The sequence below is a fragment of the Amblyomma maculatum genome, chromosome 6 (assembly GCF_055883805.1).
Source record: "Amblyomma maculatum isolate TAMU_Amacu chromosome 6, ASM5588380v1, whole genome shotgun sequence".
NCBI classification, from domain to species: Eukaryota; Metazoa; Arthropoda; class Arachnida; order Ixodida; family Ixodidae; genus Amblyomma; species Amblyomma maculatum.
In genome coordinates, this window is record NC_139349.1 from 7,586,167 (window position 1) to 7,688,878 (window position 102,712).

At 45.1% G+C, this 102,712-nt stretch overlaps 5 protein-coding genes and 1 non-coding gene across 8 annotated transcripts in view; 3 read left to right on the plus strand and 3 right to left on the minus strand.

Annotated features, from left to right (window-relative positions):
- The window catches only part of LOC146185005 (uncharacterized), an 80,177-nt gene extending 78,216 nt beyond the window's left edge, over window positions 1–1,961 (plus strand). The window contains exon 4 of the mRNA XM_084605957.1: window positions 1,164–1,961. Within this exon, the coding sequence (XP_084462083.1) occupies window positions 1,164–1,366 (203 nt within the window). The 3' untranslated portion in view covers window positions 1,367–1,961. The remainder of the gene's footprint in view (window positions 1–1,163) is intronic.
- A 15,511-nt stretch (window positions 1,962–17,472) lies between these two features.
- On the plus strand, window positions 17,473–26,612 carry GABPI (zinc finger DHHC-type palmitoyltransferase GABPI). The gene is made up of 5 exons (XM_084605962.1): window positions 17,473–17,772; window positions 18,172–18,426; window positions 19,216–19,563; window positions 20,195–20,371; window positions 25,357–26,612. Exons 1-5 carry the CDS (start codon window positions 17,639–17,641, stop codon window positions 25,547–25,549), a joined length of 1,107 nt encoding a protein of 368 aa, XP_084462088.1. The 5' UTR covers window positions 17,473–17,638; the 3' UTR covers window positions 25,550–26,612.
- A 24-nt stretch (window positions 26,613–26,636) lies between these two features.
- Window positions 26,637–55,103, minus strand: LOC146185007 (uncharacterized). Of its 2 annotated transcripts, XM_084605958.1 has the most exons (12): window positions 54,966–55,103; window positions 54,364–54,499; window positions 53,209–53,393; window positions 51,563–51,788; window positions 47,618–47,782; window positions 41,232–41,551; window positions 37,706–37,826; window positions 36,884–37,061; window positions 32,754–33,036; window positions 32,352–32,423; window positions 31,839–31,936; window positions 26,638–29,153 (listed from the first exon to the last, which is right to left on the minus strand). In XM_084605958.1, the coding sequence occupies exons 1-11, from the start codon at window positions 54,969–54,971 to the stop codon at window positions 31,841–31,843; spliced, it is 1,788 nt and encodes a 595-aa protein (XP_084462084.1). In that variant the 5' UTR covers window positions 54,972–55,103; the 3' UTR covers window positions 26,638–29,153; window positions 31,839–31,840. The 2 variants fall into 2 exon arrangements, with proteins under 2 accessions (XP_084462085.1, XP_084462084.1); XM_084605959.1 differs by lacking the exons at window positions 54,364–54,499; window positions 54,966–55,103 and adding an exon at window positions 53,832–53,961 and having other exon boundaries at window positions 26,637–29,153.
- TRNAP-CGG (transfer RNA proline (anticodon CGG)) lies at window positions 38,202–38,274 on the minus strand. Its single transcript has one exon. It is a non-coding gene; the product is annotated as a tRNA-Pro (tRNA).
- LOC146185009 (uncharacterized) lies at window positions 53,919–84,542 on the plus strand. Of its 2 annotated transcripts, none has more exons than XM_084605961.1 (7): window positions 53,919–54,052; window positions 59,177–59,281; window positions 61,434–61,800; window positions 72,211–72,465; window positions 74,750–74,895; window positions 77,633–77,713; window positions 82,524–84,542. In XM_084605961.1, exons 3-7 carry the CDS (start codon window positions 61,439–61,441, stop codon window positions 82,799–82,801), a joined length of 1,122 nt encoding a protein of 373 aa, XP_084462087.1. In that variant the 5' UTR covers window positions 53,919–54,052; window positions 59,177–59,281; window positions 61,434–61,438; the 3' UTR covers window positions 82,802–84,542. The 2 variants fall into 2 exon arrangements, with proteins under 2 accessions (XP_084462087.1, XP_084462086.1); XM_084605960.1 differs by lacking the exon at window positions 53,919–54,052 and adding an exon at window positions 55,266–55,543.
- Window positions 84,543–91,972: 7,430 nt separating this feature from the next.
- On the minus strand, window positions 91,973–97,497 carry mRpL40 (mitochondrial ribosomal protein L40). The gene is made up of 5 exons (XM_084605963.1): window positions 97,226–97,497; window positions 97,074–97,151; window positions 96,839–97,009; window positions 94,897–95,095; window positions 91,973–92,227 (listed from the first exon to the last, which is right to left on the minus strand). Exons 1-5 carry the CDS (start codon window positions 97,264–97,266, stop codon window positions 92,111–92,113), a joined length of 606 nt encoding a protein of 201 aa, XP_084462089.1. The 5' UTR covers window positions 97,267–97,497; the 3' UTR covers window positions 91,973–92,110.
- Window positions 97,498–102,712: the final 5,215 nt, after the last annotated feature.

Consider the following 102,712-nt stretch of genomic DNA (forward strand, 5'->3'; position numbering starts at 1 on the left):
ACTCCGATGAGATTTGTTCGACAGTGAAAGAGAACGCTTTCACCGATGGGAAATTTGGAGTTCTGTTTTTTTCTCTGCCGCTACTGCAATTAGGACTCGTGGCGTGAGGTGGCGCTATTCGTCATTCTTTACTGTCATCGAAGCTATCATTTTTCGTGCCCAAAAAGAAAGAAGGCATCACAGAAATGAGTGGGTAAAACGTAAGTCGGATTGTAAATAAGTTTGAGATATATTTGTTTATTGATAATATTAAGCCCAGAATGATAGCAGTGTTGGCAGGAATGTGGTTCCAGCCGCTGCCCGTTCTTAGGACGAATGAATCACTGTAATGCTTGGTTCGGTATAGGGTAGCGTGGTTTCTTTTTAGCTGTAATCAAAACTAGACGAGCAATGCATTGAGGCAACAGGTGGTACAGCTAGTCTGTGCAGTAGGCTATAGCTATGCTGCTGGCAGAGCACTAGCCTCTATGTGGTGTATGCATATGCGTAGGTCGTGCATGGGCTCAGGAGGGTGCTCTTGCGGGCTAGTTGGTTTAACCTGTTTAGAAGGGACAGTTCTATAGCACAGGATTAAAGAAAAGAAAAAGCGCTTGTGTTGCTCGTTCCTCTCTTTGTCCAGGATTTGCGTGGGTTCTGATTCCGACGGCGGCTGGAAGTTCTGGGCTTCTATTATTTTTCTCTAAATGATCTCTCTTTTAAAAGAAGTATATGCAGGTAATCAGCGCCACCATAAAGAGAAAAAATTCACAAATATCATTTCTTTTATTTCAGTTATTGTTGACCGCCTTCATATATTTTTTCGTAACTCTTTCTAGGACCAATTGCAGGATTCCAAGATGAGGGAAGATGTAAATGGGTAAGACAAAACTGCGGCGCACCTCTAGTGGCGTAGATGGCGCCTGGGACGTGTAATGAAACCCAAACGTTGGCTCACAGCCAGGGAAAGTGCGAAGGTATACTGGATTATTCTTTGCGATTCCCACACATTGTTCGTCCGTATGCTGACCTATACAGGACACAGAGAGCAACTTGCTAGTGTAATATGCCGTGAAGAGTGATTAGGGGGTGAAATATGGCTGCGCAGTAAAGAAATCGATATGCTGCTGGTCCAGTGCATATCCGATGCAAAGGCTTTCTCGTTTTCTCGTTCGTCCTGTGTGCAGGCGATGCATCCACGGGTAACGCAACGCAGGCGGAGCAGGCGGCGGTGCTTGGCAGCCTTAGCGACCCATCGGAGACTGAAGCGGCGGCGACCAAAATTCAGGCGGCCTTCCGGGGCTACATGGTCCGCAAGGAACTGAAACCTGACAACGGGCCCAGCAGCGCCGTACACAAGGAAGAGAGGGAACTAGTCGAGTCGCGCTAGACGCCTCAACGCATGCAGGCAGCTCAAGACATGCAGCTAGGAAAATTTCAGCCAAGCTGAGAAAGAAGTGCCTTCTTCTCTAACACGATGTTCCTTTGTTTTTATTTTAAGAGTGTTGAGAAAAAAAAAATATGTGCAGAGAGTCTATAGTGAGTTGAGCGCGTGTGTTTGTACAGAGCTTCTTAGAATCGTTTTCGACATCAAAGGTATTCGCGTTGACCAGACAACACGAAGATCTGTTAAAGACGCCTTGCCTTAAAGTCGACCTCTGTTCCTTCATTTTATACTGGGCCGCTTTCACGCGTGGCGTTACTACAATGATCGCACATGTGCGCATTGGTTCCTTTCTTCGTGTAGAGAGCTCCGATATTCCGGAAATGCGCGTACACTATACAAACCAGAGAAGTTTGCCGTGTTGTGCACATCGGCTGTGACGTGACCTCAGCACCTTTGAGCGGACAGTCACGCAAAGTTTTTGTCCGTGTTCCTTCTGTATTGCCACTTGTTACGACGAACATGCGAGCGTGAGAATAAAATTTAACGAGCGCTTTTTCGCTGTTTCATAAGTTTCGTAATAAACGTCAACGAGTCCAAACTAAGTGTGTTGTCTTTGTCATTCACGAGTCAGATATGAACTTGGCGCATAGGTCAAAGGGAAAGGTGCATGCTGCTAAGAAAATAGTAGCATACGTACTTGCCGCTGCGACACGCTACGAAACGTTGTTGCGGAGCAGATGAAAGCATTCGGCTGACCGCATTGGCTATACAGTATAAAAAAGCGGAGTCCAAAACTTCCTGACATAGGGGAAAGGCTCTGACACCCCTCTGTAGATACTGGTATTGTCTTATTTTTAGAGGTTTAAGTTAGTCTGTACAGTTAAAAAACGCCGACAATTTTTTTTTTTTTTCTTGTCCGAAGACTTTAAACTCCACCGGGTTTACTGAAGAAAGGTTTACGGAAAGGGTGTAATCATGCTCCAGAAACGTCTTCGAGCGGGTGGGCACTTCAGAAAACTACCGAACATCGATATGCGATGAGCTGTGTCCTGGCCCTGTCGGCTCTGTTGTAATGTGCGTTGGTATATAGTAGGCAGGACTATTGCTATGAAGTGAGTTTTTCGCGCATCGCGCCCAAAGTGCACGGGCTCTTGCCCTATACCCGCGAGCCACCTCCGCTTGGCCGGCCATGTATACCCCTATGTCGGGTGGTGTCTGCATATAGCGTGACAGTAGGCGCGAATCGGTTACCGCAATACTTCTCCCTGCTACGTCCGCCAAATTTTCCCCGTCCCTAACAGGTGAGCTAAACTGCTTCTTGGGTCCCTTTTGAAAGGCCATATCGCCCATGTATGACCAACCAACATACTGGCCTCAGCTTCGGCCTCAACTCGCCTACATGAGTTCTGCGAGCATGGCTTGGTTAGCAGGGGCGGGAATTAATGCTGCGCAAATTGCGGCAACCTGCGACATTACATGCTGGATGCTGCTACTATTGTCTGCATTTTTACGAAATTATGCCAATACACTTGCTGCAAACTAGAGCTGAGGAGGAATCCAGAGAGGCTGAGACGCTGAGCTTGTTTCTAGTTCCTTCGCTCGACATGTATCTGCTTCGGAGGTGCTCCACGCAAGTGAGGCAAAGGTAAAATGCTCATGTATATCGCTACATTTCAGGGATTTTTCGCGGCGCCCTATAAGCTCAGTGTAAGGCAGCGAGAAAGGTTTCGAATGCGTCTAAGGCTGATTTCGCATGCAGGGTCGCACTGGCTGGAACAGCGCTGTCAACATGCGAGGACGTACCATGGGCACCACCTCTCAGCAGCGCTCGCGTGACGCACTTAATGAGAGCGTTGAACTGCTGCTTCTTTCCTGTAGAGTTGCGCTTGGAAATTACATTAATTTTTTTTGTTTGTTGCGCACTTCAGTATGATCCTGTTTAAGCTTAACTTGAAGTATTAGGCCCACTCATTTGTCTAGAAAGAACTTCACCGTGTCTTATGACGACGAATACCGGCCAGCATTTTTGTTGCTATTATGGAAAGAACTGAAGCTGCCACACTGCAGTGAAAAGTGGGAGGTCACTGAATCTCGGTCGGGTATCTGTAAGATTCGAAACGCTTTCGGACAGTGCGGGCGGAAGCGGCGCCGTCCGACTGCTTCCTTGATCGTACACTATGGAGCAGACTAGCTGAGTACTCGTTTAACGCAACTGTGCGGAGGTATGTCCACGCTGCGAGGTCTTGCGCACTGACTGCGATCATTGCCCATCGGACTTATGGTGGATGTTTGTTTTTTTCCGCGCACAGCATATATTTTTACCCCTACATCAGCAGATCACGGCCTGTTCTTGCTGTTTGCTTTCTCGGTCATTTAAAGTTACTTTAGTGGAACTCCCTAGGACGGCTCATCACGGCAGTCGTTTGAATGAAACTTTCGTTGTTGAACATCAGGGAAAGAACTTGAAACCTCCTTGCTCCGGGAAGGAATATTTCCCATCTTGCCAAGCGAAAGAAGTAAACGTGTCCTCACCGAACTCCATGCTTGCTTCGCACATGACCCACTTTGGCCATTCTCAGCCCGAGGTTCTCTCAGCTTATTTTCTGAGGAGAAATGGGAGTTTATACGCCGGGTTCTGTCACGTACGGCTGCTTTGAGGTGCACACGACAACTGCTCAAATAAACTGCATCGGCGGGGACACAAAATCAAATTACACAATGATGGCGCAAGCAAAACTATAGAGAAGAAGGAAACTATCAGCCTTGAAAACACACAGAGTCCCACCTGCTCCTCAAGGTCGACGTTCGCTACAGCAGTAGAGCTTGCGCCCACATTCTGATTTGATTGTGCTCTAGAGCCACGTTAATACGAACTTTCAGCTTAAGATTAAGTGGGCTAGTACAAATAGTTCTAACAAAATTGAGCCGCGTGTTCACGCGTGATCTCGTGCCGTTGCCGGGCGTCTTCCGCCACGCGCGAGCTTGAATTATGGGCAAGGGAGTCCGAACCGAGTCTCAGTAAGCAGCAAAGTGCGTGGTAAGCTTGTGGACACAAACGCCGCCAAGCTCATCACTGGAGGAAAATACAGGGCCAGAGATGCGCGCGAGAAAGCACTTCCTCGCCCGAGGCGCGGTCATGTTGGATTCCAGGAAACCCGTACCAGAGTCCTTCAATACTCTGCCTGTACTGTGAATGCCATGAAACGATCATCGTCCTACTGCGGCATATACTCTGACGAAGCGAAGTTGCCGCGCTCGTACCAAACGACCCTTTGACCGGTGGCCTACTTGGCTTTCCCTAACCGAATTGCTTCGATTGAATTGCGTCTGAGAATGCCAACTTCACAACGCAGGAGCGCTGTCACGTGTCCATTTTTAAACCTATTAGTCAAAGAGATACTGAAAAAAAAAAACAAAAAAAAAAAACTAAAGTGGTTATTTTCAACATTCCTTGCATCTTTTTTTTTTTTATTTTGCAAGAAAAATTGCGCTAATTTTAACAATACGGGTTTTCGCTCATATTTCTTTGTAAGCAATAAGCAGGCCTTTGTTTGGCCGTATTAGAAAATGTATTTAGACATATGGCTAAGGCAACAGCATTTGTAAGACCCTCTATATCTACATTTTAAAAGTTATTCTCAGCATCGTGCTTCGAGAAAGCTACTTTACATTGCATTTTCTCCTGCTACAAAGCCTGTTCAAAAATGTTTTGGCTATTCCGACCAGAGCGATAGCATCAAATCTGCACATTCGAATGCTTGAGCACCCGGTGAGTAACAATGCAGGACGTGACAACACAATTAACACGCTTCATACGCGAACGTTCCTCTGAATAATTTCAACGAAGTATGTAGCAAAAATCTTCATGGTGTATGTCGTCAAGGAGGCGCGGTGGGAAATTGGAAGTAAGAGGCGTGCAATCTCCAATAAGGAGACGCCTACCTCTGTTCATGAAGGCCTTCGAGTTGATACCTAATGATCTAGGATATGAAGGGGCTATTCATCCACACAACTTTTCTTCACCAAGGTAAAATACCATAGATCTGATACCATGGCACTAAATAGAAGTTCATCTCCGGCGCTGGTCACTTCTGAAATGAGCTTGTCTTTACATATTTTTTGTTCTGATGAAATTCAGTAACTTGTGCACAGATACGAAATAAGGACTTAAAAGCGGGAAGTGGACAGGTGTGTTTAAGACGTCATCCTGAAGGCTACACTTGACTTGAGGGACGCCAGCTTGGATTTAAGTCAGATCATAATTTTTTAACATGCGTTAACATTCCACAGGACACGGACAACTTTGCATTTTGTCTCGACTGAAACGTGGCCCCCGAGGCCACGTGTTACCGCGGCGATGGAAACGGAGGATGTGTAGCGAGAAAAATATGAATACAGCCGCGCATGAACTATTTGTCCCACTATTCTGTTGCCAGTTGCAAAAAAAGAAAAAAAAAAGAAAAAAAAAACATGATCTTACGTAGCGGTTGGGTTTTCGTCATACCACGGCCGCGGTCTCTAGAAAAAGCGCAGCGCGCGCTTCCCTTGAAACCGGTCACACGTAGTACTTTTTCGTCTCAGCGGAAATGGTACGCAACGCAACTTCTCACACATTTTCGTCGTCATCAGTCCTAAACCTTCGCAGCTCGGTTTTTGCATACAGCGCAGTAACGTGATCACTTCCTCTCGAAGCCCCCTCTTTGCGCTGTTGGGTTACGTGCGAGCTGCTTAACGTAAACGGCCATCTACAGCAGTGCACTGCGTCCGTCCATGCTGCAAATTGCGAGCACAATTGCTTTCGGCCTTTGTGCGGATGTAATCCTCGGCGCACTTAGCGGTTTAATTGCAATAGACAGCATGTCAACTGCCTAAGCACCCGTGAAGTGGGAGTTTGTGCATGGCACTTGGCGTGCACTTCTAACGTGCCGGGCCTAAGCCGAGATTCCAAGGGACGTAACAACCGGACGGGTTTGTCCGGTCGATGGCTGCCAAGTACTGCGACGACCGACGATCAAAGAGTGATACGTGTACAGCCAAATTACGTTTTTCCCCCCCCTCTCTGTCTCGCCTCTAAGCAAACTGCTGATGTTTTGTGAAAAGCAGGTGATCAGCGCGTCGCTCATGTTCGTCATCTAATGCCACGGTTAGCCACCTCGCCGCAGTGGTTGTAGTGTTCGGCTGCGGAGGCCGCATTCACTTAAATGAATCTTTATATAAAAGTTTTAAAATTTACTGTAAGAATATGCGCTCTGTCACTTTTCGCGCAATTCTGACACTTCGCCGTGAAACTTTACCCATGAAGGTACGCTTAAAAGACGAGGAATTTCATCATTTTGGTTTCCTCCGCGGTCTCTCATATGCCCGCCCCCGTTTGTAGTACCGCCTGCTGCGCCACTGATACTGTCCAAGAGCTCTATTTCCCAAATAAGATTGATTTTGAGGACGGCGCGACGGGGCAAGGATAAAGGAAGAACACGAAAACAACGGTTTCTGCTGTTTTCGTGTTCCTTCCTTGTCCCTGGCCCTTTCGCGCCGTTTTCGGCGCGCACAAAGGCTATGCACCAAATAGCCCCAATCCAAAGGACTTCTTGAGTCTATTTCCTAACGCCGTGCGTCGAGAGCCAGTCAGGCCCGTGCATTTTCTTTTCCTCCTTCCTACAGAGTTGTGACCGTGCATGGTCCGCGCTTGCGCGCACTATTGTGCGCCTGTGGGCATGGTATTGATATGTGCTGTTTGTGCAAGGGCTCTAAGTGAGCGTGTTCACATGAATATTTTTGTGTGAGCATGCTTTGCTTTGTCGTGACCCTACAACTGCCAAGTTGGCCCTGTCAAGGGAACGTCAAGAAAAATACAAAGAAACGTCGCCCTGTGAGAAATAGCCGGAAGTGCTTTTGTTCAACTGCTCACCCTTCCCATCGAAAGGCGCTATTGTCAAGTGAGGAATGCCTATTGTCCAAAGGAGACGATCGGAGTGACACGTCCGCTGACCTACAGGAGAAGAAAGGAGCATGAGGATTACGGTTATTAGAGGATTACCCGTGAATGCAGGAAAGAGTTGCAATTGCCGGAAAGGGACATTGCTGGGAGCAGTATTCGTGGCGCGCACGTACACTTGGGTTTCTGAGAAGGAAATCTACTTGCCGAAACCAACATAGCGGATCTTTGCAGAAGAATCGAAATTTACCTCCTCGCCGTTCCCAATCTCTACCCGACAACAAGTGCCCACGCCCGACGAAACAATACTGGACCAGTCAGTGCATCAGACCATCAGTGAGTGATGTGTTCGATTGGTTGCCGATATCTGAGGGGTGTGCCCTGGAGCTGATTGGTCAGCATCTTCAGAGAGGGGCTGGACATAGGGGATTCAAGGACGTTGCAGAGCACGAAATGACGCTCTGAGCCCTGGGTAAACTGCTCATCCAGACGCTTCTCGCTATGAACTCTTAACGCTTGCCATTTTGCTGATATACCCTTTTTTTTTTCATGTAAATAAGTTTTCTCAAAGTGCCATTAAACCTGCTTGTATATATTTTACAACCTTCGAAGATTCAATCCTTCATCAACCCGTAGTCTCTGCACGCTACCAAGTGAAGGCCGGGTCGACTTATTCCCAGCGTCACGACAACGCCCAGCGTAATTGGAGCGCCGTGACCTATTGTTCAGCTGATTTTGCGCACGTTCTTCGACGATCATTAAATTCTCTTCTAGCAACTTTTCAAAGCGCTCGAATCGCGTTTTCAGTTCCTTGGTGTCGTCTGCTTCGACCTAACAGCCATGCCCCGGGGACGCGTCACTATTTCTATATCCTCCTTTTTTGCGGCTACTTCCACGGCTTCCTCGAAAGAATTCGAGTCGAAACGCCGGACAGGATCGCGCATGCCATTAAGATAACGCGACATAGTTGTTCTTTTAGGATTTCACGGTTTGCTGCCTTTGTCGCGTCCTCTGCAGCACTGTTACTTCTCAGCGTGTTTGTGCCGTCGCCTCGGTTGACGACGGAAGCCGTAATCAGTTTCCCTGCAACTTGGGTGTAGTCCGATCCTCATCGCGACGGTTCACAAATTGGGTTCCCGAACCCTGCCTGTACCCGCGTTGAGTCTGACGCGTCCGTCACAAGCGAGCGAAATGTCCAGGCTTGCCGCCAGAAAAGCGAACGCCCAAGTTGCCGCGCTGGCGGGCATCTCCGATCGGTTCATTCTGGCTACGCATCCAGAGACTTTCTTCTAGGAGATCTCTCCAGACGTTCTAAACCCGTGCTAAGTTCGCCCTTCTCCTCTACCTCCTCAACAGCCGCAACGCGTGCACGTGTGGTTTTCTCAATCTCTTTCATCTTGGTTACCACTGAAGTCGCGTCGGCAAGTCTTGGGGTTTCGCGACAAAACGAACCGCCGGACTGGGTCACGCAGGTCATTAAGAAATTGGGAAAGAAGTAGTCCATTGAGGATTTCACGTCTGACATCTTTCTTCGGCGTATTCTCACCATTAACGTCTCCCAAGGTCACCCCTCCGAGTCTTTTCAAACGGCTCGCAAGAGGTGCAGTGGTAAGACGCCCGACTACTGTGCCGGAGTACCCGGGTTCGAACCCGACCTCGGCGGCTGCGTTTCGATGGAGGCGAAACGAAGAGGCGTCCGTGTGCTGTGCGATATGTCAGCGCACGTTAAAGATCCCCAGGTGGTCGGAATTACTCCGTAGCCCTCCACTACGGTTCCTCTTTCTCTCTTTCCACTTTCACTCCCACCTTCCTCCCTTCTCTTACGGCGCGGTTGAGGTGTCCACAGAAATCAAGTGAGGCAGTTACCGCGCCTTTCCCTTCCTATAAATCAAATCAATCAAACGAGCGTGCGTCTTCACTGATGTTTTGGCGCGCGTTAAGGAATTTTTCATTTTTTTTACACTCGCCGGTTTGTTGTCGGAGCTCTTCAATGCGAGCGCCTGAAGGATTTATATGGTAGCGCTGGCCACCTCCTCATCCCTCTATGTGAAGCCCTGAGCTGCTGCGACCATTTTGCACCACGCCATCCCTATGGTTTGTTTTTCTTGCCATTCACCCATCTCCCTTGGGAGGTAGATCGAAGGACGAGATGGGACTTGGAAAAGGTAAGTGGGATGTAGAGTAGGGGTTGTGAGGGTTGATGAGGGATCGGGGCAGCGTGGGAAGCTTCAAGCGTATTCTCAAACCCCATCACGTTCGTCGGGTCTCCGCTACCAGAGACAGGTTGCTGGGCCACATTGGGGTACCCCGTCCCCCAATAAGATTGCTCCGCCCCGACTGTACTAGGGCTACTAGAGAGGCGCATTTTGCCGTACTATGATTCTTTCAGCCCTACTCCAAGGTACTTGGAAGCGGTGCCCAAGGTCCCTTCCTTGTTGTAGACCCTCAGTGGTTTCAATTCACAGTGTTCTCTCCAACGTAGTATGTTAGACGGGTGCCAGGCTGGGATACCTGGCCCCATCCGTGTTCGACCGGTCTGCTTATGTCCGCTCAGTACTCGTGCACGCACCTCCATAGGTACGGCACTAAGGGTCTACCATTCCCCTTTTGGGCCCTGAGTCAGCGGGCCGCGGTTCCTTTTGTACTAAGCGAGCAGCGCCACCGGGACCTTGGCAGCGGGCTGGGCGGTCCCTCGGCCAGCACTGCCGCCCAAGACCAAGGAGTCTCGAACCTCTTGCCTGAAGCCTTAGTCAGCAAGCCGCGGTGCCTTATGAGCTACGTGGACAGAGCCACCTTTAGGCGGCCAGCTGGGCGTTCCCTTGGCCAGCGCTACCAACCTCGGTTCTGCAAGGGGTTGCCCCCTGGAGGAGGTCCAAATCAGCGAGCCGCGGTTCCTCTCGTAGTACGCGAAGCAGCGTGGTCGTTCCCTTGACAGTCAGCTGAGCTTTCCCTAAGTCAACCATACCAACTCGGTTTCTCACAAGGGGTCTCCACTTTCCCTTTTGTGCAAGCATATGAGCCAGCGAGCCGCGGTGACTGCGCAAGCCGTCGTTCCCTTGACAGCCGGTTGGGCCAGCTTCGGCCAGCCAACTGACTCGTATCATCGCAGGGTCCAGCTCCCCTGAGTAGTTGTGCGTTTTCTTTGAAGATTCTGACTGTGAAGAGCGCAAGTGCTTTAGCACAAGTGCTACCACTGTTATTTTCCCAAGTTTCGGGCTTACTAGAGATCACAAAGGCTACTCTGCCACCGTCTCGCCTTTTCGGGCCTAAAGGCAAGTTCCCCAGAACCAGAGCTTGGTTCGCCCCAGCCGCGGCCCCGCGAGGACCCTTTCTCTTCGACAACGGAAACCAATGCGCCTGCGGCTGGGAGATGCGCTCTTCGCACCAAGGGACTTTTGAATTTGTTTTACTTTGAACCGGATTCCACGTGCCCAGTCCGGACCCCTCCGGACCTGTCCCCATGTCAGGCAACGGGCTACGTGGGCGGCGGCACGCTCACAATGCCGCAGTGAGTACGCTGACAACTCCTTGGGGATTCGCAGTCTCACAATATGGGTTCCGACGAGCACTCATACTGACCGCTGGCCGTTTCGACTGGACAAAGCCTAGCAGCCTTTAACCGCACACCGGCCCATCCAGCTGGCGGGGGAACGTCGTGCACGTCGCCAGATTGGATCCCCCCCCCCCCCCCCCCCCACCCTCCCACCTCTTATGTGGTGAACATTCAAGACTGATAGGATGCAGAAAGCGACCCGCAGGTCGCATTTGCAAGTGTGAACATCGGTCGCGCTGCGCGGCTCTCTGGTCGCATTCGACAGCCGGTCGCACGCCCTTCTCGAGTCGCAAGTGTGAATGTTAAAGTACGTTGTTCTGTGGTGTATCCCACAAAAAGACTGCATTCCAGCAGTCAAGGAAAATATTGTCTATGGTTTCCGGTTTATTGGATATCCTGCAGAGGACTTTAAAGAAAGACTTGCACACCATATGGTGTACGGTTCCTGCATGTCTATAATCAAGGGGGTGTTCCATAAGACTTATTCATGTTGCTTTGCCTCCACAGTGTATGGAAAACGAGAATGGCTGTGAGACACGCGGACGTGGATGTTCGCTCCGCGAGGGAGTATTTCATTGAAAGTGCAGGCTACTTGAACGCCGCCTATAATGCCCAAAGTGAGAAGACTGAATTGATGCCAGTTTTGACTGAGCTGGCTAACCTAAAGCGTTTTTGAAATACTGTGCACGAAGCCTTACTTTTGGTAACACTCTTTGTGGTATTACACTTTTAGGCTTTGCCCCACTGCATTTTTCATTGTTAACAGGAAATAAAGAAAAAGAAGTTCTGTGGTGTATCGGTTGTGTGCTCGTCTTGCAATCTGAAGGGCAGGAGTTCGTTTCCTCGTACCTTAAGAAAATTTTATTTCTTGGCTTCTTCGCAGATTTTCGCGTTACAACGGAGAGCAAAAACGCCAACACCGGAGGTCCTTATGGCGCTAAAAGGTTGTGAGAATTGAGAAAAGCTTACCACAGAGGCAGACATCCCATCGGGCTTGAAAGTTCTACAGATTTATATTGTGGGTCAAGTGGAATGCTGAAATGGCTTCGAATTGTTGTAAGGAAATTTTTAAACATCAGAATTCCTAACCGCAAGAACCGAGAAGATGGGTATACCTGCGTCAGAATGTAGAATATCATTACTGGAGATACGAGAGAGGCTACCGGAAATGCGGATCACTCTGAAAATGCCAAGAAAAATGCGATGCTAAAAAAAAAAGGCTAGTAAGAGCAAGAACTGCATTAAGAAAAAGCACAAGTGCACAGGTCGTGGAAGCTAAACCTTCAGAAAGCCCCCTCCCCCCCCCCCCCCCCGCCTCCTCAGGTTTAAGTACGTGCCCTCCCACTTCGAAAAAGAAAAATTCAGAGGGCACTTTGGAAGCCTTCCCCGCCGCGCTGCTTAGGCATTGACTGCGAGACCAGTTGTGATTGACTAGAATTGTGACAGATACTGCTCCTTGATGGTGAGTGATAGCTAGTTATGATGACCTTCAAATGTATGAGTTCCTACGGGCATCTGCTTAACTATTTTATTATTAGTAATAAATTATCATGAAATTATCTTGAAAATGCCTTAAATCGTGTTCCGATATCATCCGATAGCTATATTATAAGTATCGATTCAATGGTGATTGGCACATGCCCATATAAGTCATGAACCCGAAACGCGGACACATTTTCGGACGACAGCATGAGGCATTAGAGGCTTTCGCCTTAGAATTCATAGCTACGCTCGTCATCGGTCGTTAGAGAGAGAGAGAGAGAAGACTTTATTTACACCGACATGGACCTTGGGGGGGGGGCAGGGGTTCAGCCAGGGGGAGGGTCTCCTTGCCGGCTCTCCTGCGCCGTGGCCCGCAGAAAAGGCCTTGGAGTAAGCCTCCTCCGCCAGCGTAGGACGATCTTTTGTACATCCGCATTTGGGCTGCGGATGTAGGACTCCCAGGTAATTTGATCAAGAGGATCAGTCTCTTTAGATCCCGGAGATTCGGGGCACTGCCAGATCAGACGATTTTGACTCAGAGGTACGTTGCAGAGATTGCGAGCCTCTGGGTTACCTGTCAACTCAAATCTGAGATAGAGAGAGAGAGAATATTTTATTTACACCGACATGGACCTCGGGGCAGGGGCTCAGCCAGGGGGAGGGTCTCCTTCTTGCCCGATCTCCTGCGCCGTGGCCGCAGAGAAGGTCCTCCGCCAGGCGTAGGACGATCTTTTGTTCACCTGCATTTGGACTGCGGATGTAGGACTCCCAGGTAATTTGATCAAGGGGATCAGTTTCTTTAGCTCCCGCGGAGAATCGGGGCATTGCCAGATTAGATGATTTTGACTCAGAGGTACGCTGTAGAGATTGCAAGCCTCTATATAGGGTCACCTGTCAACTCATTATGCAGAGTAACATGAGGAAAGAAACGATTGGCCCGAATGTTTCGCCAGGTCCTGCATTCTGAGTGTGTTAGAGACCTATCTGGCGGTGGTAGATCCTTCTGCTTAGCCTGGGAGTCTCAGAGAGCTCCTTGTAGGTGATGATGGGGTATTTGTCTACGGGTAGCGGGGTCTCTCCGCTCGGGTGTATACATTTCGAGCGAGGCGATGGGCAGCCTCATTGCCTGTTAGACCCTCGTGAGCTGGAACCTAGATGACTGAAACCTCCCAGTTTAACGGGTGTTTTCTGAGTAGACTGGCCGCCTGCTTGGAAGTTAGGCCTTTGCCGAAGTTCCTAACAGCCGCCTTATCATCCGAGAGGATAGTTTTGGCTTTAGTGCCTGTACATGTTAGCGCTATCGCAGCCTCTTCAGCTATTAAAGCGTTACGCGTATTCATGGATCTAATTACTTTCTGGGAGTGGTTCCGATATACCACTGCTATGACCACGGCCCGTTCTAGCCCGCAGGCAGCATCGCAATATGCTGATTCCTCAGGAGGGTCGTTTATTAGTTTGCTTTGAACAAATTTTGATCTATGCTGCTTTCGTTCCTTGTCATGAATCGGGTGTCTATTCTTAGGGATCGATGCAATTTTGAATAGTTTCCGCGTCTCAAGCTCCAGGAGTTCAGCGACATAGGATGGTTCACCTGACTGAAGCTGTAGCTCTTGCAGTATTTTTCGGCCCACTACAGTGGAGTTGAGCCGCCAGATCTGGGCCTCCCTGACCGCTTTAGTAATCTCTTCCCAGGTGTTATGCATTCCCATAGCTAGAAGCTTCTCTGTCGACGAGTTGGGGGGATGCCTAAATCCCTTTTGAATGACGTTCTGATCATTTTCTCGAACTTCTCTACTTCACCAGGATTGAGATTGAGAAAGGGGGTGGCATAATTGCAATGCTATCCTGCTGATTATGAAAGCACAAAACAGTCTTATTAGGCAGTGTTCTCTGAGGCATTTGTTCCTGAGAGAGATTCGCCTGAGTATCTCCATTACCGGGTTGACATACATCTGAAGCTTTTTAAAGATGGTGGTGTTTTTCCTATTGCTGTAGGAAATGCCCCAGGATCCTAATGGTGCTGACTCGGTACCTTGCTTCCTCCCACGTATACCTCCACTGGCTTATGTAGGTGCGGTAGGTGGCATTCTCGGGGTAGTTATGCTTTGCTGCACATTGAGAACAGCTCAGATTTGTGAAAGCAAGATAGTCTGCGAGCTGAGAAGCGACGTCTTTCCCACACCGTGCAAAGGCACACCCCAAGGATCCGTCATATCGCCAGTCCTCTTCAACGTGGCAATGATTGGACTTGCTAGACGGCTCAAGGAGATCCAGGGCATCCAACACGCGATGTACGCCGATGACATCACGATATGGGTCACCCAAGGATCACTCGGGGAGAAGCAAGAAAAACTACAGGAAGCGGCAACTTGCGTAGAAACTTACACCAGAGAGAGGGGCCTAAGATGCTCGACGGAGAAGTCGGAACTCCTCAGGGTCGGCAAGCATCCCACCCAAGCGACACTGGAGGTCGTTCTCGAGGGACAGAACATCCCGGAAAAGAACATGATAAGGATCCTGGGCATGTGGTTGCAAGGAAGCCGGAAACGCAGCCACACCATCAGCCTGCTGAGTAAGGCGGCAGAGCAGGTGGGCCGTATGATCAACAGTCTCCCAAAAGAGATATAGAATGAGAGAAGAAGACACTCTCAAGCTAGTTAACAGCCTAATTGTCAGCCGAGTCACGTACTCCCTGCCGTACCACGCGACGACCAAGGCGGAAAGAGAGCAAGCCGACATCATTCTCAGGAAGGCGTACAGGACTGCTCTGCACCTACCCAAGCACACATCGAACGAAAAATTGCTCCAGCTAGGCATCAGCAACACCTTCAGCGAGCTCGCCGAAGCTCTGCTGGGAACGCAAATCACGAGACTCAGAGGCACCCCCGCGGGACGAGCGCTCCTAAGAAGGTTGGGTCGGGACACGAGCGGACTGGTAGACAGATACGCGGACGTACCGGACCACCTTAGGAAAACCATTAACGTGGGACTATTGCCGAAAAACATGGACCCCAATCTTCACGAAAACAGACGAAAAGCCAGGGCCGAGTACGTTGAGAGAACGCTAGGTAACACCGTATACACGGACGCTGCCGTATATCCGCGCGAGAGAGAACGCGTAGCCGCGACGGTAGTGGTAAACAAGGAAGGAAACATGATCACGTGTGCCACGGCAAAGGTCCCCGGCACAGCGGAGGCCGAAGAAATTGCCGTTGCGCTGGCGGCAACAGAAGGCTACAGAACGGGCCGATCTCTCAACATACTGACGGACTCGAAGGAGACGTGCAGGGACTACACGAGGGGCAGGATCAGCAGAACAGCCCTTAAAATACTCAGCGGGGTAACCTCCGCCGAGGAGAAACCCAGGCATAACCTAATCTGGATCCCGGGCCACACGGGCATAGGGGGGAACGAAAGGGCAGACAGCCTAGCTCGAGGTAACGCATTCCGAGCAGGGCAGTCAAATGCTCCGGAGCTCCGCCTACAGGCTTGCGAGGGGGGATACGCAGAGATCTTGCCCTTGCGTAGGGGAGCTAGAATTAGATATCCACCACCACACAAAGCCCTAACAAAGGAGGAAGCGACCGGCTGGCGCAGATTACAGACCAACTCATTTCCTAACCTACACATACTTAATAAAATGTTCCCGACACAATACAGAGCCACCTGCCCTTGGTGCGATGCCACACCTACACTTTATCATATCACGTGAGAATGCGAACGCAACAAAGCATTCCACCAACACGAAGACCCGAGTGCGGAGGAATGGGAGAGTCGGCTCACCAGCGGCGAGCTCGCGACCCAAAGGGCCTTAGTGCAGCACGCGACTGATGCAGCACGACTCAGTGGAGCCTTGGAATAGGGGCCCACCCTTGCTGACGAGAAGCCTCAAGTCGCCAGCGCCAGAGAAGACGGCGGAGACTTCACAACCGCGAAACCCTTGAAATATCCAATAAAGTTTTCACTCACTCACTCTACCTAGGGTGTAGTTCTCAACTATATACGTCGCTTCCTGCAGCCTATGCGATATATCGGCGCTGGAGCCTCCATCGGTCCAGATTGTGATATCGTCTGCATAGATGCTATGTTTGATGCCTTCTATCTTATTAAGATGGGACGAGAGATCTTTCATTGCAAAATTGTAAGAGTACCGGGGAGAGACCAGATCCCTGGGGCGTTCCTCTGCCCTCGGTACTGATGGGCTCGGACCTAAGTCCCACGAAGCTAACTTTTTCTTGCAGGTGAGGAAATCTTTGACATATTTGAAGCACTTGCTCCCCATTCCAGTCGAGTTGAGGCCTTCGAGAACCGCTCTGTGCTCAACATTATCAAACGTCTTAGTGGGATAAAGTCCCAGGATGGATCTATATATAATGCATCGTCTTCGGGAGCGTCCATGATGTCGTGCTTTAATCTGAGCATGGCATCCTGTGTGCTTAATCCCGGCCTGTACCCATCTCCACTGGCCAGAGTTCGTTGGTTTCCATATGCCTAGAGATTCTGAGTTGGACCACTTTTTCCATTAGCTTTCCCAGACAAGAGGTGACAGATATGGGCCTCATGTTGGATAGTTTCTTGCCTGGTTTAGGAATAAGGTCCAATCTGGAGATTTTCCACTCCTCTGGGATTTCTGCCTCTTCCCAAATTTTATTCATTACTTCGTAAATAAAGTGTAAAGAGTCTTCGTCCAGATTTTTAAACATAGTGTTTGTGACATTGTCTGGCCCTGGAGCGGATCTCTTTTTGAGATTATACAGGACCGCCCTAATTTCTGCCAATTCAAGTGGAGCATCTATGGCCTTATTTTCGGGCCCGGTATAGCAAGGTAGAGGGGGCCGGGATCCTGACATGTATATGTTGTCCTGATTGCATCTAGCAGCTCCTCGTTTCCCCTTTGGAACTTATGCTTGATCTTAATCTGGTCCGTCTCTTAGTGTTATTGGGATCGATGAGGGAGCGGAGGAAAGCCCAGGTTTTAGGAAGGCTCGTGTTGAAGCTCATCTCAATTTGCCTGACGATATTGCTCAGTCGTTTAAAGCGCGCGCCACAACGCATTGCATCGCCGCTATGCGACGCCCTTCACATCCCCACTTCAGCGAAAAACGTTACGTCTCTCTTAAGTCTTTTCCCTCTAGTGCTGGTGCGGGCCGGCGGCCAGCGCGGGTGTTCGCTCTCTTGCCTGATCCGCCCTCTCCCGTTGTCTGCAAATGTCGTGTGCTGGGCCGCCTGTCGTCTCGATGCTGTGGAGGGAGTATTATGCCTCTGACGCTCAGAGCATTGGAAGCCGAGTAATGACAGCGTTATTATGAAAACTGGTCATTGTCGCATGCCTGATGACGATCCACTGTGCTGCTGCGAGTATATTTCGGAACTGGGAGAACGATCGCACATTTTAGCATGTCTGTGCGACTGCGAAGCCTTGGATACCGCGTTTGACAGGCAAGTTGTCCTAATACAATTTCGTGCCTGCTTATCGATACCAATTGTTTCCACACCATTATCGCTTTGAGTGAGCCGGTATGTTCCACGCTGTTCGCCGGCGAAGCTGCTCTGTGCGGTAAAGTGTGAGAGCGCTGATCGGTTTTTACGAGGAAATATGCCTCTCTGTATTGTTCGCGTGTTTACGCGTGTTCACTCTTTCCTACCCGCCGGTTTAGTTGAAGCTCATTGCCTTTGATGCTATGCGGAAATATCTCGATATGCCGAAGCTATGTGGGCGTGAATAAGGTCGCCTAATCACTTTTTGATGCTACGCAGCATGCTGAACAGGCTAATATATACATTGTCCCCCCCCCCCCCCTTTTTTTTTTTTCTCTCTAAATTTCCGCTCACCCCAAGACTTCTGACGTGCCGTGGAGTTCCCGCACATTACTGGTCACGCATCAAATCCACAGCGATGGACCGCATTCGGGTGCCTTGGCTCGGAGGCGCAAAGCGGGTGGAGCTGGACCTCATCTCTCCGATTATCCTCCTGCCCACAGTTCTTTTGCTCGCCTGTCACAGCTGGACAATGCTCATGATCACATTTTCGGTACTGCCGTTTGCTCTCTACTTCATCCATCGGCGGTGCTTGAGAAGCAGGACAAGAACAAAGTACGTAAACAGAGCATCTTGTTTTGCTTGCATTCGGCACATAAAACAGGTTGAACAACACGGGACAAGCGCCCATTGCTCGCAGTCGAATCTTGTTACCTGGAAGGAAAATATTGTCCTTGAGGATGAAAATATAATGCGAGATACATAATTAGGGGACGTGAAATGAACTGCAGTAAGCTCTTCAGTCAAATTTTGCTCATTTCATTTTCTGTTCAGTGCCAACTGATTGGCTACGATTAGTTGCACGTGGTTTCTCTTCTTTTCATATGTTGAAAATACAAGAAAGGACATGTATATGTGGACCTTGTCTTTTGCTTCTGGGATCAAACGCTTAACTGAAGGATTATCACAAGCTTTTGAGTTGCATGAATGAGGATTGTGTAGTAATTAAACAAAGAATTCAAAACATGACGATTTTAACAGAGCAAGCACGAAGCGTTACAATACTTTCATATTGCTATTAGAGACTTCTGAGCTCTAAGGCTTCTTCAGCATTATTGCTGTTTGGTGTCGTATAATTGGGATGATCATGCATTTCGCAGCATTTTCCACTGTCATGCTTGTGTCGAGTTTGTTAAATTGCTAAACAGGCAAAACGAATGCTAGGCTTTTTGGAGGAAACACTGATGCATGTGTACAGCATGCTAGCTTTGGCTAATGTCTTCAAGAGCCTGGAGCAATCAGTTTGGTGTGGAGAAGTTTGAGCTCTACTGCACGAATGCCTTCCCATCTGAAGATCCAGGCCTGGGTTGTTCAGTAATTTTTGCTCACTCTCCCTGTTGCCAGGTTCTTCCTGTCATGGACTGTGACTTCCCTAGTCATGCTACTCGGTGTGTTCCAGCTCGAAGTGGTGCCCTACCTCGAGATCCTCTTTTCAGAGAACACTGTGCTCATGCTGGCAGTTGCCTTCACTTGCCTGTGTGCCTACCAAGTGCATAGCTGCCCACCTGACCTAGTGGCCCCAGGCGTTACTCTCGAGGCTGGCAAGTCAGCCGAAGCCTGCAGTGTCAATGTGCCCTACTCGGAGACGGAAGACGCCAAGTGCTCTGTGTGCCAAGTGGTGCAGCCACCACGCTGCAGCCATTGCCACCTCTGCGGCCGCTGCTTCCTCAAGAGGGACCACCACTGTGTCTGGTCAGTCATATGGGGAGGGGAGGGCCACAATAACTGCAGGCAATAGTGATAGGAGGGAAATGGTTGCTGTAGTGGAGGGCTCTTAATTACTTGGAGTATGTTAATGCATTGATATCGAGCGATGCACTTTCGTTTTTGCATTTTGCCACAATTATAATGCAGCTGCTAGGTCCGAGATTTAATCCAGTGACCTCGTGATGAAGATCTTCAGTGAATGCCAGTGGATCGTTAGCACTGGTGTTTTACAGCCGGCAAGCAGCCATATCCCTTGTCTTTGTGCCACTCTCATCGTATTGGTCATTTTTGGTCATTTTTCTGTAATTGTTTCTTTTTGTATGTCAAGTGATTAAATTGGAATCAGTTGCTACTGCAGTACAAAAGCCTTATGTATGGCACTGGATGGCATAGTTTCCAAACTTTAGCAGTATTTGTAGCTTTGTACATTCTGTCATGAAAGCATCATTTTTGCTTGCATAACTTGATGGCATTTTAGGTGGCTATTTTGGCAGCAATATTCAGACTATTAATGTGCACATAGACAAGCCAAGTGTGGACTGTATTCTCGAGAACAAGCACAATACAAAGGGCACTGTAGTGTGTTAAATTTCATGACGCTTGGTCTTTGTTCTAGGCTGGACACCTGCATTGGTGAAAAAAACCATCGAGGTTTTATCCTGGGCCTGATTGGCTTGGTGGTTTCCTTGGTCTATGGTGCAAACCTCACTCTGACCACTGTTTGTCGGCCAAAAATGCTGTGGGACACATTTCTTATCCCAGACAACTGCTTCGAAGTTTATGAAGACATTCAGTGAGTGCACGGCATTTCTCAACTTTCTTGGTTGCTGGGATACCCAAAATATCATGGCAGCTGGTCACGGTGGCTGTGTTTGGAGGGCCATCAGTCGTGAGCATTCTTTGCTACACGCCAGACTCCAAATCTGTAATGCACCCTGTTCATGAAATCTATGTCCAGTTCTAATCATGTTTCTGCTTGGAAGAGCCCCTGTGTTTTTGCACGAGTATATCTCGCTCATCCATTCCATGCATTGAGTAATGAGATATTGAAATATTTAATGTTAATGCCCTTAAATTAAGTGCTGAAGATTGTTTTTGCAATAAGATGAACATGAGACATAAGAAAAAACATAAACATCATACGGCATAAACAAAAGAGTGGAGGTTACTAGTTATAGCAGGAATATGTTCTTGTTGAATACTTGTTTGAAGAAGATGGGTAAAGTTCTAAATCTAGGATGCAAAAGGTATAAGCTGCAATCTTGAACATTGTAGGCTGTGGCATGTCTAGTTAGCTTACCCACGTTAACCTGTTCTTTGCTTAAAACCTAGGCTATTTCTAAGAGATGATGAATATGTGATAGCCTGGTTGGACACTTTAGGTGTCGGAGCAAGAATTTGGGATTAGAATGACTGCTGCCTTTGTGGGACAAAGGTGATTTGTCAGTGAAAGGTGCCTTTATCCTTCAATAAATATAGCTGCACTGGTAATGATAGTTATTACCAGTAGGCTGATTTTCTAGCTTTGCAGTTGGTGCAAGCTTGAAGAAAGCTCATTAGTTTCACTATGCAAATCACTGACTGTAATCTTATGAAGGCATGTGCACAGTTGTATAGTTGGAAATTGTAACATGGAAGTTTCCTTCTTAGAAACCGAACATCATGCTAGAAACTTGGCAAGGGCTGCATTCATTCCACGCTGTTTATAGACCACATTCCTGCAGGAGTTCATGTATGCTCGGCTTTTGTTGTGTTGTCATGCATACTCGGCGAGCGCTGTTGATGACAGCACAGAGTAAGATGAGGCAGAGAGTTTTGCTGTGACATCGCTCTGCTCTTAATGTGAAAATCCTCTAAAAGCACATATTTTATTAAGGCAAAAGCCTTTTATAGGCTCATGAGTGTCTGTGCATCCCCGGGAAGTGTCACACTCCTTCGTGAGATTCCTTGGGGCTTTGTGTACCTTTAAAGCTGTCAGTGAAGAACTTTAGTTAGTGCTAGATAGTGACCGATAATCATAGTTAGTGGTAGTTAGTGATTGTGATAGTTAGTGATGATAATGATAGTGACAGTGATAATGACAGTGGCAGTTGATGATAGTGATGTCAGCACTCGTGACCGACTGGGACGTCATCTTGATGTCACATCCGGTCATGACCGATGACTTCACCAGGCGATTCACGCATATACAAAGCTGACCCTGCCGGTCATTTGATCTAGGCATCTGTGTTGTGCATTTCGTTTGGAACCTCCTCGAATGCCACGCCACACAGCATGTAGAAGCAGACACAGTAAAGTAGGAATCAGTGGCATTTCAGATTAGTTTACAGGAAATGTGCAGTATTTGTCACACTTCTCCGCGTACAGAACTGCGCACTAAGAGAAGGGATGGAGGTGGGAGTGAAAGAAGAAAGAAAGAGGTGTTGGTAGTGGAGGGCTGCGGACCACCGTATTGTAAAGGTTTTCACCTCAGCACAGTGGTCCAAGGGGCACCCTAGAATATTTTGAGGCCATCTTTTTGTACTACTATTTCTTCCAAGCTCATTTCGCTAACGTAAATTATTTATCCTCTGCGCACATGGCCACATATGTAGTTCATGCTATACTAATATATACTTAAACCCATGGGTCTTGCTTTCCATCGTGGGGCTTGCTGTCTTTGGGTGGATGGATGGATGAATGGATGGACAAAAACCTGCTGACATGTGGCATTAGGAGCGTAGATATACCAGGTGTTTCACTTCAGAAAATTTCTAAATATAGACACGTTGAAATAAAAAGAATTCAGGGACAAACTGTTAGCCGTCGCAGATGTAATTTACCATGAAAACTTTTGATTACATTGCTAGTTAACCAAAACACTGCTAGGTGGTTAGTGCCTATGGGAGTTTAAAGTTGTGGACCAGGCAAATAAAAACTCATTCTAAAAGCCCTACAGCGCGAGCATACCTCCTCAAGTGAAGCTGAGCGCATTACACAAATAAACTTGGTGGAAATTGGGCATCCGCTAAGATGTGTCACATTGACTGTGGTGCCCAGTTCGAACAGTGTACTGTCACAGTGCGCACTGTAAAGCAAGTTTTTGTGCTCCATCACGCTGAAAAATAACAATCGTGCAGTTGGCAGTCGCTGTCCTTCTCTTTGCATTGAGTAGCAAATAAAAACAATCTACATGACTTTGCACATGCAATTTCAAATTGGGTGCCACAGTCGCAGCAAAATGCAATCAGCAGATGTGTTCCCATAAGGTTCCTTCTCATCTAATGTGCTTATTTTCACTTTTGTTTGGAACAGAAGGACCGGATTTCCTTGCACTGCAGTATTTCAAAAAATTGTTTTTCTTCATTTCAAAAACTGAAATGGCATTATCTTGGCTAAATCTTTGAATTTCTCGTTTGCAGTAGCTGCCCAACTGTTCTAATTAAAGCATTAATGATCTGTAGTTAATTAGCTATGTAATTTGAAGAGTTTAACAGTAAATTACATTCTTTGCAGCTGATAGTTTGTTTTTGAAATATTTTGTATTGCGAATTCCCTATTTTCGGAAATGTTTTAATGTTTGCTGAAATGCTCATAATAATGTTTCTACATTAAAAAAGATTCTGCTTTTAAAAGCTGCCGCTGTCATGTTAGCTGTTTTGAGGAATATTCGCTATTGTATTTGCTGGGTAAGGTAAATAGGCATTCCAGTTGCGATGTGAAGAGGGCTATAGTATATATCTGAGACAAAAAAAGAACTGTTAGATGTAGTAGTCGTGTAGAAAGAGTTGCAAACTTATTGTGTTTGTGGCACTTGAAAAGGCTGTATATGATAATACCTTGTTTCGATGTAAGTGAACCAGGCTCTTTTATGAAAAAATATATTCTTTTAGATATGAAAATGGCTTCACCGGCGATGCATTACCAGTGTTGTTTACAATCAGGAAACAGGTGAATCATGCTAACTAGTAAGCCAGTTAACTAAATCTGTACACTGTAAGAAATTTTTGTTTAAAAAGAACTGCCAGAAAATTTATTTTCTGCTGCATTTTATTTTTCATTTTTCTGTCATTTCACGGGTTATTTCTGCTTACGACGAGCAGACAATTTCTCTGAAATTGACAGAAACTGTCAGCTACACCCATGGAGGAAGGAAACAACTTAGGAGAGGCCCTGACGTAACTTTTTAAAGCCAGCGCGGCCGCACCGCGACCGGATGCTGTAATGTCTCCTCCTCCTTTACCCTCCGCATTTCTTTCTCCACGACGCTCACGTAGCTTGGGCCCTTAGCAACGCTGTCGCTAGTGGCCTGAGTTTTCATACCAACAGCGATGCCGTTGCTAATGGCCCGACTTGGCTAACCCTAAATTTTGACGTCACTTCCGCCACACTTAGTCCAATGCATTGGGAATGGCAAGGGCCTCTCCTTAGTTGTTTCCTTTCTCCATTGCTACACCGTTCTGTTCTGTCCTGACTTTTTCTGCTTGCAGCTAACAATGTCTGTGATGTTAATTTCTCTGTTTTCATTCTTCTGTTATTTCAAATGCATCTACTATTCAAGTAAGAGGCAGTTTGCAATGGGAATTTGAACCAACGACATACTATATACTTCTAGTTGTATGCCATAAATCAAGGTTGGCACATGCTTACGTGACCAGTTGCGAGGTAGCAGCTTGCTCCCTTTCGAAAAAAATCCGTGCTCTAAGCACCGGCTTCAACGCCATCAGAGGCACAAGTGTCCCATCATATTCTGTGTCTCGCATGGGCTGGAACGGCAAGTACCCCAGTGCAGGCAGGACAGTGGAGGTGGCAAGGCTCTTGTGCCGTTAATTGAGGGTGCTAGGGGATGCGTTGTGAGGTACAGAAAAATGTAGTGCGCCTGGAAAGACAACATGAGCGCCAGAGGGTTCTGAGAAAGGGCAACGGCCCAGAGTCTGAGCTGAGAGAATGCCAGCCGCACCGCCGGAGGATGTTGAGAAAAAGGGCAGCAGCGGTGCTGAAGAGCAGGAGGGAAATGTTAAAGGCGGCAACAAGCTCACCCTGGGCTCGGAGCTTTAGTCTACATTGCTATGGGTGACAGCGTCAGGCCCCATACTCTTGGACAGCATTTTGGTGGCTCTACAACCAAGGCTACGCAGGAAAGGGAAGGAGACGGGCCTTTTGTCCCTGTGCCATGGGGACTAGGTTTGGTTTATGGGTGCAGGGTCGCTGGTGCTTAGGTAGGCCACTCCCCACACTACATGGACGAAGGCCCATCTCCTTCCCTTCCTGCCTAGCCTTGCACTACGGCGAAAGAGGCAGCTCATTATGCCGCTCGTCGTAACCACAGTCAGGATGTGGATATGGAAGGTGCATGCTGTGGTCACTTAAGTGTGGACTGGGAGAGTCTGATGTCATAGAACATGAATAAAAGATGCAAAAGTTTATCTAAACTAGGCTTTTGCCTTCACATTTTTTGAAAGTTCTAAGCATCCCTCATAATTTTGTGAAAGCGCTTGTCTTTTGGCACAAGGTAGCCAGAATTGGTTGAATCACAGCACAGAGGGTAATCTCATTTGCAAAATTGTAAGAGCACATATGGCTATTAGTAATGGCCAGCTACAAATCTCTAATTGCAACTTTATTAAAGAGGTAATTAGTAGAGCCAACCAATTAGTTTATATTATTGTGCTGTTTTGTGATGTCCGCCAGTATTGGTGCATTCGAACTGTAGATGTCCTTAAAAAGGCCTATTCTTAAACCGCTGCATACATGCATGCTTTCTGGGATGCTAACACCTCTGTGTTGCCTCTTTTGCAGCATATCTCTGTGTTTTGTGTCTGCTGTGTACGCATTGCTGGTGTCCATCCCCGTGGCGCTGATGCTGTTCCAGCAGCTCTGGCTGGTGGCCATCAATACAACCATCTACGAGATGCGTCGGCACAAGATTGGGGTTTACAGTCGTGGTGTCTGGAATAACTGTCGTTCCTTCTGGTGCCCAAGCTGGAGGTAGCCTGTGCTCCGCCGTTCTCTTGTGATCCCTTCTTTCACAACGCTATATTTATTTGCCATCATGGCTACTGCACTGCCTCTGTGCAGGCTTGGCGAGACCAGCAACCCTCACACACCTCTTGTGTGAAACCCGACTGTGGGGCACGCCAGGCATGTTTGAGTCAACGAGGTGCATGGTCATGCAAGCAGGACCCATGACTGGCATGCGAGCAGTCACGGCGCTGCGTGTTTAGTAGCAGTTATTTGCAAAACTCATTGGAGAATTCCCTCGGGCAGGGAAGTTGCGTGGAAAATTCAGGCTTTGTGTATCTTAAAGAAAATGCTGGTTCCAAACGTGCTGGCCACAATGCTTGTGATGTCTGTGAAGTGTATATACTAGTGGTAGAGGCAAATCACCTCCACTCAAGTACAGATTGGTGTGCTTGCTGCTGCTGCTGCTGCTGTATGAAAGTTGCATGCAGTTTGATGTGTGGATATTTCCTGTGGGCAGCTATGTCAGACCTTCCTTGAAAGGTCCATATTGCGTTAATAAGTTAAGTGATAGTAGACTTTGGTATGAAACATTTTGATGTGCTTCATTCTTGGAAATCTCCACTTTCAATGCATTATGAATTGAAGCTCTTGTGATTTAATGTAGTCCCTTTTAAAGCACCAAAGGTAGTGTGCAAGAACTTATAACAGCTACGAACATAAGCTCTTGCTGCAGTGTCTGATGCTTTCCTCAGGAATGACTATCTTTGACGATCTCTTATTAGTTAGTAGGATATTCTTCTTGGCAGCGTGCGGCAGTTTTATGCCACTTTGCACCCTTGAGGTGTGGTCTTTCAACTTACCATCTTCTAATGCAGTTGTAGAAAACCAATGTTGTTGCCTTGCGTGATAAGTTGCATGCGCTAGGCCCTTAAAGGATCGCGTAACTTCTCGCTTATCTTTTAGCGATTTCGATGTTTACGAGAAGCTGCACTTGTGGCTTTTCACAAGTATTACATATACTGTGGTATGTTTTTGTCAGGTTCTCCATACTGACTTGTGTTACTGTGGCGCACAATGCGAAAAAATAAAACAATTACTTATAAGTACACATTGTTTTATTACCAAAAATAACCGCCTTAACAGATCTCAGGACAATGCCGAAATGGACATTCAAAAAGTAAAGATGTTTATTTACGCCAGCAAAACATGCAACAGCCCCCTAGAATGCAATGGTTATGTAAAATAAGAAGTACAATGACTCTGCAATGACTCAAACTCACTGGCACAGCCTTTAACATAACTTAAATTAGCCAATAAAAAAAAAATATATGGCTAGGAAAGTTGCCGTCTAGTAACATGCTCGCATAACATTTCAAGCACCTACTCGCAGGCTGCACAGGAGGCTGAGCTCTAAGTAATGATTTCAACAGTGACCTTGAAGGACATGCGGCCTGAACATACGAGCTAAGCATCCTGAAATTTGTTTATGGCATATCAAAACGATGCTTTGATGACAGAAAAACATTTATAGAGCAGCTGAGGTGCCTTGAAATATGCTGCAACAATACTGAAACATGTTGTCCATTTGCTTACCAGGCAAAGTTCCTTGTAAAATTACGAGGCACAAATGTGTGCTTCTCACTGATGCTCAAATTCATGAATGGGTAATGATGAAAAAAAAAATTGTGCGTGCGCGTGGCAGCCAGGTGGAACTTGCCCACAAACCACTGCGCTTCATGGCCATGTTGATTTTGCACTATGCAGATAAATTATAATCTTCATGCAGGAGGCAGTGGTTAAGGCGCATTCCAAGAGTAATTGTGCAGGTTATAAATTCCGGTCTTTGGGCCAATTGATGTACAATATAAATAATGCTAACAAAAAAAAAAATATGAAACCAGCATGCGCAGGTGGAAACACAAGATGCCGAGGAGACAGTTATCAGCATACTTAAGCCAGCATTGCAAGGCTTCTTTCCAGAGGAGCTTCCTTTGCTGTTACCTTGCAAAGGTTGGCTCGTCTCTGCTGATGTCTGCAAACTTGTGTAACAAATCAGTTGCAAGCTTTTTTGTGCGTGTGTGTTCCACCTGGAATGCCACAAGCCTGCTGTTATCTGCGGGCAATTTACAGAAGCTGTACAACCATTGGCATGCCTTTATTCATGAGCTTAAACCACCCATTGTTCAAGAAACAAAATGGGATGCTACATACAAGTGTATGGAGTCAGCTTATGGGTAACATTAGGTTAATGCTGGGCAAGCTCAGGGAGTGTTACAAAAATGGAGGGAGGTTGGAAAGAAGGGAAGTCACAGTGAGAACACGATGCTGCAACAAGTTATCCAGACACATTCAGGATCACCACAACAGAAAACTAAATGGCTTTTCCTTTGGCTCCCTATCAATGCCTCAATGAAGATTGCACTCAGTGGACATAGCAAAATGCACTCTGCAGGCCTGAAGTGAGCTTGCACTGCTCAGGAACTGTACCACGTCTCAGCCCGTTTGTTGTTCACACTGGTGCACAGAAACTATGCGATGTGCAATAAGCAGTGCAGATATAAGCATGTCACCTGTCTTCAGTTCACTCTATGTGAAGCTTGGCACATATTTTTTGCTAAGAAAGAACAGCACCACCCACCTAAAGGTTGGCATAATGTCAACAGCCAGGTATAGAAGTAGTGTAAAGCACTACCATTCTCTTTTCAGTAAAGAACTCTCAACTTCTGATGACTGTAGAAAAGAAGGGATACATTGTAGCTATGTGTAACCGTATGTTCCTCTTTGAAATCTTGCGTCATATGTAAATGTATAGTCAAAAATGAACTAATTGGGTTCCTTAGTGTCATGCTAGCTAGCACGAAGTGTATGCTGCAGCAATAAACCTAACTTATTGTTATAAATTAGTGAACTATGGTGTATGGCAACACCTAATGGTGCAAGCAGTATTGTGAAGAAATTCAGCTGCATGCACTCATCTGTCTGCAGAGACCGGGCGTGATTTCCAGAGCATGCAGTAGCCATGAGAAAGGTCCCTAATGCATCAAATCGTTTGCTTCTTCGAACTATGTTGGTCACCACAAGCAAATACAAGCTAATTTCAGGCTGCCTGCTCATGCTGCATGTGCTTAAATTTTTGTTTTGTTTCATTTTGGTATCCAAATTTTTACTCCTGGTGATGTATGCATTTCTGGCTTTGTTCCAAAAGAATATTTATGGTACTAATTTGAGCACTGCTACAACCAGTCCTGCAAATTGAACAGGCAGTAGTAGTATGATGTGTCACATCAAAAATTGCTCCAAGTTGCAAATTTTTTTGCTTCCCTTCCAATGTGACAAGATGAGGGAATGCATTGTGTATGCACTGCTTTACACCTCACAAGGTCCTTTTGATGGGTTGAATGCACAGCAAATAATGAACTGTCGCATCTGTAATGCGTGCGTTGAGACGAGGGGTGCACGTGGACGTATTCTGATATCTTGAGAACAGGTGGGGTGTCAGGACGTATCACAAGAAAATGTTCGAGCAGCACTGGTGATGCCAACCCTGTTGAGAGTTCTTGTAAATGATGGCAGCAGACTTGGAGCGATGTGGCCAATGCCTTGGGCTAGGCACAGCACGTCAGCACCTGGAACAGTGGCCACAGTGCACCGTTTACTCCTAATGTCATCACTCTCAAATAACACTACTTGTATGTAACAAAGTCTATTTTTACACTGCAATGAAAGAGAACAGAAAAAAAAATTTGGGGAGACTTAAGCTCTGCTAAAGGGGTCTTGCAACGTAATTTTAAGAGTATTGTTTTGCTTCCTAGTTGCTGAGTTATGACGACAGTATTACCACCAGTCGTAGCATACATAATTCGGTATTTAATATTTTAATTTGCTTGAGAAGCAAAATCGCGGTCCTGACGGTGTCTGCACACAGTGGTGGTTCTTTGCTGATATGACTTCAACAGGTGCGTGTTTGACGATTCTATAAATAGCAAATGCACTGCAAATTGTGTTCATTAGGAAAAATTTGTTATGCTGCATTGTTGTATTTTATAATACTGTATTTACACGATTTTAAGTAGACTCGAATGTATGTCACCCCCACCCCCCCTTCAATCGCATGGCCCGGAAAAAAAAAAGAAAAAAGAAATGCCGGTGGATGCTTTCGACAGGGAAAATTTATTGCCTGGCTGTACTACTCATCTCCACTTGAAATCACATATTTCAGTGATATACGCTACAAGCTTGGCATCACTGTTGAAAATTTGTCGTGTTGCCACCGCCATTCCCGCATAACCCGTTTACAAGCTTCAAACTTGCGGCCCACAGCGCAGTTGTTTCTTCGGCATAAATGATAGCCGCCTCCTTGAACGCTGCGTGGGACAAGCGCCGAATGCTTTTTAGAATAGAGACCTCATAATGAAGCATGTGGCCGGTTGTAAGGTCAAAAGTGCGAACTCGACGAATGATCAGTGTCTGCTCTTCCATCAACCATCGACACTCTCTGGAGTGCCACAGTGTCACGTGTCCCGATGCCAGTGACGTGCAAAACGTGAGCGTCACCGCGATATGGTCCCTGGAAAAACTTGCTAGTTTTTCGTCTCGCTATGGCGCTCTAGAATATGGGTAGTGGGTTCAGGGAGCGGCCGCGGGTGAGGCGCCTCGTGTCGACAACTCGAGATGGCGCCACCAGAGCACGGGCTGTATGAAACGTGGCACACCATGCCTGGCTGCGCGCTCTACATAGAATAGTTGGAGAAATAAACAAGGCTCTGTATTTTAACGTATGTCCTGTGAATAGGTGCTGTATACAGAATGTCGGTACACGATACGTTGTAGCTACCTGTTGGTAGCTACAACATATCGTGTAGCCAATATGACTGTGTGAGTGCGCGGCCACGAGAATAAACCTCAAATGCTTCGCAAGGTTGATCATGCTCTATTGTAGCCATTCAGGACCTACAATAAAAAATTTGGGGCCGTGGGCTAATGCGCATGTTTGTTCCCTACTCTTTCCCCACTCTTGGCGGTCCCTATACCCAACTTTGTTCTACAGTGCTACTTGAATATACCCCAATTTCATTTGAAGTGTAGAACTAAATTTTAAAAAATTCGCAGACCGTCAATGAGATTCATCGGCATATTTATACACAAGAGAGTACTACAGCTTGCCAACCAATTATGTTCTGTAAAGAAGGGGCTCGACTGTTGAAGCCTAGGACGTGGGATCAAATACTGGCCGCGGCGGCGGCTTTTCGATGAAGGCGAAAAGCAAGGCGCCCGTGTACTATGCTATGTTAGTGCACTTCAAAAAAACACCTCATGTGGTCAAAGTTTCTAGAGCCCTTCACTATGGAGTCCAAGCTTGAGTTGGTTCCGGATGTGAAACTCTGCTAAGCCAAACGATTAATTCTTGCTTCTGATCTCTGATCGTGCTGTGACAAAATCTTTTTGGTGGTTCTGACCATATGGAATGTCTAGTAGCCATCGACGTTATTTCAGGTGATGATTTCGAGCTCAATGGGACTAACCATTGCAGTCTGAGAAATGGGTGCCAACCTGCCAAAGGCATATAATGTTAATTTTTGAGGCTTCGAGGCTTCAAACCGGCTGTGCAAGGGTCCGATTTTGATTTGCATGCATCCGCCGACCAGTCACGCCTTCGGTAACTTCCACGAGTGAAGGAGAAATGGTCGGCGGAGCCCCATTGCCCCTCCGACCTACCAGTGCCCGGCCATGTCAACTACCAAATGCGACCTTCCAAAGGCATACTTTGATTTTTCAGGGCTGTAGCGGTTCTTCAAATGGAGGGTCAGTGTTTGCCACATGTTTTGTGCCATTTGAACATTCACAGTAAGCACATCGCATCATCTTGATAGGAGACTTCCCTAATTAGTCAATCGCTCCCAGGGCCCTGTCGTCTGCTCGAAAATGCACACCGAAAATGTACCAGCACTCGAGGACGTCTTGTGCGCATGTGCACTGTGGATCCGCGCACGCCAGACGCGCCAGACTGTACAGGCGGCAGTTTTTTGACACGCCCGTCGTAGCCAACGTACCGTGGCCAACGTTGCCGGCTATGCCAGTCGCGTCGAAAACGTCGGACTATATTGGGGCCTTTAACAATGGCAAATTTTCTGCAGAACGGGGTCTTTAACGGTGCCGCGTTAAGAGCTAAACGACAGTATATTACAGGGGTTATGCGAGTCAACTGCAGTAAAGGAAGTGCTTATGTGTTTGGAACCAATAATTTTCTTCTGCAGCTGAAGTTGCTGCTTGTCAGCTGGTAGAAATGCACACATGAAAACCAGTGCCTTGCCACTTGCCTCTAGGCTTCCTGTTTCCGCCTTCCTCTTGGCCTTCCACGTTTTCTGGCAACTGCCTTGGGTTCTGCTTGACTTGGCTGTGAGGCTAGTAATCCTTCCTGTGAAGAAGCATACATAACCGCTTTCTTATGCTTTTTAAAAGGGGCAAAACACATGCATGAAGGCAGATGAAATTGTGGGGTAAAATTGCTATTTCGGAGCTGAGAGCAACAATGTCATTCCCATGTTAAGAATTTTCATACCTAATCCAGTGAGAGCAAAAACACATCATTTCATAGCACTGTTTGATGGAATAAGTTATACAATAACCTTACTTGCTTATGTGGTTATGATAAAATTATCCATATTTTTTCTGGCCCTGCTATGTTGCATGACTGTGCCTCCGAAAATGCCTTTTGTGCCTTCAAAGGCTGCCCGCCTGACTTGGTGCATCACACAAACCCATTGACTACCTTTCATAACCGCTTGTTCTAGTAACTGCTAACGGCACCACAGATGGGTAGACGGCCATACCTGAGGTCTACATTTTGGTGGACGGCCCCTCTTGGTTTCTGGCTGGCTTGGCTCCGAGGATAATACTATCTCCTGCGGGGAAGCATATACGACTCCCTTAAGCTTTGGGAGGGTTAAAACACAAATCCAGGCACACAAACAAAGCTGTGGGGTAATGATGCAGTCTTTGAGCTGAGAGCTGCTACCGCGAGCTGAGAGCTGCATAGCATCTTTAGTCCCACAGAACACAAGTTGTAAAATGGCCCTTCTATGCTGCATAATAATAGTTGCCACGTTCTACTGGAGACCAAAAATGCCCTTTATGCATTCAAGAGCTGCCAGCTTGACTTGGCGCACTTCACACAAACCTAATCACAATCTAAAACTGCTTTCCCTAGCAAGTGCTAAAAGGCATATTAATACCTGAGGTCTATATTTTGGTGGGCGGCCTCTTTTTCTATAGATTACTTCTTCCTCTGAGGTTCCTGGGTCACTTCCATGCTGGGGCTGATGCTGGTGCCCCGAAGCACATTCTTTTGACGGGTTTTGAGGGTGATGCTTTGAGCTGAGCTCCGACAGCCGCTTGAGCACTGCCAGTGGTATGTCTTCTTCTGTGACATCCTGGAATGGCCTGTTTGGACACATGTACGTTGCATGCACCCCACGCTCTTCTTTGGTCAGAAAAGTCTTCCCACATCTCTGGCACCTGTGTATGTAAAGGGGGGGGGGGGGGAGAAATGAAGATAAGCTTGAGTGACAGGTCACTTCAAAATGAGCAGACTGGTTACGGCAACAGGCAAAACTGGACATATATTTCACTTGGCACTCGCTGGTGAACTTGAAAGAGTTTCTACTCATTGGCATACCTCTAGTGAGTAATTAGTACGCTCCACAGCAGCTTTTTCCTGGTATTGGGATGGAATCTACAGAGCCAAAACATGGCCTTTCATTGCAGTGCCTGACTGCAGTTAATAACACCTGCTAATTAGTTTTAAGTGAAACTTTGATAATTATAACTCGATCAATTTTGAATACCCGAGAATTCGGAGAAGTTCTGCAGTTCCGCAATTTCTAATGTAAATATGGCTGCATAATTTAAAGCGGCAGCCCACACCAATTTGGCTAAGTCTAAGAACTGAAGTGCTATGCAGGAATGCAAGATCCCATTTTCGCTGTGAACCAATGAAGCGACTGCCCTCTGGAGCTGCAAAAGTCGTGCCGATGCCTGATATGTCGCAGCTCCCCGGTTTGTGACCTTGCAATATATTAAAAAAAAAAAAAAAAACTATGGTGTAGCTTGCAAACTGCCGAAGTGTGCACTGTAGAGAAGACTTGCTTCACTGCACACAGCCATGGGTCACAGTTTCAAAGCAACATCGGTAACATGCGCTCAGCGCCTGGTCAAGGGACGGCGGAACTGAAGGCAGGGGCACACATATTCATCGCTACCGTCCGGCACGGCCATGGTCAAGGCATCAAAGCACCTCCCACAAACAGCAGCAGAGGCGCATTTCTCACGATGCAGCCATTCTTCTGCGTGCCCGTAGCGGGCTGACTGCACGAAACATTGGTAACACGGAAAGTCGAGCTAGCTGCTAGGATATTTTCGTAGAAACAGTGCAGAGCGCACCAGAGTATCAAGAACTTTGAAGATGGAATGTGCACTGCCCATCAACTAAACGACTACTTATTTGAGGAAATGCACATAAATACAGAATGATTCCGCAGCCAGGTGCACATTTCATAGATAAAAACCAAACATTGAAAATCATCCAGAATCTTCAAGGTATGAGACTTCACACTGATGAATAACAACAGACAGGGTGCTCACACGCGTGTCATGATTGTTGTGAATGTGATAAGTTTATTTTCATTCTTTTTTCGATTTACCTTTGTGCTTATACAACACCAAAGCTATGTCAAATGGGGATGCACGCGGGTTTATGGCGATATTTTTTATGGTGCACTGCCAAGTCTGACGACTGATCTTAGCATGAAGAACTGTTATGTTCTTGTAGATCAATGTTCGGCATCTTCCTGTTTGTCCAATGTAGCTTTTTCCAATACGTGAAAGGAAATTTGTAAATGACACCTTCTCTACATGGAAGAAAAGGAATGCATTAAAGGATTACAGACACCAAATTTTGGTGCATTTTTCTTCGTTTTAGTGATGCGTAAGTCATTCCTGCATATCGATCCGCACGCAATTTTTGCCTACAACCGCTAAATAATTTACATTTGAATTTTCTTTTCTCACCAGTTTCGGTTTCGACATCAGAGAGATGGCTGTGACGTCACAATCATGTCTTGATGCGTGGCATGAAAAAACGGCAATATAATCGCTCATTCTTTGCTTGCGATTCCTGTCCTTGAGGAAGGCCGGCTTTATTATTGTACATAGTGAATTCAAATGACACAGCAATGATTATATTGCTGTATTTTCGTCCCTCGCATGACCTAGACTTGACTGTGACAGCACAGCTATCGCTCGGCTGTTGAAACCGAAACAGGTGAGAAAAGAAGTTCGGTTATAAATTATTCAGCAGTTGTAGGCGAATTTGATGTGGCGATCCGTGTACAGTAATGTCCTAGGCATCATTACAAATGATAAAACACGAGCCCAAAAATTGGGTGTTTATCGTCCTTTAAATTAAGCAGTTGATTTGAATGCAAATAACTATGCTATGCTATATATATGCTTGCCCAGCTCGTTCATGCTGGTGGTTGCTCTGTCAGACGATTGGCCATTAGCACTAGAGCAACTTATGATATTAATTTGAGATGTGCGCAGGCTGCGTAATCTATGCATGATGATGATGGTGATCCTGCAGAAGGATCATCATAATAAACCTGATGCCAGCCATTCGGGCCACGCACAAGTGTAGAACACTGTTTTGTTTTTTGTTTCTGCTGGCATCATAATTTGCTTTTAGGGTTGTGCGAATATTCAAATGTTCCGAATATCGAAGCGAATAATGCAGTATATTTGATTTGGGCTTTGAAATGAATATCAGTTTTCGAAAACCTCCAATATTTTTAAACCATTTTGAAGGCTGAGAAGTAAGAAAAGTAAGCTGCCTCATACCTGTCAACCTGGCCAGATCAAAAATTGAAAGATTTTTTTTTATTCGTGCCAACAGGGAGGTGTTCAAGGAGTCCTTTTGCATGGACCTTCCAGTAGCAGACTTCTGCTAGCTTCAAAAACGGTCCACACTGATGGCCCTTCAGCAGCAGCAAATACTGGAGGGTTATACTGCACACTGATGAACGGGCTTCAGATTTAGTTAGTCTCAAATGAACTTTGCTGCCATGAGACATGCTGACGTCGCATCCATAAATTGCTCGAAATTAAAAATGTTTGTTTTCTCTTGATTCGCAAAGTGCAAAAATTCAGAACTATGTGATCGCAAAAATGTCTGCAAATATCTCTTAAAGGGCCTTCACAGCGCCATGACTATGACCAAAACTATACATTACACAAGCAGCTGCAACAGCAAACATGAAATACAACTATCCACAGCTAGTCTGGCATTAACTTGATTTGGCTTTGATCAGCTACTTAGCCAACGACGTTGATGGTGATAGTGTGGACATTGTGATGCTAGCGATTAAGACGCAGCCTCAGATTCCGTGGTACCAGTTCCGCAAAAAACCATCCTTGTGGTAGGGCACCTGCCTCACATTTGGGGGTGCTGGGTTAGATCTCCAATGCTGCCAAGTACCCATCAGTTTTCTAATAGGTACGAGGCTTCCCTTGATATAATGTATGGCTTTCTTTGGTGGAACGCCTGATAAAAGGGTCTTGGAAAAAACCGTTGCGTTGACAGGTCAGGGGTTTGTTTCACTATCAAACAACATAAATCCGCTTCATGCTGTAGAGCCCATCGATTCCTGCATGCGTCCCCATTACTGCAGCGCATCTCTTAGCGTAGTGGCTTAACATGATAGGAGTGCTGGCACGCGTTCCCTTTCTTTGTCTATGCATTCATAGAGAGTCAAAGAATGTTGTGGCATAGCACAGTGATGTGCTGTGTAGTGATCTGCACCGTTTGCCAATCTCCAAGCGCTCATCAGTTGCACTGTGACAGTTCTTGGTGGCCGTCACTACACCGCTTTCTTGAAAAGCCTAGAATTCACCCGCATCCAGTGAACACACGTTGCATCCAGTGAACACAGTGTTCAACCAGTGTCGATTTTTTGTTAGCCATGAGTGCAGGACCTGCTGCTTAAATCTGTTATCTGGTATAATTTCATAGATAGGAATGAACGTATGAAAACGTTAAAATTTTGCCTCCTGTTGTCATCAGTGTGTAGTGCTTCCATGTTCAAACGTTGTGAAACAAAAGGGGCCACATTAGAAAAGGTTTGGCTTGGTTTATGAGATTTAACATCCCAAGGCGACTTAGGCTATGAGAGTCCATGTCTCTTATAGCCTCAGACAGGCCTCTGGACAATTTCGACCACTTGGGGTTCTTTGACGTGCACTGAAAGGACACACGAGGCCCAGGTAATTTGCATGTCTCATTGTGCACAAGGGCTACAGATGCACTTACCGGAAAGTATGAGCATAGCTGATGTGAATTTCAAGTCCGTTAGGCTTGTGCGTCATGAATTTGCAGTGGGGGCACTGGAACATTTTGCACTTGTGGGCGACAGCCTCTGCAGAGCCTCTCAGCAGACCAATTCCGCAGGCCTTGCAGTGCCACAGGTGGTTAGCATTTGCCAGCTCGGCTTTAAACAAAACGACAGGAAATATGCACAAATGATTTAGACAAAAGAGAAATAAAAATTACACACTATGTTCAGCATGAAGATGGCTTGAGACCACATCATATACACATACATGGAAAAAACAACAAAAAGCTTACAGTATAAAACGACACAAGGCAAGGACAACACACTATGATGTTGTCTTCATTAGTAACAACATGAATAATTAGTATTGTAAGAGAAGGTTTAATCTATACGTCGAGGTCGGCAAGGAAGCGCATGATGATCTGCGCGATCACAATTCCACAGACTGCTTCCTCTTCATCAGCGTCCAGCAAAAAGGGCTCATCTTCTTCTTCACAGTATTAATTTTAGTAATTATTAAATACAAAATTGAAAGCTTAAAAGTTACCCAACGACTGACTGATGATTGAGCAGTGAGGACTACCGAGTTGTAGCCTGGTTGTGAACCTTTTGAAACTGATAGTACGATAAGGTTTCACCGCGATATGGTACACAGAGCAACTATGGATAAATGCATAGCAGTGACATTCAAGTCACTGCAATCCTACATGCAGTTGTTCATTATTGGTCCACTACCAACAGGCTGAAAAGATAGTACAGAGTTGTTGCTTTGTAGCTGACACTGAGGTTCCCAGACTTACTTTCACTGTTGGATTTCCTTGGCCGTCCTCGTTTATGAGGACCGTTGATGTTCAGGGATTGCACTGGTGGTGGTGCTGGTGGTGATGATACTGCAGGCACAGAGACTACGTTTGGATGCATCTGCAATATTCAAGAGCATAACAGTCTACTCAGCCATTGCGTGCAGTACACAGCAAAACTGTGTTTAGAGCAAATGGTCACGTTGCTCTGTGCAACAAAAAGCAACATCACTACCCTGAAATTGGGTTGGTTTGGTTTGGTTTATGGCATTTAACGTCCCAAAGCAAACCCTGGAATTAGCATGCCAAGACTGAAACAAACAAACTATGCTAAACTCTGAAGGAAAGAAGCCAACAGTCGGCGAGGCCAAGGAAAGCGTTGGGGATGGTACTTTTATGTCTTTTTTTTAATTTTAGCTTAGATAATCACACAAATTATTAATGTAATCTGTTTAGGGGAAAGATAATTAAACACAAAGTAGAAGAAAAAACAACGTGCCGATGGTGGGAACCGAACCCACGACCTCCGAATACCGCGTCCGGTGCTCTTCCAACTGAGCTACATCGGCCGCTGTCCCCCCTGCTACTTGCTTGGGTATTTATGTTGTCTGTATACGAACCTTGAGTGTGTTCACCAGCGCCACCCTCAGCCATAATGGCGGACGTAGAACGTCCTTTGTTACCGCCAGCGTCACGTAGAATGTGATCAAGAGCGAGGGCGAAAGCTGTGCTAGAACCCTCTTACGCTACCTATGGCTTCAAGACTGCCAGAACCGAGACCCCCGTAAGCTACAAGCAGATCAATTAAGGGGAAATGAGGGTGCTCGTTATAATACATGAAGGAAAGAAGCCAACAGTCGGCGAGGCCAAGGAAAGCGTTGGGGATGGTACTTTTATGTCTTTTTTTTAATTTTAGCTTAGATAATCACAGAAACTATGCTAAACTCTGTCAGTTCAATAGTGCTCAGTCTCCATCTGTAACAAACAACAGTTTGCAAATGTCCCCTATTATTTGCAAATGTGTTTGCTTAGTAACAGCAGTTGCTCCTGAGGTACAATCATAGCCTTGATGTTTGTTCTCTGTCTTTACTTCTGAAAAATGAAATAAACATAATTTGTGTAGAAGCATGAAGTGGCATTAAGTTCCCTCTTCCACATATTACTCCTTGTAACTCTCCTAGCGGTTCTTTGCCAACACTGTGGCGAATGCACTTCAAAGCAACAAGACACACAGTAATGCAATCGTAAAGGCCATTAGTTCAAGACAAATGGAGATCAACGACAACAAGGGACACCTTTCAGGCTCACGTGTGGTTGACTGGCCTTTAAGCAGCCAAACTGCAAATGGTCCTATCATTTCAGATTTATGCTTGACACAATCCAGAAGGTTTCTTTCATGCTCCCTTCCATTTGTCTGGCAAGATGACTGCCATCGTGAAAAGCCAAGCAATTAACATGCAGTTTCAATTCGAATTAGCAGTGCGATTTGAATAAAACGTATTTTTTTTTTTACACATGGAGCTTTGCACATCACGACAGTAGTGGGCCTTGGCACAGTGCACTTGCAAACCACAATGTTGTGTAAAAGAAAAATTGAAAAAAAAAAAAAAGTTCCCTTGTATGCAGCAATATTGAAATTAAAATTCCTTTATTCAGCATTTATCTGTGTACACCCTTCCAATTTTTAACGGTATCACGCGAGTGTTGACCGTTCGCTTGATCAGCACCCTATGACGGAACGAACTGGCAAACTCGCCGAGAGTTGCCGCATGCGCACGAAGACCAGGCCCCCGGTGACCATTTTGTCTGCTAAGCTGTTCCAAGAGCTGCATGCAGTCCCCAACCCTTTTCTTCGCTAACTGCATTACCCGGCATTTCAGCCAGCCCTTAACACAGCGAAGAGGGTAAGAGAGATTGCTGATAGTGGCAGTGTAAAAGCATTCCTCAAAGAGATCTCACTATCTGCGTTTCACGCTTATCAAAATCGTGGGCTGCAGCCATTTGCGCAAACAACTGTATACAATACAAGAGCAAACGAAGGATCGATTGCAAGTTCGTTCGAGAAACACTGAGTACACTGGTTGCAGTTGGGCGGCATGTGGCTTCTTCTGAATATCGGGGGCGTGTGCCATATCGGGGGCATGTGCCAGCAGTATTAAGATCAAAGGAAAGGGTCAGGGGTTGCGCGCTGCTCCTGGAACAGCCTAGCAGGCGAGTTTGCCGGTTCGTCCCGTCATAGGGCTCTGATCAAGCGAACAGTCGACGCTCGCATGATGCTGTTAAAAAATTGGATGGGTGTACAGACACCATGACAGACACCAATAAAGAAAGGCTTTACTGGCATACTGTGACAGTTATGACGCAGGAGCTCGGTTTCATATACGGTTGTAAAGTGGAATGGGCGCTGTTTCTGGGCTTCATTGCCATGAAAAAAAGCATTAGAATCGGGTAAATATAGTAACTTAAACCTCCGGCTTGTTTGCGCTGGTGCAATGTTAACTGAGCATTAGAAGGGTTCCCTTAAATGTTAACTCTGCATAATCTGAGCAAATTTTCGATCATTTCGGGCTTAAATGATTGAGCATCAACTGTGCTTGCAATGAACTGTCCACAAAGAGCTACAGTAAAACATAGTTAATTCAGACTTCAAGGGAGCGGGGGAAAAAAAAAGAAATAATAATTTCAAATTATCAGAATGTATGGTTATTGAATGGCCTGCTGAAATACTTCCAGAAATGGCTTGCAGATCTGCAGATCTGTAAATGCTTCAGTTGCATTATCAGAAGTGTGGCGTGAGGCCACCACAAAATGCCAAACAGCACGTGGTGAGCACAAAATTTCGGCATGATAGAAGAATACAAATGCCATAGGGATAGAAGTGAGGGAAGCATGCGTAGGTGTCGTTGCACAACTTCTTTAAAGAAAGAGAAACAAAATCAGAGGTAAGGCAGTTATCGTTCCAAATGGTGCATGGCCATAGGTTCGTTGGCAGTGTTGATAGCACCAGTCACTGTGGGGTCAACAAGCCTACCGTTGTGCACACGTCACTGGGTTGCAGGAAACAATGTAACATGCATTTCAAGCCGAACTATGAATACTGTATGGACAAGCGTTTGTCGAGTAGGTCACACCTCATGGCACCGATTCGGCCGACTGACCGAACTGATCCCAGCCATGGGGCCTCTGAATAAATGAGCTTTGGGGCTATTTATTGACTTACATGACCGTTTGGTGGGAGTTTATATGACGATTGTCAAATTACTCAAATTAACAAGACTTTACTACAAGCTCAAAAATACTACTACTACAAAAACCATAAAAAAAAGTGACAAGTCATGACACTCAGTCATGTTCTGGCACCTAGAAAAAGAACAAAACAAATACTGGCTGGCTTTTTTTTTTTTTCTTTCAGTAGTTGCTGATGCTCTCCGCTACCAAACCAAAACATGCACGAGTGCTGCCTGCAACAGCTTTGTTAAGCTATGAATGCGGTGTCTAAGGCCATCGACAGAGAAACATGTGGCACCTTCTGCTTGTGCTGTATGAGGGCGGGCAGAGTGGGGAACCGAACCGAGCACTCGGTGCAACGGTGGGTGAAGTGTATCTCCTTGTGCCTGATGAGGCTGGCCAGCAGGTAGGATGTGTACGGGCAGTATGGGCACGTGTACAGCCGCACGGAGGTCTGGGCTGCTGCTGCTGCCGACGGCTGCTGCTCGATCAGGGGCGTCAACGTGACCATGGGGCTCACCAATGGAGGGCCACTGCCATCAATCTTGGAGTCGCAGGAGTGGGCCGCAAGGGCCACCGGGTGGGTGAACACCACACGGCACTGGCAGCACATGAGTGCTGCACAAACAACATGCAGTGGCACATTGACAATACGGAGGACAAGACATTCGAACAAAAACACTGTGGCCTTAAACCTTCTTCCCAGCTTTTTCCCTTGGCACAGTGGGATTTAAGGTCCTGTAGCGACAGATAGGCTACAATGGGCAACATGATCAAGGTCTCCAGATTAAAGGGGCCATGACAGCTAACGTTTGAGCATAAACTGGTTATTGCATTCCACTCCACACACATTAAATTATAGTTACTCGAAATTTGAGCTCATTCGGTGCAGTAGATATTTTCAAAATGAAATTTCTTTGTTAAATCAAAAGCAGCTTCCTGGTGTGGCAATCAATCACTGACCGCTGACGTCACCGACATATCATCCCCATGTCGTCTGCTATTCGCGGTGTCGGCTTAACTCTTTCATGCATGCCGTGGACGGTGGTCGCTGAGAGCTTCGTTCTTTTCCTTCAGCAAAAAGATTTTATTTGCATATTCTCTTTTTTCTTTGAGAAGACTTCACTATATTATGTGACCTTAGTGATCATCGGACTTGTTTTGGGCTTCCGTCTAGAGATTATCGAGGAGGCCGAAATCAATGGGTTCATGCTGTATTATTTAACCATACAGTCAGAAGTATATTATTTGTACGTTACGAGAGTTAGCTTGTTTTAGCAACAAGCGCTCCCGCATATAAAAAGTTACATGTCCAAAGTTTCCTTTCGCCGTGTATGCAGCGAAAGAGGGAAGGGGCTAGCATTGTGTTGCTGATTGCTGAACTATTGCCCGTCGCTCTTTCGGTTCAAAATCTAAGAGGAAAACCCAAACAAGCATACGTTGGCGCGAAAGCACACATTGCGACATTAGAGGAGCAGAAAAAACTTTTGTACAAAGTGGTCTCTTGACTTGCTGTTATATGCGCGTGTTAGTCAAACTTAATTATTTTCGGCTGGTAAAGCATTTTTGCAAAACTATGTTCAGTCTGGCCACGGCCAGCGCACGAAAGCATGCGCTACCGTCACTGCTTCAGTCCCGTCACCACAAAACTCAACGCGATTCGAATGCGCTTCACTGCCCGCACCGAACAAGAGCCTCCCAGCCGCTGTTGTCTCCGTCTCACCTCCCCTGCTGCCACACGCGCGCGACTGCGACCGACTACGGAGCCTAACCTCGCATTTTTCTAGTGCTTCTCCAGCAAATGACTCATGAGTGCTTCAACGTAAATATACACCATTTAGTATTTAGTGTGTGAGCCCTAACTCCCAGATGAATGCGCCATTCGGGGATTACGACTGCACCCCCAGCGCAATTGTTTACATAGCTTTTGCATATGACTGAATGTATGCTGCTCGTTCGCACGGCATAAATGCACGCTCAGCTAAGAAAAACAAAACTACCCACTTCTTTTCACACCAGTCGCATCTTTATGTGTAGTTTGTTTACAAACTACAACAGCGCTGCAAAAAGCGCCGTGGATGTTACATCCCCTGCCTGCGCCAGGTACCCACAAGTGACGCCAACAGCTGCCGACTGCGCTCGCTTGACTAGGGTCACATCAACGCTTCCCATTCAATGTGCACACGCTTTCTGATGTGGGGATACACATGAATCCCTTGTCCCATTATAACGACCGCGCGTAATTAACACACGAGATTAAGCGAGCTGTTAGGGAGGATGGTAGGAGAGGGCACACTGGCCACTTCCCACTGCCTCCCAGTCTCCCGCAATTCGCGGGTTTCCCTCTCCTTCCGGCCTAGCCTGGACACCTCCTCTCCCCAGTCCGAGCCGAAGAGCGGGCGCCTCGCTCGGGGGTTTTTCGGCAGTTGAGAGCACATGCGCTTGGTTCATGATTTCCGCCTGAGAGACAGCCGCTGTCACCGAGTGGCCCAGTCACCGTACGCACCTACCGCAACGGGCCGTGAGCGCGAAGCCATGCCAGGTGAGCAGAACACTCCTCTCGCCTCCTTCCTTGCGTGTGCTTCTCATTTCGGTGAGTTTTTATTTCACCTCCGTACGCTAGCGGGATGTTCGCTCGCTACGACGGTTGTATTTGAGTGCTGGTATAATTACTCAGGCAGATTAAAGCTTGTTCGAGTGCGCAACTTTGGCCCGAACCCGCCGCAGTGGAGACTTCTCGCACCCCGGGACTAGAAGGTGACTGTAGCGTCTAGACCCCCTGTGGCGCATTCTTTCGTTAATAACCCCCATAATGTAAGCAGTCATTGATTTAAGGTCACTACTGCTAGAACTACACTCGATGGCCACATACAACCACTAAGGCTTGTGAATGTGTGCTCCATAATCGCCGAAACTGTAGACCCAAACCCCACATACTCGTGCAAGGCATACTTGTCGCAGAATGGGCTGGCAGTTTGGCACTGACTGACACTTCTCGCCAAGGTCATTGCTGATGAGAAGGGGGAACATATAAAGTGTAGCTGCTTGTTTTCCTTTTTCTAGAACGGTTAAGCTACAGACAAGCCCAGCTGTTTGGTCCTTAACTAATCGGGTGTCAATTTTTCTCGCTCAGCCTCCGGTCTGAGAAAAACAGATCTGGCGACCTCCGCTGATCAGTTCCGTCGGCTTTGTGGAGCCGAATACCTCACACTACGGCAATAGGCGACCATTGGTAGTGCTGGCGGCATCGCCAGTTTAATGCGACAGATCAGTGCGTTGATCAGCTGAGCAATTAACCTAACTGCACAGCCCGACTGTGATTCTGCCTTATGCTGAAGAAAACATACCTTGCTGTATATCACTTTTGTGCAGTAACATCTTCATCAAGCACTTCTGCATGAGGGACGATCACTGTGTCAATTGTCCACAAAAAAAAAGAGACATGTCCTTTAATATTGCAGCTTGCATTGCCATTGCAGACAACGCTCCACCACCTATTCTTTTAAGACGTCACACGAGCATTTCAAAATGGCCGTCACTCTCGGTGGGAGGAGTTATCTGATTCCAATTTCTATCGCATTTTTTTTTTTTGGTAATACATACTGAGCGCTGGGCACTAAAACTTTGTGAGTAGAATCACGGACTTGTATATTATTCACAAAAGTATAAAACGGCAATACCTTGAATGACTCTGTCATCGCCGCTTTAATTTAGACAACCTGGGGTTCCTAACCTCCGCCTTCATGTGTTGCTGTGTTCAGACATTACATAACAGATGGTGGCATGAAACGAAGTGACACTGAGAACTGTATCAGCATGTTGCCATGCGGGCCTGGTATTGGCGGCGCTCGGCAGGTTTCATGAGCATCAGTTGGTAGAGAGCCGTAACTGAAGTCAGAATGAGTTTGTAGAGGGCTGAAGTTTAAGCGAACTATAATCGCACTTGCCAAAGATGTGTGCCAAATTTGTTTCTTGTACACGCCTTGGGAAGGGGGTGGGCTGCCCACCTCACTTTGGTCTTTGTGGTCGTGAAAGCAAGAGGTGCTTAGAATTGATTAAATAAGGCAGTTCCCGGCTCCTGCTGCTGCCTGACCAGATAGGAGGGCCTGACCTGATGCTGGAGCATACAGTACTATCACGCTCAGTATGAGCTACACCATCTGAGCGCATGGCCAAGCGCACTCTCTGGTCGGATAATGGCGCCGAAAATATTGTTCTTCGCCGCTATCGGGAAATGATGGGGCTCTTTCGGCAGCCGCGTGTAGCCCCACTTGCTTCTTTACCTTGGCCCCGTTTATTTCTTGACTGTTTCAATCAGTTTTTATTGCTTTTTTTTTCTGTCTATTGAAATTTGAGCTGGAAAACTGAAAAACTACAAGTGCATATAGCATGTGGCACAAAGTTCTGCATTCCCCAATACTTGAAGTGATTAAGTAAAAAAGCAGCTGACCAGATAACATAGATATCAGGAAGCGGGACTTGACGAAGTTTGGGCATCGGGCCACAGCTGCAGTTACCATATTCGGGACTGATACCACCGCAAGGAAGACGAGAGTGACAGCAAGCAAGCGGTGGTGATGCGTGCTCGTAGTAACAGCCACATTCTCTCCCGATAAGCACGTCACTATCGGCGCCACTGTATAACCATGGAGCGCTTTCCGGCATGGCATATGCTCGCGCGGTGTAGCTCATATTGAGAGCGATAAACACAGCCACCCAAGTCTTTAACTGGCGCACGTGATGGCCGAATTTTCTGTGATTCTGTGTGTTACAGAGGAGCTAACCTGCGAAAAGTACAAGCATAAGAAAGCCCTTGCCCAATCTTTACCTTCCGGCAAGTTTTATCCGCCCTAAGGTGCAGGGACACAGAAAAATCGACCATCGCACACGCCAGTGAAAGATTTGGGCAACTGTACATGCTGCTTAGGCCGAGACAACCAACCCCTGTAGCTGGGCTATCTAGCCGGATGCAACTGTCGCTTTGCTCAACCCCCTCACATATATATATGAGCCAAACCTTCACCTTGAGCCTTCACCCCAACAGGTTTACTTGAGCTAACTCTGTCGAGCTCGTGTAAGCCTAGGCTGTTTTTCCTGCACATCAATAGAAAGTAAACATGATGTCATCTGCATTTGATGAATAATTTTGTGTAGTAGTGTAGCTTAAACATACCTCTATGTAAAAAAAAAATTACATTTGCAAGCTCCAAAAAATAATTTAAAAATTCTAAAACTGATATACTTTTTTTTTTTTTTATGTTCAGCGGCATACATTTCCAGGAACAGATATTTTATTACGCAAAGGCAGCCTTTTTCAAACCAGCTGAAAAGGTTATTAAGTGCACATTGTTGGCAATCCTAGCAATTGGTCAAAGTTCCCAGTTTCACTGTGAGCGTACACAATGCAATACTTGGTACTGTACAGCAGCCACAACAAGATTTTAGATATGTCATTCAGTGGCTAAACTGCTTGTATGTGCATAGTCATAGTTAAAAAATTGCAGAGCAACATTTTCCTCAAAAGGATGTTCTGTTCAGTTCCACCTGATTAGAACTTATTTGTTAGCTGCAACCTGCACAATTACATATGCTGCACCACCTGGCTGCAGCAGGCTAGCTCGACCTCTACAGTCAACCTCTGATATATTGAGCTCAAAGGAGATCGTGAAATAGTTAGACATATCGATAATTCGATATATAAAATATACCAATAGATAAGCTTCTCTGTAAGCAGAAGAGTGACGCGCGCCGACGTGCGTGCCGAGTGCTACCTCACGCCAGGCACCAAAATGAGATGCACTTTCAATATGACTTTAACTTCACGTGCCACATCAGGGGCGTACGCGCTCACCAAATATCTGGCAAGCACAGATCGAGAGCCCAAGCTCACATGACCCACATGTCGTGCAGTGCAGCACATTCAAAGGACATTGCAGTTGGGGGCTCGCTTCAAAGCTGTGAAGGACGGTGCTTCGGGAAAAGCCATCTCGATCATAGAGAGTTCTAATACTATTGCTGCTAAGGTATAATAATGGAATAGTATTTAAATTGAAATTTGGTACAATTTACTTTTGTGTCGCCTTCAGCACCAAAGCAGGACAAGCGAGAGCTGCCGCAAGGCTTCGGTCAGCCAGGCTGGCTTCACTGCGTGACAACCAGTGCACCAAACGCTGGCTTCATCGCATCACAGCAGTGCTGCATTGAAAACAACCTCTGTATACCTAAACCCACTTTATGGCGCACTTGACTTTCGCCTCGCTGTGCAGGTTTACAACGTTAGCGCTGCCAGCAGGTGGCCAAAGTAGCGCAGCTGACCAGGCTCCATGTGCGAAATGTGATCGTGAGAATGCTATTAGGAGAAGTGCCCCTTTCAGGTGCACGGCATGCAGCTCAATACACTGAATGTCCTGCTGAATGGGAGTTCAACAAATGCGAACATTTCTATACTTTTGCATGGGAGTTCCCAAGTGGATATTGCAATAATTCGATATGTCCAAGATTGATTGTACACTGTATACTGAGTATGCCTGAGGCTTCCACCAGGAACTTGACTGCAAGTTTGACAGCGGTACAATCGACATGCACTTGCAGTCCATGATGCTATATGCAGTCATTTTCCACCACTACTGTTTCAGGTTTCACACTGTGAGAGAAATCCCTGTCAAAGTTCACATTCAAGCGCACCTCCAAGAGGCTCTTGGGAGCCCCTGCCTGGTAACAGGAAGTTGTCCTGAATGTGGATGTCCGGGAATTCGGAGTGCTTGAGGCCATGTTCAGCAAGCAGGCTCAGTCGATGAAACATGGCATTGCACAAGGTGCACGTGTACCTCGAGTGACAATCCTGCGGCACTGCAGGAAACAACAGAGGTTGTTGCTGAATGCTCCGTGCCACTGCAAAAGTGGCATACACACAAAGGGATTCTTGCGGCAAAGTCAAATATCTAAGACACTAGAGCCACAAATGAACACCAATCCCTGGAAATATACACTGAGTCAAGAAGAGAAGCAGTTTTCTTACCACTCACTCCCAAGGCTCACCATTCAGGCTGATGTGACTGGGGTTTGGGGACCTAGGCTTCACAGCCAACTGGTCAAGAGTAGACGAGACATCGAGGCAGTAGCAGCCAGGGAGGAGAGCAAAGAAACAATGTTTATGTACACTTATTTACATTAGTGAAGTGTGTACTGGTCGAGAGAAGAGAACAGAGCTAAGCTGAGCTAGTGGATACAACTCCACTTCATAAATACTGCTTGTTGTCCAGCTAGAGAGCTGGGGAAATAGAGTTCATGTCGGGCAGACCAATCAGGGAGACACTTGCAAGCATTCGAGGTGCCACCCACTGCCGACAGGGGTACTTGTGCCTCCTCGCACACCTTCATGTGGCGAGGTTGAACTTCCTCGGAGGCAGTGGCGATCTTGAGCTGGCGCTGGAAATGCAGCACCAAGTTTAGGCAGTCCAGGATTGCGAGAAGTCCGCCCCTGGCAAATGTACCTTTACCACTGCACCTAATTCTCGGAATGTCGCGGGCATTCCCATTTGGCGAACACTGCATAGGTACTTTTGCTCTTACCAACAATATGAAAAACTTCTTCGTGATCACCCCAGCGAGAGACAGGCGCGTAATTATACATGAATGGGTCGCTCCCCATTATTCTGGCCCGACGAGGCGAATTATCGCCGCAGCATGTGGTGGCAATGGAACCCCTCTCATCGCTGCGGACTAGGCGTCTTCAATGGCTATCGCTCGACGAACCCGCTTGAGTCCTGTGCTCTAGCCGTGTGGACCTCAGCTGGGACCCCAGTTATAACAGGGCACAGCTTTTATTTCAATAAGTGACATAACGAATTGCCAATCCAACAGAAAAAGTCCCGTCTTACACCTTTAGACAATCAGTGGCTGCTGCTCAAAACAACAACATTCAATCCAAATACAAAGAAGCATTGCCACTTTTCTGCAGTACCACAATTGTTGCTTCATGCACAAAATTTAAAATGCACACTGTCAACATCACTTACTGGAGACCCCCAAAACAGCATGTGCATGATATTTAACTACAACAATAGAGAGCTACACTGTCACAATGCAGGCAGGCAACAAGAGGACCCAAAGCTTGCAGTATTTATAAGCAGTGAGGCACTCTGCTTAATCTCTGACAGTGACGGAAAGCAATCTTTTGATGGTCACTAAGCAGCAACAATGAATGAGGCAATAGATAGCTGACATTACTAGTAAAGATTTACAGCATTGAAACCAAAAAGCTACCAATGGGCCATGTTCAAAATTTCATAAGCAGGCTTTCACACACACACTGCAACTGACCCACACAAGATAGCCAAGATTGTGGTTGGATATTTCAAAGGCAAGATAGCAACCACCATGACTGATAGTAGGAAAAAGCAAACATATAATGGAATGATTAAACATGCCAGTTGGCACACTCTGAAAGCTTGAGCTCTGCCATTTTGGTTGCACTTGATGCTAAGTCTACTCCTGCTATTTCACACTAGGTCGACGAGTAGCCTTTAATTTCTCTCCTAACTTTGAGGTGCGAGTCTCTCTAGAACCACATGACTGGGGCCCTTCATTTTCAAGTAAAACCTGCTTTTACCCGATTCTCACCCTCTAAACTTATACCATCAGGTTAAACCTCATTCTTACCGTAAAATGCGCCTTCCAGAGAACTTAGTTTTCCAGTGAAAAAGAGCTGATGACACTGCACGGATATCTCATACTTTTATTTCCAGAGAGCTGTTCTCATTGAACGAGCTAATTTTAAACCTCTTTGAACACTTCATATTCATGATACGGGCTAAGGATATAGAAATGAGAAACCAAAACACGGGTGCCAACCAGGTGCCTTATACCATTGGCATCACTATGTCAAGCAAGCATTGCCCACACCAATGACGATGTGCAGCAGTGGGATTGTGCGATAAAAATGTGTTGCGATGCTGAATGAATATTTTTACGGCATAAAACAAAGTCTACCATGGTAGGTCTTGCAGAGACATGAAAGTGCTGTGCAATAGATATGGTAATGTTCGTGGCAAAACAACTGTTAATAAATTAGAAGAGAATACTACCTGATAGAGTGCACTCCCCCCACCCCACCACAAGAGCACTAATGGTAAATTGCACTTCGCTGCAAAAATGATAAAAAGAAAATAATTATGTAATATTTTAGCCAATAATCCGATTATTGCCAGAATTTCAGCTCCAAGTATTGCCCGACTATTTTTTTTACCCACTGAATGCCAGAAAAAATACCCTCAAACAAAGGAATCAGTAGGCATGAGTACAAAGCATTAAAAAGGCAGTCCCACAACCAGCGCAAACTGGCCCACAAGTTTTACCTCGGTGCAGCACTATATTTAACTGCACCAAAGTACCCAGTAAAAACAGATAATCTGCAGGTATTGAAGTGGGCCTGTGTGTATGTACATTACTATAGCAGAAGGCACCAACAGAACGGGATCCAAGAGCAGAGTTGCACTGATGAGCTGCACTGTATTCAATGCGCTATATACTCTTGTTACAGCTGCCATGACTATGTCCTTCTGTTCTTGAACAGTCGTAAGAAATCAAGGTCCTGTAGTCCAGGCTTACATGATGACACCTTTGATACCAGAAGAGAGCGATTTAAACTTACTGTCTTTAAATTCTCACGAGATGAGTGAGTACCACCACAAGGATTCATGCCGAACAAAATTAATTGATGCCTGCAAATGCACAATTAGACCTACTGCAGGAATGAATGCGTCTTTCTTCTATTCACAATCTTCTCCTCCCATCATAATATGCTACCGCTGTTGCAGTATTCAGCTACTTAGCGTAAGTTTGAATACTGGTGTTCTTACAGCAGTTTCCTCAGAAGTCGCTGTAACTTATCATGGTCATCTCTTAAACAAACAAACTATTACTTCCAAGCCTGCCATGATATAGTAAATGCTTGCATTCAGCCAGAAAACCACAGTACTGACAAATGGCAAAGTCCAAAAATGCATACAAATGGAACCCTGCTGGAGGGCAAACAGTGCACCAACGAGGATAAGAGAATGCCGAGTAGATGACACAGTACTACTGTCTCTTGTTTAATGTTCTACTTAGTGTCGTCTAGTACAGTAAACTCTCACTAATTTGGCTTTCAAGGGGCCCGGGAAATTGTGGGGTGGTGTGAAGCTATGGAAAGCGAAAGCAAAGCTATGCGACTGAGCCATATGAGCTATATTTTGGAAATGGGGAGCATTCAATAGTCGTTCCTGCCACAGCGTGTGCGGGCACCACTGTCCCTTGCAGTTTCGAGGAGGCCTCCTACACTAGTCGTAGGCTACATGCCTCGTACCGCGACGCAATCATCGTTAGACTTAAACCGGTACGAGGCTCACCCATGTCCGAATTAACAAACGTCTGGGGCCATAGACTTATATGGGCGTTGCAGAGTTTATGCTCCTCGTTCTATCATCCAAATTTCTGAATTAACAAGATTTTATTGTACTTATTATTCTTTGTCCTCGATGCTGCTCTGTTTACCTATCAAATTGAACTATCACAAATTGTATGATTAGCAGTTCCCATGCAGTCCTGCAATGAAAATAAAGCTGAGCATAACTGACAAAGAACCTTTACCTTGCACCATGAAGGTTGGCGCATCGACTACGCAGAGTGTGCCGTTGTTGTTGGCCAGAAGAGCAGTCATCTGTGGTGGCAAGTACAGAGGGTGCTGTGTTGTCATGGCAACCAAGGGCTGCAAGGGCAGGGTGGAGCCATGCAACTGCAGGTGCTTCAGCAGGATAGCCTCGCTAGGGAATGTGTGGTTGCAGTGTCCGCATTTCAGAGATGGCTTGGTGTGCAACTGTTGGTGGCAAGACAGCACGCGCAATTTCATTCCCACTGCTGGTGAAACAATGGACAAAGGAAATAATGCATAAGATAGAAGTTCTGATGTCTGTTCTCAAACGGCAGTACCTGGTGCCTTGAAAATAGAAACATCAGCCTGATTAAACAAAGAAACTGAAGAAAGCAAACAATAAATCGCATCTCTCCCCAAGCCCATCATTTGAAGATTTTGTAATACTTATCAACTTACTTAGTGCAGTATATAAAAGTTAGCAATGACATTTATAATTGTGAAAAGGGTGTTCAGTCACTGATTTTTTGAACTCACTAGGGATCGCGAAAATGTCTGAAAAATGAAGTTTTGAAGAAAGAAATCACTTGGCATAACTTCCGATCATAGCTATGGTAGAGGAAAGGTTTCTGTAGCCAAAGGAGACGAATGGAACTGTGACTGCGCTATCTGCAGACCCATGTTATCCTGCTTGACCAACCATCAACAACATATCATAGTACGACAGAGAAGCAATGCGAAACCACGAAATTAATGCAGGACACAAGCTGCAGAAGCAGACGTCCCAAGCGTTACCCCTGCGGCGCCCGCGCTTCTGATGCGCTCCTGCGACTGACAGCGCCACCTACGCTTTTCATCGCTCCGGCGACCACCTCGCTCCCACTGCCGCGCGCTGAAGACTGCACACTTCCCAATTCTAGAACACTATAGCGTGAATGACTCTAGGGACTTGTACTTGGCTTGTGCTTCTGAAACTGCTGCAACCAATGGCTTCGTGCAAGCTAAGCACAAAGTAAAAACACTGCTTTATTGTATCTTAGCAACACTGCCTATGGTACTTTTGTTCTTGCCTATCAATATATTGTTGCATGAGAGAGCAATGAACTGTGGGCAGTAAATTATGCACATCATAAGGCATAGCTACCAAATTTCACCTCAGCTTTTGCTACATGCCCTTTGCTTTTACACAATTGTTGGGTTTATCCAATCTCTATCCTCAGCAAAAATGGCATATTCCCAGTCTTGGGACAATAATCTTCAGCGTAGAAAGATTTAATACTACTGTTATTGTCCCTTTAATGTGACTAGAGAATAAGTATCTATTTTACCCTAACATGTATTTATTCTTTTATAGTTCATGCTGGTATGACTGTTCACTCTTGTCAACTCAGTTGTAGGATAAAGCATAAAAGTTCCTAGCTAGGGGAGGGGTGTGCTCAAGAAATCGGGAATTTAAACAGTGTAGGGTGTCTAAATTTCACAGGAGAGGGGAGAGGTGTTGAAGGTAGAGAAGTGGTAGTCATTTTTGGTAGCTAGCCTAAAAAGAACTATTAGGAACCAAGGAGGTGCCTTTAGAAAAGCAAGGGGGTGTGTAAGGGAATAAATTGCACAATGTCTGCTGTGTTTATGAATTTGGGATGCTCACCTCTAGGTGGCCCCTAAAGATGTTCGTCTGTTCAGTGGCAAAACTGCAGAAGCAGCAAGTGAGCAAAGGTTGAGATGGCTTCTCCTTGGGGCATTCATGCATCACAAGGTCCCCCAGGGCACGAAAGGTTCCCCGGCACAGCGGGCATGGGTACTCAGTCCGCTCTTGGATCACCGGTGTCCCTGCTGCGGTCAAAAGGCACAAGTACAGATCAGGAACCACTTCACTGTAAGCTCTTTTTTTTTTTTTCTTTAATAAGCCACGGGGGCAAGCGTGACTTGTTTCTAGGCAGAGGAAACAGCAACTTATTCTCTGGTGCTGTCATCATGCTAACAAACTGTAATGACAAACAATGCATCTTAATAGGGTGCATGTTAGGGTGCATCTTAAAAGGGCTTGCTAAACAACAACAAAAAATGCACGGCTTAAGCAGCATACCGATACATATAAAAAAAAAAATCGCATGTTATACATATGTATAAAACTGCACACTGAACGAGGGAAACGCACACCCGGGGGGGGGGGGGGGGGGGGGGGGGGGGGGTCTTTGATTTCCTCACTGCTGAGAAACGGCCACCGAAACTGAGGAGAAAACAGAACCGGAAACGAAGAAAGTTCACAACCGTGTCGGCGTGCGCATCAACATCAGTAAGCGAAGCAGCAAGTGCTCTGTTTGCAGGCTGCTACAGCTGTACTGTTTCTGCGGTACTGTTTTCTCTCATTACTAAACGCAAATTGTGCCTATCGTCCCCACGTCCTTCGTGAGTCTACTCACGAAGGGGCGCCACTATGCTTTGTTTTGTGACAGCTGCTTCGGAGAGCACGTGCGATATGTGTATGTAAGGTATGTATGGTAAGCGGTAAGGTTTGTGCACTGTGGGATTTGTTAAACCGGGGTATAGTCTGCTGTGGTTACGTACGGAATGCCTCTCCTCTACGTATCGACATACGTTCAAAGCGTGTATGTTAATACGTTTAAGTATAAAACATCTAATCATTCCAATCCCTCATACACGCACTGAGAATGTTCTGACAACATGAAGCGTAACAATCGTGCGCACGTGAGTAACAATATCGCCTTTAAACTACGCGAATCTCTCGGCGTCGCTGATGCAGAAGCATCTGCGACGCCTATTGAAAGAGAAGCGTTCTTACTGTGCGATATCGTAAGTAGGTTCTCCAGCAGTTTTCCTCGGTCCAGGGAATCGGCATCCGGTGTGTCCAGTAGGGACTCGACGAACATCGCTGGGTAAAACTCATCGTCGTCGCTGCACCAGGTGACTTGTGCAGCCTAGCAGGGACAGAAGTGTAGCTAGTGTCAGCGTCGCGACTGCTACATCGAATGGGTTTAGCTAAAAATTAACACATGCTGCAGCACAGATCTCATTATATTCTGTACTTCAGTAACTGAAGTAGCTGCAGAAAAAAAAAAAAAAAAAAAAGTTTTTGTGCGAGTGTAGGCGAGCGGCAGGCGGCAAAGTATGAATCGCACAAGACGCCGATAGTTGATCGTTCAGAAAAACGTATGCAAGAAGCGCGCAATTCATTATGAAGATTCTTTGGACGCGCTGCATTTGCAGCTATGATGTTTTGCCACGGAGCATGACGAAAAGCATCACACGGGCATCCTCTGGGAAGACGACCCTAACAGCGCGAGATCCTGACCGGAGCTCTCAGGACTTCTAGCAACAAGCGCGATCATGCTCTTACTACAACGTAAGAAAATCACTCGTTGAGCGTTTGAAGTAGGATCTCACCGCCATAATCCTAAAGCAGCACGAATCGCGGTAAACATTCAAGCTCGTACAAGGGATTCCACATTTGAACTTTAGTCAAGTATGATCGAACATGATGGAAGCGAACGAAGAACGGAAACTGCGGAAACCCACGAATGAATTCACGTTTCCGGTTGTGTTTAGCGCGTCTAATTTTTTTCTTTCAGCTAATGACTCTGTGCCCATCGAAAAATTTATTTTTTACGGCAACGATTAATTTGGAATTTTTAGGCTGCTGGCGTTTCAGAATAATTATGATCTGCCATAAAACCGCCGAAAGTGGCGCCAGAGTTCCTAGAAGCTGCCCAGTTGCTTCCATGGCGTCTGCGGCTGTGCGGTCTGGCGTAAATCAACGTATTCAAATTAGGCAGCTGTGACTGAGGTATATAGAGCAGCCCATCATAGCAAGAACTTTCAGAATTGAATGCACCGCCAGTTACTTCTGTGGCCATCCAATCCTTCTGCTTAGTCAAACTAAATGAGCGAGAAGGAGTGGGAACAACCTCAAGAGCCGGAAGATCGACACCAACTCCCATCAAGCAATGCTCATCGAACATCCAGTACTGAAAGCATTGTTTGGGGGCTGCGCTTACGCGATACGGCTGGGATTTTTGTGTTGTGTACTGCATGTTGCGTTTTTACTTGCGCAGACCACCTAAAGAGCGCGGTTTTCTTGCCCTCCATTATTGAACTGTAATTGTATGTGTGGCAGAACCGGTTGCTCTGTTTACACTTTGTTTCGCTGCCTGGTTTACCGCATCTTCAGAGATGTCTTTAGTTTTTGATGGAAATCACCATGGAACAGAAAGCAATAATCGCGGGATTTGGCTCGTTTTGCGGTATTGATCTCTATTTTGCAACGGAAGCGAAACCATACTCGGATCCAATTTTAAAGTTGGCAGTTTTTGTCCTGATTTAGCGATGCCCTAGCATATAAGCTTTGCATTAAAGGAGCTATATCTTGAGGGTACTGGCACTCGTTCCGGATAATAGGCATGGAATGGTGCAGCGCCAGGGTCATTGTTTTTGCTGCCTGTTGCAGTTGCAGCGGAAGCGAAACAAGACTCAGATCCAGCTTTAAGCTTGACAGTTTTTATTCTGAATTAGCTGTGTCCTAGCTTACAGGTTCTGCATTAAGAAAGATATATTTTAAGGGTATTAGCAGTTGTTGCGGATGACAATAGTAATTGAATGGTGCAGCCCCAGGATCATTGTTGTGCTGCCTGTTGAGCAGGATGTTACTTTCGTTTTCGTGTGAACTTTATATAATTTTTATAATTGCATCCTGGCTTAATCGGCATTTTTTCAGGCATTGCTTTACTGTAACTGAGGCGCTCTGGCTTAATCGGCATTTTTCCAAGCATTGCTTTACTGTAACTGAGGTGCTTAAGTGAAACAAGTAAGATACAGTCAGATAAAATATATATATATATTTAAATGTTTAACATGCAAATGGGGAGATCAGAACTGCCGTACGTGTAAAGCACAAAACCTGCTTAGGGATGCATTTAGGGATATTTTGTGTAGCCTAGTGCGTAGTAAATTACTTGTTGATGTGGAAGCAATCAATTTTTTTTTGTTCAGAAATGAATGGAAGCATTAAATGTTTTGTTATGTGCTATATAAAACTAAAGTTAGCTACATTGATATAGTATGCTACTGTGGCTCTGTCTGGGCTGAATATCTTTTGTGTTGACTGCCAGGCTTCCTTGCCTTAAAGGGCCGCTGTCCAGGGTATGACTTTTTAAGCAAAGGAGCCCAGTACTTCGATCAGGTACATAGTCTGTGCAAAATGCTACAGCGATATGCACGCCGCAAAGCAGCAAAAATACAAATCAAAGCTCTCTCAGCCTCCCCTTTGGGAAACCGGCTTCCCCGTTCTCTACGTTGGTCCTTCAGGCCGCTAGGCTGACGTCAGAAGGCAACGACATCCATTGGTCCATCTCACTGACTGACAGGTGAAGGATGGGCTTACACAACTAATTGTGTGCGCCGCTCGTTGTGCGCTTTTCCTTCGCCACGGCCGGACTGAATGCAATGAATGTAGTGGCGTGCGCTCCGTTGCCCGTTTCTTTTTCGCGCATGCAGAGTACCATGCCCCACCTCCCGCCAAACGCGGAGGAGGAAGGGAAATTTGGTTTGGCTTGCGGAGTTAGACGACCAGGCAAGAGAGTGAAAAACCTTTTCAAGGGAACGGGAGGAGAAAAACACGACAGAATCGGGTGATTGCAGTGGCTTTAACTGCGTTATTAATTAATCTCTTCAAAAACATTTTTCGGCCTTGCGTTCTGGGGACGAAGCCTCACAGTCACCAGGGAAGAAAATATTTTCAACCGGAGGGTAGACAGTGGCCCTTTAAGCAACTGGCAATGGCGTGTTGTGGTGAAGTTTTTTTTTCTGTTGCTTGTGCGGTAACAGTATTCAACTGTGGACTGCAGATATTTTGCCTGTTTTCTCCAACTAAATATTAACTTCACAGGCAGGTGCAGACTTCGAAAGCCCACAAGAAAAAAAAGCTAGTGTTAGCTTGGTCGTTATTGATGTTGAATGTTATTAACCTGACATAAACTACTCCAATAACCTGTTTGCATGAACATGAGTATAGCTGGTCATGGCAGCTGGGTCTGTATATATGATTCCAACCATCTGCAAGCAAATTAGTTCTGTTTCATGAACAGGTGTAGTGAAAAAGGTTGCTCAGTGCATGCATTTATGGTGATAAGGCAACAGCATAAACAACGAAAGTAAGCAAACTTTTAAGAATATTTGTTGGATTTAAGCATGTCACTTGAGAGACCTTTAATGCGCAAATAATAGATAAGTGTCTTCTAGTAGGCATCATTTTACAGCATACAAATCAGACCTGCTTACCTCTTATAGAATATTTTTGCTGCCTTTTTAGTAATTTATATCGTGGGATTTAGCGGTTCACTTATTGCGGCATTCTTTTAGTTTGAGGTAAGATTTCCACATAAGCCTTTTGCATAACATGCAGAGTTTCCAGTGGTGCTGGTGAAAAGTAGATAGTTGTGCTCTCTTCCAGCTATTTAAGTATTCCTCACCTAAGCTAGGCAGCAAGTATAACATTAGGCCTAACTTTGTAGCTTCTGCAACAAAAGAAGTGGCATTTCTCTAGCTTGCACTATACCAGGCAACCTTTAAAAGAGTAGTGCACAAATGTTAGCCATGCTGCACATCACGTTTCATATTCTTTTCAAGGCTGTCTTAATTAGTGCCATTTCGAAATGGAAGATCTGTATTGCCACCAAAAAGAGAGGGCTCTTATTTGCCTTAAAATAATTCAGCTGTTAGTCACATAGCCTGCTGTTAATCGTTTTGCCAGGTATTAAACACCTTTTTGATTGCATCCACGCCACACTCTAAAGCTTTCTTGAATGCTATTTTACTATGCGATGTAGTAATAATAGCGATGATAATACTTTATTCCACATTCACTGTGGAAGGCTCAGGCATGCATAGTTAACAAAAGGCAGTATATTGTCCCACACCAAGAAGGCTTCCTGTCTTTATTTGTGAGGATCCTAATTGGTCATGTTTATAATGGTCCTAGAAGAAGACATAGAGTTGAAACCTATTTGCTTGAAACACAGCATCCCTGCATTGTTGGTGGTATGGTTGAGAATTGTAGTGTGACAGTGGTGTAACAAAAATAACTAAAGTGCTAGCTTGGAATGCAAAATTGCTTTACTTGTTTTTGTCACCAGACTGAAGTCAGTAAAGTTTGATTAAAAATTGGGGCTACTTTGGCTGGTTTGTGCGTAGTCTCCTGGCTTGTTGCTCTGTCTTGTTTCGTGTTATATTGCTATCTAAAATTTGGCAAGCTTCTGTCAAATTGTCTTACTTGGATGCTCTGCAGAGACAAAAAAATATGCTGATATGAAGTCCTTGCACTTTTAATTTCTTTAACACATTTTGAAACAAAAAGGGCGTGAATGGCTCTAGGGGAAATGAACTTGCTCACGACACTGAATTGACAGCTGGTTAAATGTAGTCACTTATAATCAGCTACAGCCCTTAATGCATTGTATGGACTTGTAGATCCTGCATCCAGATTTACCACGCCAAAACTGAGATTTTTTTAACAACATCCCAAAATGAGATCTTGTTAACTTGTGGTGAGAGAAATGAGACCATGCTACAGTCATGTGCTTATCCAAATTTCAATATTGCAGGTAAATTGGGTATTGAGGATGCTATTGATGGAGTTGGTGTGCCTGATCCTGACCTTAGTGACGCTTCAAATGGCTCCGATGATGAAAACGGAATCCTTTGTAAAGGTAGGTACTGCTAGCTTGGACATACTTGTTTGTTAACATCAAATCATGCTCCGATCATGGGCTGCTGCTGGCATTGATAGCAACCAGCATTGTGTCGGCTGAGCGCTTGAATCCTTATTAAGGTGAAAGCCTTAATTGCCTGGTGAGTGGCATAAGCAAGAAATGTGGACAGAAAGGGTGGAGAGGAAGTGTCAACAAATATATAATGCAATTTTGTATTAAAGTTTAAATGCAGCTATTCTTTGTGCAGCACTCAGAGCGGAGTCATACCATTTTGCTTCCCATTAAGCATCCATCTGCTAGTCAAGTTGAAGCCTGGTTTGCGATAGGGGTTCGAATTGACAGCATATATGCCTCCAATTTTATGCCATTAATTGTAAGTGTAAGTTTCCACTGAGAAGTGAGACAGTGTGCTCTTCCTTCCCTTCGGAAAAAAAAAAGAAAAGCAACTAAGACATTTAACACTTGACCAAACTCGGTGCCAGTCTCGATGCTGAACTGCCCCGCAAAACCATGCCGAACCATGCCAGACAGTGCTATTACATGTCTTAATTGGTTTAAGCGGAGTTAAACCTTGGCTAATTTTTGTGCTTTTTATGGAGTTCATTGCCGTCTAGTCTAGTCAGCAGTATTTTAACAAGCTGCCTAGGGATGAAATCTGCAAAATCTTGATATGCGCATTGACATTCTACATTTTGCAGATATATAATGTAAATAAAAATTTTGTGTAACATGTAATAGAACAAAACTGTAACATATTCCAAATCAGTAATTTGTGGGTGTATCAAATCTACAGTGTTTACAATGCAAAAGCTTTGATGCTTATAGCTAGTGTCATTTTTATCAGGTGGTTTTGGCAGATTTTGCCCTTGGCTTTCAAAAAATTCTAGGGGGAACTTTGGACCACTAAAGTGTGATGAGGCGAAAGCATCTGTTGCACAGTGGTCCGAAGCCCTCCACTACGGCACCTCTTTCTCTTTTTTTCACTCCCACCTTCCTCCTTTTTCTTACGGCCCTCTTAAGGTGTCCATCAAGAATTGTGACAGATTCTGCGCCTCTTCTTTCCTGTAAATCAATTTGAAACACCGCTGATGCCTGCTGTATTGTGTCTGCTTCTATATGCTGCGTGAATGCGGCGTTCGAGGAAGCGTCAAATGAGAGGTGCCACACAGACGCCTGGATCGAACGCCCCGGTGGGGTCAGCTTTCTATAAGCGTGAATCGCCTGGTGACGTCATGACCGGATGTGACGTCGTTATGACATCATTTCCGGTTATTAGACATGGCTGGATGTGATGTCATGATGACTTGACATCCGATCATGACGTCACGGACGTCATGTTGTTGCGTCCGGTCATGACGTCGCATAGTTACACTAATTTCAAGGCACGGTATGCTACACCACTGATGACGTCATCATTTATTTAAAGGTACGACGTACTACACCACTGATGATGTCATCATTATTTTTAGGCACGCTTACTACACCACTGATGACATCATTATTTCAAGGTACGACATACTACACCACTGGTAACGTTATCAGACTAAAGCGTTACGGACAGATGGACACGATCGTGGCTGCGAGCATGAGCCATTAAGGCTTTCGCTTTAAAAGTACATAATTATTAAGGAGCACTGCAGGTGAATCCAGTTATTGAAACAAGTTCTGCTGCATGAAAACATCACTTTTTGATGTTGCTGGTGCACACCCAGTACTGCCGCAATATTTTGTTGCACTTACTTTTTGAAGAATGGCCCTTGTTCACTGTCACCAGCAGAGAATTACTATTTTCACATTGCTGCTGTGCAGAGCAACTACATAGTCTTGCTCACGTGCTCTGAATGCATGAAAAAATTTTCTCGTTGAACTGAGTCAAGGAGCTCATGGGAATGGGGAGCCCTTGCTTCAGAAGTGAGAAGTTTTCATTAGAAAGATCGCAGTACCCTTCGTTTGTTTAGTGGAAAGAGCTCACCTATTCATAGTCTCCCAGCTGACTCCTCCAAAAGACATCCTCAAATGCATTCTTGCTAAATCATGGTCTATAAATAGCATCTGAGAAGTTCCCTTTCTGGTGTACATCTGTCCATCTAATACTTTTTCAGGGTGTTGGTTGTGCAAGTTCATGTGATGTTCCTTATGCTTGTTGCAGTGGAGATGGTGGAAGGAGATGAGGAGCTCGTGGAGTTTGGGGAAGACTCGGAGGAGAAAGGGCCCCACACCAAGTACACGTGCGCCGACTGTCCCTTTGAGACGTTTGTGCGGAGCAGCCTGGCCCGGCATCGCCGCATGCATGCCCGCCGTCCCCTGTCATGCCACTTGTGTGATGCACACTACCTGGACCAGACATCCCTGGCCAGGCATCTGCGCACACACGAGGGAGGAGACGGGGCTCTGCTTCCCTGCCCACAGTGTGGCACACACTTCACTCGCCGGGACACCCTGGAGCAACACATGAGGATGCATGCTGAGCCCGAAAAGCCTTTCAAGTGTTCCATCTGCCAGCAGTCCTACATGACGTGAGGCCCACTTCTCATTGTTCTTTTTGGTACTCGATACCAGTGCATAGCTTCACTAGTTGGAGCAGGTTTGAGGAAATTGTGAGAAAATGCTGCTGCGTGTATGTAAAATAGCCCTGAATAGCCACTGTGCCCACTTGTGAAGCTTGATGACTGATTCTCATGGCTAACCCAGATGTTCTTATGACCATCAGCGAAATGGCTAGGGAGGTAAATGGAAATAAAATAGTGCTGCTGAAATCATTCAGTCCTTGGAGCCATTACTACTGCCAGTGCTGCTGCCCAGAATTGGGCGGCAGCAGCACAGTAACACTGCTTTCACAGTAAAACCTTTCCTTGAGATTTTATTGATGTACATCTGATTTTGTTGGTTTTCTTGGATGCAATTGAGAAACAGAATTCTAGAACTAAATTTGTGTAGAGGGAAAAAGAAGGAGTGCGAATGTGAGTGACTAAAAATAGATGCTGTGAGACTATGTGATTACGTTTGATGTTGAAAGGCATTCCACTTTCTTTTCGCCCTGCCATGTTGGCTTAGTGGTTAGGGTGCTCTTCTACTGAGCTGAGAGAGCCAGGTTTGGCCCGAGCCGAGATGGCCACATTTCAGTGGAGGGAAGAAGCAAGTTGCCCATGTACCTTGCAATGTGAGTGCCCTTTGCAGAACCCTAGGCTGTTGAAATTGCATGTAGCCTTCCACAGGGCACCCCTCACAGCCAGAGTTGCTTTTAAGCCCCATAAACCAAACGAAATGAAACCAGTTTCCTCTCAAGGTCATAAGCATGCAGAGAAATGGAGTGGTTTAGGTAGCAGTCTCATTTGAAAATTGTGTGATCAAAGAAATTCGATTCCCATTTAATCCTTGAAACAACGTTTCAGCACCATCTTCAACTGTATTACAGTAAAAGCGTGTTTTCAAACTTCAATATTTCGAATGTGTGGATAAATCGAACTGCACTACTACATCCATGTAAAGCTGTAGCATCAGGCAGGTGCTAGTTAGGCTGTATCTAGGTACAGTTGGCACTGTAAATGATCGTAAAAATAGCACTCCTCAAACCCGAACCACCTGAACAGTGTGCTGCAGAGTTGACCGCATACCTCTGACATGCGACTACTTAGTTTCGGTTCCGCTTTTCTGAGCCTCACACTGTTTACACCAGCCCAGGCGATGACGACTATCGTCCATGCATTAACGTTTGCAGTTGCGTGGTGTTGTGGACAATCATTGGTGGCACTGGGCATTGTCTGCATTTTCATTCATCTATCTGCGTGGTATGTGGGTTTTGCACTGCTCCGTAAATGTGCACTCGTTAAATGCCGTTCAGCGCGCCGTGTACACAGTGTTGGCAGCGTCAAGCAGAATTGCTGGGAAATGGTAAGGGCCTTCCCAACAATCTTCACGGTGTGACGTGGTAGCGGTGGTGCCCCGTCACCAGTAGCCTGCATCACGTGTCAGGAGGCAGAGATTGTCGGGAAGGCCCTTACCATTTCCCAGCAATTCTGCTTTGACGCTGCCGACACTGTGTACCAGTAAAGCGTTGTTGGGAATGCAAAAATAGTCATTGTCGCGGTGTTCTTGCCTAAAAAGAATTTGACAATTGTCTAATTTTTCGTCAGACAAATTTGTCACAATGCAAGAAGTTCTTGTTAGTTTTATAGTGCCATTCCATAATTTCAACTTCATACAATTCGAACTTTTTCCCGATCCCATGAAATTCAGTTTAACGAGGTCTTACTTAGCCTGTATTCTCCTTCATCAATACTTCAGCACTGTCTGGTATGAAAGCCTTATACCTGGCAGTGCACACAGTAGCGTCGCGAGAGGGGTGCGGGGGGTGCGGTATGCACCGGGTGCAACGCTCAGGGGGGTGCAGAAGTTAGAGGGGGGAAGGGGCGAGGGGGCGAAATAAATTTTGTGTAAAGACGCGAAAAGGCGCGAATTGGTGGAGACACTGAATGACAAGTGCAATGTCTTCGTAGAACGAATTATTCTGTTGTGAGGAGCACTTGAAAACACATTCCTTAGTTTGTTAGAGACTCCACGCCATTTTAACATTGGACCGGGCCTGTGTACATGCATGTACCCTGGAAAGCCCATCATTAACACGATACCCATCGGAAACCCCTTTGCGGGAGCGTGTTAGACGACACCCGTCGGCTGCTGCGCCGCTGCATCACCTCTTTGGTTATGTGCACCTAACTGTCCTTTCTCAAGCTAGGACCGCAGGCAGCATCTCTCCAGCAGTCCTTTGTATTTTGTCTTGTTCATAGTACCTGTACCTTTCTCGCTCCTCGGCCCTGTCACAAATACGCCTCACACTTTCAAAACGCCGAGAGGCACGGAAGGTCTGTTGCTCAGGGGATGGCAAGTCTGATCGCTTCGCGCTGACCAGAACAAAAAAAAAATGAGAAGGAGGGCACCTGTGTTATTTACACCTGTATTGTTTAGTACTGCTGTTGAGCACGCGCTCATGAAATGCAATGAACTTGGAATTGCAGTTGAGAGGCGTGTCAGGAGAGGATGCCAGGTGAACAAGCCAGATTCAGGACTTTCGTTGCAGGAAGAAAATAAGAGGGCGATGCTGGAGTGCATTGATAGATTTTATGCCAAGCTTTGCCCAAGATCCAAAAGCGATTCGAGAAGTGGCAACTCTGTTTGAACCCGTTGAAGCCAGTAGCCTTCTTTATTCAACTAAGGAAGAGCTCAAAGTTTCTATTCCGAAACATACTGGATTCTATGACGGACTGTTTGACACCGCTCTCGTTATCGAAATTCCTAGGATGAGGAGACACCTCAAAGCAACTGGCATTGCCCTCAAAGTCGCCAGCAGTTGGGCAGCATTGGACTCCTTGACATTCATTACGGAGTGGGATTTTGTAAACTCCCTTCCCACCCTGTCTTTAGGGCTGCAGCTATTTCTTACGATATGTGTGTCTGTGGCATCGTGTGAGAAAAGTTTTTCTAAGCTGAAACTAATAAACTACTTGAGATCTACAATGGGTCAGTCTAGGCGATCAGATCTGGCATTATTATTGATTGAATCTGAGCTGGCAAAAAGCATCGATTTTGATCAAGTGATCAGCAGCTTTGCAGTGCTAACAGCAGGAAAGCAAAATTTTGATTTGATTTTTCTTTGCACTCCGTGAATATATCTGCTTTTAATATAACTGTGATTTTTTTTTTTCGTTGCAACTTACATGAATAAAAGTGGTTTTTAAGTGCTCAAACGTTTTGAAACAGTAGAACCTCAGTTATACGAATCTCACGGGGTCTCGAAAGAATTCGTATCACCCGAACATTGGTATCATCAAAATGAAAGAGAATAAGTTTGCAGAATCATAGGAAAGGCAGTTGCGCAGAGCTGTTTACGTCCAAGAAGGTTTATTACGGTCGCGTGATCACAGCCCGCCACTCGCAGTGCACAAAGCGCAACAGGCAATCGTGACGTTGCTGTCGTGCGCGCCACGTGTCTCTGCGGACTTCTCGCGGTGCGTATGGCATGACTAGAGTTACTATAAAGGCTTAGCACCACAAAAAGATGACTACGTGCCGGCCGAGCGGCGCCACAGACTGCTCGCGAAGCGTGCAGCACAACTATAGCGATCGCAAAGTCTATAATGTGCGGGCCACACATCACCGCACACTGCTCGTGATGCATACATACAGCGCGGCTGGCGATCGCGTAGTGCTCAAGGTTGCGGTTGCAGTTCGCGCGTTCGAGTTTGCAGTGGCCGCGGGAGAGTGACCGGAACATTAGAAATTTTGCACATTGTACATGATGCACTCCAGCCGGGAATTCGTATCAATCGGATCATATTACCGAAATTTTACTATATCGGTCAATTCTGGATTGTACTTTTGCTTTGCACTCTTTGCGTGAATGTCCCTTTTAAAATAGCCATGATAATTTTATAATAATTTGCATGAAGAAAACTGGCCTTAAGTGTTCACATTTTTTGTATATCGGTTGGTTCTTGATTGTTTAACTGATTTCGAGGGATACGTGTAAGCCTTTTAATTTTTGTATATGCGGCAGACAATTCTTTGCTCCTTGTGACTTTTGCAAGTGTCGTGTTTTCTGGCATGTCCATTAAAGGTCTTGATTAACAGCTTGTCTGTTTCATGACTTTAGTTATTTGCTGTGTGTTCCAGTTGTCCTTGTGTTATAGATTTACATCTCTAGTTCTCACTTGTCATTCCTATGCATATTCATGTGCTCGCGATAATGTGCATAGTCTGACATTGTTTGTGTTCGCCAATCTCTGAGCCATTATTACTGGCATAAGTGCAGTTGTTTATCGCAAGTTGGAAATTTATTCTTACGCTGAATTCGTGTAACCATGCGTAATAAGCACTAACCCAAGGAGGACACAGGAAGGCGCTTCTTTACTGTTTCTCAACTTTTCTTCGCTGATTCTTTTTGATAGTCTCTAAATATGTATGCGAAGTTGCGTTACTACTCCGTTATAGTCATGGTAGCATTTACCACTTCACGTCCTTGTTATATCTGTGCACATACAGCTACAGTGATTGCACACGCTTAATGTTTACACATTGTGCAGTTCAGAGGCCACTTTATTCTTATGGTCTGATACTGGGCGATCACCTGTCTTATGCCTCTTGCTCAGTGAATTTTCTCGCAACTCACGCATGCTAATGTTTCTGCCTTTTTCGGATATATGTGCTTTTGAGTGATGCTTTACTGAATTATCAGTCGCGGGGCATGATCACTGCGTATAAGTGTTAAAAAGAAAAAAAAATGCCGCTCGCATTGCATGATTGGGTGCAAAGCGAACTTCACTTCAAAGCAAACCATGAGCACAGAGGAGGTAGAAAGGAAGTTGCGATTCGGTGCTTAAATCGCGGGGACAGAGGGGGGGGGGGGCAGTGCCGCGCCTCTGCACTGGGTGCAGGTGACCCTAGCGACGCCACTGAGTGCACATTTACCAGCCACAGATGTGGCATGCCCGAGCTTTATGCACCTGCTATTAATACTAGTGAATTGAAGAGGCTGGAATTTTTAGGTAACTTTTTAGTTTCCAAACACTTTGTGCAGTGCATAGAATGTGTACCTTGGACCATTTGGCAATGCTCGCAGGGTCTGGTGATTAATTTTCTCCGTCACTTGCAGGAAGTCCAGAAATTTGCATGTTAATCTTGCACAAGCATATTAGCTGCAGCATCATGTGCTGGTCCTCACTGCATTTAGCCGCAACATGGGATTAAGGCTGTCACACTAGCTTCAACCACATTTGTAATCGCACGGAGCAAAGCATGCAAGGCCGAAGGCAGCCAAGACACAAATGAATTTTTCTGGGACCTCCCATACCAATAGCTTTTTCTGGCAGTGCAGGCAGGTAGGTGCTGGGCAGCTATCACCTAGGCAACAGGGATGCAATGTGTAGTGACAAGCAGAACAGTCACCTTGACAGAGGTTCTACATGTTCGTAGAGTGCATTCTCTCACTGGCTGGTTATACTGCCCGAGTGCCTTTTACCGTAGTAGCCCTTACCAGATGACGCTGGTATTTTAATACAGCAGCACCAAATGCCTCATTCTCCAGAAAATCCAGCTTTGGCATTGCGAGCTTTTTGAAGAATCACGTGTATGACTGGCAGGTGATATGGCTGCGCACCGATTGGCTGTCGGGTTGTGTGGCATCGCGAGGCAACATGACACGGGCAAGTTGGCAGGAGCTGCCAACGTGGGTAGATCTTTTGAGATGAGGAGGAAATTGAATTAAACCCGTCTGGACTTTTTGATCGCAAATCAGACACATTACCACTAGGCCACATAGGCACGTTCGTAAGGCTTGGTTAAAGTGGGGCTGCATATTGAGTAGTCTCTCACATCATGTGGCAGCATACGACTGTATGCTAATCAGTGCGTGTAAAATAATAAAGGCATAAATGAAGGGATTCATATTTAAATGAGTAGCAAATTGCATGTATGCAAATGAGCATCTGCAAAGGAAGCTGCAGACAGAATCCAATAACACTGTCACGTCATACCGTTAAAGTGAAGCTTAAGCGTCACAGCAGTTTTTTGCCATCATGCCAGAAGGGAGGCCAACAGATGGCCATACTGGTTTGGTTTTTAGAGAGCGACTTAACAGCTATAGCAAAATGCTTTGTGCTGATGAACATAGAGCTCCATGCCAACAGCAATGTTTTTTGCCCATGCTGTAATGCCTTAATACTGAAATGAAACAATTTTTATTATCTTCTTTACATTGCATAGTTGCTTATTTACCATTTGTTTGCAGCAAATAAAACATACATAATAATTATTAGTATTAATTAGTAGTGGAAGAAGGTATTTATGATTCTTCTAGTTATGGCACTCTGCAAACTTAACTAGTAACTCCCCCCCCCAGCGGTGCCGTGTTTCCGCCGAAATGCGCCAATGAGAAAAGCCATTGGGAAGCAGGGGCGAAGCTGTGGCCGAGCGACAGTGACAAGTCGTCCGGACACCCCTCCACTCCTTGATACGGGAAAAAGGGAAAGTGGAAAATAACAAGGGACGGGCGGCGGCTGCACAAAGGGCAGCTGCAGAAAGCCCGAATCCCACAGTATATGCCTCATTTGGCCTCCTCACCTCACTAAGCCCTATCACATCCCATTTCATACCCTCTAGTTGCTCTAGCAGTACGACTAAACTACCCTCGCTAGCTCGGGATTTAGCATTGAATTTTGCCAGGGTCAGCTTCCAGCAAATGGAAGAACCAGAAGTGGACATGGAAAAGGCCTAACGCGGAGACTAAAAATAAAATTGACTTCATACTGTGTTCTAACCCCAGCATTATGCAGGATGTAGAGGTAATCGGAAAGGTGCGATGCAGTGACCACAGGATGGTAAGGTCTCGAATTAGTCTGGATCTGAAGAGAGAACGGAACAGATTAGTAAGCAAGAAGTCCATCAATGGAATGGCAGTGAGTGGGAGGGCAGAGGAATTCAGGATCTCGCTACTATTTTATTCAGCTTTAACCGAGGATGATGGCCTTAGCATAAAAGCAGCGAACAGTTGTTTCAGAGATACCATTACTGAGTGTGGGGTAGAAGTACCCTGTAGGATAGTTAGGACAGTTAAGATACCGGTAAACTATCTAAGGAAGTGAAAGGTTTGATTAAGAAACGCCAAAGTCAGAAAGCTTCCAACCCAACAGACAGGATAGAAGTGACAGAGATATCAAAGCTAATCAATAAGTGTAAAGTGGCCGATATAAGGAAGTATACCATGCGGAAAATTGAGCATGCTCTAAAGAAGGGGGCAGCCTTAAAGCGGTGAAGAGAAAATTGGGCATGGCAAAATCAGATGTATGCGCTAAGGGACAAGGCGGGCAATGTCATCACGAATATGGATAGGATAGTCAAAGTAGCCGACGAGTTCTATAGTGATCTATATAGTAGCCGGAGTAGTCAGGACAATAATGAGATAGGCAGCAGTGAAAATCAGTCATTCGTTCCATCAGTAACGAAAGACAAGGTTAGGAAAGTGTTAGGAGATATGAAAAGGGGGAAAGCAGCTAGGTAGGATCGGGTAACTACAGATATGTTGAAGGGCGAGGGGGGATATCGTTCTTGAAAAACTAGCCACCCTGGATACGCAATGCCTGATGTCATTGACTGTACCGGAGTCATGGAAGAATGCTAACATTATCTTAATTCATAAGGAAGGGGACGCTAGGGTCTTGAAAAATTACAGACCAATCAGTTTACTATCAGTTACACATAAGGTATTTAAATAAGTAATCACTAACAGAATCAAGAAAATCTGAGACTTCAATCAAGCAAGAGATCAAGCAGGTTTTCGGAAATTGTACTCTACTATCGATCATATCCATGCCATCAACCAGGTGATCGAAAAATGCTCGGAATGTAAGATAGCATTCACTGATTACGAAAAAGCATTTGACCCAGTAGATACCTCGGCAGTCATACAGGCATTGCGAAATCAGGGTGTAGAAGAGCTGTATGGGAAAGTACTGGAAGATATCTATAGTGGCTGTACAGCAACCATCAGTTCAGTTCAGTCGTGTCTGACTCTTCGTGACCCTATGGACAATATCACGCCAAACTTTCCGGTCTCTCACTATCTTTCTAACATCACATAACTTCATCTGGAGCGCCTCGAGGATGCCATCTAACTATCGCGTTCGCTGCCTACCGCTTCTCCGGTGACCCTCAACCTTTCCCAACATCAAATCTTTCTCCAGCGACTCCTCTCTTCTCATTAGATGATCTGAGTAGCTGAGCTTTAACTTTAGAATTTGACCTTCCAATGAGCAGTCAGGGTTTATGGTCGACAATATCGACTGATTTGACCTTCTGGCAGTCCAAGGAACTCTCAAGAATCTCTGCCAGCACCACAATTCAAACGCGTCAATTCTTCGGCGGTCAACCTTCTTCACAGTCCAACTCTCGCATCCATACATCACAACTGGAAAGACCATAGCACGAGTTATACGGATCTTGGTTGACAGACTAATGTCTCTGCTCTTTACTAGGCGGTCAAGGCTAGCCATGGCTCTCTTTCCCAGAAGCAGACGTCTCCTAATTTAATCTTGGAGCCCAAGAAGAGAACATCTGTCACAGCAACCATAGTTCTACATAAAGAATGTAACAAAATTCCCATAAAGAAAGGTGTTAGGCAAGAAGACGCTATCTCTCCAGTACTGTTCACAGCTTGCTTAGAGGAAGTATTCAGAGACTAGGAATGGGAGCAGTTAGGGATAAGGGTCGATGGAGAATACCTCTGTAACCTGCGATTGACTGATGACATTGCCTTGCTAAGTAACTCAGAAGATGAACTGCAAAGAATGATTGACGACCTAGACAGGAAAAGTAGAAAGCTAGGCTTGAAAATCAATATGTGGAAAACTAAGGTAATGTTTAACAGCCTCGGGAAAGAACAGCACTTTACGTTAGGTAGCAAAGCACTGGAAGTAGTAGGCGAATATGTCTACTTAGGACAGGTAGTAACTGCAGATCTGGACCATGAAAGGGAAATAACAAGGAGATAAATAACAAGGAGATAAAAATTTTGATGGAGCGCATTTGGCAAGCACTCGCAGATTATGACTAGCAGCTTACCAGTATTGCTCAAGAGGAAAGTATATACAACAGTTTCATCTTACCTGTACTCATGGGGCTGAAACGTGGAGGCTAACAAAGAGGGTTTTTGAGGACAATACAGAGGGCTATGGAATGAAAAATGGTAGGGGTAACATTAAGAGATAGGAAACGTGCAGAGTGGGTCAGAGAAAGAACTCAAGTTACTGACATTCTAGTGGAAATCAAGAAGAAATGGGCATGGGCAGGACATGTAGTGCGAAGAGAGGATAACCGATGGTCGCTTAGGGTAACAAACTGGATTCCAAGGGAAGGAAAATGTAGCAAGGGGCGTCAGAAAGTTAGGTGGGCGGATGAGATTAAGAAGTTTGCTAGGGTCAAGTGGATGCAGCCAGCACAGCACCAGGTTAATTGGAGGAGTATGGGGGAGGCCTTTGCCTTGCAGTTAGTATAGTCTGGCTGATTATGGTGTGACACTTCCTGCTATATGCTGCATGCCTTGAGCAGAAAATAAACGGATATTTTCTCCTGCAGTGAAAGTAGAGGCAGCATGCGAAGATCTTGTTTCATTCATGCTACTATACCTAAGAGCGTTCAGAAACCTTGTGAATGACATGGGTATAGTTTGTGGTGGCCATTACAAGGCCACAGTACTCACTATTTCAGAAAATGTGCAGGTTCATCCAACATGAAAGAGAAAAACCAGTTTTCACGAAATCATGAACTTTTCAGCTATTTCTGTACTAAAGTTGAAAATGACTTGAATGTTGCAGGCCAAAAAAGAAGTTAGCTAGAAAACAGAGAAAGGTGTACTTGTCGTTTATAACTACGAAGTAGTCATTAATGGAATGGTCAAACTTTGTTCTCGTTTATATTGGAAGGGCATGTACATTAAAAATATTTTTATGCATACATGCTGACCTTCATGTTAGATGTAGCTCATCTATCAGTTCAGCTTTAGCTTATGAAGCCCATAGGAAGCTTGTATTTTGGAAATTATCCTCTTTTCAAAGTGTTATTATCCATCTGCTGGCTGAAAATATTACATTTTTTAGTTTAAAGTTTTTACGTCTCTGCCAGTAGTATTAGGTATCAAATTAGCAAGCATTTGCTTGCTGTATGCTACATGGTGTCTTGCTGCTGTGCTTCATGTTATTGCTGCCTCATACTGTGAAAGCTATCTTAGGCAGCTGGTGGTGCATTTGTCAGCACCTGCTCTGCCTCTGAGTCAAAGTGCTGCACATGGCCAAATTGAAATTTGGCCACATTGAAGGGTGTGAATGTGTCCACTTGTGAGATGACCTGACCTGAATGGCTTAATTGCAATTGCATTGCAGCTACAAGGAGATGCAGGCTCATAAAGCTACCCATGGCCGCAAGCCACCTCACGTCTGCGAGGTCTGTGGCAAAGGCTATCTGCAGCTAAGCACCCTTGCTGAGCACCGGTTCAGCCATGAAGAGGAGCGACGGTTTCCTTGCGAGCTGTGTGGAAAGCGGTTTTTCTCGACCATGGCCTTGAAACGTCATGGTCGTGTGCACACTGGTGAACGCCCCTTCCGCTGTCTCACTTGCGGGCTCAACTTCGCCATCAGGTGGGGGCTCGCTGAAACTTGGCTGTCCGTGCACATTTTTTTAGACTGTCTTCTAGGCAGCCAGACATCCATAATACAGTAGAAAGTCGAGCTAATTGATCAGACGACATGATGCATCACGCAGCAGAGCAGGCGACGACACACAGGAGAGGCACACAATACGCATAGACATAAACAAGGACAATGCTGCACTAACAACTGATTAACTGAACACCAACATCCTCTTCCTTCTCCACTTCTAAGCACACACACACTACTTCTTCTTTGACAGTCCTCCCAATGATCTAAGAAGTCTTTCTCTTTCTTCAATAGGAGAACAGAAGGCATCCTAATAAAGTCATCACCAGCTAAAGATGCACATTATGTAAAAAAAGGAATGTCTCCAGCAGAACTTAATAAAGTAGCAGTTTTGAGGAAGAACAAGGACAGATTAACGAGAGAGATTTTGGAAGCTTGGGAGATATCTTTCGCTGGTGATGGCTGCCAGTGCAGCATTGTTCTTGTTTATGTGTGTGTGTATTGTGGCCTCTTCTGTGTATCATCGCCTACTCTGCTGCGTGGTGCATCAGACATCCAGTTTTTTTTGTTTTTTTTTAATATCACTATACCATTTAGTTCTGAAGAAACCCAATAGCACTTCCAAATCTTAGGTCCATATGTTGCCAATACCTAAAGCTTGTCGCTTGCTGTGTGAAAAGTTGAGTAGTGTGTGTAGTAAAACTGTCATGAAATTTAAGATCAGTATGTTTATAATCTCAGATTATTGAAACAGTTTCGGTGGCTTCTAAATTTACAACTTAAATGTTACCAGATTTGTTCAGTACCCAGTGAACTGCTGACCATATACTAGTTCATTGATTTCGGTAGCAGCTTTGTAAACCGTTGCCATAATGAAGAGCACTACTTCTGTTCTGATGCCATTCTAGGAGTAGTGTTTGATATGCAAGTTGGCCTCTTCTGTTAGCCTGTTAACACAGGTGAGTACACATCAGAAATGGATGCATTAGTTTTCTCTGTGTGCCTCAAATTTATGGCACCTTATATGGCAGCCTTTCGTTTTGCCAGCTTTCCTCTGCCCAATCTTTTTACCATCATCACTCATCATCATGTGTGCAACCACGACATATTCATCTGTTTGGCCACCTCAATGTGATACCTACCCCAGCATTACACCAACATATTGGTCCAGTTCACGCACTACCCAGTCGCTGCACTACCTGCTGTGCAAGAGATACAAGAATGCAGAGCAGCACTGCTGACATGGTATTCTGCCAACCTGGTTTGCAAAGTGCCCTCTTGCAGCAGCAGCTCAGGAGTGCCAACTTTAAGGAGTATGGTAAAATCTCATTTTCAGAGGACAGGGCTTTCAGAACATTTTATCTTTAAATTTTAGACTTAGAAATTTAGACTTTAGAAAATCCTAGATAATGCTTTTGAACAAATTACCTCCTTAATTGAGCCTTAATTGAACGGCAGACATCACTTGATGCACTCAAATGGGTGACTGAAACAGTTTTTTTTTTTTTTTTTTTTTTTTTATAGAGAAAGCTGGCAGAATGGGTGAATGAGTTTGGACATGCCAACTGTTTTAAAGCATGTACTAAGTTGTCTTGTTTTTGGTTACATATGTATGTTGTTTTTTTTGTTTGTGTGTGTTGTGCTTCAAGATAAGGCTGACGTCAAAATTTTTGTTGAGTATTTTGAGTGTTTGCTATGTTGTTCTTCCATTAAGGTGAAATCCATTCTAGGCTCATGGAACGAAATCCTGTGCACGAGATCTGTGCGCGTGATTTTGCAAGATGTGTTCGCCTTGTCTAGCGTTTCTGCCATCTGCAATCCCACACTTAAACGCGCGCCAAGGAACACCAAGCAAGAGGAGCGATGGTGTACCATCCAAACTCACGCTTGCCGAAGAAAGTGCAACAGATACTGTGCCCTTCCTTTCCTGTAAACCAATTATAATTATATGTAGCACTGCAACAAATGCCGGTAAGAGGCAAACGATGAGAGGCAAGTCAGCGCTGATAAGATGCTGTTTTTTTTTTTGTAGTGCTTTTTGAGAATTCATGCTCAGCGTACGCAGTAGAAACGACCACGCCACTGCTGGTCAGAACCGGTAGGGCGCACACCTTTAATCACTTCTAATCTACTGCTGGGGCACTGTGACATAGGAATAATTGGCAATCATTGGAGCGGGCATTTATTTTACAGTGGACACTCCTTGTGTGGTGATGTAGCCTTGGGATTGGTAAAGAGATAATGTTTTGCTTAAAACTGATTCCAGGGCCCACCTGCTTGCCCACAAGCGCACCCACACTGGGGAACGCCCTTTCCCGTGTCCCTCGGCAACATGTCCACAGGCATTCAGCACTTCTTCGGCAGCCAAGCGGCACTTTCTCAACATTCACTCCAAGGACGCTTCAGGAAAGGGTCAGCTCTTCTTCTTTTATGCAACAGGATGTGTGCCTGCATTACTTTTAGAACTAGCCTGGCAAATGAGAAAGCTCGCCAAGGCTTGCAAACACTCCAGGTTTCGTTGTCATTCATTCTGTTTGAAAATAATTGGCTGTGCCTTGTTACGAAAGATATTAAATTGAAACATGCTTTAAAGAGATGGTCACCTCAAACAGCAGCCAAACACACCAATAACATTGCTATTGTTCCTCTGTATTGCTGTTAACACTGGAGCTTTTGTGCTCCTGCATCAAATAACAATGTACTTTACTCACCTGTAACGCTCACTATTGATAAATCTAGAGTAATGAATCTTCATTTTGTGAGTTGCTCAATATCATTAAGGTTCTCAAGTTCCCCAACGTCTCGCCCTCCCAGTTGAAGCTTATGTGTCTCTGAACTTCATTTAATGAAGCTGTTGTGGTGATTGACAGTGTTACAATAAATCTGCTGCATTAACTATTCATTAGCTATTAATGCTGCATTACTTGAAGTTTGGTCGAACCACTTGAATTCTGACAACAAAATAATGAACTACGGTGAGAATAGCGTCAGAAATCGCATGAAATGACCACAGTTGAAACAACGCCGCATGCTTCACACTGTCGACGCCTCTTCATGGTGAACATTGCAGTTTTGCAGCTTTTGCTTTTGTAGCACCACAACAAGCGTGTTTCATGTCCAAAAAGTAGGAGCATGAAGTGGCAGCATGTAGCAGAGAACATACAATGCAAGCACCACGCTCATTGCTGCTCGATTATTCAGTTTGTGTGATTCCAGTGCCGACAGCAGATGCATGGTGGCAGTAAGGATGGTGGAAAACGCTAGCAATGCATATTGAAGAAAATGTTTCTCGGGGCAGTATGGTCGGGGCACATAGAGAAAGGGGACACATGGAGTGCTTCTGGCTCCCTCATGGCAGCTGCTAATTTTGTCTATATTTTTCATTCTGGTTTCCATTCTGCATGTGATATAATGTATGTAATGAAAATGTAGAAATTTTTCGCTAGCCATTACAGTTAGCTTTGTTGGTAGAGCGACTGTCTGAGAGGGGCGGTGGTCCCAGGTTCAATCCTTAAACTGGGATGAATTTTTCTTCTGCTCTTCCAAGCAAAAAACTCAATGCTATCCTTTGTAGCCACATGGCTGCACTCAGGTAACTGCTTTATTATTGATAAAACAGCAGCGTAAAAGATAGCATGGCCTTGGGAAAGGTGCAATTACCAGTTTGCTTGAAAGCCATATCATGTCATGGCTTGTGAGGTTTGACATCCAAAGCTGCTCATGGGCTGTGAGAGACACTGTAGTGGTGGGCTTCAGATTAATTTAGGCAGAGAGAGAGAGAATAAACTTCATTGATATTATCACGGGTTCCTTCGGCTACCCGAGACGGCAATCTAGAAGGACAGGGTCAAAGGACAGGGCCAGGGCGTTCAGGCGCAACAGGCAGTGAGAGGAGCTGGAGCCAGGCAAAGTGGCGGCGGCTGATTCCATGCGCACTCCACGTGATCTTCCTCTTTGTCGCCGATCCACCTCATGCAGGCAGCAGCAGCAGCTATTGTTACCCGTGGTAACAATATAAAGTAAGGCCACACATGGTTCTTTGCACTGCAGTTGCACAGCGCATTTGTGTTTTTCCATTTTGGCTCCAGTACAATGTGGCCACTGCAGCCGGATTCCATCTTGCGGCCTTACACCCAGCAGCTAAATGCTGTAACCACTGATTCACTGTGGAATTGACTTTTGTGCAGCTCTTCAGTATTTAGATACTTGCTTTTGACTGACCCACAAGATCTACTAACTTAATTCTGCAAGCACTCTTGGTGGAGTTATTATGAGTGAAAGCACGATATATTGTGCAGGATTTTTCACCATGTTCAAAATGAGTTCTTCCAGGCAGAGCTGGTTCCTAACCCCATTTGTGTACTATTTTAGCCAGGCGGATGTAAATGTTTGGTTTACAGCACACTGAGCCGAACCTCTAACAAACTCGAGCAGAAACCTTCGACGATATTTCTACGCAGTTTGGACCCATTTTCTTTATAAAGGGAGTTGCAGCGTTAAGGTGGTGGCTGGTGTATTCGGTGACTCTGATGGCAGCCAAGAGTGAACGGAAGCAAAATTCTTTTACTCGTAAAAATATTTAATGGCTAGTGCCAGCATGCTTTTTTAATTTTTGTTTCTGATGCAATAAAAGAAATTTTATGAAGTGAGTTATAGTTTTATTGTCTCACAACTTTGACTGAACTGAAGTCATGAACGTAGGGTGGTGTTCTCCACAAGCGAGCTGTTATGCCTGCAAGCTGAAAGCTTACACACGTCTGAGAGGGCTCTTCTCCATTGAAAGCAAGCTCTCGAACGGAGTATGTATAAATTCAAATAGTCGGTTGTCAGAAAAGAAAAGGTGCAGTATTTCTCCCACTTTTTGTGGCTACCATTGTGAAAGGAATGAAGAGATTGAAAGAAGTAAGAGAGAAAGCCGCCACAGTGAATGGCTCCAGATTAATTTCAACTACTTGGACTTTTTAACAGTGCTATGACATTGTACAGCACATGGACATCTTTTGAATCTCACCTCTACTGAAACACAACCACCATGGCCAGTATGTCTGCTTTTTCTGTACATAATGTACTGTACGGTTTAAAACACAGCTTGGTAAAATATGGAAGTTTAGAAAGTTATAGCCGTGGTTGTGTTGTGTTTTTATGCTAGCAGCGAGAAAAAAGGAAAACACCGAGGCTGAGACGTGCGAGCGTGGTGAGGGTACTCCCCGTAGTGAAGACTACATCTTGGGTAAGTATTGTCATGTCTTATATGTGACCTTGAATTAGAAACAAAGAAGTGCTTTAAAAGATGGGCACTGTTCTCCTGAAATCAAGGAAGCATGGCAGTGAAATGTTTCAGTTCTTTCTTTGTACCTTCATATAGCTACGTTGGCAACACCAGTGAGATAGAGTAGCTAACGAAGATAACTACAAGTTAACGTGTTTGAAATATTCACAGTCTGCACAAGGGTGATATTCATTGCCTGTTTTGTGATTTCCCTTTCAAATTATCTATTTACAACTGTGTGACCTAGTATATTTAACAGAGAGGGTGAAAACAAAAAACCTTATTATGAATGGAGGTAGCCCTCAGATGGTGGAACCAGGGCCCCATTTGTCGCAGCTATCTGGCCGGTCCATGTGAACAGGTCATGCTTTTGGCCCAGGACCGTTCTTGCTAGGCTAGGCAGTTTATCATTGCGATGGGGAGAGTTGAGATAGGGGTGTATTGAGGGAGAATTGGGGCATTCCCATGTGGGATGCTGGAGGGTGGAATGTGCGGCGTAACATAGAAACTAAGAGGATAGCGTTTGGGATAAAAGGTGTGCTTAAATGCAAGGCGGAGTGAAATGTGTGCAGTGTGCTTCAGAAGGCCTTCTCTTCTAGATAGATTTTTGCGAGGTGTTATGTTCTGCAGGACAGGCGGCAACATTGGAGCGTGAGCAAATAGGTGAGTGGAATAGCCATCTGCCAGCACCCGGAGAAGAGATTGCACGAACATGCTCATTGCCAGCAAGAGACACATGCCCAGATGAGATACGATGAGATGTGTCCCTGTTTGTAGCTGTAACAGGCCATTTGCAAGTCACTGATTGTGAGGATACTGTGATCTGGGGCGCTTGTTCATATGCCCAGGGCTATGGCACAGTCTTCTGCCTCTGGGTTATTTCATATGCATAATATGGCTGTGATGACTGCACCACCCTTGGCCTCGACCACTATTGTCGTCGCTGTCATTGCCATAGGGTGTTTTGGCAGCATCTGTATAGAAGGTTCCTGAGCTATTGATATAGTGCAGGGCGTTTGCCATTGTCTTGCATCTGCTGTCTTGGAATTAAGGATGTGTGGTTTTCAGTCTGTCTAGCTCTAACCGAGGATGACAACATTAGCCTAGAAGCAATGAACAATAATTTCAGAGATATCATTACTAAGTGCTCTGTAGAAGTAGGCGGTAGGATAGTTAGAGAGGATACCGGTAAGCTGTCTAAGGAGACGAAAGATTGGATTAAGAAACGCCAAAGTATGAAACCTTCTAACAGACCAGATAGAATTGGCAGAGATATCAAAGCTAATCAATAAGCACAGAGTGGCCGATATGGAGAAAATTGAGCATGCTATAAAGAACGGGGGCAGCCTTAAAACGATGAAAAAATTGGGCACAAGCAAAAATCAGATGTATGCGCTAAGGGACAAGGCAGGCAATGTCATCACGAATATGAACAAGATAGTCAAAGTATTGAAGGAGGGTTGAAATCTGGGTCAGTTGGTACATAGTCTTAGAGAACAAAAACCAGCCAAGGGACGAGGACGAAGGAAGACGAAGTAGCCAAGGAGTTCTATACTGATCTCTACAGTAGCCAAAGAAGTCAGGATAACAATGAGATTGGCGGTAGGGAAATGCAGTCAGACGTTCCACCAATGACGAAGGACGAAGTTAAGAAAGCAATAGAAACTATGAAAAGGGGGAAAGCAGCTGGAGAATATGAGATAACTATACATTTGTTCAAGGACGGGGGGGATATAGTGCTAGAAAAACTGGCCACCCTGTATACGCAGTGCCTGGTGTCATCGACGGTACCGGAACCATTGAAGAATGCATGCATTATCTTAATTCATAAAAATGGGGATGCTAAGGACTTGAAAAATTACAGACCAATCAGCTTACTATCTGTTACGTATAAAGTATTTACCAAGGTAATCGCTAATTGAATCAGGACAACTTTAGACTGCAACCAAGCAAAAGATCAAGCAGGTTTTCGGAAAGGATACTCTACTATCGATCATATCCATGCCATCAACCAGGTGATAGAAAAATGCTCGAAATATAACCAGCCCTTATACATGGCATTCGTTAATTACGAAAAAGCATTTGACTCTGTAGAAATCTCGGCGGTCATACAAGCATTGCGAAATCAGGGTGTAGACAAGCTTTACGTGAAAGTGCTGGAAGATATATATAGAGGGTGCACAGGAACCATAGTTCTGTTTAATAAAATTACAAAATTCCTATAAAGAGAGGTGTTAGGCAAGGAGACACAATCTCCCTAGTACTATTCACAGCTTGCTTAGAAGTATTCAGAGACTTGGAATGGGAGCAGTTAGGGATAAGGGTCGATGGAGAATACCTCTGTGACCTGCGATTGACCGATGACATTGCCTTGCTAAGTAACTCAGAAAATGAACTGCAAAGAATGATTGATGACCTAGACAGGAAAACTAGAAAGGTAGGCTTGAAAATAAATATGTAGAAAACTAAGGTAATGTTCAACAGCCTAGGGAAGGAACAGCAGTTTACGTTACGTAGCGAAGCAGTGGAAGTAGTGGGCGAATATGTCTACTTAGGACAGGTAGTACTGCAGATCCACACCATGAAAGGGAAATAGCAAGGAGGTAAAAATTTTGATGGAGCGCATTTGGCAAGCACTCGCAGATTATGACTAGCAGCTTACCAGTACCGCTCAAGAGGAAAGTATACAACAGTTGCATCTTACCTGTACTTACCTATCGGGCTGAAACTTGGAGGCTAACAAAGAGGGTTCTTGAGGACAATGCAGAGGGCTATGGAAAGAAAAATGTTAGGGATAACATTAAGAGATAGGAAACGTGCAGAGTAGGTCAGAGAAATAACTCAAGTCACTGACATTCTAGTGGAAATCAAGAAGAAGAAATGGACATGTGCAGGACATGAAGTGCAAAGGATGGATAACCGATGGTCACTTAGGGTAACAAACTGGATTCCAAGGGAAAGAAAGCATAGCAGGTGGTGGCAGTTAAGTTAGGTGGACGGATGAGGTTAAGAAGTTCGCAGGGGTCAAGTGGATGCAGCTAGCACAGGACCGGGTTATAATTGGAGGAATATGGGAGAGGCCTTCGCCCTGCGGTGGGTATAATCTGGCTGATGATGATGATGGTCTTCAGTATAAAGGGGGACGCAGCAAATGAAGTGACTAATTTTGTCGAAATTTTCAATTTCTCAATTTTTTATAATCACGACAAAACACATGCTGCAAATTAAAAAAATGATGTCTTTATTTTAATGTCAGTTGTTGAAACATAGATAAGTGCATTTGTGATGTTCCTGAAACATTGCAAATTTCGCATGCTTATTCAAGTGCGGTCCATCTTAGTATTGCGAATAAAGAAAATATCTAAAGGTCAGCGCTTTTGTTGGTTGCAAAACCACATTTTTTTGGAAAACAAGTATATAAGGTGATATTCTCAGCCGTAGCTTTCTAAGCAGTAGCTGCAACACATCTCTTGATTTCGTAGCCAGGAGCAGTAAGAATGATTCTAATTGTTGTGCATGACTCTTAAGGCATTTAGGAGTGCAGTAACGCTCCTGATTTCTTTAGAGCTGTCTGTAATAGTTCTTGAAATTGATTTTTTATAAACACAGTGGTCATGCAAATATGCATGGTAAATTTTATTTCTCATATCTTAAACGTTTCTATGCATTAAAGAGAAACTAATTGCCTTACTGCACACAGCAGACATTTGCAAGCATGCTGACATCCAAAACGTGCACTTCCTTCTTAATCATTCAATTGTTTGGTTTATAGGGTTTAACGTCCCAAAGTGACTCGGGCTATTAGAGAGACGCCGTAAGTGGAGGGTTTCGGAAATTTCGACCACCTGGGGTTCTTTAATGTGCACTGACATCGCACAGCATATGGGCGCCTTGCTTTTTGCCTCGATCGAAAAGCAGCTGCCGCATGCCCCATGAGTACCTTTACAAGGGTTTTAATTGCAATTTCTCAACTATACTAGCTAGCTTGAAATAAACTGCATTTGTGGAATCACCATAGAATGTTGTGTAGCTACGTCAAATTTTATTATGTTTAATGCATAATTAAAATAGCTTTATTAGTACAACATAGTGCAGTGGAATTGTTTAAAAATAGAACTTATGTTTTTGCATGTGCATCACAAATGCTGCCTTTAATTTGAACTCCGCATAGATAGAACAAAGTTGTTCTTTTTGAGTTCAAATTATTTATGACCATCTGTACTAAAACAACTTGGTCAGTGCACTGTGTGGAGCATCATAGTGCAGTCATATCTTAGAAGCTGAATGTGCACTTTTGACCTAACACTAGCCAATCTAAACACATAAGTTCATATGTTACGTTTCATATGTTACATTATTTACATGGTGAATAAAGTGCTGTTAAGAAACTCGCATAGCCAGTAGGACCTCTTACTGTGCTAGATTTGGTTTGGTTTATGGGGTTTAACATCCCAAAACAACTCAGGCTATGAAAGATGTCGTGTGGAGGGCTCCTGAAATTTTGACCACCTGGGGTTCTTTAACATACATTGGCATCACACAGCACACAGGTGCCTGGCTTTTTGCCTCCATCGAAAAGCAGCCGCCGTAGCTGGGATTCGATCCCGCATCACCAGGCACAGAAGCGGAGGGCCCTAACCACTGCACCACCGCAGCGGGGTCCTCTTGCTGTGCTAAATTATTTCTAAAAGCCACGGGGCTCTTATTGGACAGAAGAAAAGGTTTGTTGCCAGATGCAACACCTGTGCCCCTTTGTTGGATATTGAATCAGGTTGCACCAATGACCTGAATGAAGCAGACAAGCCGGCTCCGGTACCACATGTGTGCCAGCAATGTGGAGCCACGTTCAAGTCCCGTGCCGGCCTGTCAGGCCACGAGCGGGCGCACATTGTGCTGCGGCCATTCTCATGCCCAGTGTGCCCGCGGGCGTTTGCCAGCACGGGGGCGGCCTCGAGACATCTCCGCAAGGCCCACAAGACGACGGCAACATCTCTGAGGCAGGCGGTGGTGTGCTACGAGCCTGTGGGACCAGCCTTGTCTTCGGCTTAGTGATTGTGGCAGCAGTGACTGCAGTGAGGATCATTTGGGAAGAAGGAGTTGTGGTGCAAAAGTGTGCCGTCACTACTTCTTTGTGAGCTTTTGATAGGAACGTTTTCTGGCAGTGGTCGGACACAGCGAGCAGAGCATGCGATAGGAGTCGCTAGGTTTTTTTGTGGGTTGTGGTGTCTGCAGAGAAATAGGGCAGATTTTAAGTCGCATTGAAGGTCTACCCAAGGACATTCTGTGCCACTACAGTAGAAGCCACATGGGTGAGTTGTTAACAGTGCACTTGCTCAAGATGTTGGCTTGCACCTCTAGCTTCTACAGTGGTGCCACAGAAAACTGTTCCTGAATTATGGAAAGCAGTATGGTTTGCCCATATTGCTCGAGAATGCCTGTAATAGGATGGGAAATGAGATTAAAAATTTGCCTATGTGTGTGTGCACAGGTAAGTACTTCAAGAAAACCCTATAGATCCTTAAACTTGGTCGTACAAAGTAAGGTCAAGCTCGTGATAGCAGGTTAGATGTTTTGACATGTGGCATGTAACAACATCTGTAGCTTTTTATCGTGTTCCAGCATTACAGCCACAGTTTGCAGTTTTGCCGTTAAAGAGCCCTTGGCTCTGTTCTAATTGATAATTACTTGAGTAAAATCTTGTGGTTTTATTAATGGTGTATTTTTAGCCTTGCAATCATGAGACCTTGTCAAGCTTGTCTTTGCTGTGCCCAGTCCAAGATGGCTTTTCTTATACTTTTAAGTGCCTCTGTGATGATCTTTAATTTTGGTCCTCCTCCTCCTAGAAGTGGAGAAAGTCTGTACTGTACAATGTACGCCCTGTGTGAGCTCTGCCAAATGTGAGCTTTTACCTGTTGCTTAGACATAGCAGGTCAGAATTGCAGAGGAAAAATAGTGTGCTAAAATTATTATCACTGCGGCAAAGCTTTGTAGAGCATACTAATGCATAATCAGTAAAATTGAAATCTAGGTTATGCTTCCTATACTCGCACTCACTAGGAAGACAAAGTGCCAGAGAGCACACAATGAAGCTGTGATAAAAAGAAAATGAACTAACGAAGGGACAAGAGCAACACAATATATGCCCATCACTGAGATGAAAAAGGGGGCCAGTGCAGTGTGCAGGTAACCAGATGCCTGAAACTCACACTAATGCACCAGTGAAAATGATGAACTACTAATATGCTTTAGGTCCCTTTTTTAGGATGCCTGGGATGTAGTAGGGTCTTTTATCATAGTAAAGCCGTAGTTTACAAGTGTTCTTGTAATGGTTGAACGAAAACTTAGCAAGTTTGTAGCTAAAATGCAATTTGAGTTCATTGCATTTTGCAGCTAGTGAAAAACATTTACAAATTCATCCATAACATGATGCCATGCTGTGGGATACATTATTATTTGTAACATGTATATTATTTTAGGAGTAAGTTTCACGTGCATGCTTTTTTTTTATTCCTGCCTGAACTGATTGCTTTCCTTGGATCAGCTTTTGAATTTTGATTATAACTAATGAAGCATGATCGAGTTTTACAAGGTCAAAATTGAGAACACCTAAAAATGTTGCAACACTCAGGATACACTGGATCAATTATTACATTATTGGAGGTGGCCATTTGAAGAAGGCATAAGAAATGGCACTCTTTTTAGACATAACAAAAACGAGTATTAATGGCAAGCCAAAATAGGGTGCTTGCATCTTAGTAAAAAAAAAAAAAAAAAAAAGAAGAAAAAAAAAGCCTTGAGCAAGACACTAATCCTATAAGATGACAGGCTATGTTCTAGGAGCTGCTATGCATTTAGGATTTCAAGTTCATAACAGAGACTGTTTTTATCGCCACCTAAGCACGTGGTAAGACAGAAGCTGCACGGCTCAGCCATATAAAACTTCTCAGTGATGTTATCGTAGCTAGTTCTGAATGCAAAATCTTTTAGCGAAACACGGCACAAATGATCCAAAAGGTAAAGGAGTATTTTGTATTTTGTGTCGTGTTTTTCCTTTTAGCACTTAATGACTAGAGTAAACTTTTGCTGTAAGCTGGGTCTGCTCCATTTTAGCAAGGTGTATAGTAGATGTCAAACTTCATGCTCTTTTGAGTGACACAGTGTTTGCTCATGTTTTTTCCAACACAGTCCAGGTTGTTTCAGCAAAGCCTGTTAGTCAGTAGCTCAACTCAATTGCAGATTTAAGGTAACTGAGAAGTAGCATAAATTTAAATTTGAAAGTTTTTGTGCTCATGCAAGTAAGAGAGCACAATGAAACGAATATACATACAAAAGAAAAGTATTTGACAGTAAATTTTCACAGCAAAAAAAAGTGCATTCTCCTCTTTGTTAGCGCTGACCTCATGTAGCTGTGAATATTTTATTGCGCTCTAATGCTAAATTATTACTAGCGCCTATTTAACAAAATGCTATCGGCGATCGTTGTTGTCCCTTGAGATGGTCCCAGAAAGTGTTCATTTGCGTTGTTGTGCTTGCATGAATTTTCAATATTTGTCATAACGTATCACCATCAAAGGCTTTTAGTCTGGCACATGTGAATGCAGCGACCACAGATTATTTGCTGTGTGTAGTCTTTCCTTTTTGCTCAAAAGTAGCCATGCTGCAGTATTCAGGTGTATTTCCATGTAAACTGCAAGCCTTAAAACGAAATCTAGTCCCTTAGGAACAAACGTAAGAATCTCTGCTCATATTAAAAATACATTTGAATATTTCAGTACTGTCTCTGCATCATGCTTTAGGGAATCGTGAAGTTTGGCTCTTGCTTTGTGTTGGCATTCGTGTGCCCATGTTGCATCTGGGAGTCTAAATGGACTTAATTGTTCACTGTGATGATGTGCTGTTTCTGTTGGCTGCTTGCAAAGTAGCAAATGACATCTTGAGCACCAAAAGCAAGCCTGTGAATTGTTGTGCGATGCATGTTCATTTGAATGGCAGTGCGCTGCCTAGGTACAAGGGGGAATGTAGCAGGTACTGAGAAAAGAAATCAACAGATCACCAGTACAGTAAAATCTTGTTAATTCACTGAAGCCTTGAAGGGACTAGGAAAAATTTTCGAATTATTTGAGAGGTTGATGTATCAACAGTTTTTCACAATAGTTTTATTAAATGAATGCCTGTAATATACCTAGTTGTCTACAGGGTGTCCACGCCAACTTTATCCACGGGTTAAAAAATGAAACATTTGAGGTAGGTCGGAGAAACCACCTGTGTACAGCTGCCAGCCATCTGGCGCACCATAGGCAATTTTTTGTTTTCCAATTAACTAATTAGTAATTAAGATAATTTTCCTACTTTACTAATTATTGCCTTTGGACAACAGATGTGATTTGCAGGGTTGGAGAGCATCTTCTAAAACCCCCATTCCATCTATTTCCGATAAAGAAAGCTTCACGTGTATTGTTTATCCAAGCCCTAAAGAAAGCCCGCGAAATACAAAAAATATCACGTGACTGGCGCATTCGTGCGCTACTATTGTGGTGTTCTCAATCGCGGCCTGAGTGAACGAAATTAGCTGCAGCAGTGACTCGACAGCCCAGTCCCAGCGGCAGGCTGATATGTTGGCTTTGGTTGCAGCCGGCACAGTGAGCCCGTTGCGACTTGCATCGTCACGCGCGCTGACTGCGTGAAGCGGACGAAGAACCACCGCAGCCATATCGGCCTGCCGCTCAACGGGGTCATGCAGCCAATGCCACAGCTAATTTCGTTCGCTGAAAGACAGGTTGAGAGCAGCACAATCGTGGCGCACGAATGCGCCAGTCACGTGATTTTTTTTGTATTTCGCGGGCTTTCTTTAAGGCTTGGAAAAACGATACACATGAGGCTTTGTTTATCGGAAATAGGTGGAATGGGGGTTTTAGAAGATGCTCTCCAACTCTGCAAATCAGATTTGTTGTCTAAAGGCAATAGCTAGCAAATTATAAAAATTATTTTAATTACTAATTAGTTAATTGCAAGACAAAAAATTGCCTGTGGTGCACCGCATGGCTGGCAGCTGTACGCAGGTGGTTTCTCTAGCCTATCTCAAGTCTTTCATTTTTTAACCCTTGGCTAAAGATACCTTGGACACCCTGTATATATTCGAGATGAAAGCTAACTTACAATGATAATATTTCACGGTTTTGTCAAATGCTTTGGTTTATGCACTGTTGGGAGTATCGAAGAATTACTACAGAATCAACAGTGCCTCTGCGGCCCATTTTGTAGGGCGATGCGATAGCAGTGGCGCCTGTCTGCAAACAACCTTGTCACATTTTGACCATGCTTCACTGCATGAACTGTGCGGTGAATGTGCTCAAAAAGCGAGGGTTCGACACACTTGGAAGAGTGGCGGAAGTATGTGGATGAGAAAGAGAAATATGTGTAAGCACAACTATGTGATGCCATCTCAAAATAAAGCTAAAAGACCAATGACGCGCAAAGCAGTGCCCAAATCGGTGCCACCAATACGTGTCTGATGACAGCGGCAGGATGGCGTAAAATTAAGAGAAGTGAAACTGAAACTACGCCGCTAGGCTATATTTTAGTGATGAGGGACTGCCAATCACCATCAAGCATGCCATACAGCGCACACCTGAGGTGCTCAGACTCCAATGTCCCATGCATTTCAGGTTCGGGAGGTCTGGATGATTGCTGGCTTCTTGGGTCCTACCTCGATGTGACCCTTGTCCGCATTAATCGGCGCAAGCCCGGACTTGTTTGACTTGCATGGGCATCTGGCGGAACTGTGCTCTTAGTTGGAATTATCAGAATTTTCAGATTAACAAGGTCTTACTGTATAATCTTGTATTCAATCCCATTTCTTATTGTGCCTTTTAATTTTACTTGGTCCATTGCCTCGTGTGGCACATATTCCTTTGAGCTAGGAGAGGTTGAAAGAATTAGATGTCAACTTCAGGTGTTCGCTTCGCCCTATATGTTTCCATTACACACAAATAATGCACACTTTATGTTACATAGCAGTCTTTTTCAAGATGGAGCACGTGCTTAGCATGTGCAGTTCTGCATAAATTGTTCCGCTTGCTAAATTGGTTAACTAAGATCTATACATTCACTTTTGATTAATTTAGCAGCGTGGAATATTAAGGTGCACCTGATGGCAAATGGGATCAAGGATTTTCTAGGCATCACCACCTTTTCTTAGTATGAAAGTTCATCTTCAGCACCTGTCATGATACCTGCTCATGCTGCTTCTACTGCAGTAGGTATAACAAATAGTGCACCCATTTTGCATTTGATGTTAAGCATGATAACAATTTTCAAGCTAATTGGGTAGCATTTATATCATACATGTAATTCTCAGCACCACAATAAACTTGACTTGGAGAACATGTTGGGTGTTGCATAGTAGATGTGGTCAAACATTTTCATGAGCTTGTCTTAATAATTGCTGACTCACATTCTGATGGATTGAAGCATTGTTCATTAGCCCTAGCCTGAGACTAACTATAGATTTGCACAATACTACTGGCCTTGCTGTATTATGACAGTGTGCTTGGTTACATCACTTCTTTTGTGATCAAGATGCTTTTATGGTCTTTGAGCTACATTTAAGGAAGATTTGCCCAGATTATGTTTAATATTTCTGTACAGGACTTCCTCCAATACAACTGCAACAAAACCCGAGATATGGAAGCAATAATGTTAAAAAAAAACAAGAAAACCAGTGCCTCATGTTTGCGCCAGGTTTCAACCCCCCCAAACTGTTGTTCGTAGTTTGCATCTCTTTCCATGGCCACTGAAAATTGCAGCGGCACTCCTATTACACGCCAACTCTGGCTTGTTTCATGCTTTGCCATGTCTTTAGGATCTTATCAACCATGTTTAGCCAAGCACTACCACTTCCAAGAACACAAGCTGCATCTAGTCAGCAGCACTCTGTTTTTTTATCGCTCTTCAGGAACAAGCGAGCTTCACCGACATCAGCTGAATTTGTTTGCATCTAGTTTTGGTGACTTCCTTATTTTTTCTCCAGCCCGGCTAGATATTGTCAGCAAATATTAAACTCGTACATTTCCTTTGCCTATGTGACACATAGCTTCTCAACAGTGTTTAGAGAAGTATGTGGTTCCAGTGTAGTTGCAGTTGTTCTAACCCTTGGCAGTCAAATACTGCCTCCATGCTGTTGAATCAGAGTCAGTCTTAAAACTAAAGAAACCAGATTTTCATGCAAACAGAAAATTTCTTGTCCAGTATTTCTTTCACTCAACTAATAGTAGTGATAGCCGTGTTGTATCTGCTTCCTTCTCTGCATCCATGCAACATAAAAGCTACACTGAGAGGCTCGCTTAAAACCACATTACTACATGCGGCACATTCTCAAGAGTGCCCACTTTTCAGAAAGGCTAATGTGGCTCGGCTCAGGAGTATTCTCGTTGAGCACAATGCAAATGCAGGAGTCTCTGGTAATTACACACTATACCCGTGTTTCACCTGAAAGCTCTCTTACAGCTGTAGTTATCAAGGTTTTAATTCCAGAAGTTAATGAAAAATAGCGCAAAAACGAAGACAAGACCACACAACACAGGCGCTGACTGCACCTGTGTTGTGTGGTCTCATTTTCGTTTTCGCGCTGTTTTTCATTAGCTTCTATTATGCACCAACTAGCCCGCCAATTTGCTCTCTTGGTTTTCATTCCAGGTCTACTATTTTTTGTAACAATATATTTTTGCCTGTACGCTTAGTTCCGAAACAGAACGAAAAGTAAAATGAAAATTTTTGTTCAGCACCCAGACTGCTCGATTCTTATTGCCCCTAATAGCAGCTCAAGACAGATTCAACAATTGAAAATTTTAACGCGGTAGCGTTAAGGAGCTCGTGTCGCAGAAAAACCGGTGTCGCCGGCGTCCAGTGAGCGATAAATCCCGGCATGCACTTCATAAATAAAAAGCAAGTTCCAAGATGGGCTGGGTGGGAATCGAACCAGGGTCTCCGGAGTGTGAGACGGAGACGCTACCACTCAGCCACGAGTTTGATGCTTGAAAGCGGTACAAAAGCGCTTCTAGTGAATGCGGTGTTGCCTTAGAAACATGCCGTAGAACGTTATACTGCAGTGTATATCGGTAATTATGAGCATGTTACTTACAGAAGTCACAGTTACACGAGTAGCGAAGTACGTTTCCGCTACATTTCTTCTGCGCTCTGCGCACATGCAGAGCCATCTTGCGGCAAACACAGAAGAACCCCTCCTCGCAATGTGCGGCGCTGCCCCGACACGTGGCACGCCACTCGCCCCTGACGTTTCGCCGTGCACCCTCACAGGTTGTAGAATCAAGCATCTTTCCTTTCTTTAGATCACTATCTTCGCTCACCCGCTTCTCCCCTTCGGGCCGCGCGGGTACCGGTGCGAGGATGCCCCAATACCCTTGCGTTTAGTAAGTTTTCTCGACGAGGTGCAATAACGCTATCGCGTTCCACTCTTGAAGGCGAAGCTTAAGCGTCCTCCAAATTTTTGTTCAGCACCCAGACTGCCCAATACTTATTGCCCCTAATAGCAGCTCAAGACAGATTCAACAAATGTATGCTTGTTGACATTGTATGACAGTATAACTCCAGCAGTGTCTGTGTGCACAATTATTTATTTAGTTTTGATGTGTCGCTGACCAATGTATCTCTTCATTTGAACATGTTTTATCCTCAGTAGGAGCTATTGTTTATAAAGCTTGTTTCTTGTGAAATGTGCCTAGTACTGTTTGCATGAGCAGTTTTTGTTGTCACAAACACAGCGGTGTGCAGCTGCCTACCGAGCAGTATAGAAGTGTCCTCTAATGCTCTCCATGGAATGCACTTTCATGTCCTTATTGAGCAGAAGAAATTGTGTAATTTGCTTGGATGTATGTAATGTCAGCTGGCACTCTTCCACAATTGTCAGCTTGTGGCCACTGCCATGTTAATATCTGTGCTTCAAGTGAAAACTGACAGGGCTGCGGCTTTTCACATGGTACGATGCTTGTACTCATTGCCACAAAAAATTTGTGAGCAGAATATTTCCACTTTGTTTCAGCCTAAAAAATGTCCTTCCTTTATAGTTAGTCTTGGGATGGTTTCCTGAACATGTTTAAGCTGTAACAAGTCGGGAGCGCGTAACGCATTTCCCAGCATCTTGCTGAAGTAGCTTTTTGGTGACACAGTTATGTTAATTCTTGTATTTGGACACATCAGAAGTTCATGAAGTGTAAAAAAATTGGCAGTGCAAGCTGAAGTAATTGGCACACTACAGCAGAGCACCAGAATCTGATGCAGATCATACCTTCTGTCTCTCGTGCCCCAGCCAGAGCAAGTAGGCAGCGCTTTTGAACCGATGAAGTACCGATCATTCCTAGCGCTTGCCTACACTTCATGTGCTCATGTCGCCCGTTTTTAAACCAGGTCTGTTGCTTCTTCCGTTTCTCGAGATGTTGACGCCAATGCTTCAAGCGATTCTTTCACTCATGTCCGCACAGCCAAGCGCAGGTACATACACTCAATAAGAGTTCTCTGGCATTTTGTTCGAATAAAACAGAGTTGTGGTTCATTCTTTTCAGTCTTCCAGAGAAGCAAAGCAGTATAACTGAATTGTTTTGAGTTTGCGAGCTAGATGCCCATAAATACATTTTTGGCACATAGTTTTGCAGTTTCTCTCCGAGCTGAAGTCTTTTAAGAGGCTGATACCGCTGTTGCTCTCCGATTCGCTGTCCTCAAGAGCGAGCACTGGTTTGCAGCAGGAATTGGCATCCATAGTGGTGGCAAGTACTGATCATCTGCTATGGAGCGCAGAGGGCGGAGCCGGCAGGCCGCAGGATGGAATGATGATGGAATATGTCATGCAAACCTTCGGTCAGATCTCTTGATTTTGGCGAAGCAGTCTTAACTGCTCCATGAAGCGACCTTGTCTCGCCGAACGCTCCTTATTACTGTCTGGAAGACTATTGTACCAAAAAGAGCAGACAACATTGCTCGGGAAGTGCTCCAACTCTGCGATTGGAATTCACTGTAAGGACAGCTTCATGGACCAGGTTTAGTGCCAACATGAAAGCAGCAGCACATGACCCAATATCTGGCTACAATGTACAGTGCCAATAGGCATAGTCCATATTACTGTTAGTGCCCACAGTGCTGCCGAGGTGTTTTCATCGTGGCCCTACATTGAGAATCAGTACATTTGTCAATCCAGATAACCATCGCCAAAACTGCATGACTTCCTTTATTTCATGTCTTTTATCCTTGTGTGTTCACTAGGTAGTCACAAAGAACCCTGGCAGAGGACGTGAGCTGTAACAGAACTAATCATTTGCTAAAACCCAAAGATGCTAGAAGCTTCTCAACTTATGGTCTCCACTTCTTGGTAGTGTCAACATATTTTCCATCGGGTGCTTCGTAATTCTCAATAGGGGGCGTAGAAACTACTGCCTTGAACTGTGCGGGAAGCAAACCATTGTCTGCCTGCAAGAAAAGGGCAGGTAATAAATACTTAAAACTTTCTATAAATGGGACAGTGAAAAGACAATCACTAGTTGACATTGTGTTTGCAGTTAACTTCCTGCACACCTTATGTGATATGTTTTGGTTTTGCGCAAAAAAAAAAAAAAAAAAAAGTTCCCTGTGCCGTAGGGCTTTATAGTATGGCCATGGTAAGCAAAATGATATGATGTGGTCTTCTCTGTGGTTACAATATACCTCCATTGGCCCCAAACTGCCAGACAAATGCTACTTAAAGAGGTCCTGCAACATAATTTGAGAGCATAATTTTGCTTCCTTCTTCCTTGTTGCAATTGAGTAATGGTGATGCTATTGCCATCGGTCGTAACACGCATAATTCGGTATTTAATATTTTAATTTGCTTGAGAACCAAAATCATGGTTCTGATGGTGTCTGCACACAGTGATGGTTCTTTGCAGTGAATATGGCGTCAACTGGCGAGCATTTGAAGATTGAATAAATAGCAAATGCACTGCAAATTGTGCCCATTAGGAAAAATAAGTTACGTCGCGATGTTGTATTTTATATTAAAATCAATTAATCCAACATGTGTGCTTTACACAAATGACACAAAAAGCACCAACAGAGATACTGATTACTACTTTGCATCAGAGACTTTCACAACCTATACACATGGACCTGTGGCTATGTTTGGCAGGAAAGCATTGAACGACCTTGTCAGTCATTCCTCATTGTTGCAGAATGCCTGGGGACACATAGAAAGGGGCAGTCAAGGAGCGGGCTCACGAGAAAAAACAATAGTTGGGAATATATGATAGGCCGTTTCGATTGGTCCAGCATGTGTTGTCATTGGACGAGTGAAATGGGAAAGCAAAAGGCCTAAATAATTAAGCTGAGGGCAACTTTTGGCTTCCTTGTATTTTAAAAGTTCATTCCTTAATAACTCTCGTTCTAGTGTCTCGATTCTTGTAATCCTTTCTTATTCGGTATCCGCGTGACAAAGAATTTATCTAAAGCGTTGCGAACAAGCTTTGCAGGACCCCTTTAATCCAGATGTTACATTTATTTAAACATCATATAATTAGTGATGTCTGCTGTGGGTGTGTTTGTTCTTTCTCGACCACCACATATTTAGGAACTTTCAAAATTTTTGCCAAAACACCCAAAATATAGCAGGCGTTTCATAATTCATAGTTAACTGCCAGTGTAGCAACGACTGCTTTATAGTGACACCAAATATATTTGCAGATAACCATACTTCCAATAGAACAAAAACACCGTAGAAAGTTATGTTGGCTGAAAACAGATATTAATTATGAAGTCTCAAGGTCAAATAAATTTCATGAAGGTTTTCATCTGTTTCTCTACAAGACTGTTAATCAGTCAATTTGAAGCAGATACATGCCAATCAGCCTCTGCAACCTATAGGGGCAAGTAAGTTTTACCACAAGAAGCATGCAAGAAGCACCGGCCATTGTTCACCCTCCAGTCAAATATTTTATTCCCCGGTGACTGTGAGGCTTCGCCCCCAGAACGCAAGGCCGCAAAATGTTTTTGAAAAGTAATAACGCGATTACAGCCACCACAATCAAACAATTTTGCGTTTCCCTCTCCTTCCGTTCCCTCTCGGGGGTTTTTCACTCTCCTGCCCGGTCGTCGCAAGCCAAATTCCCCATCCTGCTCCGCGTTTGGCGGGGCGTGGTACTCTGAGTGCGTGAAAACGAGATGAGCAAGGGAGCGCGCGCCGCTGCATTATGTCTGGCTGTGGCAAGGGAAAAGCACGCAGCGAGCGACAGGCACAATTAGTCGTGTACGCCCATCCTTCACCCGTCAGTCAGCGAGACGAACCAATGGATGTCGTTGAGATTCTGACGTCAGCCTCTCGGCTCGACGGGCCAGCGTAGAGAATGGGGAAGCTTGTATCCCGAAGAAGAGAATGAGAGAGTTTTGATTTGTATTTTTGCTGCTTTGCGGCGCGCGTATCGCTGTAGCATTTTGCACACGCTATCTCTGGTACCTAATCGAAGCATTGGGCTCCTTTGCTTTTATTAAAAGGTCATGCCCTGGACAGTGGCCCATTAAATAAAAAGTGCTCCAAAACTCTGCATTTAAGAGTGCGTACATATCATTAACGTAGGATTAAAGTTTCCAATTTACCTACACTTTAGAATAGTTTCCTTCCTCTGCTCACAGTTTAGCAAGGCAAAACAAAACAAAAAAAGCCTGTAGTTCACCAACGTTATAATTTAAAATTTAGCGACTCTTTCCCTGTGCTTCCAGAGTCTATGGAAAACATGATGGACTTGTAGCCTAGAGTCTAGTCTTTGTGCCAGGCAGCAGTATAACCATGCACGTCACCTTGACTGGCAAATACGCAGTGAAATGATAATTCTAGCTCTCTCAATTCAAATGCATAGATTGTTGCGCTTTATGGTAGCAATAGTACCACAATATGCATCACTTGATCTGAGAATAATGTAATATGTTCATATGAATCCTTTTAATGCAAAAATACAGATTATTCAAATTCCACATAATTTACACACATTATTGATAAACTTCAAATTTAAATGATCTGGAAATAACTGCAGTAGAAACTGCTTGGTGATACTTCCAGCCAAGTTTCATCTGCTCTCATGAGTGCAATGAACTTACAATGTGAAATGGCTCACCTGTATAGCAGCAGTGTACAACTCTTCTGATGCATCCTTCAACATTTCCAAGGCCTTCTGCTGAGTAGCCACAATGCGTTCGAGCATGGCTGCTTCATTCATATGCTTTCTCATGCAGTATGTACTCCAAGCTCGCTGCATTGCCTCTCGCAGCTGGCATGCTTCATGATCAAGAACAGGAAGCGCTCTGTGCCGTAGCCTGCAAAACACGTAGCAGTGTGCAATCGTAATTAGGTTTTGTATATAATGTTTAACATCCCAAAGCAACTCAGACTACCAGGGATGTTGTAATGGAAGTCTCTGGCAATTTCAACCAACTGAGGTTTTTTAGCGTGCATTGATGCCATGCTGTATATGGGAACCTTACTTTTTGCATCCATTGAAAAGCAACCGACACAGCCACAATCAACTCGCATTCTTGGGATTAGCAGTCGAGTGCCTTAACCATTAAGCCACTGGAGCAGCTGCATATGTGCACAATCATAAGTTTGCACTTATTATTCGTCATGAAATGTGGTAAAGTACAGCTGTCTGCAATGTGACTGGTTGAAGACCTGAACTAGGAAGCTGGGACACATTCTACTTGGCGACAAAAACGGAGCTGTACTATTAAGTGATGCACAAAGGACGAGCAGCAAATGAAAAAAACTCAACAGGTTGTCTAAAGCCCCTTTAATACACTGGCTTTAAGAATGCTTTTTACACAATAATATGTCGGTAGATTTAAGTATTGTTACTTTCTTCTCACCCGCTGTTGTCCTAGCTGCTTGGCGCGGAGTATATCAGCCTCCGATAACTGCCACGAAGGACCAGGCTCACTATCCATTTCAAAGCAGACTGAACATAAGGTTAAACAATGTGACACATATATCATTGCTGGCATCACACACAGTTAATGTAAGCAAAAGCAAAGGCAAGTAATTTCAAGACAGGTGACATTGCAGAAACCACCAACCAATAAGTGCCCAGCCATGTCACCTGCCAGCTATCACCTGCACCAACCAGATGCATGCTTGTGAAGAGGATCCTGGTTTACTCTGCCCAAGTTGCCAGGAATGATACAGTTGTAAAGCCCCATTTTAATCAAGCTGCACGCAAATACCTGCGTGGCCTAGGGGTAGTTTGTCTAACTTTGGATTTAAGGGTCCTGGAGGTTGAATCCTGACCTCACTCCCAATCCCAATGGCAAAGCCCGAGTTGGCAGTGCCTGCCAATTTGGCATGTGGTCCTGTGAGGTCACAGAAATCTCTGACCTATCGGTGCCCAGCCACGTCACCTGCCAACTACCACCTGCCTGATGCATCCTCAAAGGTGTAGGCCTCACAGATACCCATTGTTTTTATAATTTACTCCACAAGGAAAAGACTAAGCAAGGATGTTTTTGTGCTTCCACTGCGGATGTGTGTACAAGACACCAATTGCAAGTGCTGCAAGTCGAAACTGAGATAAGTGGCCATCAGTGGATCTGTGGACTTCTCTGTTGTTCACGTCACCACAAGCAACTCGCTGTATTGTGACGTCATCACACCCTACATGCAATGCGGAGTACCAGGCCAGTGTCAGTGCCAGCCGACCTCTCTACCTTTCCTGTCATCACACTTTCCCCCCTTCAAACCCACAGTTATACATTTTGTTTTGTAATGGAAAGTTCAGTATCCCAAACCTGAGACACGCCGTAGTAGAGGGCTGCAGAAGTCCAGCCTCCTGGGATTCTTAATGTGCACCGCCAACGCAAAAAACATGACACTCTTAAACTTGATGTTATCATAGGAAATGATTTGAAATTCATGGCAATGCAGGATCTGCAGCACAATTTTTGATCTCTTATTGTTGTGTAATGATTGGAGGCTTCGTAAAGTCAGCGGCGTGTTGCACAATAACTGGTCTACGTTACTATCGAACACTGGCATGGCAGCTAAACAAATTTGCATGAACCGCTCACCCCAGTTCCTTTTGCAGCTTTGGGGCAACTTCCAGTTCTTCAATTGGCTTGTACTTCTTGGCATGCTTCTTGAGCTGTCGAATTCCTTTCTCGATTCGCCGCTTACGACGTTCTTCTCTCATGCGCAGAACGGCTGGGTCAACTCGCTTCTTCTTTTTGAGGGGCTCTGCGCTGTAATAATTTAGTTACAACAGTTGGTTAGCCCCGCGGCTAAATATAGCGTGTAGGCACTTACCAGAGTTGAGCCGTGGTGTGCAAATCTCTGACTGCAAGAGCACCGGGCGACAAAACTCGCTGTGATGCCGCCGATAGCCTGAAAATAAAAAGAAATCGCATGCAAAATGCATCGCACGGTCCAGTTTTATCAGCTTTATGTTGCTTCCCTACCGTAAACCGGACAGTCTGGCAGCTAAGCAGACAAGCTGCATCGTTGCTCAGTTCAGAATGCGATCACCAAGATGTTTCGCGACACGCTACCTAAACTGTATCGTGTGGTATGAGGTAGTTTTGTAAAACGATGCCGACGATACCCCCGTAAAACCACAACGCCACAACCGCCACATGTAAGCACGCATGTAAGCAAGCAAGCTAGCCCATGAGCTCTAGCTCAAGCGCTCTAGCTGATAGCGCTGTAGGCTACTTCCGCCATGGTGGCTGCAGCGTTCCCTCCATGGAGTGCATGGTTCCCTCTTTCTTGCCTTCTTTCTCGAAGCAAATCGGAAGTACTCTTCATCTGTCCAGTTATTATTAATAAGCAATCTCAATTATTTATTTATTTACATGTGTAAAAGAAACCAATAAAGGCTAACTACTGATTGATTTTGTTCAGCTGCGGTGTTGTTTCGGTTTGGTTTTCGGGTCGTTTTATGGTGTTTGTGGTTTGGTCAGTTTGGTTTCTTCTGGCATTGCTTGCAGGCGTGCGGTTTCGACCTTTATTCTCTTGATATTTGCGCTCAGTTTGCTGGAAATGTGGTGGTGTGCGCGACTTCCAACTACGGCAACTCAACTAGAACGCGATGCAAGATGTTGCTGACCGTCGACGGCGAGATGCACGTGGAACACGGCTTTATTTCGAGTATTTTGTCAATGGCAAGTGTTGGATAGCGCTGTGAAAGCTAGGAAATTTTGTGAAGTAGGTTATTTTTTTTTTTTTTTTTTTTTTTTTTTTTTTTTTTGTCGTCCAAGAGCACAAAGTTTTTGCTCGGGCGACTTTGGCATGCGCTCCTACAGCTGTTTTCGCATGACGACGGTAGCAGCGAGCGGTGGTTCCACGTCTTCAAAAGGTTCGCAAATTGTGTTGTGTGGCCTCCGTCAGTACAGCGTGAAATATTATAAGCACTGAACAATTTTCTCCCCTGCAATTTTTGCTGAATGAAAGTTTCTAGAACCACGGCGAGTGCTTACCAATCATGCTGTCGATAGTATATGGTTTCGTTGCCTGACTATAATATATATAGGCCAGCGTGTCATCGTTAGCAATTGTAAGATTTATACATTGTTGTGTACACAATGTTGCGTATACATTATTGTATAAGCAATTATTTGCTAATTTTACTCCAGATAACGAAACGTGCTTTCACTAGCGAAGCAATCAGCGTGTGCACACAGAAATTGCGGAGAAATACAAGCATGAAAAGTTTCCTGCTTGTTCTTTGGTGCTTATTATTGTCAATTGTGTAGAAAGAGAAACAATTAAAGACTGTTACAGGGATAACAATTAACAGCATTTTTCTATACTCTGGTTTAGAGTAATGAATTAAATCGTCACGGACGTTGTCCAGCTATTTCTTTCATTGTATATGGCACGTAGAAAAGTTGACAGCTGAGAAACGTGGTATAAAAACAAAGTTTGCTGTTCAGCAAAGCAGTTTTATAATGGCCTATGTGCTGCTAAATTCGTGCATGCAAAAATTAAATGAATGCATCTATACAGCTACTTGTGATGCAATTATGCAAAACATGAAGTTTAATGTGTTATTTTCATTCGCTGCGTGGCCTTCAGATGGAAAACAAGGCGCTGGTGGCCCTCCAAAATTCTGCTAGGTAGGCAGAGGCTGACCTAAGCTAGGAGCAAGATAAGCTATAGGCACCGTGCAGAAACCTAGGGGGCAGCACTCGCGGTGAACAGGCAGCGCCACGAGTGAGCGCCAGAACAGTTTGGTAGGGAGACGCGCGGCCGCCTGGGCAGGGCGCGCGCTTGAAAAAGGCGGCCTGCGCAGCGAAATGGTAGCAGTTTCAGCCAGCTCAAGCGACGTAGCGAAGCACAAACAATGCGAGAGCCACACGACACAAGACGCAGAGACAAGGACGAGCTTTGGCCGCCCGCTGGGCGTTTATTTCTAGGCTGGAAACACGCGAAACGGAAGACGACAGGAGAAGCGCGCGCAGTTGAAAAAGGCCGAACAAAAAACGAAGGGGGTGGAGGGCGTAAAAAATACGGTGAAAATGTAGAAAAATACAAAAAAAAAACATTTGTGGCGAATGCCCCTCCTCCCAAGTGTGGTACAGCTTCACAAAGGCCAGCTCGAACGTCCCAAGCTGGGGTGGGTGAGAAAAAAAAAAAAAAAAGAAAGAAAGAAAGCTGCGGGGAATCGAGCAGCCGAGAAAGACGGAACGAGTATGGGAGAAGAATAGGAATGAATGAAGCTGTAGTCGAAAGCGACAAGCCTGAGAACGCGATTACCCGGGCCTGAAAATGCCGCAGACACTTATATTACGCTGACGGATTTTGAAGAGCTTTAGCTGTTTTCTGGTGAGGCGGTTGCCACTTTTCTCGACGATAAAGGTAAAGATGGCAGATGGCACGCGGTCGCTGATACCAGCGTTGGCTGATACAGCGACACAGCTATATGAGAATGGAAACTCCCTTACAGCACTGCACAAACGATCTACAGTTTCTAACACACATGCATGTCTTCCTCTCTGTCACATGTCAGAATTGTACCATACTTGATTTTCTTTTTCGTCGAAAGAACGACTTGAATGCTAGTTTTCTTTCGTTTCTTTTTTAAACGATCCTTAATGCCTCTTTAACGGTACTTTCAAGTCCTCTATCACAAAATTAGGTTTTGACAGGGGAAGGTAACAGGTGGCAGCCAGCCGCTCGACAACTTGTTTGGAGAGAGATGGCATATAATGAATGCAAGATCTGTTCAGAGCGTCCACGAATAAGTAAAAAAAATAAATAAATGACATTTATTTTTTTTTTACTTAATTTTTACTACAGTCTCGATTGAGCAGTATCGCATGAGAAACAGCTTATCATTTGAGGTTCGACAGCTCAGTAGACATCGAAATGTCATTAACACAACTAAATGAATAAAGCGTATCGAATGGCATCTCCTGAGTCCCATCTACAGAGGAGGGCGAAGCGGGCAGCGAAGGAAAAGAAAAAAAGGAACGAGCTGAGAGGGAGGAAAAAATAATGAAAGCAAGCAAGCAAGCAAGCAAAAAAAAAAGTTGGCAAGGTAAATTCGCGAAACTAATGCGCAAGACATAGTAAATGCGCCATTAAAACGCTCCATTCCTTTTGATTACTCTCTGCATTGTACTGGTGCTTATACAAGCTATCGTACACAGGGAAATATAGACCACAGGACAGCATAAATAAAAATTATGCAATCAACAACTGCATCCACGGGCGCGGCCGACTGGGCGCGCACGGCGGTCGCAGTAGTGCTGATGCCTATGAGTTGCCCAATTTCTTTGAATATTATTTTTTTTTTTTTTGCGGGTTGAGAAAGGATGCTAATGCAGGTGAAGGTATAGTGTGTCCTCTTTCGGGAAAAATGCTTCCCGGTAAATCTGGACGCGGCAATACCCGGGCATGATTGCCAGCTCACTGCTCGTTGGAAGGCAGCGATTCACACTTATCGTCGCTTCGCTTCGTAAAGCTTATTCGGTGACGCGAAAAATATTTTATCAGGCCAGTGAAAATGTGTGCAACAGCAGCAATCCAAGGACTGCAACCTAGCAATTCATTTGTGACCATAGAATGCCGCGAATCGAAAGAACGAACGCCCCACGCACAGCAGATAGCCGCGTCTCCGCTGCACGGCCGGGCGCACGTCTCCCTACCAAACTGTTCTTCCCGCCGCGAGGGGCGCGCGCGTCGCATCGCGAGTTACTCCTGCACGATGAATCTTGCCGAGGCAAGATTTCTGTGCTCTGTGCTACGCATTTTCTTACAGCTTGCTGCGCCCACAACTAGGTCTATTGAAGCTCATTTCTGCAGTCTGTATTAGGCATTTTGTCACAATTTTACTATTCCTCACTCCCAGCCTTGCTTGCAGCTAGGTATAATCACATGCTGTAAAAAATGCTCTGCAAAAGTTCTGCTGGAGAAAGTATATATATATATATGAGGTGTAATTACAGTATGAGAAGAAAACCCATTCCAAGAACCTTTGCTCTTTCATGGCTGTATAATAAAGACTAGTCACCTTTACCTTTGGCTATTTTCTTGTGCCTGATTGTTTCTATTGGTGCCCGTATAAAAGCTGTGCTAAGCGTTGAGACCTTGGTTTCAGTTGATGTTTTCATAATGAAGAACCACAAGACAAGTTAACTTTATGCCTGCTTTTCGTACTTGGCTCCTTTACCTTGAACACATATTGCATAAAGTGCAGAAGTTATACATTCCCACTTTTCAGTATGTATGCATTAACAGCCTATATCTACTGGAAACATCTGATTGTATAACAATGTAGTATCTCTGTCCAACCAGACCCATGAAACACAAAGTACACAACAGCAAAATAGTTACAGGCTCTTCCCAGCCTTGATTAGAAAAAAAAAAATTACGAGGGAATTTAGCGACTAAAGTAGTGAAAGCCTGAGGTCTGTTCTTGTCTATAGCGTTCCTGCCATCTGCAATCCCACACAAAACGCGCGCCAAGGAACGCCACGCGACAGGAGCGCTGGCGTACCATCCAAACGCACACTTGTCGGAGAAAGTGTGACAGATCCTGCACCTTTCCTCCAGAAATCTCATCTTCTCTAGCGTTCCTGCCATCTGCAATCCCACATTTGAACGCGCGCCAAGGAACGCCACGCGAGAGCCGCCGCAAAATTCGGTGGCAGGATAGCCCCGCCGCAAGCAGCGTGACAGTACTAGTCCCAGCACCGTAGGGTCAGGAACAGTCACCTTTCACAGAGCGTGCTTTCAAGTGTGGCATTGCAGATGGCAGGGACGCATCCCGCCTCGGTCAATCAGAATGCCTCAAAAGCGGGACACACTTTGTCCACGACAGCATGAGCCATTAAAGGCCTTCGCCTTAGTAATGGTTTCGCAATCCTGAAGTTTCTGGAGATTTCAAGAGATGCCTTGAAACAAAGCTTTTGTTTTAGTACTTCTCTTTGTTGACCGACATATGATACAGTAATCAATATTGGGGAATCAAGCATGGGAATTTCAAACATGGAGCGCTTGTTGTTGTTGTGGCTGTAGGAAGAAGGAAAAGAATGCCCCGCCGGGGTGGTGCAGTGGTAAGACGCCCGATTACTGTGCCGGAGTACCCGGGTTCGAACCCGACCTCGGCAGCTGCGTTTCGATGGAGGCGAAACGATAAAAGGCGTCCGTGTGCTGTGCGATGTCAGCGCACGTTAAAGACCCCCAGGTGGTCGAAATTACTCCGTAGCCCTCCACTACGGCTCCTCTTTCCACCTGCACTCCCTCCCCCTACGGCGCGGTTGAGGTGTCCACAATAAAACAAGTGAGACACTTACCGCGCCTTTCCCTTCCTATAAATCAATCAGGAAAAAAAAATGTATGGGCCTGCTACTGGCTCGTAGCTGAGCCACCTCCGCTACCTGATTGATTTAGCTGAGCCTGATTGATTTATAGGAAAGGAAAGGCGCAGTAATTCTGTCTCA

Bases quoted from the DNA above. Each gene is read 5' to 3' on its own strand.
- LOC146185009 (XM_084605960.1), top strand. From the start codon at position 55,462: ATGAGCGAGAAGGAGTGGGAACAACCTCAAGAGCCGGAAGATCGACAC. The intron at 55,544-59,176 runs GTACTGAAAGCA...TCAATATTGCAG, and splicing joins CAATGCTCATCGAACATCCA to GTAAATTGGGTATTGAGGAT. The intron at 72,466-74,749 runs GTGGGGGCTCGC...AACTGATTCCAG, and splicing joins GGGCTCAACTTCGCCATCAG to GGCCCACCTGCTTGCCCACA.
- mRpL40 (XM_084605963.1), bottom strand. From the start codon at position 97,266: ATGCAGCTTGTCTGCTTAGCTGCCAGACTGTCCGGTTTACG. The intron at 97,010-97,073 runs GTAAGTGCCTAC...AAATTATTACAG, and splicing joins CACACCACGGCTCAACTCTG to CGCAGAGCCCCTCAAAAAGA. The intron at 95,096-96,838 runs GTGAGCGGTTCA...CGTGTTTTGCAG, and splicing joins AAGCTGCAAAAGGAACTGGG to GCTACGGCACAGAGCGCTTC.
- LOC146185007 (XM_084605958.1), bottom strand. The intron at 53,394-54,363 runs GTAAGAACGCTT...TTTTGACCGCAG, and splicing joins CCTACTTACGATATCGCACA to CAGGGACACCGGTGATCCAA. The intron at 33,037-36,883 runs GTAAGTGCATCT...TTACATACACAG, and splicing joins AGCTATGCTCATACTTTCCG to GTGCCAGAGATGTGGGAAGA.
- GABPI (XM_084605962.1), top strand. From the start codon at position 17,639: ATGAAAACTGGTCATTGTCGCATGCCTGATGACGATCCACTGTGCTGC. The intron at 19,564-20,194 runs GTCAGTCATATG...TCTTTGTTCTAG, and splicing joins AGGGACCACCACTGTGTCTG to GCTGGACACCTGCATTGGTG. The intron at 20,372-25,356 runs GTGAGTGCACGG...CCTCTTTTGCAG, and splicing joins GAAGTTTATGAAGACATTCA to CATATCTCTGTGTTTTGTGT.